This window comes from Chaetodon auriga, chromosome 24, assembly GCF_051107435.1.
Source record: "Chaetodon auriga isolate fChaAug3 chromosome 24, fChaAug3.hap1, whole genome shotgun sequence".
In the NCBI taxonomy this organism is placed as follows: Eukaryota; Metazoa; Chordata; class Actinopteri; order Chaetodontiformes; family Chaetodontidae; genus Chaetodon; species Chaetodon auriga.
The window spans coordinates 13,120,980-13,265,158 of NC_135097.1; the positions used below are offsets into that span (position 1 = coordinate 13,120,980).

General features: G+C 44.4%; 4 protein-coding genes across 7 annotated transcripts in view; 1 reads left to right on the top strand and 3 right to left on the bottom strand.

The window, feature by feature from the left end:
• Window positions 1-16,046: 16,046 nt before the first annotated feature.
• efnb3b (ephrin-B3b) lies at window positions 16,047-93,327 on the bottom strand. The gene is made up of 5 exons (XM_076724716.1): window positions 91,910-93,327; window positions 53,509-53,798; window positions 24,744-24,836; window positions 21,907-21,969; window positions 16,047-18,087 (listed from the first exon to the last, which is right to left on the bottom strand). Exons 1-5 carry the CDS (start codon window positions 92,056-92,058, stop codon window positions 17,654-17,656), a joined length of 1,029 nt encoding a protein of 342 aa, XP_076580831.1. The 5' UTR covers window positions 92,059-93,327; the 3' UTR covers window positions 16,047-17,653.
• An 8,935-nt stretch (window positions 93,328-102,262) lies between these two features.
• Window positions 102,263-114,939, bottom strand: wrap53 (WD repeat containing, antisense to TP53). The gene is made up of 11 exons (XM_076725540.1): window positions 114,717-114,939; window positions 113,790-114,247; window positions 113,446-113,638; window positions 112,382-112,477; window positions 111,530-111,638; window positions 109,429-109,517; window positions 107,026-107,249; window positions 105,552-105,763; window positions 105,002-105,105; window positions 104,647-104,790; window positions 102,263-103,885 (listed from the first exon to the last, which is right to left on the bottom strand). The coding sequence occupies exons 2-11, from the start codon at window positions 114,070-114,072 to the stop codon at window positions 103,660-103,662; spliced, it is 1,680 nt and encodes a 559-aa protein (XP_076581655.1). The 5' UTR covers window positions 114,073-114,247; window positions 114,717-114,939; the 3' UTR covers window positions 102,263-103,659.
• Window positions 114,940-119,197: 4,258 nt separating this feature from the next.
• On the bottom strand, window positions 119,198-141,582 carry gigyf1a (GRB10 interacting GYF protein 1a). 4 transcript variants are annotated; one of them, XM_076724394.1, is made up of 25 exons: window positions 141,332-141,582; window positions 137,373-137,988; window positions 137,211-137,274; window positions 133,750-133,879; window positions 133,479-133,574; window positions 133,167-133,284; window positions 132,362-132,470; window positions 131,722-131,921; window positions 128,899-129,128; window positions 128,606-128,726; window positions 128,292-128,477; window positions 126,731-126,885; window positions 126,463-126,628; window positions 126,105-126,271; window positions 125,321-125,424; window positions 124,961-125,061; window positions 124,791-124,864; window positions 124,511-124,648; window positions 123,935-124,150; window positions 123,587-123,807; window positions 123,204-123,361; window positions 122,827-122,996; window positions 122,252-122,296; window positions 121,923-122,067; window positions 119,198-120,926 (listed from the first exon to the last, which is right to left on the bottom strand). In XM_076724394.1, exons 3-25 carry the CDS (start codon window positions 137,243-137,245, stop codon window positions 120,859-120,861), a joined length of 3,153 nt encoding a protein of 1,050 aa, XP_076580509.1. In that variant the 5' UTR covers window positions 137,246-137,274; window positions 137,373-137,988; window positions 141,332-141,582; the 3' UTR covers window positions 119,198-120,858. The 4 variants fall into 4 exon arrangements, with proteins under 4 accessions (XP_076580509.1, XP_076580508.1, XP_076580507.1 ...); XM_076724393.1 differs by having other exon boundaries at window positions 126,048-126,271; XM_076724392.1 differs by having other exon boundaries at window positions 122,830-122,996; window positions 125,970-126,271.
• Window positions 141,583-143,042: 1,460 nt separating this feature from the next.
• LOC143317472 (endonuclease domain-containing 1 protein-like) overlaps window positions 143,043-144,179 on the top strand; it is a 1,678-nt gene continuing 541 nt past the window's right edge. The window contains exons 1-2 of the mRNA XM_076725626.1: window positions 143,043-143,207; window positions 143,708-144,179. The exon at window positions 143,708-144,179 is cut by the window's right edge and continues 541 nt beyond it. Of these exons, the coding sequence (XP_076581741.1) occupies window positions 143,043-143,207; window positions 143,708-144,179 (637 nt within the window). The remainder of the gene's footprint in view (window positions 143,208-143,707) is intronic.

Genomic DNA, 144,179 nt, shown 5'->3' on the forward strand with positions numbered 1-144,179 from the left:
TCCTGAGTGTCTGAGCATGTATGTGTCTGAGTGTGTGTGGGTGAAAGAGACACAGACTGCATGGATGAGAGTATTTATATGCGTGAGTGTGTGTGACAGAGACAGAGTGTTTGTGTGTGTGTGTGTGTCTGTGTGTGTGTGTGTGTGTGAGCACCATTGTGTGTGAGACAGAAGCCTGAGGGCATGCTCATCAGCAGAGAGACATAGATTTGCATAATGAAATTCCCTCTATCGCACCGCCGCAGAGGACAAAATAAAACAAGACCCTTAACAAACCCTTTAAACACCTAGGTGAATACAACAAAAGTACACACACATACACATATCCTTTAGACCTTCGATTGTACCTCAAACCTCGCAAGAGGCTTTGAAAGTTTGTTACTATAGGTACCATCGCTCTTATGTGTTTGAGTGTGTCCTTTCTCTCTTCTGCGTGACACTTGTTTTGCTCAGTATGACAATACCAACAATACTATTCTGCTTTGCAATTGTTCTCTCCAGAACTGTACGTGAATAGCCTTTGTGGTGCGCGTATGTGTGTGTGTGTTTGATTCTTTCATTACGCAGAGAGACAAGCGAAATCGGGAGCTCATCTGACATTTCATGGCTAGATTTGTCTGAAAAGAGAAAAAAAAATTGACCTGGACATTCATTTGAAGAATCTGCTCTCAAAAGAGCATCATGTGAATGCCCCAGTCGTGTCTGCCTGTCTGCGTGTGTGTGTGAGAGAGAAAGTCTGTGCTTTCGTGCACCATGGTGCGATCAGTGTATCTGTCAGACAAGATGATAAAAGCAACCTGGGACCTTCACATGTGCACGCCTGGCAGACAGGAAATCTCCCATCACCACTGTCCTCTGCCTGCCTGCCTGCCTGCCTGCCTGCCTGCCTGCCTGCCTGCCTGCCTGGATGTGGTACACGCTTCAAATGCAGAGTGAGGAAGAGCGAACGATGGTTGAGGTGGTGGAGGGGTAGGTGGGGCAGGAATAGGGGAGGGGGGAGTAACTGGTCGATAGAGGAGGGGAGGCTGAGCGAAGAAGAAAAAGGAGAAGAGAGAGAGAGAGAGAGAGAGAGAGAAATCAGTTGTTTTGGACAAGCATCATTTTTCCTCCAAAGGACACTGGCAGCTGCTGTGTGTAATGGTGAGAGGTGAGGAGGAGGGGAGGGACGGGAGAATGAGAGGAGCGGAGAGACTGGGGGAGACGGGGATGCCGTGAAAGCATTGGGGAGGAAAAGCATCCCATTATGAAGAAAACCTAAAGGGACTGGGAGCATTTGTGTGTATGTGTGTGGAGCAGAAGGGGGGGGTGTGGGCTGTTGGATCTATACAGAGACCACCTGTTTCATCAGAGGAAAAAACAAAAACATAGATCGAGCATGTCGGCAAACAAGGACAGCAGCAGCAGAGGATTTCACAGGTCTTAAGGATGTTATTCCTCTCTGTGCCTATTTAAGTACCTCTGGCAGCAGGTCTGTTGAATGAGGCCTTCTATACATGCTCAGCTGGCATTTTCCAGCTCCTAAAACAGTGCTTTTCCAAAGCGCTCTACACGATCGATAAATTCACACTGTAGTGTTCTGTGGATGGAGCAAACTGAGCTTTCTGAAAACACTAATGTGAGGCCGTAGATTTTCACATGACATGATGATTAAGCCAGACTTCGGTCATCTCCAACCGTCTCCGTGGCTCTTTTTCTAAGTCAATAAAGCCCATTACAAGGTCCCAATGCAGCAACCCAGGAACCACTGTTAGGCTGCGTTCAAGACAGCCCTGTGTGGGAAAAAAATGCAACAAGGCCACTGGGTTCACGCAGCAGGGTGCCGACGCAGAGGGCCTTGTCCAGCAACAAATCTGAAACTGACCCAACCTTTGCCGCAATTTCGTCTTGCAAGGCCACTAATCAAACACAAGATAGGGCAAATTCCCGGTGGAGGAAGGAAGGTGGGAACACAGTGTTTCTGCTGTTTACCTGGTGATCATTGCAATCAAAGATAAAATAACTGTCACTGGAACAAAAATCTTTTGTAAAATCTTTTGTTGGAATACTGCTGTGGAGTGTTTTGGCAGTTGAAATGCCTTCAGACTCATGAATATATTCCTCAAACTTGTCTTCCTGAATTGTGCTCCATCGCTTTGCCAACACCTGAAACGATAGACCCATAAACAGCGAATCCCCAGCTGCAATCTTTAAACATGCAGCTTATTTCAGTCCGAATACCCACTTAGAGTAAACATGTAGTATTTAGCATCAAATAATCATACATGTGTCTAATGTGGAACAAATTCAATCTTACGTTAAACAATCACAGGTGTCAGAATGAGGTGATAGTGGCCACAGCCAGAATTGCCATGTCACTGGTTTACGCTCATAAAAAGACTTTCACACATACACATCACATCATTACAGAAGAAAAACAATGACTGCACTTTTCTGACCAGTGCAAACGGTCTAAATCTATGCTTACATCTGAACTTAAAGGCCTCAAAATCAGTTTATTATTTTCATGCCGTTCTTGTTTGCCAGTCAGCAGTATGTCAGCAAGCTCACGAGGACTCTAATGTGCTTTAAGCCCAAAATAGCAGAAGCATGATGAACTGGTTTGTCCCCAAACTGTTTAACTATTATGGAAATGAATAGGGCACCACACTGGAAAAGAGCATCCAGTCCTCTGAATCCATCTGCCGTTTTAAGACAGAAAATGCAATAATGGATGGAACTCCATTTCGCATATTAGTATTTTTAGATTAGTCAGGCCTGGTCCTTAATGCTTCTGAAAGCATGTGTGGACCTGTGTGTGCATAATGTTGCTGGTAACACGGAAACATGTGCGAGCACGTGCACACTTTTATTGCCGTGTGTGTATATATAGCATTTGCACGTGTGTCTATGTAATTATGTAAGTGATTTGTACTGAAGTGTCAGTGGAATGTGTTCATGTTTTTGCATAATGTATTTGATAGCACAACAGCATAATATTCCCTTGCTTCCTCTGTGCAGTATGTGTGCACATTCTTACGCATTGTGCTAAGTGTGTCTGTGTGTTCACCCACATCCAAGTGTACTTGCACGTGTGTTTAGTGTTTAAGTACGCATAAGTACTTTGTGGAGGTGTGTATGTGTGTAAGTGTGCTTGATGTGTTCGTGTTGGTGCATAATGTGCTGTATGTATAAATGTATGCACATAAGTACATGTGCAGTATAGCCGTGTATGTCACTGCATGTGTGTGTTAACAGAACATATGTGTAAAATTTCCTGTTTTTCCAGCATCAAAGTCACATATACATACTCTGTGTGTGCATATCATAAACCGGGCCTTTGGAGATGCTTTATTCCAGTGGTTTTTCAAATCTCTCTTCCCCCATTTAGAGATACTGGAGTGTTTTTTGACCCCCGTCCATCTCATCCCATCAACGCTGCCCCCATCCCAAAGATAAAAACTCTGCCCAGCAGCCAAACTTCTTAACCTGCACCACTTCACAAAACCCTTGTCCTGCTATTACTAACCACTTACCACACCTCACACACCAGCTAGAAAATCAATACTTTTGCTGTGTGTGTGTGTGTGTGTGTGTGTGTGTGTGTGTGTGTGTATGTGTGTGTGTGTGTGTGTGTGCGTGCGTTTTGGCAGTAGGGGCTTGCTGTCCCCCCACTTTGCTTTCAAAGCAAAACACCCAATCACTGAACCCTGCTTCCACGCACACATGCACGTATACACACACACACACACACACACACACACACACACACACACACACACACACTGCATTCAAAGTCTCCACTCAACTACCATCACCCCCGCTCTCTCTTCCGCCCCTGCAACTGTTCAAACACTCACGCACACTCTGCCGCTTGCATCTTTGAAACAAAGTGCGATGGACACCTTTGTCTGCAGCCAGCTGCACGGCGTGTCGTCTGAAATGTGCACATACTCGCGCAGATAAAGTTAATGAGGACTTGGTAAAGTGCTAACCATACTGATGTCATTGGTACAGTGAGGAGCAGGGCCCCTTTGGTATGCTGGCCACACACACACATACACACATACACACACACAAACACACACACGTCCTGATACTGGGCCTTGTGTTCTGTTTCCTTTGGCAACGGAAGTTCAGTATTTAAGAGTGCTGCTAGACAAAACAAATACCCTTCTGCACTCCTCTGTCTCTCCCAGCATTCTCCCTCTTGTTCTCACCCCCCAACCCGTCCTCCTTACGTCCCTCTATGTCTTCCACTATCTCATCATCTTCTTTTCTCCTCCATCGTCCTCTCATCTAGCTTCAATCTGCATCATTTGTCTCTGTATTTTTTCCCTTCCTCCCTCTTTCTTATGCCCTCTCTCTGCCTGGTTCGCACACTAACACGGCTCAGTGCCTCCCTGGACACACACCATTCTCCATGCTTATTGTTCCCCCTGACAGCTTTTGTAGTTGGGAGAAAAAGCGACCTCTCCCCTCCTCCCTTCTCCCTCCCTCTCCCAAATTCACCAGCTCCCCCCTCTCCTCTCCTCTCCTCCCTCCCTGCCGTCACCCATCCAGTCCCCTTTACTATAAACCCACACCACCACTGGTCCACACACACACACACACACACACGCGCACACACACACACACACACACACACACACACACACACACACACACACACACATTCCACAAGCATAAAGGTCAAAGGGTGCAGCTGCCTCAATAAAGACATGGGGGAGGGACAGAGGGGTAGAAATGGAGAGGGAGGTGGGTGACTCATTCACTTTCCTCCCTTTCGGCAGTGGGCAGAAGGAGTTAGAGCATCGGGGTTGGGGGGGATTTTGGGGGGTGCTCGTGGGGGTTTGAGGATGAGGAGTGGTTGGCTCGTTTTCTGGCTTGTTTTGCAGCATTTGTAATAGCGGCTGTTGTACCCCTTTCTCACTCTGTTTACTCTCTTTGGCTGCAGCAGATGTAAACACAAACGGTTGGTTACAGCCATTCACCAGAAAGGATCCTTGGCCGTGTCTTCTTTGTATTTATGACGACCAACATGCTGGATCTGCTGTTGGCTAATGGACAAAATCCTCCACTGCTGGGTGTGTTTTCAAGCTGGACTGAGTTGTGGGGCTGATATTGGCCTTCTTGTGCAATATCAGATAGCAGCCGGTTATGTCATCCACCTCAGATATGATAAAGATTTCTATCTGACCACAACTGCTTGAGCACCATCTGTAAAACCTCCAATTTCTATGTTGTCCATGACTTAATCCCCTAAATACAGGAATGTAACTCAGATATTAATCTGTAATTGAACTAATGTGGTGGGTCAGTTTTAAGGAGCTTGTTTTTGTTACAGTGTAGAGATTTAGGTTAGCAATAAATAGATGGTTGGACGACTCTTGCTCTGTTAAACATAGAGAGAATGGCAGTTTTTCTCAAAGACTCACAGAGGCTTGGGTAGCCACCAGAAAATGGTCAGAAGCGTCATGGAGATGCACTGTGGAATTTAACCATAGGCCTTTTTCATGGAAGACATTTTGACACGTCACACTGTAGGAAAACCACAGGTGTAAATAATAAAATTGATCATGGCTGAATTCCTGGTATTGTGCATGCTGGCTCACTGTTACTGTCATGGCTTACTGGGACACTTGACTAGAACAGAGCCGTCTTAAATGCTATTTGTAACACCTGTGCTGTCCTACTGTGACAAGCCCAAATGTCTGCAGTGAAAACGGCCTATTGCACTACTGACCCAATCATGTTCAGTATGTGCTCCTCTCCCATCGCCTCCTTGTTTTTTGTTGTCCATGTATTCTGTGCCATTTGTAATGTTTTGCACTGTTTTCCATTAAACTCTTGAACATTGATATTCACACTGACCTGCATCTGTAGCTTCAGGAGGTGACAGCGGCTGCTCTGATTGGTATGGCTCTTCCCTTGAAGGAGGAGAGTGCAGGAGAGTCATAAGTCCTTAGAATGATTACACAAGATCCTCTTGGTTTGGTACAAACTCAACATCTCCACCAGTGCTCTCCTGGCACCTCACAGGTGTGTTGCATCAGTGGCTAATTACAAGTCACCCCAAATGCGTGACATCAGTTCTGACCCTCCAATCTCTTCCTACACATGCCCTACTCAACCAAACATTAAAGCAATATCAAAAAGGAAAGCAATATCTCTGTAATGCTAAGGTGCAGGTTGCATCATTTGGGATCTATTCTACAGTATTTGTCCCCAAGCTTGCAGAAGCCTTTTTTATTGACTAAAAGTGCCCGTAATATTCCTACAGGGACAGCTTGTCCGTGGTCATTTGAAAATGACACATTAACCTGTTCAAAACTGCTGCACTCAAACAATGATTGGTATATTTAATATCAAAAACACAATGGGATGCTACTGAAGGTAAAATATATTTGATTTAATATCTTTTAAAACACCTACCTGTGGATCACAGTCGTCCAAGGACTGTGAGTACCAAAATCGGGGAATGAGCCAGAGAACTGTGAAGAGAGAAAGACTGACATTTTGAATAAAATTTTCCTCTCATGGACTGCTACTACCTGCAAAAGCTAATGGGAGGCTGCCACAGCACAAGTGGTGTGAAATCCTTCTTGATGGATTGAAAAGTGTCTTTAGGGATCCAAAAGCTCGCCTTCTTGAGCATCTCAAAGGGTGTGGTGCTAACCAGGATGACTTTGCCATGATCACATTTAGACTTGACTGAGTGAAAATTAAATCAGATTTCCTTTGAACAGGATTTGCTTTGAACTCTGCCTGGCATCATTTAGAGAAAGGTCTCATGACACAATTTGATCGTGGAAATGTGTGCAGGTAGAAATCCGCCTCCCTGTGGTTAGTCCTAAACTTTGAACTTAACATGAAAAACTTCCCGGCTCTTCATGCAACCTCTCATCTTGTTATGCACACACTTCCTCGCGGCAATGATGATGCATTAAAGACTTGAAATAGGTGTGACATGCAGCAAGTGGTATGATGAAAACTGTTCTGTATCTTGCATGTTGCACACTTCTTTGCAAAACGGAACAAGTGTTTCATTGTTAATTAGTTTGGCTTTACAGCGCATAGAGTTCCAGCACATTCCTATCAAATTCCTGAGACACTTGAGATGAAATACAGTACCAAGATACAGATACAGCAGGTGACTGTGGTAAAGAAAATCCATATTTTCTTTCTCCTCTGCAGGAAGGTCAGAAATCATGCTCTGCTACAGAACAGTGAACCCAAGTGGTAGAGATACATGTCCAGAATCACCAAGAATACGTTGTGAGGGCTATCTGCATATTTTTTGCGCTTCAGTAACTTGAACTATAAGTGGAGATTTTTCATCTCAGTCTTAGAAATGTATGCAAATCAAGTTGTGGCACAAACAAGCCCTAGAAGACGAGTACTGCTCATCCAAAAAGCCCCCTTCATCACCAATCGAGCAAACTGCGTGCTTCAGCTGTTAAGACTAATCCAGCAAGTCTGGCACCCGTACACCCTAAAGCCCCGACGTAACTGGAGCTTTTTCTGATCTGATTTAAGAATCTAAGATGGAAAACCCTTTCCAAGGCTTCTACATCTATTTCTGATGTAGGTTTAGAATGATAAGAGTGATTCTGAATGACCAAATTGCACAAGGGATTTTATGCCATTGCTGTGGAAATCTGGGGAGGAACTATATGTTGAAGCGTTGCAGTGTTTGACAATCGTAGATAATTCTTGATTATCTCACCTGTGAATACTTTGAGGTGGTGTGTCACTTGTCACATTTTTAATAAGCACAACACTTGGTTATTCTTAGCTTCCACAGTATTTCCTGTAGTGTTTACTCAACAGCATATATGCATCCAGAAGAACAATAAGGTTTTAATCAGTAAAAATGAGCTTTCACTATAGAAAGCATTGTTGGAGTGGAAGCAGTATGGCAGTCAGAATTGTGGCTTTCATGTTCATAAAGCATATTCCAATAGCCATTTTATGGTAATGCACAGTTAGCAATACAAATGTTCATTTCTCTACAATAAATCTTTAACTGTGCTCAATATGCAGTGATTGTTTCATCATTGCTTGACTGGCAGTGCCTTAGGCTTTGTGTCCCCTCACATAAATTTCCTCCTTTTACAGAGTAGCCTACAACAGCAGTGGTGTACATAGCAGTTAGACCAATTAAAAGCTAGAGTGCTCCTCACAGGTATGCAATAGTCATGTAACACTGCGAAAGAAACCGGCCATCACAATGGATGCAGATACTTCTATACTGTCAGCCTGGGTCACTCCATTTTTCTCCTTGCACAGACTGTCATTGACTACAGGCTCCCATGTCTTGCTCAAGGACACTTCAGCAGGGTAGATGTTTGTGAACAAAGAACCCACAATCCCTAAACTGTGGGTCTCTTTAACCACAAGACCACCCTGACGCCAGCAACACAGCTTCTTTGTCAGAGGGCATTCCTTCAGTTTCCCAATCAATCTGAAATCTCAGTAGATTTTTTTTTTTTTTTTTTTTTTAACAAATGAGGTTCCTGGTAAACTGGAAGATGAAACAATAGAGGGGGGCTTGGAAATAAACTTCAGCCATGACACCACCGCATATCAGTATATGGTTTGTTTTGCCGGACTAGATAGGAATTTCTCCGTGAATGCATTAATGTAAAGTCTCCTTGGGTTTGTTTATCCGCTCTGGGTGTCTGTGTGTGAGTGTGGAATGCATGTGTGCACAGGGTGGTGTTGGTATATTGTTATGTGTGTGAATGTATGTGTGTGAGAGCAAGTGACACCTGGAAAAGTACTCTGACAATGTCAAAGATTACCTGGATGAAAAGGTAATCAGTGGGGTTTTACAACAGTGGGTCCCTGTTTTCACACAGGCAATAGCAGCCTTCTAGCTGGCAACTGGCGATTTTGCTGGAACTACATCTGTTGCTCGCAGATTGCAACAGCTGTAGCTAACTAGCTAATTAATGCTAACTGTGAATTTTGGTTGAAAATGCAGTCTTGGGGGTGACTTGTTTTAAAACTGAACCATGTAAGAGGGTCTTACATATGCAAGGGATGGATACATGTTTGATATTATGCTACAAGACCGACGCCAGAGTTCAGTTAGGTAAAAAGTATAAAAAGCGTCACCATAAACTCAGGTATAGTGTAGCACCCAGCACCAGCCTCCACACAATGGGGGAATCCATACAGTGAACGGTATGTTCCCATTCTCAGTTCAAATTCAATAGTGTAATGTTAGCTAATTATGTGCTTATTGGTCTTGGAAATAGGGCTACGAATATACATAACTGCTATAGGTTGTAAGCTAGTTAGCTGGACAAATTCACAGTTAAATCAGTTCCTTACACTTTTGCCATTTTTAGTTTTGGACAGGTGATTCAGAGGCACTCTTCCAGCTCTATTTACAGCTCTTACTAAAGCCTCGCACACCACTTCAGCGTGTGAAGATATCCAAAGCTTGACAGGCCTGCTGTGCCTATTGATGGATGTGAAGTTATGATTGGACAGTGATTGTTCAGCGGAGGGGTTAAGCAAAGGGTTTGACGTCATCACTCTCTGTATGAGAATATTATGGACAAAATGGAGGAAAAACAACTAGAAGCAGCTGAGAATAATAAAAGTGATCTTTCTAAAGCAGCTGAGAATCAAATTTAAGGCAAAGCTTTTTAAATGAACACAACCTGCTTTGTTTATTTCCTGTGGCCTCAATTGTGTGTATGCATAATGGTGTGTGTATGTGTGTGTGTGGAAGCGAGGGTGGGGGACATTGGGGGAGTTGTTTGCGTGACAAGCAGAGGCGTTACAGAACTTTTGCTTGTCTTCAACAATGAGGGCTGCAGTGGTGCTATCCACTCAGGAATATTAACAAGTTAATCATCTGAAATTAATGCTGTTATATCCTCAAGCCAAATACATAATGTACAACACCGCCCCCCCATGATTCGACCAAGCTATTTTCCAACTGTTTTCTCATCCCTCCCTCTCTCCCTCTTTCTCCGACTCTCTCCATCAGCTCTGCATTTGCAGATCGCAGCTGCACTTGTCATCAGGCCTGTTATTAACAGTAACATTTTTCTCACTCTGATGTGGAGGGAAAGGTAGAGAAAGTGAAATATTCAGGGAGGAGGGGAGAGAGAGAGCAGGAGGGGGGAAAAAAGGACAAAAAGACGAGTGAGAGTCAGAAAGAGGAGAGAGACTGCGTTAGACGGAGAATGGTGGAGGGAGAGAGGGGGACACAGAGAAAAAGCTGCCAGCATCAACACTGTAAAATCATGGATTTTCTACTGATAATTCCACCTCTGCTGAGGTTTAATTACTCTCTGCCACAGCTATCTGTCCACCTCCAGGACTGGCCACACACAGAGAGGCCTTTGCATCCAATCAAATAGCTTGACCTTTTAACCCTTCATCTCTTCTCCAATCATGACATGACATTTGAGGTCTGTCAGGTACGCGCCATCCCTGCACTCTGTGCTGCTCTCCTCCTCAAGGCGCTAAGGCGCTACACTACATTAATCACACTGACATTGTAATCACAGCAGTTTTGCCCTGATTCAGTATGCAGATTCCTGGGTATATTTCTTTGATTTAAAGCGTTGCCTCCCACTCTCTCCACTTCTCCCTCGCTCTCCTCTTATCCTTGACCTTCGCTCATTCCCATGGTAACTGTGTCTTACTTGAGGATTGTTTCGTTGGTAAGTCAAGTGGGCCAATCCTTGGGTTTTAAGTTGCGCATCAGCGGCGAAGCTTTTCAAAATCTAATTTAGGGGATTATCTCTCTATTGATTTCACTTAAAACTGATTCTTTTCTCTTGCCATCCTTCTGCTGCTGTGATAAAGTATCGGGGAAGGAAGCGGCGTGTGTGTGTCTCTGTGTGTGCGCGACGTATCAAGCTTTCCTTCCTCCATGGAGTTGAAGAGGAGGCTCAGCCGTCTCACTTGGCAAAGCACAGAAAGCACGCAAGAGTGTGCGTGTTCCTCTTTGTGTGCCTGTGCGTGCGCCGTTCCAACTTTTGGCGCCTATCTGCATCTGTCTGTGTGTGTTCATGCGGCACACACACACACACACACACACACACACGGCTATCATCCTCCATGGCATTAATATTCATCTGTGTGTGCATTGAGCAGAACAGATTAGCAAGGAGTAATGATGAGCATGTAATGATAAGGGGACCACAGCAGTCCCGATAGTCTAAACAGGCCTCCTTTAAACTCGACTGGAAAGAGGCAAGCAAACTCATTACGGCTTAACAGCCATTAGATTAGCATTAGTTCCTCTTTGAAGGGAATATTGCTGCTGGTTTCTCTGGATTAGCAACAGTGGTGAGCCATTCAAGGAGCATTATCACTACTGGTTTAAGTTAGCGATTTGTTGGCAGCTAGTAGCTTCTTTATTGTTAGCCGTTTTGTGTTACTGTCCAGTGATGGTTGGTTCGTGCAGATTAGAAACACATACCAATCATCCAGGTACTCTACGGGTAGAGCTAAAACCCACCGGCATTTCTTCTCATTATAGGAAGGCTGTGGCAATATCATGGGACAAAAATAAGGCAAATAAGATGAGCAGTAAAAGTCTTAAAGTCTAATTTATAGAGCTATAGAAATATAAGGGCTATATATTTTAACACCATTTGGTCTGAATATCATTCTTTTGTCATTGGCTACTCATCCAACACAAAGGTATGAGCTGGCCTGCATCGGGTCCACTCATGTACTGCCACTTTGCATCACTTTTGCATCACAAGATTAGTTTTTGACCCCCTAAATAAAAGCACCAGCTACAGTCTGCTCATCTAAAACACATAAACAAGATTGCAAGAATATAAGCAACTTCAGTTACATTGTCAAGTATACTTGACACTAATACTAATTTCTACAGGTGAAGAAATAGTGAGAAAGTGCATCCTGTCTCGCTAGGCCCTGCTCACCCACGCCGGTGTTTTCAATCATGGCAGCTGAATGGACCTCTGGTCAGGGTGAAGTCGTGTGCAGGCTTCTTGCGTGATGCCATAAGTCTATGTGTAAACATACCTGATAGAAATTCAGGTGCGATATAAGTCAAGCTCATTTTGTGCATGACCGCAGTGCTGAGAAGTGAAATGCAGTTGTAACAGTAATTATTAGTGTTAGAAAGCACATGTAAATGATGAAAAATTCCAGTTAGGATGCATATTCTGAATGCGCTGTATGTCCAAAGAATGCTCCTAAAACCAGAATAATATCAGCGTATCTCACATCTTAAAATGCTACATTCAGAGTAAGGCCAAATCAATTATCTACTGTCTACATGTATCATTTTCAGAATATTGTCTTATTCAGAATAACAGTGGAAAATTAGTGTGCATGTAAATGTAGTCACTGTCATGGCTTACTGGGACACTTGAATAGAACAGAGCCATGATTAATGTTATTAGTAACACCTGTGCTTTTCCTACTGTGACAAATTAAAATGTCTGCTGTGAAAAAGGCCTCCAGACACTGCAGGAAGTGGCAGGAACTGGTTTAAATTTGGCACAGGTCTAATTAGAAACCAGTTCTCATTTCCAAACCCTAGTCAGAGTAAATAACCTGTTTTGTTTACAAGCGGGTTATGATTATGGATTATGAGATTATGGCTGAAAACCTACTGCTGAAGTGTGCTTAAAAAGGGAAGACAAGGGAAGGAAAAATGACAGCATTGCTGCAGAAGAAAGCAGCGACACTGACTGAAGGTGTTTGGTAGATTAGCAGCTTTAGCAGGTTGCTGGTGAAAGGATGTTTACTGTTTGCCAAACTTCATTGTACTTGGCCTCAGTTACAGCGACAGGATGTCGTGGCAGAAGCAGCGACAAGTGTCTACAAGGATCAATGCCGGCGTGTTTGTGTGTGTGGCAGTGCATAAGATTGCTTTCGGATGCATGCGTTAGTGTTTGTGCAGTTGGGGTCAGTGAACGTGTGTGCATGTCTGTGTGTGTGTGGTGTGGGGGGGGGGGGCATGTGTTCTACTCTCACACACCACAGATCAAAGGGTAAAAGCAGCTGCCCGGTCATTTCACCCTGTAGGCCACCCGGGTGGCACACCATGCTCTGGAAGGGCCTTAAAAACCCACAAACACACACAGATACGCATGCACAGCCGGATGAAACAAATTTTGGAAGGGAGTACAAGACGCTAACAGTTACCATAGAAACGAGCCACAAAGCTAGAGGGAGAGAGGGGGAAATCGAGGAGGAAGAGGGGCGTTAGAGAGGAAGACAGAGAATGAAATCAGCTCTGTCAATACGTTGCCAAGCAACACTCAACACTAACGAAGCCGGGTTTGATAACTTGTTGATAACACCAGTGGGAGAGCCAGTGTGTGTGTGCGTGTGTGTGTGTCTGAAATGGCAGTGTTATTAGCAGAGGCAGTGAAAGAGCCCCCGCTGAGACAAGCCCAAAGCAGAGATAAGAGAAGAGACCTTCTATTAAAGGCAGGGTTAGCAGTGGGCCTCAGGACTCTCTCTCTCTCTCTCTCTCACACACACACACACACACACACACACACACACACACACACACACACACACACACACACACACACACACACACTCTCTCACAACCTCGCCGAACAAAAGACCTCAGCAGACCCTCATGCAATAATGAATCACACAACAGGACCAAAAGAGTGGTGCTTAAACAATTTTGTTTGTTTTTTTATTCAACCTTTTTTTTCCAAACCAGGAATGTACTAGTTTTTTCCTCTCTTTAGAGGTGTGTTGGAGGGGGGAGGGCCAGGGGACGGGGGGGAGGATGGGGAGGGGGGGGGGGGGGGGGGTTCAGGGGTCGTCGTGATGAGTAGACAAGGGGGTAAGGAGGAGAGAAGAAGAGGAGGAGAGGACACAAAAAAAACCCTTCTCACACAGAGGTGTCCCAAATACAAAGTCTCAACACGTTACATACGAGAGCCATCTCGCTCCGCGGCCTCCGCTCGCTGTCTATTGGCACAAAGAAACACACACTCATACACATGTACACACACATACACACGCACTTTCACCAACGGAGAGGTGAGGGAGCTCGGCGGTGGCTGCTTTTCTCTCTCTCTCTCTCTTTCTCTCTCTCTCTCTGCCCCGTTCCACAGAAACAGCTTTTTCTTCTTCTTCTTCCTCTTTTCAGCATGACAACCAGCGGCTGTGTCCGTGATTTTTAGAAAAGCCAACACGTTGGGTCGACCAGTCAAACACAAACAGTGAGAGCCAGAGACACAACTTTGAAATAACATCGACGTGAAAATAAAAAAAACCAAACAAACAAAAAAAAAAAACTTTGAGTCCAAGCGATACTTGACATTTTGCAGAGAGGGAGGGGGGAGAGGGAGCGAAATGGACTGAAAACAGGGCGGTGGCTTCTTTGTTGGAGATGATGCCGTAAAGTCCGAGAAGTTTAGTTCTCCCCCTCGCGACAGCAGCCATTTTTGAAGAAAATACTGTCATTTTGGATCGGAGTGCTGCAAAGAGATGCAGAAGTCGTTGAAGAGAGAGAAACAGACACTTCATTTGGCTTGGAGGATATTTTAGGTACTCTGAGCATGTTTAAATAGACATAGACTTAACAGCATACATAAAAAAAAAACACAAGTCGGTAGTTGTACAAAAAGAAGAATTTGAGGTGCTTTCCTCTCATTTTGTCTTCGAAATCAATTCTGATACAGTCAAATACAATCCAAAACCCATTCATGGTATAAAAGCATATCTGAACATCATCAGCATGTGTAGAACAAAGTCATTTCAGACGAATGTGACACTTAATGAAAGATATCTCATTATATGATGTTAAGATACTGATACAAAACACGGTTGCGAAATGTTGTAAGGTCCAGATTTAACACTGGCTTCACACAGAAAACATGGCTACATCACTGGAGGCCTTTTGTGTATGTGTGTGTGTGTGTGTGTGTCGGAAAAAAATAGAAGCTTAAGCTCTTCACTGCCACCCAGATTACACATAAGCCATAAACATGTTTGAGCAACACAAAACAGCTTTTTTTTTTTAGTATGCACATGTGAACATATTGCACCTCTGAACACAGCGTTGTGTTATTGCCCTCTAGGTTGAGGTGCTGGGCACTAGCGTGTTTGTGTGAGTGTGTGTCTGTGCGTGTGTGAAAGAGAGGAGAAAACACACCGCACACAAGCGCTCTTTTCATCCCTCCCATGTCCATCGGGTTAGTCTTAATCACAGAAATACAGAGTCATATGAAAGCAATCAGCATTTTTGTCGAGTGTGGGTGAAAGTGTGTGTGTGTGTGTGTGTGAATGTGTTTGACAGAGAGCAAGCGGGAGCGCGAGAGAATGTATGTCACTCAATGCAATCAGTAGGCATTTGTGACAGTCATTAAAAGGTGTGAAATTTGTTATGGTTGTGTGGGAGGGTGTGTGTGTGTGTGTGTGTGTGTGTGTCAAACAGAGAGAAACAGTGTGCACTGACTGCCCGGGAGATTTCTCTTGTGTGTGTCCGCAGTGAACTGTGTGAGCTTTAATGAGGGCGCGTGTGTGTGTGTGTGTGTGTGTGTGATACAGAGATGCATTTCAACGCAAATTTTGGAAAAGAGGAGCAAATCTGAAATGTGCCACCTCACGTTAACGCAACGTGTGACTGAGTCACGGCAGTGTGTGTGTGTGTGTGTGAGAGAGAGAGAGAGTGTGTGTGTGTGTGATGACATCTCTCCTTTATGTGGTTAAAGTTCAACTGCTCCGAAATCCGTTTTTGGCTGTTGGTCCATCGCCTCCGCTCAGGAGTGCTCAGACCCTCCGTTCAAAGAAAAGGTTTCTCTCCGTCGCCAGCCACTCTTTCATCTGCTCTCTCCATCCTTTCTTCCTTGGGATCCTTCATCTCTCACTCCTGCCGCTCCCATCCTCCCCTCCCCTCAGCTTCTTTTCTTTAGTGTGCAATTCCTTCACAGTCTTTTCTTTCCTCGTCTCCCTCCCTCCCTTCCTCTCTTTCTCTTTTTTTTTTTTAAAGTTCTGCATTCAGATGCCGCTTTATTCCTCCTCCCCAGACAGCACTCTCTCTCTCGCCCTGTTCTTTTTCCTTTATTCTTCTTTTTCATTTCATCCCCTCTCGCACCCCCCCCAGCCCCTCCCCGCCATCACCACTCCCCCGCCCCTCGCTTCTTTTCACTTCTGCGTTTCAAAAAAAGCGTTTGAAAAAAAAAAAAGAAAAACTTTCATAGATGGTTCTACCTCAACACTTCCACAAACGAGGTCTAAACTTCAAAACTACAGCATAGTACAAGGAGCTATAAAAATATACACAGAGTTCAGAGACCCTAGAGGGGTGGGAGGGGGAGGGGGAGGGAGGGAAGGAGGGAGTGAATGAGGGAGGGAAGAGAGGAAGAGAGACACAACCTCTGTTCGCCGGGAAAATTAAAAAAGGGATTAAATTAATATACAACGCAAAAGGGAAAAAAGGAAGGAAACAAGGTCATTCTAAGTTGTGAAAAACAAAAACAGCAGATAAAAAATGTCTAGCAACAGAAGTGTAGTTTAACAGAGTGGGTAAAAATAACAAAACAATAGAAAACAAAAAAAAAAAACATCTAGAAATTATTTACTGGATATTCATATATATAATCTATAAGTGTTGATAGTGATAAAAAATCTCACTTTTTTGATATTCGCTCACTATTTTGTGTTTTGGTATTTAAGACAAGTCTAAAGAACGCACGCGTACACACAATCACTCACATACAAAGCGTACACACACACACACACAAACTAAATCCCACACACGCATATGCAAACTCATATGCAAACTTGCTGTACTGAAGCACACTAACTGCACACACACGTCTAATGTGGAGCAGCAGCGCCATAATTATTATCCAAGTCGTATGCACACTCGTACAGTCACGCACACGTTATTAAAATATACAAGATTCTGAGTGTCACCGATCGGTCAGACCTCCTCAGGCCGGGGCCTGGTCATGTGACCGCCGCCCGGGCTTGCTGATTGGGTGAGTCCGAGGCCCCTATTTTCTCAGGAGAAACGAACACAAACAAACTAGAATCCTATTGGTGAGTTAGTGGCAGGGGCCGGTCTCTGGTTGGCTGATGGAGCTCTGAGGGGTGGGGCGGTGAGCTAGGCAGGTATGGCCTCTGGGAATCAGAGTTCTCTGGCGCTAAGTGGGATCAGGGGTGTAGTTTTTTGTTTTTTGTTTTTTTAAGTTGTAGTCTTTTTCTATCTCTTTTTTTCTTTTGTAAAACATCTCAAGTCCCAACTCCAGGTCCATACTCCCAGAAATAAAGTGTGTTGCCACACACACACATACTGGCGTTACAGGGACGACTCTTCAATTCAGCATGGGTGGGGCTCGTTTAGCTCTGAGTTAACAAGAAGGGGGCACTCAGAGGCTCTTGCCCATTCGTGAGGGCCTTGTTAAGAAGGGCTATGTACGAATATGACATTGCCCTGAACACACACTTGGTGGCCCAGTTGTGTGAGAATGGGGTGGGGTGGTTTATTCAGCTAGAAACACAACTGTGGCCGGGCTCACGGGGCAGTGAGTGGGGGGTCCATGGGACAATACTGATAGTATTGAGGGGTTCAGGGTCGGAGCTGTGATGGCGAGCTTTGCTGTGGCTTCATTTGGAGCAGGGGATTGGTTGGTAATGGGTAGAGGGAGGTGGATGTGTCCAGTCGGCCGGAGCAGCGGCCGTCTCATACTTTGTAGTAGATGTTGGCCGGGCTCTGAGGTGGCATCTCCTGGACGATGTAGACGGGGTGTCCGTAGTCTCCGCTCACCTTCTCGTAGTGCGGGCAGTAGGCTGAGTCTGACGTCCGCAGGGGGATGATGATGTCACTGGGCTCTGAACCGTTGTTGTTGGAGCTGGAGATGCCCCCGCCCCCTCCCCGCTTGGGGCTTGTGAGCGACGAGAGCGACAGCGGGGGGTGGTGGGTGTCCGAGTGCTTGGCGTGCCGCCGCCTGTAGCACACCACGCAGATCACGGCGGTCACCAGCAAGAGGAAGGCAGAGCCTCCCGCGGCACCGGCGATGAGGGCAATGTTGGAGGGTTGAAGAGGGCCGTTTTCGCCCCCGCCCTCGCTCCCGAAGCTGTTGGGTCCCCGAGACTGGGTGGAGTTCCCAGCGCCGCCTGAAACAAATCACAGAACAATCTTACTCCAAAATCCACAGCATCACAAGCTGCTTTCAGTGTTTCCCTTTGATTGATATATACATATTAATCATCACGAATATACCGGAGCAATAACACAGCTTGCTTTCACAACTTGTGTTTTCATTAGCTTTTAAATAAACATACCAATCCTTATGGCTCTGTACCACAATAACATGAGTAACGGCGCTGGTTGAGCTCTGCTAGTGAGGCCTGCAGAGACTTAACCCAGTGGAATGCAGTAAGTATGCAGCAAATCTCACAGACGCTTATATGTGGTCTCTTTATTGATGCAATGAAGTGGACAACACTGCGTATAAAATGGAGAGGGATGTCTGTAGACTCAGTGTGTGAGCTCAGCACAGTATATACTCTTGTGGACAGCCGGGCAAAGCCGCAGTGTGTATCAAGGTAACACACTCTATTTCCCTAACCTTAACAACTGTATTTACTTAGCATTACAGCCAGCCACATGAAGAGAGCCTCCTCGCTATGCTTATACCACCAGACCACACACTCGGCCTGCCTGCTGGCCTTCCTGCCTGCCTGCCTTTCTTTTTGTCTGTCTGTCTGTTTATCAAACTGTCTGTCATACTATCTTTCTGTTTCTCCGTCTGTCTGTTGTGTGTCTGTCTGAAACCTAAGATCTTCACAGCCCCGGAGCTCACAGTTCCCTCTGCAGGAGGTCGGGTCAGAACTCAGCAGGTGGATGATGGTCAGGATGCGCGTATGAGTGTGTGCATCTGTGTGCGTGTATGTTTACAGACTGGGGGGGCGGGGGCGGGGGTGGGGGGCTACGGTTCTGGCACCGGACCGTGTGAATGTGTGTGGCGAACTGGTTAAGGCCGGTAATGCGAGTCCCCGCTATAAAGAGACTTTGGATTGGTCCATCATTATTCTTGGCACACATCCCTTTCTTTGCTCCCTGTCTGTCTCTCTCCTGCGTCTCCTCTGCTTCCTCGCCTCCCTCGCTCCATGGTTCTCTCTATCTTCGGGTTATTGTAACCGTAATGACCTACCTTGCTCTAAGCTCAGAGCCTGGCAACACAAACACACATACGGGCAAACGCACACTAAGGACGTACACAACCTCGCAAGCGAATACATACAAACACACCTCATCCCCTGCTGCGAGCCCCCCCCCCCCCCCGTCGCGCTGGACTGACTGGGAGCAAAGCGCTAATGCCAGACGTCGATTATACTCCCTTCTCCTCCTCCAGCTTTCTTCCTCCCTCCATTAACCCAACATCCCTCATTCTCCATCTCCATTATGATGTCCGCCTTTCACCGGCTCTCTTTATTATATTCTCTTCCTTCACCTCTCCTCCTCCACCTTCCTTTCTCACTCCCCCTATTTTCCACTTCTTACTCCTTCCTGTGTTTCCTTTTTTATATCACAAGTTCAGACTTTGATGCTTTCCTTGCCCCTTGCCTCCCTCTTCTTTATTTCATTAGTTAGTTTCACCTTGGAGAGAGACGTCCAACAGGTCAGAAATGAAAAAAAGAGGAAGAAAAAACAGGTCAAGGTGATGACACAGTTCTAGCCTTGTTTTTGAGCCAGCTGTCCTTCCCATGTATAATTCCCATTTCAAATGGTAGTTGGGCTATCATTATATTTTCTACACATTTTTTTGGAACTACTGGAAGTGTTTTATGTCAAAATAAAGTGTGAGTCAGTGTGTGCTTCCATTAACAACCTTTATATAAATACACCCTATCTGTGTGTAATCTGTGGTGTTTTACCAACTGCTATGGTGATAAAGAGGGGGGCTTAATGTGCACCAAGGGACCCCGTCTGGACTCCCACCACAGACCTTGCGGTTGCATGCACTCCTGGCACCTCTGCTCTCTCTTTACTTAGTTTTTTTTTTGTTTGTTTGGTTTCTAATGGAGTGTCAGCATGGTATGTACACCTTGTTTTACAAGAGAACATGCAGAAGCGCCGCATTAGAAAAATCAGTTTCCATCCTTTTCAGTACCGTCAGGTTGTATTTATTGCATAAATTCAAAAATGAGCAGAACAACAGGTAAACACTGGAAACAGGAGTTGAAATCCTGACTTCCACGACAAGTGATGGTGTCATGTAGGTGGATGAAGGGTGTAACGCAAAGCTACTATTAAATCTATATCAGTTTATTTCACACAAATATCATTATTCAGGTTTATACAGGAAGTGGGTGGAAGCTGTTAAAAATCATTAGATTGCTTCCTTTGCTGTGTTAAACCTACAGTACCTGCTGTCATTTATATTATTGTCTTATTGCTGTCAAGTCGCACACTGTGCCTGGATTTAATATGAGATCATGAGGTAAAAATAACACCTGTGCAACAACAGCCAGCTTTATCCTGCGCTGCTCAACTAATCTGATGAAAACTGATGAAAAGTTACCGCGAGTGAACCTCACAGAATGTCAGAATATTGAATCGAGAACTATCTGCGCCTCCATGTCTTAAGCTTTCGTGCTATTTGTTTACATTTGTGCACATACGAGAAACCTCATTGACTGACTCTGAGAAGAAGACGTACAGTTTGTGGCAGACTGTCGGTTGTGTGACAGACTCAAAAAGTTTGGATGCCGTACATATCTGTCCAGAGAGAGATTATCTGTTCATATCCCAATAATGCATTTGTTTATATTTCTAGAGAGGATCAGATTCGACAAAACAAACAAAATGAGCGGCTGTGAATAACCAGCAATATTCCAGTTATTAGCTGAGATGATTTTGAGTGTATTCACACGGGGATTAGAAATTCTGCCATAGCAGGAGTCAAAACAATCATTTCAGATAAGTGCATGCTAATATGTCCTTGTTTGAGCGTCAAAAATGTGTAAAATCCCTCATTATGTGTGTGATGTAAATCAGTCTTGTCATGTGTCCGGTGTTATCCGTCTCATTCTAGTAAAAACAATGCATACTATTGTTGCTTACTTCACACATGCAGTTCTCACCTATGTGAGGTATGGACAAGTGCTTGGACAATGTGTGAATGCCCCAATTCACACATTTGGTATAGTACACAAATTCACCACACGTACACACGCACACACACAAAAAAAGGACGAAGAAGGAAAAAAAAAAGGCGAAATGAACGCGACTGATGTTCTTTCTCCTCCACTGAATGACTGTGAGGTAGAGCATGAATCTAAGCCTCTCTCCATTTCCATCTCCTTGTTCTATTCCCTGCTCCTCTTTGCTTTTCAATTATTCTTTTCTTTCTCCTCCTTATGTGCCTCCCACTTCTACCCACTCTGCTCCATCACTCCCCGATGTCTCTTCTTCTCTCCCTTCATCTTTCCGTAATTCTCATTTCTTTCTTTCTCTCTCTCTCTCTAGACGGAACTATCGAATCCAGGCCACCCAAACTAATGACAATAATAATTCTCTGAAATGTCGCCGCCGGTCTGCCCCTCTCTCCTGCTGCCCTGTCTCCCTTTCTCCTCCTGCCTCTTTCTTCCTCCCTCTCTTTTTCTTGTCCTTCTCCCAAGGTAGCTATTAGCCATCCATTCCCCGCCTGCAGCACTTAGCTCGGAGGGCCGGGCACAGAGATGAGGAGGAGAGGGATGGAGAGCAGCGGAGAGAGAGAGAGAGAGAGAGAGAGAGAGAGAGAGAGAGAGAGAAAGATATGGAATTAAATAGAGAGATCCACAGATGTCACCGCTGCACATTCTCCATCTGTCGCCCCCTCCCTCCCTCCCCCGCTGCTTTTCTTTTTATCTACCAGTCTTTGCTTATTCCCTCCATCTATTTTATGGATGGATCCGCTGAGGATTACCTCCATTTGGTCTCCTGCTTACCTGGGTTTCTGTTGGTGGTACGTCCCGCTGGTGGCTCCTTCTTTGGAGGCAGCCCATATGGGCCTGTGGAGGAAAAATAAGGGTGGAATATGAGCAAAAGGACAGAAAAACTGAGACAGCCTCTATCTGCTACAACAGCCAAGGTTCTCAGAATTGGAACCAATGAGTGACATTAGCAAACAGAGAGCCAGCCAGAGGGAGAAATAGAGACAGAAGAGCTTTAATAAAGGCTTCCCTCCCTTCTATTCCCATTATAGGAGAGCACATATTGATTGGGCCTCCATGTGCCGTGCATGAGCACTTTTCCATTTGTTTGAATGGGAAACTAAAGAGAGGCTGTTTGTTGTTTTGGCCAGAGTGAATTTACACAAGGCCATAACGGCTTGTAATCTGTAGTCGCTAAATCAGGCCATCTGTCTAGCAAGCCCTCAGTAATGGTGATGGCATTAAAGTGCGTTTATGTGACACATGCAAACACACGCACACATGCACACACACAAATGCAGCAATTGTAGAAGTGCCACTCCTCACTGCTGAAAGAGATGGTTCAGAAAATACTAATTTTGTTTGCTTCTGAGCCATCTGGCCAAAAGTAGACTGCAAGTATATAGTTTGATATCAGGATAAGACTATTCAGCTCTGCAGTTTGTGCAGCATTTTCAAAAGAAAGTCTGTTATTGGTCACTGCAGCAGAGAGCAAAACTGATATGACCATGGAGTGCTTATGGGTAATATTGTACAGTAAACCCACAAAGGCACACACTGCATTGTGCCCAGGGCACAAACTGGTGAATGTGTGCGTGCACGCACAGCCATCAACCTATACATACTGACATTTAGAGAAGTGTGAGGCTATTGGCTGATAGCTCCCTCATGACAGTCAACCAAACAGAAGTTAGGGGCGGTGCTGTCTGGATCAATAGAAACTGCTGTGTGGTCAGCCGGGGCGAGTGGAGGGAGGTTCAGACTGTTATATGTGTGTGTGTGTGTGTGTGTGTGTGTGTGTGTGTGTGTGTGTGACAGAGAAAGAGAGCAAGCAAGATAGATAAAGAATAAAATAAGAGAAGACAGGTCAATGTATGTGTGTGGGGCAAAGGTGGAAGTGTGTGTTTTGCGAGTGTGTGTGTGTATTCCTCGGAGCGAAGCAGAGCGCCATATCTCATCAGAGATCACCATGAAGCGGCGTGCCGCTTATTTAGACGACAAACAACACAGACGTGACCTTTCAGCCACATAGCAGATAAGACAGAGAGACAGAGGAAAAGAGTGAAAATAACAGAGAGGGGGATTGAGAGGGAGAGTTGTAAGGAGAGACGGCTAGCATGCAAAATGAAAGGGAAGTGATGAGGACAGGGAGAAGGGGAATTTGAAAAGGAAACGAGCAATGTTGCGTGAATGAAAAGGGGTTAAAAAAAGGAAAAAAGGCAGATGCAGAGGGAATAGAGAGGACGTGAAGGAAGGACAGAGGGGAAGAGAGAAAGAGACTGAAGATGAAACAGGGACAGAGAGAAAGATGCCAATAAAAAGATACGTATGTGTGTCTTAGAACTTCATAGAATTGTGCAGGAGTGACAGAGGGGCTTGTATGTGTGTGTGTGTGTGTGTGTGTGTGTGTGTGTGTGTGTGTGTGTGTGTGTGTGAGGGAGGTAGCATTTCCATTGCCCATGTGGTGAAAAAGCCAGGGGAAAGAAAGTGTGTGTGTGGTGGTATTTCTATTGAGCTGAGCTGACTGTGCTGATGTTATGGGCTGATAGAGCCACAGCAGCGCCACTTGGCTCTTTGATGAAGAGCACCCACAATGCACAAGGCCCGATAACTCAGGATAGGCTAAAGAACTAGAAATAGGCGAGCGTGTGTTCATGTGTGCGTGAGGGGGGTCGTGTGAAGGACAGGTGCCTATTATGTCTAGGAATGTGCAGGTCAGTGAAAATGCTTAAATGGGCCTTTTTTCCTCTGTTTTTTTTTTTTTTCTGAAAAGCCTGCATGTGAGGGTCATTACCTGTGAATATTTTCCAAACAAATTAGAAGTGTGTGCAGCCACGAGTCATTAAAAATCACTGACTGTGGGCTTTAACACTGAATGGAGTCATTTTGTTATCGCGCTTTAGCTGGCAGGTCTGCTGTGTGGGGAAATGTGTGTGTTCTGGTGTGTGTGTGTGTGTGTCCACTTGCCTGCAAGGACACTTCAGTCTGGGTGTCTGCACCCGCACACCTCTACGCGCCCGTGTTGCTGCACGTGCAAGCTAATGCTCATGCCTGTAATGTATATTCCGTGCAGGGATATGCGAGTTTCAGTGTGTGTGCTTGAGTGTGTGTGTCCACCGTGAGTCAGTAGTAGTTAAAAGGCAGAGTGAGAGGGGAGTCAACAGGGCTCATTAGAGCTGACTGATCCCACACTTCTCCGCTGCTCTCACCACTTAACGAGACCTAATACGCTCAGCGAGAACACACACGCACACACACAAAGAAGTGATGTACGTGTGTGTGTGTGTGTGCATTTTGTATGTGCGTGTAAGAAAAAGGAAGATAAGAGAGATGGTTTAAAAGTAGAAGAGGCTGCATGTCAGATAAGGTGCAGTAATGAACGTGTAGCGCTCTGTACTGTACAGATGGGAGATGATGTGAGATGTGGTGGACCGGAGCCAATGTGTGTGTGTGTCACACTGTGTGTTAAGTGAGCGATTGTGTGTGATGCATGAATAACAACGTGTGTGTTGTGAGCGAGGGAGTGTGTGAAAAAGAGTCCATGTGTGGCGCACTCCGAGAGTTGTGCATATGGGACAGCTCACGTGTCTGTGGAAGAAGTAATAATGTACGAGAGAGGTGAGAGGACTTACTCTGCCCCACTTTCAGCACCACCTTCATGCCTTGCGTGGCACACACTCCGCCTCTCATGCTATCCAGGCCTTGACGCGTCCCATCTGACGTAGCTGGAGGGATGGAAACGAAAAAAATGACACAATTAATCAAGTAGCATGGCGGCATACAAACACACGCACTCACACACGCACGGTGGAAAGCCAACCTTTAAAGCTACACAAATTCACTCTCTCTCAATCTATAGCTGATGCCAACAATAGCTTCTATTCATATGGTCAGCCATTCCAGCAAGTCAGCGAGTGACATTTGCAGAGGCAGCGATTTAAAACTCCACCAGAAGCTCTGAAATGTCAAACTACGAGGCGGCAGCACTTTAATAAGTCCTCATTTAGCAGTCCGCTGGAATTCATTAACACCCCCGCCGCGCCGCATGGACTCAACCGCTTTCAGTCAACTGCAATCGCTGCTCGGTCTGGAGAAATAGCAGGAGAGGGGGGTACTTTAGAGAGGCACAGACTGACTGATGGAGAAAAGGAATGGTAATCCAATCAAGCACACATATGAAATAAAATGGAGCCCCTGAGACACAAAACACCAAGTGTAGAGAAAAACTGGGCCTGATTGGTTAGAAAACACTGACTGTGATAAACGAATTAAAGCTCCATTACTATCACCACTTATTCAGTTCAATTCAACTTTATTGTCACTAACACAATGTGCAGGCACATATGTACTGTGGGAGGGAGCATAGGTACATACATGACGTGAAATAAATACAGATAAAAACACAAAGAGTAAACTTATATTGAATGAGGTAGTATACATTTGTTGCTGTATGTTTTAATTAAGCTAAATAAAGAGAGTTTTCATTTAAAATTGTGGGACTGATACAGCCAATGAGGGATTTAATATGCATTTTGAAACTATAAAAGCTTTGCTTACACTGAAAAACTGCAATCAGAACAGCAGTTGGGTTTCAAGTCAGCATCATAAGCTGCTCTGGAATCATGTTTCTTTCTACTGCAGCCAGGAGGGAGGCCAAAGGAGGTCAAGCAGTGCTGACAGAGTGCACAGGCAAGAGGGTGTGTGAGCATGAATCCCTGTAACGCTGTAACATTTCTCCTTACATAAAGCATGTCAGTGAATGCATTACACATCACTGGTGTGCAGGTCAGAGAGGGTGGAGGAGGGAACGCACAGGCAGAATCAGGATGGAGGGATCAGGCAGTGAGAGTGGAGGGATGCAGATATGAGGCAGTTTAAGAGGAGAGACTATGATTTTGTCATACTTTCTTCATATCCTTCCTCTGTTTCTTTTTCTGAGGTTTCTTCCATTTTCTCCCCATTGAAGGTTTTTTTTTCAGCAGTTTTTCCTTTTTCTGAATGGAGGGTCTGAGGATAGAGGGTGTCGTTTGTTGCAGTTTTTGTAAAGCCCCCTGAGGCAAATGTGTGATTTGAGATATTAGGCTATATTAATAGAACTGACAGAGAGGAGGAGGTGAGGGCTGAAGCGATGAGAGAGGCCTTCAAGGTGGCTGACCTGCAATCAGTCTAACTTGTACACAAATATTCACTCGTGACCCACAGCCTTTTAATCAGATTTTAAAAAAGTCCTCATTTTGAGACTTGAAACTACTTTTGACTTTAAAGTTTAACTTGATTGAGGAACTGATGTGTCGCCTCAGCGGCCAGTTAAAAAAAAAGACACTAAACATATTCTTCCTCCTTCCAGCAGCCCGCCCAAACACCCCTGCACACACACACACACACCACCCATCTATCCTTATTTTCCCTGTTATAGCCCCTGGGCTAACCCTCACCTTGTCTTCTTCAAGAAATATAAAAAATAATTTTCCTCCCGCCACTTCGCTTCAGGCTATAGATTAGCCTGTCTGAAGCGAAGCAGAAAGGGAGCGATGGCGGATGGCTCGGGAGAGAGAGCGGGACGGAGAGAGAGAGAGAGAGAGGGAGGTGTGAAAAAGAGGCAGCTTTACTTCTAACACCTCCCTCTTCCTCTCTCCCTCCATCCCTGCAAGACACAAAGTGTGAAAGCAGAGGAGGAGAGAAGCAGGCGGAGGTCAAGGCGAACAGCAGTATGGTGGGAAAGCCAGCAGACGGGGATGGATGAAGAAGCTTTAAATGAAGTGCTGTGAAAAAGTTTGTACGTTCCGTCGATTTTTCTACTATTTGTTGTCACTAAATCATTTTGAATCATAGTATTTCTTCTTGTCTGAGACCTGTGTTGTGGGAGGAAAACATAATTTATTTCAATGAAGTTCAAATAGATGAAGCAGAGCGTGCCAAATTAAGTGGGCTTAATTGCGACACTGGAAAGGACTTTTTTTCTATATATATCTTTGGCTGCTCAGTTGTCATATCCAGGTTGTAGCAACATGTTTTGAAAATTACTCGGAGAAAATTTCAGATTCAGAGACGATCAGGCCTCGTATAACAACCACTTGAAGAGGAAAAAAAACCTGCACATACAACTTCTCTCAGACTTAAAATTTCCTCTTAGGCACAACAAAACGTACAAGTGGTGCAGCCCTGTCACACAAACCACGCAAAGGAAGCTTCAGAAAGATGCTTTTTTTGCATCAAACATCAAGTCAAACAGTTTATTCTTTGTGCCTGCTCTGATGAGTCTAATTGCTTCTGGTCGTTATGTTTTCCTCTGCTGATTTCTGACAGCAGGACTCGAAGCTCCATGGTGAGAGATTCTTTTGTTTACTCTGGGGTAACATTTCGGTGAATGAAACTTCCTAACAATCACGAACAGGTGGCACTCATCAAGCTGAAACAAGCCATTTCCGACAGGTTTGCGGAGCAGAGTTTGGCGAGTCCGGCTCGGAGCACTCGTACGAGCAACAAACCTCACAGAGAAAAAGTGAGAGAGGTAGTGAGTGACAGAAAATGAACAAATAGAAACAATCTGCCCCAATAGAGAAGATTTATTTGATTTTATAACTTTATTAAAATAAATACAATTTTCGAAGACATCCTTGTGTAGGTTTCATATCAAAAATATAATAATAATAACGACTGAATCAATGTTTCTAAAACAATTTTCTGTGAGGTCTGTCTTCCTTATAGATAGATAAAAATGTCAGGGATTAGCGGTTCGAGCCGTTCGATTCTGTGCTCTTCATATTGAATTCTGCGCACAGATATAATTATTCAACAAACTAATTGAAAGCAACTGCACTAAATCACATTTGTTTACAATAATTTAGTCGTAATAATGTTTATTTTTTTTAACATTATTAATTACATATTCTTGTCTAGAGGCACATAGTGTGAAAACAAAGTTATTAAATGATGAAATGATTTCAAATGTGTAATCTATTTTAATTATCTTAAAGCCAGAAAACATGGTTTTACCCTCCACCACATCCCAGGGCAGGGGGTACACAGTGTGATTAAGATGGGCCGTAGGGTAAAAAACAGAGTGCAGCAGCTCTGATTAAAGGAATGGCTGGAGGATGGAGTAAATACCCTCAACTGGTCTGAGAGAGAAGGGCGGAGGACTGTGATTTCTGAGAGTAATAACTCCTGACACACGAAGGAGGACAAGAAGGTGATGGGAGACAAGGGAGGAGAGGAAGACGAGGGTGAGGAAAGGAGGAGGAGGAGGAGGAGGCCATGCAGGGAAGCGAGGCAGGGAGACTGATTGCCTGTGACAAGCTGTTGGTGATATGATGGGGACAGGAGACTATGTGAGACGAAAGAGATGACCCAGAGCCCAGTGGACACAGGGAGGAGGAGGAGGAGGAGGAGGAGGAGGAGGAGGGAGGAAGACAAGATTCATAGAGAGAGGAGGGAAGTGTTGAAAAAAAAAAAAGAGAAAAAGTAGAAAAGTTAAAAACAGAAAGTAAGGAAAGAGTTTAAATGACATGATAGATAGCAGAGAGGTAAAAGACTCTAATGTCTCCATTATGGAAAAGTGGAGCGGTAATGGATACAAAGAAGAGGGAGACACAGAGAGAGACGGACACTGAGAGCAAGGCAGCCAAATTGCACCGCCAGAGCCTCCACAAATGTGATTTTGCAAATGCAAGTTATTTTTTTTAACATCATAATCAACAGGTCACAAATATCACGAAGGCAATTTTTGTCATAACAGTGAACTGTATCAGGACAAATCCTCTCAAATCCATTAGACGTGTTACAGGTGCCACTATTTCTGTGAATGTCAATTTCACAGGAACAAAGCAAACAAAGAGATCAGAGCTGCTTTGTCCTTGGATCGAAAATATTCCCCCACCCGATCTTGGCTGCCAAACACTGGAAAAGCAGACAATTTCATTGCACTTGAGGGGGGGAAAAGATATCACCAAATCAAGGTAGAAATAATCACCAAACATCTGTGAAATCCTGATGACAGACAGAGATGAGAGCGGGAAAGATGGAGAGATGTAGGAATGTAGCAATGGAGTGTGCCAAATCTTTCCCACCTCACTTTCTGGAGGATAGGGAGAGAGAAAAAAAAAGCGAATGAGGAGGAGTGTATAGAGCAATTTGGGATGAGATAAGAGGAGGAAGGAGGAAGAACGGCGAGGAGAAAGAGGGAGACAGGGGAGGGAGAAGAGGGATGAGTAATTGAGACAATGATCAGCAGTGATGGGGGGGGATGTGAAGCGCCAGAGGACAGAGGAGAGGAAGGGCGTCGCTCCGCCACCCTCATTCGACAGGAAGACAGGAGGGAGAGGCGGAGGAAGTGGAAAAACTTAATTAATGAAATAATACCACAGTCAACCTCAATCAGACTGCACAGCGCCGGGGCTGTGCACACAACGAGGCAGGCAGCCAGGCAGGCCGGGGGAGGGAGTGTGTATCTAGTCCATAGAAAAAGATCACAGAGCGGTTGAGAGTCTGACTCTGTGTCTCTCTTGTTATTACCAAGGTCAGCGCTGGGCCGAGCTTCTTCTCTGCCTCGATTATTGGTGCTGAAGTTGGCCCACCGTTAGGTAAAAGTGGGAGAATCATATCTCACATCGACTCATTCGGGGACTTAAAACCCCACGCCCGACATGCGCTCAGCTTCATATCGACTGTCACCCGCTGCAGTGGACTATGCAAAGCTACTTCATTTGTATTAAGACGCAGCCCAGACCCCAATGTTTGCCATCCCACTCTATTCCGTCCCCCTCCTGCGCCGTGTTTTGCAGCCCTGGTTATATATTCCACACATGCTGAGTGACAGCCGGCCTCCCGCAGCAAAACACTTGCTCCTATGCGAGTGAAGTGAATTTGTGTACATGCTGATGTTGTTATTTCCATCACGTCCTTCTGCCTACTTTGGGACACCACTCACATTTCACTTTGCTCAAAAGTCACAGGAAGTGCTGTTATTGTGCCTGATTTTCTAGATTTCTGGTTCCAGCTTTTAGTGCAATGTGCTTTTCAGGAAATATAAGCAGGGCTTTTCTGACATTTTTGGCATACGTTTGGTTTTATATGTAAAGTCAGATGCTTAAGTTGGTTCAGGATTTCCAAATTAATGGGAGTCTAAGAAACATTTTTAGCATTTCTTTACATCCTGCATAGGACCCGCAGTCTTCCTCAGGCTGCAGTTGGGACAGTAGCCTGTATGTAGCCTGAAAGGCAAAATCTGGGGCAAAATTGCAAACCTCCTGCTTGCAAAGCTTAAAGCTGTGAGCACGCATCTCAAAGTAATCATGATGAGCAGGATCTTAGCATCACATTAAATATGTCTGAATTGTAGATGACAGGATCTATAATGCATTGAGGCAGATTGACGTCAATCATGTCAAATTGCAGGTTTTATATGACAGAGGAGATTGAGGTGGTGCTGTCTACGTACTGCCGTTGGGCTAAATACTGAATGTGCGGCCAAGCTATTGCAACAGTCCAAGCTAACTACTGTACCACACACAATCAAATTACACACATATGGTTTGAGCATGAAGTGGGAACATCTTTTCCGATGACAGCTAGATTAAAAGGGAGCAAAAATGGGACTGTGGCGTGCAGCAAAAGAGCAGATTAAACAACAAACAGAATGAATAAACAAGCAAACAAGGGCCAGGGAGGAACAAAGCCCGCTCGCTCGTGCTGTCTCATGTTCCACGAGCACAGCCCCCGCTAGCCTCTGGTGTGTGATGGCATGTTAGCCACGTCATGAGTGTGTCAGGTTAAGGAACGCAATAATCACGAATGCAAATGCAACGTGAAAGACACAAACACAAGTGGGTGTTTTATATTGCTCCAGGCACACTGGGTGCATGTTAAGGCTGGATTGGTTTGAGTGTGTATGTCTGTGTGTGTGTTTGTGTCGGTGTGTGAGCAAAGTGTTCCCATCTGTGCAAATCAAGCTAAAACCGATGTGTTGCTTCACAGCAGCTTTGCCTTTAAAATCCTCCTTTTAGTTCCACTTGTTTGGTTTTTGGACCACATTCCCCCAAAACAACCACGAAACTAAGTTTGTCACTTGGGTGGACTGGGACATGTCTGTGTGTGTGTGTGTGTGTGTGTGTGTGTGTGTGTGTGTGTGTGCGCGTGTGTGTGTGTGTGGGTGGGTGCAGAGGGGACTTGGGGGTGGGATTTACAGTTGCCTTCCTGTTTAAATTTGTAGGCCTCACTCTCCAGCGGCTCTATGAGCTCCATGTGTGTCATCTAGATGATGAAGAGCATATAACCTGATCCCCTCTCCCTTGAGGCGAAGCTGAAGGATTCATTCTCTCTCTCTCTCTCCCCTGCTCCACACATCCTAGCTCCCTCCAAAAACTCCTGGATCTCGCCATTGAAATTTCCTGTAACTAAAAACGTCTTCATAAATCTCCTATGGCGCTTTTATAACCTGGCTATGACGCATTAACGAAGCTATCACAAGCCATTACCTTGTGGCGGCGGCAAGGAGGGGGAAAGGCATTAAGTTGTGTACTGAAACAGAACGGGCATTATTTTAGCTCCCCCCTCGAAAAAACACACCAGTCAAGTATTATTTTCACATTCCACCTCCAAATACACAACACACCATTACTCCCAACATAGCATGAGGTTTTCCAAACTTTTTTTTGTGCAGAGAATGCAGGTTTTTGGTTCTATTGTTGCAGACAAAGGCCCACTGTTGACTGTGTTGTGGTAGCGCTTGATCCATAAATGGGACCAGCTACAAACAAGGGCGACACAAAGATGTCTGCATGTTTTGGCGCCTCCGTTGCACGATGACACGATGGTATGCCTGAGGTTTGGAGACGGGACAAGTATATGTGTTTGTCTCATGAGGTAATACAAGAGTGGGAAGGGATCTGTGCTAATAAAGACCTGCGTTGTTAAATCCTATCTTTCCTATTTCCGATCAAACTGTACCTCTTACACCAATATCTGCCACTATGTGTTTGAGTGGAAAGAGCGGCATTCAGGGACATTCAGGTTACTATGGTTACTAATTACTGTTTAAAATCAAATTTGTTGGTTGTTTTTTTTCACAGAGGAGAACATTTTATCTGACCTATGCAGCACTGAAAGGGTAAGATAAATCTAATTATGTTTCTACCTAAAGTGCATGAACAAATTAAAGCCATATGTCTCGCACTGGCAACCAAATTGGCTCATTTCTGGTGGGAGCTCTTTAAAATGCGCATTCTGTAATAATGTGATTTAAAATGAGTGAGGCTATTTGACAAATATGATATTCATACTTGCACAAACTTGTGTAAAAGTAAACTTCCCGATGCGAACTGTGTCATTTCAACCCGTTTTCTCGCGAGCTTTCAGCGCGTGCGCCTGTGTGAGAAGGAATCGGAGGCGATGGGACCCGGACAGGCCGACGCTGGGAGCCGAGTCATGGTCACAGGTTGAACTCACATGACGTGTCACATGCTGCCCAAAGAGACACGCATAAATCCGCAGAGAGGAATCTCACGCAAAGCCCCCGATTTCACACGTTTCCACAGCGGAGACACCGTCGCCTCGAAACCCAGACATACACACAACTCGCATACAAACACAAACACACACACACACACACACACACACACACACTCGGTCCACCAGGGGAAAATGATCTCAGTGTCTTTGCTTGCGTGCGGTTGATCTCTCCTCTGTGCTCGATGACATTTTAATTCTCAGCAGTTATTCGCTTTCCATCCATCCTGTTCTATTACAATCACCCCCCCGCCCCCGCCTCTTTATTCGCCCTCTCCCTCTCCTCCGCCCCTCCCTCCCTCTGTCTCTCCGTCTTTCGATGTCCCGTGCGCTTTGAGGGTGGGCGACTCAGAATCACATCGTATTAACCTCCAGCACCAAAACACACACAACAAACTGGGCCATGGCACAGCAGCCTCCGCCCTCCCTCCTCCTCCCACCGCCCATCGGAGTTCCAAACAGGAGGACTGGAGTGTGGTACGCACCTGATCTCCATATCTGACAAACACACACACATGCACGCACAGCACTGAGAGGGAGTCTGATTGCTTGTGACAGATCCGCTGCCATTTTCTGGTTTAGTTCTGAGGCAGGGAGTAAAAACATTGTTGGGGGCCTGAAAAATGTGGCTGTTTTCTGTCACTTTGTTTGCCTCTGACTAAATCCATATCGTGATTTATTTGACAGCACTGCTGGTGCCATACTGATAATCCAGCTATTGTTGTGTTGTATGTGTGTGTTTGCGTGTGTGTGTGTGTGTGCGTGCGTGCATGTGTGTGTGTGTGGCCTTACTTGTGTATTCTTGTGCATCTAAACATTTCATGTATGTGTGCAAAGGTCACATACGTTCATGTATATCATTGTGTGTGTATGAGAGATCCTCCAGTTTGTAATCTGGTTTGATGCACAGCAGGTTAATGATGGCTGTCAACTGCAGCGCTAACACAGTATGATCACTGTCTCTGCACATCAATAAACAATCTACGCACGGCCTTCTAAAGCTGCTTATGGCCTCTATAAGTGATATATATAGGGCTGAGAGAGGGTCATTGTCACTGTCAGTGAGGGAGGGACAGGGGAGGGGCATAAATATGGTCATCAGTACAAATAAGCACAGAGGCCGTTTCTTCCATTCACTCTCCTTAATTAAATGACAAGAAACAAATCGCGGACGAGCGAACGCAATGCCCAATTTGGAAAATAATCCACGCCAAACAAATGTGACCGCCAGAGCATAGACAGGCACGATGGACCAAAAGAAAGAGAAGCAGGCACAAAGCGAGGGAGGGAAAAAAAAAAAAAAAAAGCAAAGCAAAGGCAAAGAAAAGAGGGAGCAGAGCCATTAAAAAGAGGCCTAGTGACTGGGTGGATGAGCCTTGTGTAACGTCAGTAAAGTGCTAGTCATGTAGGACAGTCACGACCAATGTTCCTTACAACTGGGTCAATGTTCCCGTCCCGGGGCAGCGAGGGCATTCTGCGTGGCTGTCTGTGCGCGTGCATGTCGCCAGTATCTATCTGTTAACTCCCACAAACCTGCTGGAAACTGCTATCCCTGCAATGCCTGTCAAGTGCACCTCTGAGTGGACCTCCATGCATATTGAATGAATACTTCAATGACTACTTATCAATACTTAATGAATACTTATCAGTGAATCCCTGAGTGACTTCTACAGCACAGATTTTTTTTAAGGGCTTTTAAAAGGCAACGCGAGGCCTTTATAGATGCGACTCAGTACGTAACGCAGTCCAACGCCGGCGGGGCACAAGAGAGGAGGCTGCGAGCGCGCGGGCCGGTGAGTTCATGGTCACGTTTGAATGTCTGACTGTGATATTTTCCAGTGTCGGCTGAGGTGATGGCGGATTCGCCGCAGTCGCACCAAATGAGAGGTAACACTTGGCGATATTGCGAGGGAATCTGGCTGCCTGCAGACCCCAGCGTGCCCCTTATGTCTGCGTGCGTCCTCGTCTGCTGGTGTCTGGCGGCATGTGTCCGTCTTAAGGTTTGTGTGTGCATGTGGGTAGCCGTTCTGCATTATATCAGCCACTAGATTGGAGGCCTGGAGAAATGGGTCAGCGCCAGCCTCGTCGCTCCCTCTCACTGTCTCTCCTGCTCTGTGCTCATGTTTTTTTTTTTTTTTTCCCAGCCTCTCTTATTCCCAAGTCGCTCCCAGAATAAAAACGAAACACCTCCGGTTGTCCACTCCTCCTGCGGCTGCCTGGATCTGGGTTAAAGCAGCCAAGTCCATCACTCACTCCCTCTTTCCCTTCCTTTCTTTCTATTTTCTTTCTGTTGAATGAAGAAACTCTAAGAAGTCCCTCACTCGCGTTTGTTAATAATCTCGGCTGAGAAAGAAGACAGTGCAATGATGGGGATGTTCAGAGGAGGAAATGAGACATCAGATTTGTGGAGTACACAAAGCATGCCTCCATGTACGGCGACACTCTTGCCATCTCCTGACATTTAGATTGTAGATTCAATCGTCTCATGATCAACAACGATGATTCTGATAAAAACTAATTTCTATTTGTCAAGTATCTCAACTGAAAGCATGTCACAGCAGAATTCCACTTCCAGCTGTGGGCCTGGCTCATGGTGTTTTTGTCAGGGTGGCCCCGCTCACACACACCCACACCCACCCATACACCCAAACACACACACACCTGTTGCAAAACCAGACAGAGGGGGAGAGACACAGCACAGGTAACAGAATACCATAGTCATGACTAATAGCCCTGGTGGGATGTCTTCCTCTCCCTCTCTTATATTTTAATGCCCCCATCACTCATGCTGCTGTCTTTTTTAGGCCAGTAAGTTGCCCCCACAACCCTCCTCCCCACTCTCCACCCATGCACTCACACACACACACTCCCACACACAAACTCAGGGGATGGTACATTTACACACCTGTGTGATCACACGATCGCTAAATAAAAGCCCTCAGTCTCACATTAGCCTGATTTACTGTCTCAATTTAAGCATGAATTCAGTGCAGCGAAGAGGAAAACAGGAGACAACTACACCTAACTCGCACTTCCACGTCTCCTGTCACTTTGTCATACTTTGATCACGGGGGAGAGGGGGGGAAAAAAAGCCGTCTGTTGCGGCAATCACTCTCTCCTCCTGTAGCGCTTGCTTTCCCTCCTCTCCAACATTTCCTCTCCCTCTCCTTTCAATTATTGCCTTTATGTTTCCAGCCGTCCTGCCGTCCCCTTCTTTGTAGTGGCTTCCTCTCAGGCAGAGCCTCGCTGTGACATTGTCTGTCATTGCAGGATTACAGCGTTGGCACCTCGCCACGAACATGCCGAAGACGCGCAGGAGGCGACCCTCGCCGCATGCGTCCTGTTCTGCCATGGGGTACAAACCCTTTGACTACAGAAACAACTCAGAAAAAAAACGGATGTATCTGAAGCCCAGACTTCCCTCTGGGACACTGAGTTGTCAGATTTTCTTAATATAAGTGACTTTGAGCCAACTTTGTAGCTGGTGGTGACTTTTAGATGATAGAGATATTGCAGAAAAATTGGCGTGATCCAGTTTGTGGAGCGCTGAGCATACAGTTTGACCCCCATGGTTATCAAAGACTATTTTTGGATTCATTTATTGGCTGATATTTTATGATACTACTTTGTATCTTTCTATTCTCTTCAAATCAAAACAAATCTCAGGATACAGAGTTCCCTTGAAATGTTGTGCCTGACAAAGACGGAAGAACATTTGAAGCAAGACTTTGAACTGCATCATGTCCATCCAACCCTGGCTAATATCCATTTTTAATAACATCAAACACACACAAATCTAAAGAAAACCTAAAAAGAAATGGTGAAACATCACGTCAAGTAATTTTGCGATTATATAAAACCTCTCTGAAGGACAGGCGGTCAAATAACGGCAGGCCATTTTCCTGCTTTTGGGTTTGATATGTAGGTTACGCTTCTTTTGGTAAAATAGAAATTGGCAGAGCAGGGGAACAGGAAGGGGAGAAGTTGCTCAACTGAAGGACAAACGTCTGGTAAAACAGGAAGCTAGGAACAATGCAAAGGAAAAAAAAAAAAAAGAGGGAAGTGGGTCAACGGTCTGAAGGGAGGAACGTGACAGCGATCTGTGACATGTAGCAGGAGAGAAAGAAAGTGAAAGCAAGTGGGAAGATGGCGGCAGGGAGAGGGGAGGGGTTTCTAAATTAAGAAGAAGGGAAGCAGAAGGGTGTGAAGGAGGAGGAGGAGGCGGAAGAGTGAGGGTGAAAATGTGAGAGAAAGATGGGAAAAGGCAGAGTCCATGGGAGGGAGGAGCTGTTAGAGAAAAGGGCCTCATAAATGTCACTCCTTTCCTGCTGATATTAATGGCAAATGTCAAAGACCCAGAACTTACTGGAGGTTAGGTCTCCTAAATACACACAAACACATGTATGAACACTCGCAAACACACAGAGTTTTTCCCTCCAGACAATGACTTTTGAAAGGAGGCAGTGAAGGAGTGGGCCTGCAGAGGAGCTGTACATCTTAAAGACTGTAATTACACATAACTGTCAGTCTAATTAAGGCTTTTAATGAACTCCATGAGAGCTCAGAAAGGACAAAAACCACCAGCCGCTGGAAAGGGTGCGTGTTTGTTTGCGCGCGCGTGTGTCTGTGTGTGTGATAAATGATGCGCTCAAGGAAGAAGTGCACATAAACGCCAACACAATCAAACATTTTAATGAGCCCGAGTGCAGCTTTGAGGTCCACCATCTAATAAACATGCATACCTGTGAGGGTGTCTCAACTCTTTTTGCAACACACACACACACACACACACACACAAAAACACGCAAAACTAATTGTTGCTGTCACTCCCTCTCTATGGTGATAAAGTGTTAAACCCCTGCCCACTGCAGAAGTGTGATTGGACCTATAGGAAAGACCTTTGAAACAATTGGATTTGTCATTAAGGAAAACTTTAGTTAAGATTTAGTTAAAATACTTCACAACAACGGGCTAATCTGCATTAAACATCATCGAGCTTGGCTGCTACAGCTCTTGGCTGCACTCTCTTGCTGGCTGGTCAGGTATAGGAAAATAGATTGTCCTCAAAGGCTGGAAAAATGTTAGGTCTTGATCTAGTGGCAGATACAGAGCAACAGCCACAATCGGATCCGCTTGGATTATGGGTGGGCGAGCTCGTGTATAATGATGGCGCAGAGTAAAACCCTCTGTTGTGTCGTGTTTTAAAGGCTCCGTTCACGCAAATTACAAAAACACACATTTCCTAGCTTGGTCGCCCTGGTCAGGTGGTAAAAGTGGAGCTAAATGCCTTCTGTAGTGCTTGAGATCTAATCACTTTATAGTATGTTTTTTATGCTTTTGTATGGGTGACCTTTATTAAAGTGAATATGCTGTACAAATCTAGTAATTTGAGCAATTATTATGATGGAGTAGTTATCGCAGCAGTATTACCACCAATGAAGTGTTGAGGTATAGCGACACAACATGTCATTTTACCTACTAGTATCATTCTGTTTCTCTTAGTTTTACTATTACTATTTTAATTTCTTTGCATGTCAGGGGCCCCCGCCGCCATCCATTTCAGGGCCCCAACATGCAGATCAGGAAACACCGGAGACACAGAAAACAGTGTCTCTTTTCTTTCTCCCTGCAGCTCATTTCTTTCATTGCATGCCATTCTTTCAACCAGCAGCTATGTCACAGGGTGTAGACACTGTGTGTACAGGCGCACACACAGAAGCACTTTAAACCTGGCTCAGTTTTAGCGTTTAAATGCACCAGCCAAGACTTTGCTATTACACAATCCTGACGAGCATGGAGGTCCTCCTAATGGCTCGACACAGACTCAGTACAAAGCGGCAGTGTGCGTATGCTTGCCTTAAACGTCCTTGAACCATGACTGTAATACTTGAATACTGAGTCGTACATTTGTGTGTGTGTGTGTGTGTGTGTGTGTGTGTGTGTGTGTTCTTTGTAAAGTATTCTTGAGCCTATATAGTCATATGCATTGGAATTCAGAAATGTTTAACTAATCTTTACCGATACAGCTGCCTTCCTCTTCCTCAGCGACCCCCACTGTTACTCTTGTTTCCAAAAGAGGAAAGCAGGAGAAACACACACACATGTACAGAACATGGGAGCCAGCCAGCCGAAATAATACATCTTGACATCTGTGCCTGCATACTGCTCGAGGGAGAGATTGGAGAGAGAAAGTGGAAAGAAGAAGGGTGAGATATGAAGGGGAAGATGATGGACAGCAGAAAGCATAGGGCAATTATATACTGTATATGTGTGCGTGTGTGTGTGTGTGTGTGTGCGTGCATGTATACTGAATTTGTGTGTGTGACTGTATATTTCTATATGTGTGCAACAGTGAGAGAAGGAGTGATGACAGTTGTGTTTGTTTAGCTCTGTGATTAAAGCAGCCTGCTAGAAGCTGTGTGCTTAGCTGTATGGCAGTCTGTCTGTTTTTTACCATGCGTGTGTGTGTTTATGCGTGTGTGTGTGTGTGTGTGTGTGTGTGTGTGTGCACTCTGCTTTTCAGAAATGTGGGTGTGTATGCGCTCCGTACGCGTCAGTCTGTCTTCAGTTCTGAAATGCATTTATGTGTGTCTTAAATCTTATTTGCACGTCATGAGTGCGTCTTGGGGTTGTGCATGTGATCGTGTGTGTATCCCCCCCCCCTCCAATGTGTGTTTTAGCATCTAATCTCCCGGTCTTGTTTGCTTAAGCGAAATCATCCACGGATGTCTGGTGCACGTGGGACTGGAAAAACCTGTGTGTGCGGCTGCGTGTGTGCTCATTAGTACATGGTTTCTCTCTGTGCTGTCCTGAGGTTTGTTTGCATTCCTGTTTCATGTTGAGTTCATTTCATCTGACAGCTGAAAGATATCTGTCACCTTAGTTTTCAAGTTCAACAGGCTTTATTAGCCTGATAAGATCATTCTCACACAGCTAAATTAAAGTACACCAAGAAGCAAGCCTGCCGCGGTAGATAAAAACAAACCTGGGCTGCAACTTCCGGTAAAGTTAGCAGAATATTCATATATGTCGCAAATGCACAAGACTGTGGAACTTAGCTTAAAAATAAGCAGCACTTTCACTTCATCTTGTCTGATCCATGTGTCCAATCACAGTGTCCTGAGGGAGACACTGAATCATACCTGCCCACTCACCAGAAAGATAAAAAACATCCGCTAAATGTTAATATGATGCTTGACTGATTATTGGGCTTTTACTTTGCAGGAAAGGACTCACTGTCTTGCTCCAGGGCACTTCAGCAGCAGGGTGGATGTTTGTATCCCTTTCACCTTGCTAAACATAATCTCATTCACATGCAGTTTTGTTTGCCAGAAATCAAAAGAGGAGTACTAAAAAGCACTTCACCAGAATGTGTAATTTATGCAAAAAAGCAGTAGTAGTAGTAGTAGTAGTAGTAGTAGTAGTAGTAGTAGTACTTTAAACTCAGTATTCTCTTTTAAGGGTATTTCCCCACTATGTCTTGAAGATTCAAAATTATCATTATGTATGATCTGGAAACCTATAGCAAAAAGTTTTCATTTTCTGATTTCATCTTTTGACTCATGCATGTGAAATTTGCAAGTGGAAAAGTCATTATTCTGCTAGATCTGATAGCAAAAAGGGATGCATGTATCTCCTCACCGCTCACTTTTCCGCCCTGTGTTCGGCTTACAGCGGGGAACTGGAAGAGGGGGAGAGAGCATCTAAAAGAGTAATAAATGTGCCGTGCAGAAAGAGAGCTGGAGTGACAGACATGCAGGATGACAGAAACGGTGAATTAGACAGAGTTGCGGAGCAGAGAAAGAGAGTTTCCCACCTGAGTGAAACTTTTAACAGGGTCAAGTTTGAGGTGCTGGTGTAAAAACAGTTTGGGCTAATTCATATTTTAAACATGCCATTCACACACAGCCCTGACAGCACGCACGTGAACGCACCCAGCTCCCGCAGGATCACAAGCCCGCTATTACCTCCAAGGACGGCTAGCAGCTCTTCTAAAGACCTGGTTGTATTAAAAAAAAAAAAAAAAAAAAAAAAAAAAGCTGCCAGAACACACCAAAACATGGCAGATGGGAGAAGTTCTCCACCCGCAAACTGACTGAAAATCTCACATAACAAGAACTGATTTGGATTGATATGTGTGATGTATTCTCTACACGCAGGGAGCAAAAGCAGTGCACTTCAACGTCAGTGTCTTCAGTGAGGGGTACTTAGCTAAAAATATCAGTTCCACAGGAGTGCTCAGTGATAAAAACGGTAACACAAATCCCAGCAAATAGGCAGAATCGTGTTAGCATCTCATATAATGCACCAGCCCTAAATAAACTATGACTAATTTGTCACTCGGTGTCATATTTGTGGGTTGAGCGACCTTTTTCTTCCCGAGCGCCGCCGCCAAAACTTCTTCGATTACTTTATCAGTAATCCGTTTAAAACAGTGCACTCCAAGTGTTGTAAATCTGTCCCGCTCCTCTAATCTCCAATTCATCACACATTTCCTAATCACGCTCCAAAAATAACAAACCTGGTATTACTTACCCTCCTCGCTCTGTACAACGTGCGCCGAGCCAAAATGCGAGCGATCAAAAGGTTTATGGCGTGCGCATGAATCACTAAAGACTAACAAACTACCCTGTTCATCTTGTTATGTTGTAAAATAAAAGAAAAAATAGGATTTTATTCTTAATTAAAGCTTCAAATAATTTGAGGTGAACCTGCAATAATGTAATAGTGCTTTCTTGGCAAGGTCAAGCTTGTAAAAACAGTTCTTAAATCTTCAAAAGGGACAAACCTGGATAAATAAAGGTTAAACCAATAAAACAGAGCGGGCATTCTCCATTAAACCTTGTCTTTCCTTCCAGCCGGCCAGCTTCCAGAGGCAATGACAGCAGAACTGTTGCTACAGATGAGGTAAGACGCTATTTGCCACAACGGGGCCCTCTTCTCTCACAGCGTCATCAAGAGAGCAACCGAGCGAGGCTCGAGGTGCCAATGAATTAGTTCACTGTTTTCACTCATTACACCAAACTGACTGCCTCACTTTTTCTCTGTCTTTATTTACACCCTTTTCTTCATCTCCGACTTCTCTGGCACCACACACACACAGCCAACAAAGACCCCGCTCATAATGAGGGCATAGCGGTGTCTGAGTGTGTGTTATTCTTTGTGTAAGTGTGTGTGTGTGTGTGTGTGTGTGTGGAGGGAGGGGGATTATGGCAGTTCCAAAGCTGTGAATAGGGGCCAGGCTGGGCCTTGGCCCTGGCTGAATTAATTACTCTAATTAGCTTCTTAATTGCATATATTAAACCAGTGGTTAGCAGGGCTGGAGCTGTGGCTGGGGCCTGGATCTAAAGCTGGAGCCGGGGGTGGGTACAGGCGGACAAAAGGGTATCACACACAAACACACACACACACATGCACAGAAGTGGCAAAACAGCTCCACCTTCCCCCCACCCACTTGACGTAGTCTGAAGTGGAGAAACGAGACCAAGCGCTCCCCTCCATGATGAGGGTATTCAATTATCCAACCCCCCCCTCATCAATATATAATCAGCGCATACAGCAGCGGCAGATGTGTAGTACTACTATAGACGATAAGCTCCCCCAGGGGGAACAGAGAGGATTAATATTAGAACCACGGGGACTACTTGAAGCAGTCTTCATCTGAAACTCTTTACTGTATCACTTACTCAGTGCTCCGCTCCCTGTGACATTCAAGATGTCAAACCCTGCCGCTGATTTGCGACCGTCGAGCCTCGCCCCGTCTGGCCCCCGCAGCATGTCACGCAGACTTACATAGACCATGACAACATCAGAACTATTAGTTCCACCGCTCGTTCCACTTCCCGGCTTTCTTGGCTCGAACATTTTGCGTATTCTAAAAAATTATCAAAACCCTTGGCTCTCCAGACCGAACAACATGCATCAAATTAAGCTTTTTTTTTTTTGGCTTGAGTTGACCCACGGGTAAAAATAAAGCCAGGCTGAGAGTGAGAGAGAGATCCTCCAGCCAATAAAGGTGGAGGGTGTGTATGTGAGTGCGGGGGGATTTGGGCTCTGGCGGCGGGAGGCGGGGGGTAAAAATTGCTGAAAATGCCTTGTTGTATTTGTGAAATGCACCCAAAGTATCTCACAACAATAACGATTAGTCAAGTACAAGTAAACAGCCAGTCCGCTAATGAATCTCTCTTCAATAAACAAGTGGAGTACACGTGCACGCACGCACGCACGCACACAGTGTGCACGAGTGCGGCGTGATAATGATGTTCTTTGTGGAGTTTTTTGGGGTAATTAGGGCCGCTTAAATGGTGGTTAAAAAGGATTTGCAGCTGATTGTTTGTCCTTGTGTCTTTGAGCCGTGGGCCCTCTTGCTCCACTGAGTGTCTACGCTGTCTTCTTCTACTGTCTCCTCATAGCACACAGAAATCCTCTTTCATCAGCCGTCCCACAGTCAGCCTTTCCTCTGCTTCCTCCCTCTCCTCTTCTGCATGCTCAAATTATTCGAGCTCATCTGTTTCCCTGTAATTTACTCTTTCTCTCACTTTTCCTCCTCCCGCTCCTCCTCTTCCTCTCCATCTTCTTCTACTGAACAGCTGCCGACTCCACGAACACCATAATCTCTCTCACACATGGCAGAGATAATGTCTGTTACTTATAAACAAACTAGTCCCATAAAAAGCAGCAGCACTGTGCGTGTCACTTGATGGAATAGTTCAACATTACGGAAAACACACTCATCTGTTTTCTTTCTGGAAGTCTCGTGAGAAGGCTGATATCAAGTACATGTCTGTGCATTAAACACGGAGCTGGAGTTAGGGTGTGGTTAGCCTTAGCTTAGCATAAAGACAGGAAGCAATGGATGTAGCGAGCCTGGCTTTGTCCAAACTTCAAACGTATACATTTCCTTAGAGTATCTCTAACCTCTACCACCATGTCCAAGAGCAAAACCAAAAGTTGTGCTCATTAGCCTGACTGCACCTGTGCTACACCTGCAGGGTGGATGGAGAAACTGACTCAAAAAATAACCTTGAATTCCTTATTGTAGTTTCAAACATTTCCGTTCATGCACAAACTAGATATAACATGTAAAGCTAACGTTGTGGTTGTTGGTAGGCTAGCTGTTTCAAGTCTTTGTGCTAAGCTAGGCTAAACACTGCCTAACCCCTGCTATCCTTTTTCCAATATAAATGCAAATGTACAATTTGTACAAGTACAGTGTTTAAATGTGGAGCCCTTATGCTAAGCTAGGCTAACCATGCCCTCACTCCAGTCATTTTTCATTCCACTCCCAGAAAGAAAGAAAATAATCCTAAAAAGGGAAAGACAGATGGTTCATCAGGAAAAGTTTAAACACAAAGTTTGCCCATGTGTGGATGCAAACACACACACACACAAACACACACACACACACACACACACACACACACACACACACACACCATGCCTGCATCTCTGTGTGTGGGGCTGCGCATCTGTCTGTGTGAATGTGTTCATTATGTTGATCAGGGGTCATGTTTGCGTGAACCTGGACACTAAATCAAAGCTATATTAGTAGGCTAATGTGTTCTCCTGATGGCAGGGGTCAGCAGAGAGGTGCGCTTGTTTTAAACTCCCACATGTCTGATTGCCGGGAAACACATCCCTCTGCAAAAGGTTCGTCGGCAGAAGGCAGCAGCACAATGATGCCTTTGTCTGTCAAGCTGTGATGGGCAACGAGAAAAGTTTGCATGTGTGTGTGTTTGTGTGTGTGTGTGTGTTAAGACAGCCAGACAGTGTAGGAAGGTTAAATGAATCATACAATGTTAACCAGGCCCAATCCAATTAAGGAGGGATTCTTCTTGTCTGACCTTTAACAGGAGAAACGTATTCACACTCACTCACGCAATCAACCCCCAGCCCACTAACACAACTACACACACACACACACACAAACTATGCAGTCAGCCCTCCACAAAAACAGACACACAAACACGAAACTCACGCGAGCACGCACCAAAGCCCACTAAGGCCCACTAAGGCACCCTCCATCCACACGCACAGACACATAAGCACTCAACCAACATCGCACACATACCAAAACACACACACACACACACACACAGCCAATCTCACAGACAGTAGCGCAGCTCTGATTGCTGACCTAAATCGGCCAGGCGATCTGTCACTTTCTCTTACTCACACTCAGCACACATCTTTTTTTCATCTTTTTTCCTCCCCTTTCTCTTCTCCCTCTCTCCTCTCCTCTTGCCCAAATATCCCTCGCTCTCTCCCAGTGTCGCCTTCCATCAGCTCATTCCCGCCCCTCTCCTCTCCCCTATTATCTTTACCAGAAATGCCACGGCCTCATTCGTATCGCACAATGTACTGTAGGTGTCAATGTACAGTGTGCTGCGTGTTTACAGTGGTCTTGCACTGATCTGTACACTGTATTAAAGTCTGAGTAGCCTTCGTGTCTTCATGCATATAATGAAGTCACATACAGTGAAGCTCGGGGGAATCTCAAACTTAATCATTGCTTAACAGTTGAGTTGACTACCAACCTTTTAAATAGAGTTGTCTTTTCTACTATCCACTTTCTCTTATCCACAGAGAGATGCAGATACACTTCATCTCTAGAGGGGATATTAGCCGGATCTGTTGCACCAAACCCCTGCTGGCCTATTCTATTCCATTTTCCTCTTTTGCACTTTATTTGAGGCCATTTTCACACATGAGAGTTTAACTGAGGCTGTTCGCCCTAAGAATTTCGATGTGTTTAGTGGAGTGTGAAAAATGTGTTGTGGGCTAAAAAAGCAGTCTCAGGTCCTCCTCAAAATAGTTGGCAGGGGCCGGCTTGATGGAAACTCTTGGCATGTCCCCTGAGGGCCACAACGGATGTGAGAGCCGTCACACACTTGGTCAGTGATGAGAGTAACTCAAAGTAATATGTTACTGTAACTCCACTACTTTTGGTGATGACTAGAAATCTAAGTAATTACTGTTTCAAATTGAACGCAAATACAATGACCAAAATGTATCTGTTACTTTCATCTCGACAGCTGACAAATGCAGCCTATTTTAATGGGCTATAATGACAAAGGGGAGAACTCCCAAAACACCACCGCAAGGAGTGCAACAGCTATCTCACGAATGGTTACCAAAAATGGAAATGACCAACATAAACCACAATGTTCTGAAAAGACATATTACGAACACGAACAAAAAGAAATATCTGCATTTTGGAGCATAAAACAACAAACTTAATAAACTCCTACATGGTACACGAGACATGCATGATGGAAAATGATCATTTGGATGATGCTTGCATTCTTCTGCACGGTACCAATGCAAGCAGCATATCGCTATGAAATGAACTACATCACAATGTGAGATTTTGATCGTAGTGCACAGCCCCTTTAGCAAAGGCTGCATTTCAAAGTAGACATTTAGAAAGCAAGTAAAGAATTACTTGTAACAATAAGTAAGTAATGAGTAATGAACTCTAATGGGGTAACTGTAACTAATTGCTAAATAGCACAACGCTGCATGAAGCTAGAACGTGTGTGAAACTATTTTACTTGTGTAGAATTCATAGTGGTCTGGATGGGGAGGGGAGGACCTGGTCTGTAGGCATGTATACATCAGACAAGGGTTCATCATGTGAAACTATGATAAAAGTCCTATATAACGAACTACTAGCCAAAATGTCAAATAAAGGTAGTTCAAGCGACTGACACTGAGATGAAATTAGCAAAAAACAAATGGCAACACCCTTAAAGCAGCCACCCTCACTCGGGTTGGGAGGGTTTGTTACCTTACCTGAGGCACTACATATCCTCAGTATTCTATTTGTGTAAACCATTTCCTTATCGCGACATCACTGCAGCAACAGTTGCTATTTTGTCCCGGGAGTGCACACCAAAGAAAAACCTCGATTTTTATCACGCGTGTGCAGGCGGTAAATTTGGTTCAGTATCACTTGGACCAGTTTTGACTGCTGAATGGAAAACTCAAAGAGATGCCTTTCAGAAGTGACCACGAGTTCAAGAACAGAGACTATTTTATTTTGAGCATGTCATTTTCAAGCGAGTGCACAAAAAGGAGCCACTTGTTCAGGTTTTAAAGCATTAAATGCCATTAAAATAATGAGAGAGTATAATACTCTCCATGTTTACATGAGATGTATGACCACTTTTCCGGCAAGTATTTCAGCTCGTCTCTCTTTATGACAGAAGTACAGATTTATATATACTGCTACACAAGCATTTTGATTCCAGTGGAATTCTTCCGTATAAAACAACCTGTACCCTAGCCCTAAGCCCCTCACTGCGGTCGGTGCTTCTCCCTCCTTCACCATCTCTTCTCCCTCCCTCCTGCAGCTCTTCCTCTTCTCTCCCGTGTGTCTGTGTTTGCTTTAGAACCTGGCAGGAGGCTCAAATCAGAGGGCTTAAACTTGATCAAATATTCAGCAGATATAGATTTCTCAGAGTCCCTGGATTCCCCACCTCTTCCACCCAGCTGCTTTCCACCCCTCCCTCAGCCCGTCCTTTCCTTGAATCCCTCACTTCTGCTCTCCTCGCTGCAGTCACAAACAAAGTTGTGTGCTACACACAAACAATACACACACTCACGCAGACAGCCACGCACGTATGCACATGGGGAATCATAAACTAACGCAGAGTGGCAGAGAGGTGCAGCTCATTTACGCTGCAGTGCAGTGTTTCTCTCCGCTTCCTCTCCTCCATTGTCTCCTCTCTCTCCTCTATTTCACTCTCTGTTTCGCTGTCGTTCCTCATCTTTCTCCCCCTTCATCTCTCACTCTTTTTCCTCCCCCTTTCTGTCCTCCCTCCCTCTCCCCCATCTGGATTCTGTGTCATTTATTTCAGCTTAACCCTGATAAATAAACCAGTGAGTACCTCTGCATTATTGAACACTTCGACATTGCTGTCTGCACGCGCTGCACCGGCCCCGTGCTGTCCAACAATTAGACCACACACACACACACACACACACACACACACACACACACACAAGTAGCCCCACCCTGTCCCAAGTTGCGCACAGAGACACCAACTGAAATTTGCCGTTAAAGACTAAAGGAGTTACATACAAATTCATACAAATACACACACACACAAAATGAGACAGAAGAGGAAAAGAGACAGATGGATGGACAAGAAAGACAAACAGAGAGACAGAGAGGAGGAAAACAACACCAAGTCAAAGAGAGAGAAAATAAAGTTTGCAGAAAAGACACCGCGGTATGCAAATGACTACTATACAAACACACACAGAACAACACACCATTAACTTTGCCCCAAAACTCATAAACTTACCCAAAGACACACACGTGCATGCATGCACAAACACACAGATTTATTTTTATAGGTGTTCATGCTCCAGTCAGCTCTTCTATTATTCATATTAGCGGGGGGTTGTTTATCTCTGCCATTGTGCAGCGGCAAGCACCGGGCTCTCCGCAAAGCCCCGGGGGCCCTGCTCCCTAAAAACACCGCTGGGAGTCATTCACGCACAAACACAGAAAAATACCATCACGTCCGGCTCACGTATCCATACGTGCGCATTCTGCCCGCACAGTCGTGCGCGACACACCGTTTCATACCTGCATCCGTGCACACACACGCTCGCGCACATACACACTGCCATCTGTCTCAGTATGCAACAACAACAACAACAACACCGCAATCCCACAGCAACTGACCTGCTCACCACTACAGCTCTGACCAGTTTTTGTGCGTATTTTTGGTGATGTGTGTGCGGCTATTTTCAGACTATTTTGTGTGTGTTTACAACCGCAAGCCTGCTTGTATGCCAATGTGTGTGTGAGTGCATATATTTATGAGAAACCCCTGTGTATGGTGCTGTGAGCATGCATAAGTTAGTGTGAGCACCATGGAAATTAACTGAGTTTTGTGTGTGTGTGTGTGTGTGTGTGTGTGTGTGTGTGTGTGTGTGTGTGTGTGTGTGTGCGCATGAGAGGGAGAGAGAGAGAGATCACTGACATATGAGGTCACATGTATGTTGACTGTGAGCCTGCAATCATTCACTGCTGGTGTGTTCAAATATGTGTGTGTGCGTGCATTCATTCATGTGTGTGTACGAGTGTGTGTGTGGTCCCACTCTCCCGAGAGCAGCAGCGGTGATTGAAAGTGACCGCGTTGTTTCAGTGTCACCCTGCAGATGAGATGCCATGTCTGAGTGTCAACTAACACTCACATCCCATTCACATCAGCCACACACACAAAGACAGACCTGTCTCTGTCTGTTGTCATCTTCTTCTATCCTTCATTCTCACTTTATTCTTCCTCTTTGCCCCCCTTTGCTTTCCTTCCATCCCCATACATGCATCTTTTAACTCTTTCTTACTCTTTTCCCAAGCCTTCACTTCCATCACTCAACCTCCAGAGGAAAATACATTACTTTGACTGCCAGCCAGGCCTATTAATTGTATGTTTTAGCCCATTTTAGTACAAGCTGTGCAGCGTTTGCCACTTTGGACCATTAATTGAATGATGATTAATATTAGAAAATTATAGAAAAGTAAGTTCAAGTGTAATTTAATAACACTTATAGCCATTTTGTTTCTAAAGTTACCCACTTCACATATTTTCTGATTATTTTTCTTCCCTCATCATGGTCTGCAAATGTGTTTTCATATCACAGAAATGCCATATTGTAAAGAAATATGAAAGAATAACACTGACTGGCCCTTGAGACTGAAAATTAATCTCCGAAAAGCTGCATGTTTCAAGATATTTTCGCCACAATTACAAAAAGAAAAAAAAAAAAGAAAACCCCTCTGGATAATTCACAACGCACACTGTCATCAGGTTTTAAAAACAGCTCTCAGTGAGGTCTGTGGATTATCGAGAGGAACGAGCACATGTTGCTGTTGCTGATTTATAATAATGATATCTCAAAACCAGAGCAAACGAAATTAAAACTAACAGCATGGATTGCTACCACATGGAGTAAGTGAGAAAATATGTTTTCTGTAATTTAAGTGAACTGACCCTTTAAAACCAGCTGACCCTGGACCTGCATTAACAACAACTCTTCTATTCTCCTCATGTGTACGCTGTCCTTCAAGCTGCAAACCAAATCAGCTGCCTGGAGATAGTTTCCACCAGCAGTTCTCATTAAGAGAGACACGTCATCAAGACCGCACTCTGATTGTGAATGTGTGTGTGCATGTGTGTGTGTGTGTGTGTGTGTGCTTGTGCATGCATGCAAAGAGTGTGTGTTACACAAGGCCCTGGCGCCTGCTTTCAAAGGATTCATTAAAAGCAGTGAAAGGCTTGATCCGCGGTTTGGGTTGATGTACTGAGCATGTGTGTGTGTGTGTGTGTGTGTGTGGGATTTGAATGGTGAAAGAGAGGAGGAGAGAGGACAAACTAAAGGGTGGAGAGACTGAGGGAGAGACACAGACAAAACGGACGGAGAGAGAGAGGAAGAGAGCGAGTGGGACTGAGAAATGGGTTTACATAAACCCTGACCTCATGTTATGAATGAAAACATCAATCAATGAGTAGAACTAATCAATTTCCCCACCCTTCCTCTCCTCTCCGCAGGATGCCGAAGTAAAGAATTACATTTAATGCGATTCATGTAATCTGATTACAAAACAGTGGCATCTGCGTGACATTAGTGACAGCAAAAACAAAAGGAAACTTTGGATTTTTTTCCAGCTGCTTGCAAGATTTTCTCAAGACACAATGTTTTGTCTTGAAATTATCAGCGATAACACTCGTTGATGAAGCCCACACGAACCACGACGGAGAAATGAGACCCTAAAAAGAGTTCCAGGTTATCATTCACTGTGCACTGTAGTCGCCATTTGCAAAAGAAACTGATTACACAGTGGACTTTAAGCAAGTTACTGGTAACCTGTAATGAGTTTAACTTTGAAATTAACCTCCACTGCCCGCCCCCTCCCCACTGTTCCACCATCCAAGCACTCCACATCACCACGCCTGCACGGTCTGCAGAATACAAAATGAAATCACACGATGCTATAGGTTAATTAAAACAAGATTTCCCTGAGGCTTGTGCATACATTGGTGCCCTTACACGCATGCACAAACATACATGTACTGCAACTAAATTTAGGGACCAACCAGTAAGTCCAGTGTGCATGAAATCCAGCAAGCGAACACACGCAAGCTACAGCAGATATGCGGCTCTGAATGAGCAGCAGGATTAACGGTTATTAATTATCTCCCAGCCTCATTAAGTACGCAGAAGCTCTGCTGTGAGACGAAGTACAATTCTTCATTAAGAGCACATGATCAAAGACACACAGCACGCTATGCACAAGCTATCTGCTGATGTTATCAATAAGTTATCAGTACCAAATGCTCTCTACGATCGGCTACTACCCCGTTTCTTCACCTCTACAACTCTCTCTCTCTCTCTCTCTTCAAATGTGTCAGTAGTATCTGTGCGTGTTTGTGTGCGTGTGCGTGACCTTGTGTTGCAGCCGTCATTGATTGGGCTGGAGCTGTCAATCGATCAGTCTGGTCTGTGAGCGGAGATAAAGGTGTTTCTATCTCTGGACACTCCAGTTGCCGGGTGGGAGTACAGAAGAGAGGTGGGAAAAATCCAGACCGTGGGCCACATCAGGCTCTTTGTTTGCATCTTTTCAGCCCTTCGAAGGGTTTCATGACTGTTCTTACTTTGCTGCGGTGGAACAAACTTCAAGTTTAAGACAGTTATATATTATTTATTGATGGAAGTTCTGCAGCTGGAACTGGCTTAGTGCACAATAAGCAGTAGACTGGGTGCGTTGACGCATAATCAGTATCTGTGCAATCATTAAAAATGCAGAAATTGAACCCAGGTCACATTGAAAGCCTTGCTAAATGCCAAAGATGGAAGCAAACTGGTTGAGATCCTGCGGCGACGGTGCATGACTTCGCTGATTACCTGTTGGCCTGAGCAGTCAAGGCATTTCGCAACAGATTTTCGAGAAGGGCCCGAATGTGTTACGACCACGCAAACACAGTGTATTTCTAAATTATGGATGCCCAGTAGTGGTTCTATACTTCGAGGCTCACACTGTGTGTTTGTTTTGCACTCCAGAACTTCGGCTTGTGTGAATTCTGAATAGGGACAACTCCTTAGTCCGTGTATATATGCTGAATTTTTGTGCATAGCAGACTGATATATTGATATAAAAAAAAAAATCTTTTAACATATGTGCTTAGACATAAATGGATTTTAAATCAAGAGATAGTTTAATTTAGCTATCAGTGTCAGTTTCTTGCAGCTATATTTGATGGCTGTTCAGGTTCTGCTGTTCAATATCTGTCAGTCACTGAATCAGGTATCAGCAGGTATCAGATTGCATTAATTTTCCCCGCTTCTTATCAGGCCAAAATTCCTGTATTATTGGGTGCACCGATACACACACACACACACACACACACACACACACACACACACGGTGGCTTACTGCACCACTGCATGCTATCTCATCCCCTCATATCTAATCTGAGAGAAATACTTATATGTTGATAATGATTCAGGGTGCAGGAGAAATATGCCCAGTGCCTCACCTCTCTTCACAAACACGCCGGGTACGAGGGCTGATAGCGAAAACTGAGCGCACCTGAAACTGGCGAACAAATACAGAACACAAAGAGACATGAGGGACTTCACAGACTTCGAGAGATCTTATATTCTCTTTGTTTCTTTCTGTCTCTCCATCTCGGTCCCGGCTTCCTCCTCCTCCTGGCTCTACTCGTCCCGTCTTTTTTAGGGGTTTTTTTTCTACCCGCAGATGAAAAGAAGTGAAAAGAGCATTTGCACACCTGAGTGAATAGAGCTTGCATGTGCGTGGGAGGGGAGCTGTGGGAATCGAAGAGGGTCTCTCTCTCTCTCTCTCCCGCTCTCTTTTTGTCTATCCTGCTCACTCTCTCACTCCTGAGGTGTTTTTACAGTGCTTGTGTTTGTATTGGAAACTTGTCCGTGTGAGAGAGTGTGTGCATACATGCGCACGAGTGTGTGCTTTGTGTGTGTTGCGTGCTCCAATTGTGAGCGCTGAATGCTCTTGGCCTGTATTTAAAAACAACCCACAGGTTTCGGTTGACGCGACCTTTACTTGCAGATTGTTCCGTCCGATACAAACGCATGGCCTGGCTCGCCTTGATGACCTCATCAGGTCTTCACACAGCCTAAGTCCAAACAAACCTTCTGAATAAACCAAAACAAACTGTGCTTCGCTATTTGTGGTCACTGCAAGGCTGGCAGCAACAATAAACAGGCCCGAGGCCAGCTCAGCGGCCAAGCAGCACAAAGACATAGCAATGACAAACACACAAATGCACACACAATCTTGTGTCAAACGCAACCATACTTCACTAAACACAAAATCCCACACAAGTGGCAAAGAAGGACAAATCCAGGGACACACTGCAAAAAAAAAATGAAAGGAGCCAAAAGCACATTTTTCTCTTGCTTAGCTGAAGTGTGCTAAAGTCCACAAAAGGTGAAAAAGAGTGAAATTAATTAAAAATTTGTCAAATAACCTAATGCCAAAGCACGGTTCGACTGGGAGAAAATAACCTGAAATATTGTGGAAACGACGGGCTGGCCTGGTCATTTTTTGCAGTGTACGTCCTGCACTGCATCCACCCGCGGACCGGATCACACACAATCCTCAAACCTAATTACTCTAAACACACCCGCCCAATCATCACCATCATCACTGAAATAAACAAACACACTCAGGCACAATCAGAAATCAGCCATGCAATCATAACAACCCCCCTGTCGCCCCCCCCCAAACACACACACACACACACTGCAATGAAGCTCAACACACATGGCCATAAACACACACACAGACACACACCACCCCTAATCTCCAGCGCTCCTTCTGCTTCCTCGACTCACCGATGATGTAGTAGTCGTGCATGCTCTTGAACTCGTGGCCCCAGAGGTTGGGCGAGAACTCCTGGAACTTGATGGTGAAGCGACGTTCTCGGGTGGGCTCGTCGCAGGTCAGCACGATGTTGGGGGGTCCGTTCACCTCACAGCGGTCCGCCTGCTCCCGCGACGACACAAGGTAGAGCTTGTAGAACTCGTACTCTGGCGTGGACCTGGCGGTGTCCAGCGGAGGGCAGATGAGGTCCAGCCGGTCCCCGATCTGAGGGTACAGAACGTAGCCCTTATCGTCCCTGAACCTGGCGAGACGAAAAGAAAACAGAAAGAAAGGAGTCAGTGGAGAGTAATGCAGAGATTCATTAATTAAAGTCTTTTTCTTCCTCCAACACTGAGTCAGTTCAGAGCCACCTGTCCTTGCTGCTGAATGAGCAACAGATGGGTCCTTTACCTCTCTTATTTCTCCTACTTCTTTCTTATTTTCTCTCCTTTCATGAGGAACAGGTGCCTTTACAGAGGAACTGCTGTGCACTCAACTGCAAAAATAAATTTTTACCACACAAGCTCACACAATCCCCTGTCGAGCACATGAGGAGGTGGAGGAAAAAAGTAGAGGCATACAAACACTAGTTGATGATGCACAAAGGGAATAAAACACTAATCGAAAGCCAAAAAGGATTCACTTATTACAGAGGCATTCATTTATTCCTTTTCCTTGGTAACCACGCCACAGAAATGACCTTCAGTTCAGAGATATTTTTGAGTCATCAAACTAAACATATACTTAAGTAGTCAAATGTATGCAAAAGCAAAGTTCAGGCGCTTACAGAAAGCTTAAAATAAATGCCTGAAGTTTGCTTGAGGCGGCAAAAATTCAAAGCGAAAAATATTGAAGACAATATTGAAAAGTAAACAAACAAGAAAAATGCGCAATCTGTGCACATGTGAAGGTGCACGGGAAATGAAAGTGGAATACTGTGCATGAAACAGACAACGGCAACAAAAAATTGTTTCACAATTTTCTATGTGATGCAAATTTCCTCACAGAATTCACTTTCTATGTTTTTTTTTCCAGCCCTTAAATTTGCAAGCGAGTGGAAATGACAACTATCGCCGCTGATCGGCAGAACGACGCTGCCATGCCAAATCTCAGGTATGTACAGTTAATTAGTTTGCTAATTAGCTGTTTTGATGTCAGCCTGTCATCCACTTCTGATATGAATGATGTGCAGTCTGTTTGTTTAGAGCCTAACTGATGATTTGACACCTGACATTTATGGGAAAACTGCTGCGTGAAGTGATTCTAAAACAACAGTCTGACTACATTCAACAAAAATAAGCTTGGGTATGGTTTAGAATTACCACCGTTACAATTTCACTGTTGCTTTTGGTGAACAGCTTTGATGTAATGTGGTCTTAATGTAGCTCAATGGCTTTCTTGGGTTGAACACTGAGCAGGTTTTAAGGAAATAATTCACATGAAAATTGATATTGATTCCGCATATCAGCAAAAACCAGATTGGGCAAAACTCAGTTATTTGGTTGCAGTCTGGAGGGCTGGTGGGTTCAGTGCGGCTGCACAGCTGTCAGTCTTTCCGGAGCTGAGAACATGAAACACAGAAGCCTGAGGGGCATAAACCCACAAATGACTCCGACTCTGTCATTGCCCTCACAGAACAGGGCCATCTACCGCTGATAAGGCCAAACTCTGAATGATCAACTTGGCTCATGAGGCCTATGATGATTTTAATGGAGCTCTAGTAAGAATTTGAATGTAAAACGTCCAAAAATGAACAACAATTCTCAACAGAATGTGAGGAAACAACAGTGTGGATGTCCAAGTTGGCATTATATCGTGTTGCAGATGTATCTACTGAAGTTAGCACGCAAACCAGCTTGCTCAGGCTGTCCACTTCGTCCATCCAGAGGTGATCGTGAGTCACCGTAGCATCCACTCTGGCCTCAGTCCAACATGAGAGAATGCACTATCCCCAGTTAATCACTGAATGGAACGGTAAATGCAATGATGGCTAAAGCTCTGGGCGATCGACCACAATGATCACCGCCGCCCACTCCCAGCAAGAAACCACCCCAAATTTCTGGCGATACGCTGCTGCTAATTTGTTTGGAATATGAATTCGACAGGTTGCCAGTTCTTCCATATAACACCTTCAGCCATGAAGCATGCTCGGCTCACAGTAGGAAAACAGAAAGTAGTCTGTGCACACCCATCGTGACTTTATCTCAGGTTAAAACAAATGTCAGTGCTGACAGAAAGAAGCAAAGTGTTTATAGTAGCAAAGATAAAAAGAAGGAGGAGATTTGCTGGATTTTCTCTTCTGTTAGCATTCTCACAGAATTTTAAGTGACACTTTGATGTGGAAGTGGGAGGAAGCAAATGCCTGTAATGTTAAGAAGCCCATTTTCTATTACCTCTGACTCAGACGTTTCTGTTTCCAACTAATCCACATGAACAACTGGGAGTCACAGCACTCAAACCTGCTTAATTATTCCCTCTGTTCTGCAGACAAACCGTTTGACCATTAAAAAATAAACAAAACAAGATCACAAAGCATGAACAGAATGAGAATTATGCCAAATAACTTTATTGTTAAAAAGATCAAATCAATCCTAATAATGTCACATTAGCTGCAAATTACACTTTTATCTATCCAATAAACAACTGCTATTTTCTTTCAGGCCTCCTCTTGGAAGCTGATAAAAATGTGAGTTAATTATTTACAATATTAGATAGTAATGAATGAGGCCAAGCTGTTTTTTATTGTAATACTTTCATAAGAATGCTATCTTTCATTTCATACATGTTTCTCATTAGTTTCACTTCTGCAAATCAAAAGAGCTGAAGCATCAGGAGCTGAGATATCTTGACTAGTTGAAAAACACTGGATCCTACCTTTCCCATAATGCAATCTCCCAGTGCTAACATGGGCTTTCCATTGAAATATTGACATGTCCAAGTCCAGGCTGAGATAACCTCGATGACATCACTATAACATCATCAGGGCCTGCTTTCACAGGCTGTGTATTAACTAACTAACCATGAGAAGTAAAATGATCCTCAAGCGTAATATCTGTGGAATGCCCCTTTAAAAATGCCAAAGTCAAACTTACCAAACTGCCAAAATATTTGCACACAAGAGACACAAAGCTCTCCCACGATATCGACACATTCACACGAGACCAAGATGAGCTTCATTTTACTGTTTCAATAAATCTTACTAACTTCAGAGTCTGACTAGCATTACATTATCCTTGTTTTTATTCCCACGTCATTCTTTTGGCTCATTTGGCTTCTTGCTCTACATTTTCCCACCTGGGCATGCATGTTTCCCCCACAATGGCTCCACAACTACTGCTCTATATAACACTGAACAAGACTGCAAGTCTCTAGCCATGCCAGCCGCTCTGTGAGGCTGTACATTAGGCACAGTGGGGCTATGAGCTAAATGCTAACATCAGCATGCCAACACATCAACAGTGGCAATGCTAATGCTTGACAGGCATGCTAATGATAACCATGTCTGTTACCATGTTCACCATCTTAGCTTAGCATGTTGCTAACTTTAACCAATTAGCCTTAAAAACAGTGTATGGCTAAAGCTAATGGGAACATCATTCAATTTTGGGTATTTGACAAAATCTTGGGGTTACTGACTGATAGGCCAACATTACCAGCACACTCTACTTGTTTTCTAAACATTATTAACATGATACAATATTATGGTTAAGCAGGAAAAATTATTAGAGCTTCAATAGGGATTTTGTGCATCTCCTTTGTTGTATCTGTATCTTTCTGACCACATCCTCCCCTTCTGTGCAGGCTACATCTACATCTTAGCCCTGTGAGCTAACAGCCTTACACCTGCTGTAAATGAGATGTAAGTTTTATCTGTTGGCGTGTTTAGCTGGCGGCGCACACCGGAGGGAACTTGAGAAAGCAGACTGAACGGCAGAGGAGCTTTAACTGAGGCGGGCCCGAAGGCCTGCTGGGAAGCCACTGTTCCACTTCTCATTACCCAGGTCACTCGGGGTTATCAGGCAATACTTAGACTGGAGAAGTAGGCACTCAGCTTCACTCAACACGTACACACACACACACAAACACACACACACACACACACACACACACACACACACACACACACACACACACACCCACACACACATATTTCACCTTCCTGTTGGCCTCAGACAGGTGAGCACATGCACTCACACCATTTATAGAGTATGAACTGTAAACATGGTGGTGGTTCCTGGGGCTTCTGCAGCAAAGCCTAAACAGAAAAATCTATTCAATACACACACACACACACACACACACACACACACACACACACACACACACACACACACACACGGGCCTATACAAATGCCCTCCTGCTAAACACAAAAGGTTTGCCCAAACACATCCACCCACATCCAAACACACAGGTTTAGTTTTCCCTAAACATGCACAGTGAAACACACACATACTGACACACATGCGCACACACTCTTCTAAAAACAAGCACCTTTTGCTTCCTGCATGACGCATTCTGTGAGTGGTATCTGATGGTACCCTGAGTCACAGTCGAGCTGCATTGCAGAATGGCAGAGCAAACACACACGCACACACAAAGAGGATGGTATGAGCGTTAAGGTAAAATGCCATCGGGCAGGTGCAGCGCTCGAAAAAGACAGAAAGAAAGAAGGAGAAATCAGTGAAGTGAGAGAGAGGGAGGGAGGGGGGTGGAAAAAATATTGAACATGTCAGGCAAGGTATGTGGCAACAACAAAGAAATGTGGTGAACAAGCAGAAAGGAAACACAGAGACAAAGGGGAAACACTCACACAGAAGGAAAAGACTTAAAATAAAACAAGAGGAGGAGGAAAAGACACAAAAGATGACAAGAGAGCAGAGGAAAGGAGGAAAGACAGACAGAAAACCGACAGTGGGTTCCAGCACATTCCTGCGACAGAACTCAATTTTCTGATAGGCTCCATGTTCAGGGTGTCAGATTTGCAGAGTTAACCCCGGTTAACCTAGTGTGTGTGAGTGAATGATAGTGTGTGTGTGCACTGTAAAGGGGATGGGGTAGAGAAACCTTGTCCCAATCTAATCGCGCGGCAGAGCAAGAAAAAAAAATGTGTATTTATCTGAGAATTCACACTTTCCCTCTCCTCCGCGAGACATCAGTGTCAACAAACCTGGACTGCACTCTAACAGCGGGTATGGTGATACACAATCACTCACATGCTTTTTTTTTTTTTCTGTAACTGGAGGTATTAAATCTACCTTTAAAGTCCGGTCCAAAAGTGCAGGACAGTTTGTGAGCCTTGTGAATCTCACAGTCGGAGAGGCTGCGGTGCTGTGAAACACACATCAAGCAGAGACGAGCGGGAGAGAGCAGGGGAAAGTGAAGTGAGGAGAACTTATAAACGGCTTTATGGAGTTCATCTGTGACCACATCTAAATAAATCATCCCATTCAGACACAGCCCTGAGCAACATTACATTTTCCCTTTACTCTTTCTCTTTCTGGCCGCATTTTGCTCTGAGACGATCTCCCTGTCTCTGAATGTCTGGGTTTTTTTTTTCCCCCTCTCTCACTCTCTCTCTCATCTCGTTCGCCGTCCACTCTCTCCCTCTCTCTCCTTCCCTTTTTCTCAGCCGTTAACAATAGAGCCATTCATGTGGCCACACTTTGAAACATGGCGTGGGGGGTTGGAGTGGGCCAGAGGTGACACCGAGGGAGGGGGGTGGAGAGGAGAAAGAAGAGGAGGAAGAAGAGGGATGGAGAGAGCGGGAGGAGGTGGAAGAGGGGAGCCCTGCTCTCTTTTCTTCTCCGCAGCTCTTTTATGAGGGCAGAAACATCATTTTCTCAACCCAAGCGTCGCCCCGCCGCGACCTCTGAGCTGAGCTGAGAAGATTCAAGTGTCAGTCTCCCTGACCTCCCCCTCCGACCTCTTACACCTCCTGCTTCTCACCCTCCACTCCTCCCCCACCCACTCTTCCACTCTTTCAATGCAGTTGTCATCATATGAGGTTTTTTCAGTTTTGCACCACTGAGCGATATCAAATTTCCAATAAGGACTCAAAATAAATAAATAAATAAATAAAAATAAATCTGAGCTCATGTTGTTATGCAAAAGATTTAAAAGCCAGCAACGGCCTCCTGGTTGCTGTGTGTGCTTTTTCTATCAGCTTCATGTGGGTGTGTGTGTGTGTGTGTGCCTTTTCCCTCGTCCATCCTCATGTTGTCTGCCATTGTACCTGCTTTGGGCGGCCTATCGGACAGCTCGAACATTTCCCAGATTCCACAGCGGCAACTCGAGCCATGTCCGGACCAAAGCCGGGCACACAGGTGCAGCCGGAGGGGAAGACAAGGGAGGGTGTGTGTTTGAGCGAGTGTATGTCTGTGCGAACATGAGAATATGAAGGGAAGGCGGGGTGAGGGAGGGCAGACGAGCGAGAGAGTGCTGAGTCCGTGAGAGAAAAACCCAAAACGCAAAGATGGAGAGAATGAGGCGCGAGACAAAAGAGAGCGAGGTGGGATTCCAAGTGATAAAGCATCATAACAAACACATAAGGACAAAGGGAGAGCAAGAAGTGGAGCAGATTGCAACAGAACACAATGTGGGAAAATAAAGTCGTGCAAAAAGACAGAAGGAGGATGAAGAAAAGGGAGAAGGAAGGACACTGAAGTTGGCAGAGAGCACAAAATAAACTAAAATGAAATCAGTGTGGAGGATTTACTCGCAACTCCATGTCAACTTTGACCCTCTCCATCCTCTGTGTGTGTGTATGTGCATGGGGGGGGGGTTTGTCCTTGAGCTAACCACAAACTGGTGTGAGCAGGAAGCCAAGGAGAGACAGCAAAGGACCGATCTATTAGGGAATAATAAACGACGGCGGTATTCGGTTCTGTGGCGGGGGAGATTTATGATGGGCGCTGCGCATAAAGCTGTCTGCACTAATCTCATGGTATACACAGAGTAATCACACACACAGGGGCCATGAGTGCTACCCCACTCCTTTAATGTACACACGCTGTCAGACGCTCAGCAGGGGAGCACGCACACTAAAGAGTGGCTAACCGATCGGCTACGGGAGGAATACACACTCTATAGGACAGGCGTGCATGCACACACACCCGCTGAGCTGCAACACCTGCAGGCCATCTAGTAGCTGTCTCAACTAAATCTGCCGGGTCTCATTTGCTGCAGAGGTGCATTCCAAAGAATGCCACAGCGAGCAAACACACACGCGCACACACACACAGACGCCCACAGCGGAAAACGTCCATTTCGAACGTGTCATTTAAACCCACATGGAATCTTTAAACCTCACTTTTGAGGTGAAAATTTCAGCCAATTCTGCACCGTAATTAAGTTTATTCCAACGCACGTTCGTTTGATTTAATGAATTTCCTTTCAGTGCTAAAGTCTTGAAAGAGTAAAAATAACTTTTGGAAATGTAAAATTATCTCACTCTACTGACAGACTCTTTTACCTACTTTAAGGAAAATATTATTTTAAGCCTCAGTGCTGGATTAAATCACTTACTACCATGGAGATTTCGCACAGCACCCACACAGAGAGGGGACTGCAGTGGCTATCATTTTCCACTGTTCTGCTGTAGCAATCAGTACCGCTGAATGCTGTGCAGCTCAGAAAAACCAACTATATATAATGTAAAACATATGCTCGTGAGTTGTAGAACATGAATTCACTTAATGCGCAATCTGTCTTTGACACAGTGTTTGTCGGAGCAGCAGCTCCATCCGATTGACCTGTTGTGCTCTGTACGTCTCACGCGCGTCTTCTGCCTGCTGCTCCATCTGATAGGTTTACAATGAAAGATCAGGAGCTTTTCAGTTTCACTCATGTTGTGTTCTTTTATCTTGACCTCATCTTTGATCGGTTCTGTAATCGAAAAGGACTTTTTCAATGCTGGTACAAGCCTGTTTGAAGCCCATTTTTCTAGTTGAACTCGAGGCCTTGCATCAAAAAATGCTATTATCATCTCTAGTGTATCAGTGTGTGAGGTCACCCTATGAAATATTACTGAATGAATACTTGATTCATGCTTTTATGCTTTTGTTTAGTCATTTATCAGTCTGAGAGTAGTAAATTGTTCATTAAAAATCCACACCTTAGATCCCCACTGTAGCTTAAAGGAAATTTGATCATTCCCGTATTATCTTTGACACAATATTTGTCCCCTTAAATTAATGATCATAATTTGGAATCCAGCATCATCTGATAGGAACTTGTGCAAGCAGACACAGCAGCTTCTGCTTCCATCAGTGCACAGGGCAGACAGACGGTTTTAAAATATCCATAATCATTATTACTGTCTTCATTAAAGAACCATATACCCTGGAGAAGAGCTGCAGAAAGTGGTCTTTGACTGTGTGTATAGAGCTGGAGAGAGATAGAGATACATTTGTAGGAGATGGAGGAGACAGAGAGGGGTAAGGAGGAGACAGAGAGGGGGGAAAGAGAGAGCTATAATGTAAATTGATGAGTGTTTGAGTCTCTCTAGAAGGCATGGCCCAGATACCTCTGAACATTTCTATTATGGATGAAATGGCAGAATGGATGTGAGTTCGATGGGGGAAAGGGAGAGAGAGGAAGAAAGTTACAAGCTGGGTTTCCATCCAAGAACTTTTGTTTTGTAAATGATCATTCATTTAGTTAAAACAAGACGAACGTCGAGAGGAAGTTTTGATCGACTTTCTTCTGTGTTGCAAAATCGTCTGTCCCACTGGTGGGTCAGCCTGCACAAACACGTGCTGTGCAGCCAAACTTTGCTCAAAGCCACAGATCTTTATTTTACATTTTAGTGGAGATCCCAGATCCAATCCCAATACCACATATGTCAGGTTGAATTTGGAGAAGAATGTGTGTAAAACGATGCACAAAACATGAGGAATGTTAATATTTGATGGAATGGTGCCGTCATAAAAACGTCTTAGGTCTCTGGTTTAAACATCATAGAGTGTAGCTTTATGTAGCTTCTATGAGTGTCAGACACAGTGAAATTTGATCATTTGCCACTTAAAGCTGGACTAATCAATACATTTTTATAGGTATTGGATCTATGTGTATGTGAAAGGGGCCGCTCATAGTGATAAATCCACATATCGAGAACCAGACTCATTTCCAGCCCCGGCAAGCAAAAAAGCTCCAAAAAACCAACTCCCTGCACAGCATCAAACAAGAAACAGAAAAGTTAGAACTAGCTGGTGAACATAGTCAAGCATCCAGCAGCTAAAGATCCCTCAAGAGCTGACGGAGACCAAAACAGAGCAAACTAGAGTGTTAATTTGATCCGGAAGGCACAAACATGACTTAAAATTAATGTTAACATGGCTGAGTTTGCTAATGTATTCACTCAAACAACAAGGTGGCACTCCTTCAATGGAAATACGAGAGGAAAACTGGATGTTCTAGGGTTTAAGCAGGAAAAGGAGAGAGAAAGAACGAGAGATAAGCCAACTATGAAGAGCAGTGTGAACAAGGAGAGAGGAACACAAGGTTGATGTAAAGTCGGTGAGCGCTGGAAAGCCCTCAGGAATGTTGGTGGTGAGAAACGACAACGGTGGTAATAGCTTCCATATGGTGAGAAAGGGAGGGACCGAGAGAGAGGGATGAGAGGAAAAGAGGTGGTGGGGAGAAAGGTAGAGAGAGCCGGATGGTGTTTCGGAGGGAGGGAGAGAGAGAGAGGGAGGGAAGGGAGGCGGCAGTCAGCAGGTAGGGATGCAGAGCCTTGTTTGAATAGTTAGTTGGCATCATGGGACTTTGAAGGTAACTGTGTCCTTGTCATCTCTCTCACACACACACACACACACACACGCGCGCACACACACACACCCCCACACACCCACACCCTGCTGTCCGGAGGCGGTCCAGAATGCTGCAGCGTCGGTGTCACATTCAGTACATATCACACCCAGAATAACCAGAGACACAGGATGGAGGGACGCCGGATGCCTTGGCATTACAGAAGACACACACTGCGTTCGTCTCTCCTGTAAACGCGCGCACACACACACACACCCTTCATCTTCCTTGCTGCTGCGCTCCTGCTGCGTTCAGTACATTCCATACGATACAATGCAGCAGATGAGCACATCACATGAAGCTGAAACTTGTAGCTGCACCATGAAGAGAAAACCAGAACTAACTAACCAACTGTGGGGAAAGACTTCCTCTCCTCTTTGAACAAAGCTGAACAACGCAGCTGTATTCAGGTCAACAGAAACTTTTCTCAAGCAAACATCTCCCTCTCTCTTTTTCCTCATCTCTTTCTCATTTGCATCCTTGTTCCTGTTTTTTTTTTTTTTTTTTTTTTTTTTTCATGTTTCTGCTCCTGCATCTCCAGCTCAGAACTTTTGTTCGTGGCTTCTTTTGACTCCTCCAAACATTCGCTCGAAGTGAGTTCTAGACACTGCTCTATATTCAATCTCCTGTGTCTCAGCGAGCCTCCCCCTTGCTCTATTTCTCATTTCTCCACCTCTCTATACCTTCCTTCCTTCCCGTCTTTCTTTTCTCTCCAGCCAACCACATGTTGCCTCACTTGTTTGCAGATTTTCTTTTGAGGTTGTTCAAAAACACTTGAGTGGTACAGAAACTGAAAAACAACCAGATATAACTATTATCTAGGAAAGTGCACTTTTAAATCCAGAGTGGGGACCCTTGGGGAACATACTTAGAAATGTCAGTGTTTAAAATGCGTGTACTTGCTTTGGCTGAGCGATGTCTGTTTTTAATTGGTTGTAACATTCATTTTGTATTATTAATGCTCTGCTTAGTATTATGTTACCTTGTTACTTTTACAATATTCTAACGCATATTACTTTGCATTTCCGTTCAGTATCTCACAGTATTTTTTACATACACAGCACATGTGTGTGAGATGGGACCTGGTTGAAATGCAACATGTTTTATTTAGTTTGAGAAAATCCCCATTAAAACAAGATTATCTTTCAGGTTATCTGAACGAGTCCAAATCATCAAATTTAGAGATACATGTCAATCAATCAATGGATTTTTCTCCTAAACCTGCTTCTGTCAATGATAATTATCCTAATTACTGAATAATTTGCGGCTTATTTTAATCTTTTAGTCTGTAACATGTCAGAAAACAGTGACAGTATAGTAGTGGCCCAAGATGTTATTTCATATTCAACATTCATTCAACACGATATTTCATTTACAGTGATATCAAACATGGAAACTTAACTTTTAAGAAGGTAAAACAAGCAAATAGATGTAATTTTTCCTTTATGCAATCCATGATCAAAGTTGCTGCCTGTTATGTTTCTGTGCCACATTGTTTTTCCTCCTTGAACATTTCGCAATTTTTCAACAGTCGGTTAACGTTGGCAGTATTTCATGCTTACGTCTGAAAATGAACATGATGACATGCACTAACCAGCAGCCATGAAGCCACAGTGGAAGGAACTGTTCCATAGTGAAAGCGAGCCATTCCTCTGGGGGATCATACAAACCTAAAATCATACTTTTGACATCCTTTCTCATAGCTACAGTATTCCAATCTCCATTTCTGTTTCTGTCCTCACTCCTGAAACGTCTCCAACCACCATTTCTTCCTGCTCCTGTGTCTTTTCCTCCCACCTGCCCTCCCCCTCTTTCCCCATTTTCAGCATGTACTCTCGATGATTTGCAGCAGTCTGGATTGGTCCCATTAAGGTGGTCTAGAGGAGGTGTGTGGTGATGGAGCACTGCAGGTCCTGACAGCTCTGTGTGTGTGTGTGTGTGTGTGTGTGTGTGTGTGTGTGTGTGCATGTGTGTGAGAGAGAGGGAGAGAGGAAGAGATTGAGAGCTACCCCCAGTTCACAAATGGATACACCTACGCATGTGAACCCCTCAACAGCTGAAGGAGGCCCTTGAGACACACACACACTCACACGACACAGACACCCTAAAACTCCCAGTGAGGTCTTTAGTGTGTTTAAGTATATAGCCTATGATGACATATACACACACATACATGGATAGTGGCAGCTGGTGTTTATGCCTGGTGTGTGAAAAGTCTTTGAGCTTCAACTCATTCCCTCCAACCACCTCGCTAATTTAATTAGGTCACCCAGGGCTCTGGAGGAATGAAGGTTATAATGCATGCAGTGGCTCTCATTCTCATTCTTAATGCTTCACACACGCACACAAGCACACACACACACACACACACAGAAAGAGAACCATCCAAGAGCCGTCCCTCTGGGAGTGAAGGAGTGAGGTGAGACACTGACCTGCCACAGTGTGGGTCACCTACATTTCCAAAGCTGCCTGTATGTGTGTTTGAGCGCATCCACATGCGTTCATGCATGTAGGCGTACTCCGGGAGGGTCCCCTCTCCCCATGTGTGACCCGGGGCGGGCCAGTTGTGTGTGTGTGGAGGCTCAACTTTGCTCCGCAGAGGCCACAGGGTGCAGGGAGTCTGAAACTTTAGCTATAGGCAACTCGACTTAAGCTCAGTCAGGCCACGGTGTCAGGAGAGAAGTGTAATCCATAGGGGGTCCCTAGGGGCCATCAAGAATGTAGGGCTCCTGGGATATGTCTTTTTCTTTTTTTTTCTTTCTTTTTTTTTTTTTGAAAACCAAAGCTGCTGAGTGTGTGAGTGAAAGAGCATGCAAGTAGTGGATCCATGTTTGTGTCTGTGTGATCCTTACCTGAAAAGATAAGGCTCGTGTTATTCTATATTTTTCTTAATGTCAATCAAATGCCACCAAAACCAACAATGCTTTAGTTTGTCTTTCCAGCTAAAAGGTTCCAACTCCCTTTCCCTGTCCTCTCCACTCCAAATTCACATTCACACACGTACAGAAAGGCTGAATAATTTCCTGGAGCAGCTGGGTTCTGAAGCAAATGTTACTGACACGGGAGGATGTTTTCAGCTGCAGATTAATACACATTTGATATTTCCGGTGGTAAGACGTCATAATGGAGGACCATGTCACCACCCAACAGCGTGGCTCATGTGTTTTAATAGTTTCTGGACAATGATGGAGCTCTACGTCACAGATGAATAAGATATCAGGGTTTGGACACACAGACAATACGCATGCTTCTTAGAAGAATCAATTTACTGTTTTGTTAATTAAAAATATTGAATATTGCCAGCTTTGTACTTCAATTAAGATTACTTTGTTGGATGTGTTTTTAAGGTTTGAGGTAAAGCTGGGAACAAAATAAAAACTGTTATATCTTTACTTGAATGGTTTGACAGCCTTGGAAATATTTGTTTTCGTGCTCTGGGTTTGATCCAAAGTTTGATGCAGCTCTCATGTCTCTGCATGAAATAAGAATTTACAGCGAGGAAACGACTAACTTAGCTTAGCATAAAGACTGGAGGCAGCTAGTAAAAATCAGCTGGAGGGCGTCTTGTCACCGTGAGGCTGTCAGGCCACCAGCAGCGACTCAGAAATATACACAACCCCTTGTGAAAGCGCAGCCTGTAATTTTTTACACTTCTGTTTTCGTGCAGATTAAACAAACGAGATAAAACATGTTAATTTGTGAGCTTCATGTTTCTGGTGGGCAAATGTTTATTTTGGAAAGAGCTATCTGTTTTGCCCTGTTTCCAGCCTTTTTGCTCAGCTAAGCTAACCGTGTCCTGGCTCGAGCTTCATATTTACTACACAGGTACAGCAAGAAAGCAAATAAGCGTATTTCCCTCCCCAAAAAACAACTATTCCTTTAAGTGACAACATTTGGGGTTAATCTTAAATTTACAGATGAAATAAGAAATAACTATATGTTTATGGTAAGGGAATATTATACTCTAAAGAAGGTCTTCATAAGTATATAAGCCCAATGATATGTGTGTGTTTTCTATGTGTATCCCAACAGGGGCCTTGTGTATCTGCAGCAGTGCTTAATCCACCATTTGAAATGGGAACCTGGCTTCCATTCGGTTTCCCCACAGGCTCCGAGCAGCGCTACCCGACTCGCAGATTCTCAGCTACTCTGCCTCCACTGGAACGCATCTTGAAGCGATTTGGGGCTCAAACCCTTTGCTGCTCCCTCTCTTTTTTTTCTCTCCTCTTTTGGCTCTCCAGACCCCCTTCCTCACCCCCACCCGAGTGCCTCATCCCGTTCTCGGCTGAAGGAAGCTTTAAGGGCTTAGGGGAAGCGCTGGAGCGGCAGTCCCGGCTCGACCCAGGGGTTGTGAAGCCCCGCGGTAAAATCAACAGTTAGCCCGCTGCATGAGCGGAGAGTCCGAGCAGGCAGGGAGGGAGGGATGCATCCATGAAAGTAGGACAGACAGGGTCTAGGGCGAGCTGATGGCTGCGTCAACTGCAAACAGACACACATAAGTGCAATCACACACACACACACACACACACACACACACACACACACACACACACACATGCCCGCACACAAACATGCTGAAAGAGAAAGCCTCCAGGTCATCAAAAATCCTATTCACTCCCGTCAGGATATTGAAGTATGTCATGCCAATATTTCAGTGCTGATAGCTTTGGCAGAATGTGTGTGTGTGTGTGTGTGTGTGTGTGTGTGTGTGTGTGTGTGTGTGTGTGTGTGAGTGCACGGCAATGTGTGGGTGTGTGCTTGAGCACGTCCGTGCGCATACCTCGCCACTTCTCTCCCACTTTACTTTGTAAAGAGTGGCTTTTTCAAAAGTCGCCCGGGTATTTTCAAGGGGCCTGTCTAATTCATGCAGGTGAAGTGTTTTAAAGTTCCATTCCTCGTTTACCTGCGGGGCCTGAAGAACACACAACAGAGGTGTTGAAATAACACCACCTCCCCTCCGCTCCCGCCTTCTGCCTCACTTTTATCACAACTTCTATCCTTTTGTCCTTCACTCTCCTCCTGTCCCTCCACACCTGCCTCCCCTCACTGCACTCCTTCTCTTTCTTTCCATCTTTTTCTTATCCCTCCTTCTCTTCCCTGCTCCTTCTCCCTCCACCTCCCCCCTGCTCTCTTTTTACCTCATCCCTTCTCTCTCTCTCTCACTCTCTCTCTCTGCCTCTCATAGTGTTTGAAGCAGAGTGTTTGTCTCTAGGGCTGGATGATTGACAGCTGAGAGAGAGCCAGGCAGCTCTCTGGTGACAGATAAGGACTCTGGCTCTATTACTCACTGGGTCCCACAGACACACACAAACACACACACACACACACACACATAAACTCTCACCCATCCTCCCACGTGCACATGGATTCACTTACTCACTTGCGCATGCATGCACACACACACACACACACACACACACACACACACACACACACACACACACACACACACTCTCTAGATCCCATGCTGCTCCCACAGTTCGGCAGGGAGCAGACAAACCTATTTGCATTAGGAAGCAGCGTGTAAAATAAATAAAGAATCGGATGAATCGAGGAATAAATAGACAGGAGGCACGGCTGGGGATGAGTATGACTGATTTGCAGCGTGTGTGTGTGTGTGTGCGCTCTCTTTTTCAACCTCTGGGCTCCTGAGTGGGGAGAGCGGCAGTGCAGCAAAAGAAACACCCTGCACACCCTGTTGAGCACACGCAAACACAAACACACACAGTCAAATATACATGAAAAGACTCTACAAAGCCCAAGTCATTATGGTAATGAAAAATGAAAGGGTCTAAAAATACTGTTTTATTCCTCCCTTTGTTTCAAGGGAACTCCAGAGAGACCACTGGCTGACAATGAGAGAGTGAGACGAGAGAGAAGGAAAGAGAAATAGTTTTCCTCCTATCTGCTTTTCCATGAAAATCTCCCTCTGCAGCCACCCAAATCTCCGGATTGCAACACTCTCCTTTCTTCAAAGAGAGAAATTGGATTGAGTGCAACTGGTTCAAATTGGGTGCATGTTTATGTTCTTGGCAGAAAAAGGAAACCTCTGTGACTTGTTGATTGACAGCTAAAAGTGAGAGGAAGATGGCGAGAAAGAGAGGCAGCAGGCGCATAAACAGGTGCAACATCAGATACGGAGAGGAAAAACGGAACAAGTGCAGGAAAAGAGAGCAAACGTAGAATTAGAGAAAAACACGGGGAGCTCAGGACTTACGTAAGTTTGTGCAAGAGTGGAAAATATGCTGAAAATTCAGGAGGGGCGAGGGGGAAACAGAGATGCAGAACAGGGAGGAGAGTCATGAACAGAAGGAGGGACGGATGAAAGAGTGTGAGGTGTCGTGCTGAGCTACAGGTGTGTGTGTGTGTGTGTGTATGTCAGGGGGCGATAGGGGAGAAAAGAGATGGAAAAAGGTGAGTGAGGAATAATTAGGGCGACCCCCGGCAGAGGAGTGTGGCAGGTGTGAGGACGAATGGAGGGAATGCGAGGCGGGAAAGATGGATGGACGGTGGGGAGATGAAGAAGGGTTGAAGGCAAGGACGCGGTGACACAGGAGAGCGAGAGAGAAAAGGAACAGGCGAAGGCATGACTAAAGACACGGCTCAGCGTGAGAACGAGAGGAAAGAAAGGAGAGGAGGGCAGCCTGGAGGACAGGGGTTTAAAAGTGAGAGGAGAGGGAGAGGAGAAGGAGGAGGAGGTGACAGAGATAGACGCAGAGCATGAAAATGGCCTTTGTCATCCGTTCTCAAACACAGAGCCGGAAGACAAAGGGAGCGCGAGCGCGAGCTGCTTTTTCCAGCATCTCTTAGATGACAATAGCTATTTGTCTCCTCATCAGCATGAGGGGAGAGGAGAGAAGAAAGTACGCTACACACTGTTCTTCATGTCTCTTCCTCTTCACTCGCTTCTCATCTCCGTCCTCCTCAATCTCGCTTTTTACCACGTCCCCCCCACCCTCCATTCCACAGACGCACAAACACCCTTAAACACAGTTCGTCTCCCTCTGCATGCCACGGATCTAAAAACTCTCGCTCTCTCTCAGTTAATGGGTGTCGGGGGGCTGCGGGGGGGACCTCCACACCTCATCCTCCCGTATTTGAGGTTAGAGGTTAAGGGTCACGCTTGAGTGCTGATGGTGCATCCTGCCAGACAAAGCAGATTAACACACACACAGGGCGAGCGGTGGTATGTCGGCCCCCTCTGACGCCCCCCCCCCCCCCCCCCCCTCCCCTCTCAGCTTGTTCCCAAGCCTCGGTCTCATTGGGTGAGATAGTATCATAAGTTGCAGGTTGCACCAATGAGAGGTCAAGGCCTTGATTGTGCGTGCGGTCAGCGGTCAAACCACCTCTTGCCACGGGCGGTGATGTCACCACCGAGTTAGTATTCATAGCGAACAAATTGCCGATAAACACTGGGCGTCACTTGGTGTTGTGGCTTGATGTTTGTTTGTTCTGTGCGTTCTCCCTCGTCTCAGACTGTCATGTTTGCCATTTAGCGGATCGGCCAAATACACGTTTATCTTAGTATCCATACTTTGTACGCAGCACAGCAGGAAACCAAACCCAGCGCTGGTGCTGCTCTCCACTCACTGATCTATAAGATCAACCCAAGTCAGTCTCTGAACTCAATCAGAGTAAGAAGAATGCTATCTGGGCAGTGTTTAACCCTAAATTAATTTCATTTAGTCATCTAGTCTGATCCCGCTCTGGCAGGGAATTTGAGATAAGATTGAGAAATTGCCTAATATGCAAACTCAGTTTATGCAATCGGCTTAAATAATATAATATTTCATATCTCCTCAGTGGGAAATTGTCCTGTGGCCTCACAAATCTGGATCTGCACTTCAAGGGTAGTTTCTCTCGCCACAAGGACTTAATGTTGCTCTGCAGAAATGGAAAGATATATTAGTAGGGCTGCAACTAAGGATTATTTCATTGCTAATTAACATTCAGTCTTGTCAATGTCTTCCACCATCAAAGAATATGCATGTTATTAAGTAATTTCTGTCTAAACTGGATCCTTACATTTTCTGCCATCTACCAACGCAGTGAAAGTATTTCAACCTCCAATTTCCGACTGAAATCAAGTCTCTGTATCTTTAAAGAAGAAAGATTGCTGCACTAGAATCAAGATGAACGCCTCGGTTTTGGAAAATAAGCAAAACAAGTAGATTTTCATTGGAAACCATTCGGAATAATCCCGCTGCACTGACAGATTTTAGAACTTGTTCAAAAAAAAGCAAGACTTCAGAGGACGTGATTACAGACAAATAGGACTTGTGAGGGACAGTGTTTGCAGTGCGAAGGCTTAAAAAAACATTCAGCCCAAGAAAGAATGTGGAACAACAACAGATCAATTTTGTTGTCTTTCACTCCGCTGTTGATCTGTGTGTGAGGTCTTCCTTCTGATCTGGCATCAGTGGGCAGCTCTGCCAGTGTGTTTAGAAGTGTTAAATGCCCCCCTGACCTGCTGCAGTCTGTTATTAGGCCTACCGACTGCCATGACTGCTAACTCATACTGGCATCAACGCCCATGCCTGGCAACACACACACACACACACACACACACACACACACACACTGGTCAGATACACAAAGTCACATGTGCAAACACTTACAAGCAAACATGTTGCGCGCACACATGCAGACACACACACACACACACACACACACACACACACACGGCAGAGGGTGAAGAGCCAGTGATCCTCCTCCTCCTTCTGCCTTATCAGTGAGTTGCGTTCTGCCTTAGCCATGCATACTGTACAGTCATTAATCATGATTCTCATTAATTATCTATGCACCCGGCTGGCTAATTAACACATCAGCTCAAGCAGAACTAATGCTGCATGCTAGTTCACCTCCCACTCACACCCAACACTCCCCTACCAGCACGCCCTACAAGTCCAACTCTGCATCTCCCAAACTTCGGTTCCCATCAGCTGCAGACTTGTGAGGAAAAAAAAAGGCTTTAAAGTGACAATACAGTTGGAGGAGGGCGTAAAGACGAGCCACCAGCTGCAGAGTGAAGGAACGTTCTGCTATATATTCCCAGCATGTGATGTTTAATGTGTTATGATTTACATCTTTGGTGAACCCACATTTGCTCTTGTCGTGTCAACATGAGTTAGCCGTTTGCTGCAGTCCATTTCCCAGCAACAGCCATAAAACTGTTTGTTCGTATCTGCAGGTGAACGCGGCAGTGCTAGCATTACAAAAGCATAGTACAAACTGAATGAAAAAGCTAGAAATCCACCACCACCCTTATATGCCCTTTTACAACTGGCTTTATGAGCGTACTGTACGCTGTGCTGCTATGATACCGAGCGCATAAAGGCCCAATGTCTCCAGCGTTTTTGAAAAAGGTGAAATTCACCCACAAGGGTGAAGTGAAAGCATGCGAATCTTTCGTGTTCAGCTCAACTTTGGTGACACACAAGCTTGAGCCGTTGACCTTTCTGAAAAACCTTTTGATAGCGCTGACCCTTGAGGGAACGGAGAGCCGGAGAAAAATATAAATCTATCGTAGCTTTTTAGCTGTGTTGCATCATCCACTTTTAAATAAGCCTGCTCTGCTGCAGTACAAACTGCTTCACAAAGAGGCATGCTTTTCAGACAGTTATGAGACAGGAGATGATTCTATAAATACAGGATGCTCCTTAAATAAACTGGGTATTATTATTGTCCCGCTAGCTTGAACCGCCATTGGAACTGACAGTCATTAGCGTGTTCCCGGCTGCCCAGTGGTCAGCCAGGGATGCCAACTCTCACGCTTTCGCTGGAGACACCAGCTCTCGGCCTCTGTCTCACACTCTTGACACCCCGTGAACAAATTTCACATCAAAATAGAGGAAGCCTGGAAGACATTCCTTCATGAGTGCACTGAAACTAGTCCATAAACATTATGGAGAATGCAAAGGACACAACATGCATGGCCTCACAACACACACTTCATGTCCGTCTCATTTGCTTTCAATTTCACATCTATGACAAATTGAAATGTCCGTAAAAACACAACTTTTAATGTGCCTTAATAAATACCTGCTGCAATCATTGAGCTGTAGGATCGACATGGTGATCATTGAGTCTCCAAAGAGAGCAAGGTGCAGTGGCTATTTAGGCACATGGCACAACAGCAGTAACTTCACTAATCGTTTATCATTAAGTTTCAGTTACTGCAGTTAGATAACCCATCACGATGCATGAACAGGATATTCAGTGTTTCATAAAGTGTTATTTGTCAGATGTGTCTCCGACTGGCACCCCTCTTTCATGTACGTGTCAAAACTGCTTCAAAAATGTTCCAGAATGATTCATTCTTCAAATAGAGCTACTCAAGTCATCTAGAGACAATTCCAGGAAAAAGAAAAAACAAAACAAAACATCACAACAGTTTTTTTTCCAATATGGTGTCTAACCAATAATAGATCCAAACATTGAACACTAAGATTTCTCGCTGGAGATCCTTTCCCTTCCAGAAGTCCAAATAAAGGAGATGCGAGGAGAAGCACGGACGGTAAATAACATCCCAGTGAGTAGCTCCTGCGGTAATTGAAGTGGATGAATTTGAAGCTTCTCCAGCTTTCACTCTGTGGGAAGTGCTGGCTTTAACCACCTGACACCAATCACCAGAAGGGCCTGGTTTTAATATGGTCATTGCTTCTTGGTTAGAGCATACAGGGAGCAGACAGAGATAACAAGCAGTCAGGTGGATTCAAACCGACTCCATTCAGAGTACAGTTGAGGTGGGATATCTGGCCGCTCCATGTGGTTTATATGCTGGTCCAGCTTCCATAGTATTTACTCCCTTTAATCTCCCATGAGGCCTTGGGCTAGAGTGAGATATGTGCCTGGGGGTAAAACGGAGGGTAATTCACGTTCAGACATGGAATTATAATGTTTCCATGCATGAAGCCTCTGAATAATTTACAGCTTTCAATGGCTTAACATTACTCATTTCGTGGAGACACACACACACACACACACACACACACACACACACACACACACACACCCAGGTCTGGAACCGCACAGGCTGTGGTGCAGATTTAGTCGTCGCCCTCGCCTCACCAATCTCTCACTGGTGCAACACTAAATGCTGCCCCCCTCATCTCATTCTTTCTGACAGCCTGTGCAGCATATAATTATGTCCCCCCTGAAACCAGGGCAGTAATCTCACACACTTGTCTGGCCATTATTATGGAGGCTCTGGCTTCTCTCTGCCCACACCCTGCCTTCCCTCAACCTCTCTTATCCAGCACTTGTTCTTTCAGCTGAGCTCTGATTTCTCTATCTCTACTTCTTCATCTCTCTCTCTCTCTCTCTCTCTCTCTCTCTCTCTCTCTCTCTCTCTCTCTATGGGCCAAAAGCCTGAATAAGAGAAAGAATAAGAGGGAGAAAGAGGCGCTCTGACATTAACGAGATTGCTCGTTAAGAAAGGAGGGAGGGGGAGAAGGAGAGAGGAAGGGAGGTGGAAAATGGAGTCGCTGTAATTGGGAAGTTTTTGAAAAGGAGAGAAAGAAAAGACAGAATTAGGTCTGAAAGTGTGTGTGTGTGTGTGCATGTGTGCAGCAGATACGGAGGGGACTAAATATAAGGTGAGAGAATGACTTGTTGGATTTCTCAAGAGGTGCTAAAGGTCAGACACACCTATCAATCAGGTTCATACAAAGGGCCTTGTCTGGCTCCCCCGCCTCCAGCCCTCCTCCCACCAGCTCCCTGCATCTTTCTTCAGAGACAAAGAAACACTTTACAGTAACAGGCTTCTGGAGACCATTTCCTCCCGGTGCTTGTAGCTGCTGCACTGTCAGCAGGCCCATTACAGAAATGCATTTCATTGGCATTTCACTTCTTGTTGGGCAGAGAGGCTAGGAAGCCGCTTCACAACGCCAGACACATCCTGCCGAGACAGCTTGGTTTATGGCAACGTAAAGAAGGGTAGACTTCTCTCTGCATGTGGATAAAAATATTTACTCTTTCTCCAACACATTAAGCCTCAGGGAGTGATGCACACTGCCTTTTGTGGGTTTATATTTTCTTGACTGAACTTGAAACTTTTTCAGCCCATGCCACTTGCTAATAAATTTAGAGAAACTGATATCTCAGTGTCTGAATGAGCGAGCCACCCCAAATAAGTCCGTGTGTGGCTGAGAGCGTGGGGCTTTGCATTTCTTAATGTGCAAATATGTGCCAATAAATGTGTGTATGTGTGTGCGTGTAAGTCGGTGTAATCCCTCGCTATGGGACGCCCTTCCTTCTTCCTGTGCCAGATGAGGCGATATTCTGCCAAATTCGACGGGCAAGTGGGCTGCCAACTGTGAACATAGACTCTCAACCGCACACCGAAATCATACACGGGCATGTGATGCATGCATATAGGACACAAAGAGCTGTGTGTGTGTGTGTGTGTGTGTGTGTGTGTGCAGGAACATGCTTGGCTGGGTGTGGGCAGGTTTATTCTAGTCTATAGGTCTGGAAGAAAATGTTGAAGGATTAGGGAGAGAGCCCACAGAGAGGTAGATGGAGGAGCTACGGGAGGGTTCGAAGGATGGAGATGAAGAGGGGGAAGGAGAAAAAAAAAACTAGAGGTAAAGTAAATGAAAGACAGCAAAGAAAGGATGGATGGAAATTAGATTGAGAGGCATGATGATGGAGGAATAAAAGCTATGAAACAGTTAACTCCATGGTTTATACAGCAGGATGGATTATCTCTACCTCTCTGGTTCTCCCCCCTCCTGTTCCAATCTCTCCATTGTGTGCCACTATAGAGCTCTATGGAAGCAGCAGTGTAGGGGGAGGGATTGAAAGAAATTCCCTCTCTTTCTCTTTCTCCAGCTAAATTAATAATATGAAGCACTCTATCCCTCTCAGTCTGCTTTATCCTTTTATTCGCCCCCCTTCTCTGCTTTATCTCAGAGTATTCGTTGATTCTATTATTCCCTTGGCTGTATGCTAGAGTTATACGAGTATATGCTGGTGTGTGTGTGTGTGTGTGTGTGTGTGTGTGTGTGTGTGTTTGTGTGTGCATATTCAAAGCAAGCTTGACAGGCTGCACACCAAACTGAGCATGAGAAGTTTTTTGCTGGTGAGAGACTGCAGGGTATGAAAGAGAGAAAGAAATAGCGAGAGATAGATATAAGTGTGACAAAGAGAAAGCGGAGGAAGAGAGGGAGAGAACTGGAGAAGATGGGAGAGAGATGTCGGGGGGAGGGGGGGAGAGAGAGAGAGTGGGTAAGAAAAGAAGTGAGAGAGAAAGTGACGAGCAAAGGCGGAGGTGTGAGATGAGACCAAATAGATCAGAGTCACAGTTTCTAATAAGAGGTATGACACATTCTCATCTTCTACCTTTCTTCTTCTTTTTTTAATCTTTTACCCTCCTTCCTCCCTCTGCTCCCACTCCCACCACATTCTCCCTCCCTTCATCTCTCCTCCGTCTTTGCCCCTCATCAGTGCTCGAGCTGGAGTAAAAAGCTGCCAGTACGCTTAACCAGGTGCCTTAATAGCACGCACATGCAGCAAATTATGAGTTATGTGCGAGAATTAATCATTTGAAGCTATGAATTGCTAATTTGCAATACAAAACACTGGTGGTACTTCATGTGCACAAATCACCTGCTGGGCTCTGTACACGCTGTTTATGGCCAGAGGGTTTTGGAAGCGCTAGCAGAAATCTAAGCTCTGCTCCAGCACCTAGGCCACAAGTTGTACCTCACTGTCACCTCTCAACTTTCACCTCTATTAGTCTGTTTAAGCAGGAAATGAGCCTGTTTTGGTTGATACTGTTTTTCCATGGGCCCGGGGTTGTCCCACTTTAATTGCACCAAAGCGTGCCAAGCTTTGAACACATGCATTTCCACGATGACCTTCTGCAGCAGAGGACAGCCATGCTGCTGTGGTCCTGCTTGTTGACCAAATCGTGACCATCTCCCCGTTAAACAAGCTGTGTCTCGCGCTAAAATGATGGTTCAACATGGCTGTGAAAAAAATCTGCTCTAAAAATCAGTACTTTTGTAGCTTCTATCTGATAGCTTCTAGTAATCAGTCTTGTTTTACTGTTCAGTGACAGCTTTACGTCCAAATCGAAGTTACTGCTGATGCAAACTGAACTTTTTCTGCTGCTGAAGCTTCAAATTAAAAGTTTTACACCAGCGAACTAGTGGGAGCCTTCCACTATGAGGCTTCCATAGGAAATGCAGTTCACGTTCAACCATTAGTACTTAGCCAGTACTCCATATCAGTTGGAACTGGCCCAGTTCAAGCACTGCTCCTCACCCTGTTTTCCCCCCCCAACCTCCTTCTTTCCCTTCCTCACCCTTCTTTCCCATTTCTCTCCCTCCCTCCGCCTCTGCATCTCTGCCAGTGGATGTCTTTAATCAGAGCGTCAATCAGAGTGCGACGCGTGGAAGAGAATGAAGCTTAATCCAATATAAGATACACAAGATAATACAGCTGTTAAAACCATCAGCTGCCTGCTAGATAACAACCCTGTCACCCACATTAAGTCTCTCCCTCGTCTCCCCTCTCCCTCACTTTCACTCTTCATCGCTGTTGAATCTCGCTCTCTTAATGGCAAAATGAATGGCTGTTAAATCTCAGCATCTCTCCATCAATTTGTTGTTGGGTTTTTTTTTTTCTAAATTGAAGTCTCTTTGCATCATACTCTCCTTCAGGGTTATTATTGTTAACAAGAAGTCTAAATCTAACCATGAAACACACATTTGGATAAACTGGAATGAGGTTTAAAATTGTGGAAGGAAAAAAAGTAAATTGAATCTAAAAAAGAAGACTTTTGTCTGTGAATAAATACAATAAAATGATAAGAATACTAGTTTTTGCCAAAATACAGAGAGAACAAGAGAACGGAAGGGAGTGCAGTTTGCTCTACATAGGCTTTTAGATAAAGAAATACCTTTAAAATACAAAAATGTACAGTAAGTAAGGCTATAACTAAACCTTAAAAATGGGATTCCTTAATGGCAACCTGCAATTACACAGAACTTAAATTAACAGTTGCCATGAAACTGTAAAAACCTTGACCCTTCAGTCTCTTTAAGCACTAGCAGAAAGACAAATCATCATTTCTCAGATGCAGGCCTGATTGCTGGATGTTGGATTAAAGCAGCGAGATTATTCATGGGACTGGGGCAGATTAACCACTTAACGTGACCTACTGGACAAACCGGTCAGATTATCAGCAAACAGAGAAACACAGGAAAGAGAGACAGGGCATGCAAAACAGGCAGAGAAGCTGAAAACAAAGGGAGACGATAAAACGGGACAACAGGTGGGCAAACCGGTTAAAGGAGGTGAAGAGCGAAAGCTTGTCTGTGACCTGAAAGACGTTTAAGATAAACAGACAGATAGATGGAGAGATAGTCGATGAGGAAAAACAGAGACTTAATGGAGAGTGACTGCAGGAGGAAGGGTTTCTGTCACCACCTGCAGGAGCCGATGGAAGCAGTGGTTGGGTTTAAAACAGCAGTTAAGGACGGACAGATAAGATAGGACTGCGAGCTATTCATCACATTTATAGCAGAGGTGACATTTTAGTCAGATGACAGCTCGGTGCATGTGTGTTTTGAGGGTGCAAGGGTCACAAATTGGAAAGACAGCTTTAAAAAAAAAGGTGTGAGTCAAGATTTGTGGTCAAAAAAGTTGGTGTTTGGATGTAATTGCACTCAAAGATGTATCTTTTGGAATGTTCAAATGCTTTTTTGTAGGGTATGTGTCACCATGTAAGGTATGCATTTAAGGAATACATAAGTACATAAATACATAAATACATAAGTGAAGAATAACAATGAGAGTGACAATGAGAACGAGCACTCATGCTCATTTGTTCTTGCTTTTCCAGTTCTTTGAGTGTGGGTGCAGGGCTGATGTCCTCAGAGCACGGGACACCTGTCACCTCCTCAAAACACACACAGATACACACACCCAAACACCTGTCTCTTGTCTAGGTGAGCAATAATGCACGGTGGGACGAAGAGATAGAGAAAGAGCGAAAGGGGCTTTAGAGGGAGAGAGAGAAACAGGGCTTACGGAGGACAGAGGGAGGACGGATGGAAAGCTGGAGATAAACTAAGCTTCAGACAGCAAAGCAAAATGTGTGCTGGGAGAAAGACGCACTTTGTTGTGAGAGGACAGTGGACAAGGGGACTGACTGACAGGTCTGAAGGTGGAAAACAGGGATGGGATGCAAGAGATGGCCTGGGAGAACGTGGGGGAAATGAATGGGGAGAAGAAGAGAGGGGAAAAGGCAATGGGAGGAGAAAAGACGAGGAGTGAGGGAGAGGAAGGAGGGTCCGTAGGTTCATAATCCCCTTACAGACAGCTTTGTTGAGTGATTGACAGCCCAGCGCGCCACGTTAGAACTGAGCACATGGGGCCGCCATGACTGGAGGGATTATCTCTCCCCTGGCTTACCCCCCCCCACCACCACCACCACACACACACACACACACACACACACACACACACACACACACACACACACACACCACCTCATCACCACCTCATCACCCCCCCTTGATAGGGTCAAGTGGTACAGGCCAGTTTCTGTTGCTTTCACTCTCTTTTCATGCTCGCCCAGAAACCTTGCTTTGTCTCACATGATTGTGTTGTTTTGCAAATAATGCTTAATGCAGTGATGGAGGAGCGGTGGGGGGTGTAAGCAGTGTGTTGGGGGGGGGGGGGGGTGCACAATCCCACGCAGGGCATGTACACCACAAGCGCACGCACCCACGCATGACGCATGCCTGACATCCACACAAACACACTTGCACAAAAGCCTCTGCACATACACATAAAACTTGCTCTATTCAGCATGCAAGGGCATCATGAGGGTACAGAAGCACTTAAACAAGACCTTGAGTGAATTCTTTTGTTCTAGCTAAGTACCACCATAATAGAGTTAGCTCGCCCATCACAGGAATGATTACATTTAAGAAGAAACATGCGGAGAAAGCAAAGGTTTTGATTAAAAGGAGATAACATAAAAATGCAGCTGAATTACAGCACTTATGCACGATAGTGGCATTGTTTGGCTGCACTGAAGCGGCTATATTAAGGCTTTAAGGAATCAGATAATGTGTATGATTAACCAAGTGCCAGAATACACACATACTCCGAACTGGACGTGTTGCAATGCTCAGCTGTGTACACACATGCCACACACATATATAATGGCCACCCAGGACTCAGGCTCCAGATGGGCTGGGCCTAACTAGGACCAGTGGCTTTACTGAAACACACAGAATGGGAACCAAATACAAACACCACAGCAGCTGTGTGTGTTAGCTAGCAAGGTACAAACACACATACTTTTCAAAGCTCGAGACTATGCTGCCGGAGAGTTATCAGTGCCACGTAACAGAAAAGAGCACCGAATATGATGCACGCATACAGGAGGTACGGGACTGCACACGTTTGGCACAGTGACCCACAGTCGTGCCATCCATCCATCCATCAACTGCAAACCAAAGAAGGAAAGAGAGAGAGTATTGAAAAGGAGCGCCTTTGCCCCCCTCCCCTTCACGCACCAGCATTCTTTCTCAGCTCTCTTCTGACTTGATTTTCTTTGTGGGGATCGAGGGAGAGAGGAAAGAAAGGAAGGGAGGATGAAAGAAGGAAAGAAAGGAGGGTGATCCATCTCTTTTTTTTTTACCCCTCCTGTGACTGAGGACCTGCAATACAGCTGCACTGCAATGGAGAGCAATAGTGATAAAGAATAAGGATGGAAGGACGAAAGGAAGAAAGGAAGAAAGAAAAAGATTTTTGGAAGGGAGGTTAGAGGGTTAGAGGGGAGGTTAGATGATGGGATAGCTAATGAGGGAACGGCTTCCTGATTTCCAGAGAATGTTGAGGGAATGGTACATCTGCTCATGCGTGTGTGTGTGTGTGTGTGTGTGTGTGTGTGTGTGTGTGTGTGTGTGTGTGTGCATGCACAGGCCGAGCTCTGGTTCACAGTCACTCCCAAATTACTTTGACACCGCAGTGATAGGCAATCATGATTATTCATCCTGTCTTCACTACAGAGGACCTATTTACTGCTTGACGGTGATGAGCGAATGAGAAGAAACAGAGACTACACATCAAAAACCACCCACAAAGAAGAAGAGAGACAAAAAGGACCAGACGGGGGAAAGGAGAAAAAAAAGTGGAGAAAAAGATGAGAGCAATTTCAAAAAAAAAGAGGGAATAAATTTTACTGTCTGCCAACTAGCTGTAACATGATAACGGCTTGGATATGTAGAGAAGGAAATTTACACTGGTGGCGAGCCAGGCAGCGAGCGAGAAAGTGAAAGGAAAGACAAAAGAAATGAAGGGGGGATTAGTGCAGAGAAGTGGACTGGTTTTACAGACGACGAGAGGGGTAAGAGTGCGTGTGGGAGAGTGCGAAGCCGAGTGTGTGTGAGGGCTTTCAGTGGAAGTACTGGGGTGGGGGTGGGGGGGCTCTTTTGTTCACGGGGAGCAGAGGGAGGAGGGTGAAGTGAAGGAGGAGAGAGAGGAGAAGGAGGAGTGGAAGGAAGGAGTGAGGGATATGCTACTGGGGGTGGGGGTGGGGGGGGCGAAGAAACTCAACCCCTCCACTTGGACTTTTTCCAGCACCAAGAGCAATAACATTTTTCATCTGTGCATATATGAGCATGTGTGTGTATATACAAGCTCTCCACTGGGTGCATGCATGCCTGGCTGTGTGTGTGCTGGTGTATACGAACGCTGGTGTGTGTTAACGCTGACTGCAAGACATGAGGACAAAGGCGAGAGAGAGAGAGAGAGAGTAAAAGAGGGTAAAACCGCTAAAAAGCAGCTCAGAGTCGTGTATTATTGCCAGTGCTGGGGTATCAGATGATGGCATGTGGACAGGGAAACAACAATCCACTTCACCGCTCTTTCTATACAAGATGGATCTTGTTAGAGTTACTTGTCCTACACAACAAAGCACTGCGCTGCATGCCGTATACAGCAAAAAAAAAAGAAAACCCACAACCATTTGGAGGCAGACAGCTAGTTTACTTTTGTACTTGGCCTTAAATCATCGCTTCAGGTTGAAACACTTTTATCGGCAAAACGTCCGCTTTTCAGGAAGTGGTAGAAACAAGCCTTGTTTTAGTTTGACAACCATGTATTTTTGAGTTTATTCAATGCGGGTTTGAAAGAGGTTTGTGAACCCTGGAGGCTGGATTGTCTCAGCAACGAGGCCAATGTGGCCTGGGTCAAAGCGAGACGACTTCTCAAAGAAGAAAGGAGCACATTCTTACTCTTGCAAATGAAAAGTTCAGTTCATTAGCAACAAAACACATCCTTGCTCATTTCACAGGTTTCGCAGGTTTTGCTGCAGCAGCTTCTTTTAGTTTAATATGACCATTAGCTAATGGTTGCTAATGTTAGCTTACATTAGCAATCTTTAGACAGATATTGTTTGCTGACTTTCAACCTCATAACTCTTCTCTGGCCACAGTGGCTGCTGCAGTAGCAAAGCTACATAAGCTAACTACAAATGTTAGTAAAATCTTGTTGTTTAAAGTAAGGAATCAAAGACATGAATTATAGAGCTAAGCTAGCGGAGCTGTTAGTGGAGCCAGGTGGTAAGCATGCCATAAAGCCTCAAACAAGCGCTAGCCCTAGCATTGCTGTTTACATCCGAATGAAACAAACAGGATACAGCGTCTCATTTACTGAGGTTTACCGGTGCTGATAGGTGGATTTTTAAACTTTGGAAAGAGCCAGGCTAACCGTTTCCCTTTGCTATCCGCTATCCAGTCTTTATGCTAAGCTAAGATAATTGCTTCTTGGTTCCAGTTCCATACATAATGCAAAGACACGAGTGTAGTACTGATCTAATCATCTAGCTCTCAGCAAAAAAGTGAATGAGCACATTTCCCAAAATGTTGAACTGTTCCCTTGAGAGAACAATATTCTAAGGGCAATGCAGATGCTGAAATGAATATATTTCTTCTCAAGATCAGTAAAACACACAAGCAGGAGTCCTTGAGACAAAAGTTTCCTATGCTCAACCTCAAGTGAGAAGTTTTTTAATCATAAAAGCAGTCTAAATGGGAACACCTGGCATATGCCACCTTACATCTTAGTCTGTGATCTCTACAAACTGAACCCCACATGAAGCCCAAACCTTCTGCATCCAGAACAGAAGAATTAATCTTAATCTTACATTTCCATCTTAATCTAGCAGTTTCTACGTCAACCCCACTTAAATTATATTCAATGCAGAATGCAGGAAATGGAGCATGGTTTTTCCCTGCACGGCTAGCCAAGGTCAGTTTTCCCATAGACTGTAAGAATGATGGGCTAATGCCAAAGCCAGATGGACTTCTCTCACTGTACGGTCTTTTACCTCCTAATTAGAACTATGCATATGTGCGCACAGACTCACAAGCATCTGAGGAGAAGAAAGCGTGAAGCCTGGAAAAATAATCAAGGTGCTGGGAGTTAGTGATGGAGAGCATTACAAATGATCTGAGGTAGAGAAGTAGGCCTGCGCTCATATGGTGTAATAAATGTGTTTGTTTATTAGTAAGCCAAGTTTCAAGATGACTGGTTGTTATTGCAGTGGGGCAGAGCAGGACAGGGTTCCCCACCAAAGCCTCTTAGCATGGGGATCATCGCTGACCCATAGTAAGTCAATGGGTAAAGATTATCTTAACGCTAAGATGCTTTGGAGTAACAGGTCTCCACATCTCCCACACAAGAGACCAAACATTTACTGCAACAGCCAGGAGGATCCACACCCCCTCCAACCAGCCCCCACACAAATAAAATCCATGTATCATTTTGTGCTTGAGCAGTGAATAGTTGCTCTGCTTTGTTAGCAGGCTCCTTGCAGGCAGAGTGATTCATGTATGCTTACTTTCGCAGCTCTGTGTGTTTCTGCAAATCTCTCGATAACAGCTTCCTATGCCAAAAATATAAATGTAATATGAGATATTTAAAGAAAACGCCACCTGTAACCACTTCTTCACTTACACAAGCTGCTACTGGCTGTGTGCCTTGCATTTCCAGGTCCATTTCAATGTTTGACGGTGTGTTTTTGCTATTCCCGACATGACTTACAGAGGCTGTGTACCACCTTAGCTACAGTGGAGTACAATAAAAGGAAAGCATGCAGGCAAACATCAGGTTTTGGAGTGTACTTTGCGGAATCAAAGAGCAAGAACTCCTAGACTCACTAAGAATCGCGCAGGATGAAATCCATCAAAGACGAGGCAGAGACACCATTTGACTGTAGCCTCAATAGACCAGAGAGGAAGTTGACTTTTGAATAAGAAGCACGCCTCTTATGCTGTCTCTGAAAAACTTTGTGTCTCGCATTCCGCTGCATTATTATCCCTCTTTTCACCTACAAACAACACAACTGACGATTCTCCATGAATGTAAAGTGCAGAAAATCACAAAGTGAAGCAGAAATAGGCCAGAAAAGATGGGTTCACCAACGAATGTAAATTACAACACTTCATCCTGGAGTGCAATGAACTTCAAATATTGATTATACAGTGGAACAGTGGTGCTTTCTTTTAAAGGAATTGATTTAGCTTTTGGCAAATTAAGTCTATCACCACACTGGTCTGCTACAAGGCATTTGGCTTCATTTCTGCCTCTGTGAGCCCTGCATACTGTGCGTGAAGTTTAAGCGCAGTGTATGTTCGCAGCAGCTCATCTTATCATGTGAAATGTAGTAAATACAGAGAGGGGAAACAGCTGCCAGTCTCTTAATCGCTCCATGCTAAGTTGATCAAAGAGCTCATTCTGCCCAAAAAGTCAATGAATTCCTTTAAAGCTTACCAGGTTTCATGCTGGACTTCACAGGGATAAATATTATGGGACGTGTCAGTAATGAGGAATGAGGGGCCGGCTCGGTTGTAGGCGAGCAGGAAGCAGCTAGTCATGGTGGTGACCTATAGATCATCAGTCACGCTCTCTGTCTGGGTTGTGTCACATCAGCCAGTACCACTGTCAAACCAGGCCGCACTCCCAAACCATCCATCTCTCTTTTAACTTGCCCTCGCTCGCTGTCTTTCATGCTTTTCGTGTCCTTCTCTGACCCTGCCAGCTCTCTGCTCGCCTCCTGTCCCCTCTATCTCTCCCTCATCGCACCCTGACAACACCCACTTCTTCTATTTCTGCCCCCTTGCTCATATCGGTCGTAGATGTTTGCCAAAACTTCAGCTGTGACAAGGCACAGCTGTCCACCAGCAAACCTGCTCATTTGTCTCTCTTGTGTAGAGACACACACACACAAACACACACACATACACACACACTCTCTCTCTCTCTCTTTAACATTCAGTTACAGAACCATTTTGGGCCGCTGTCCAATCAAAACGCTCCGCTGACATCCACGGGCAGACGACGAAAGGAGAGTGATGGAGTTTCAGCGCCCATGAAAGTGACGGGACACAAAGGCTGAAACTGGAATGAACTCTGGCTGCTGAGGAAGTGACTTTGGAGATAAGAGGACAAAGCATTTGTCTTTTGTTTTGCATTTTACAAGTTCTGCATAACCATATGTAGGGCTATGCAAACGAGGACTCCACCTCGATGTTGCTTGAGGGGAGAGCAGGTGTGACAAGATGTGACACACACCAACACACATGCACTGGCAAAAACCTCCATCTAATCAAGTAATTCCCGTCTTAAAAAAGTCTTAAAATCTGTATTTTCTTCAAAAAGGTGAAGAAAATCAGGCCAAACTCTAAGAATATTTCAACTTGGAAATCAAATTTTGCAGGAATCTTTTTTTTAAAAAGTGAGGATAATTCAGATTGCTGCACTGGGATGAAGAAAATCTCATTTAATTGCTTAAACGGGTTGGATTATGAAATTCTGATTCTGAATAATCTGACCACATGGGCAGATTTGTTTTTTTGTTTTTTTTGTTTTTTTTTGGAGAAAATAAAGCTTTACAACTCAATTACAGACAAAAAAGGACCATCTGAAGGAGACTTTTTGCAGTGCAAGTGCTCATTGCATACATCAGAACAGCTTAGAGCTTGGAGATCTTAACACACAATTTAGTATTCATAGCACAAACACACACGCCAGCACATTCTCTGTCACAAACCAGAATCCACACACACACACACACACACACACACACACAAAATGACAACAGCGTCAACTCCCTCCCGCTGCTATCAGGTTTATCTGGAATGATGCCGGAGCCTCAGTAGCTGTTACAATACAAGCCCAACCCAGTGCTGTGGAGATGTGCAGAGCAGAGCAGAGCAGAGCTGGGAGACTCGTGATACGGAGCCTAAAAAACACTAAAGAGCAAGGAGGGGAAGGTGGAGGGATGACAGAAGAGGAGGAAGAAGAGAGGGCTGTGAGGTGAGAGACTGGAACGTGAGTAGGGCTAGACAGAAAGGAGTGGAGAAGGTGATGAACAGTGTGACAGAGGCTTGCCTCTACGTTATACACCCCTCTGGCCTACACACACACTTCATACTGGCTTCTCACACCACCACACTGCTTCTCTGTGTCACCCGGGGGAGGAGGATTGACCTGGCCCAGTCCAAATGCTGCCAGGAGGATTGGATGATCCTGCTTAGGCAGGGTGTGCTGTGAAGCAAGCTAATGAGAGGCCAATGTGTGTGTGTGTGTGTGTGTGTGTGTGTGTGTGTGTGTGTGTGTTGGCTGACTTTGCTAAGGGGCTCTGGGTTCAGCCACCCAGGGCAATCTGCCCAGTGATGCTGGGACACATGTGACCTCGTCAGACCTACGGCCTGGATTACTGTTACCACTACTACCATTGTGAATGTGTGAGTGTTAGCATGCATGCATATGTTTCCGGGGAAGAAAGTTGCTTGTTTCTGTGTGTGTTCCAACATTCTGAACTAGCTCAGCCAGCCACACGCTTTTAATCTCCTTCATCCTAATCATCAGCACTTTTAACAATTACCAAAATCCCAAAGTCACTTCTAAAGCCCCTGGGACTGAGGAAGTAAATTAGTTCTTTAGCTAACCCCAGCATATTTACAACACCGCTTTATAGCTGTTATGATGTTGATGAATGTGCACTGCCCCTGCCAAATAAACTTATAATCGAGTGATAAAATAATGAATGAATTCCGAGTGGAACAACAGTCCGTGACGCCTGCCAATTTCCTCACCTCTCCTCTATGTGTGTGTATATATATATATGTGTGTGTGTGTGCATGTGCGCACATCTGCCCTCCTGCGCTAACTGTCTCTTTGTGGCAGCATGTGTTTAATGCTAACTTGCACGCGCAACAAAGAAGACACATCAGGACCACACACACTCTTTTTACGCACGTGTCCGACATAGATGGGAGGGGAGGTCGAGCCCCTTGAGAGTCATTTAAGTGTATCTGTGCAGGCATCTGTTGAACTGCGGCTGCAACAGATCTGTGTTCGGGTGTCTGTTTTTTCCCAGTCCAAAGGCATACCTGTGAGTCCATCTGCCTGCTTGCAACACTCAAAGAAAGAAAGAAAGAAAGAAAGAAAAGAAAAAGATTCCAGCCTCTGGCCAGATTGACTGCCGTCTCCTTCTCCTTCCCCTGGCCTTTCTATTCTGCCACATCAGCTGAAACCTCTTTTCACAGCTCCTGTTGCTCTCAGCTCGTAAACTCGCACACACTCCTCCTTTTCACCGAGGGAGAAGGAGCTAGGAAGAGAAAGAGAGTGCGGGAGACGGGGGGGAGCCGCTGCCTCCTCGCTTTAACAGGCAGCTCCAGCAATATGGTTCATATTCTTTCCTCCTCGTCTTCTCTCCACGACATTCATTCTCTTGTTTTTACACCCACTCGCTCCTAAAATTAAAAAAAAAAGAAAGAAACCTACCCAGTGGATATTCTCTAATCATTTAGCCTAAGGATGCGTGTAGGCTTACCAGCCTCCTGCTTACTTATCCACACAGCCCAGAAAAAGCCTCAATGCATGAGTGCATTATTCATGAATGGGAAACCTACGGGTGGATTTTACGGGGGGTGAAACCGGGTGTGGAGTGTCGAACATACAAACGATCAATAAACGGGTGTTGGAATGCGGCTCCTTTGATATGACACCCCGTTTGACCCACTAACACTTATTCCAGTCTCCTCGCTCAGTCCCAGAATGCCCTCGCCAAGAAGATTTCCAGTGATTTTTTTATTTCTTTTTTGGAGTCCTTTCTCTGGGTTTTTGTACTTGAAACACTTAGCCTAGTTAGCTAGTCTTTTATCCGGCGCCAATTAGCCGGCGATTAATGAATTATTGAGAAATGGGAAGGGGGGATTAAATTTTAATGTGGATCTTAGGGGGAATAGTTGTATTACAAGTCACCGGGAGCGCCGTGCGAGGAGACGCCCACCCTCAGCAGCCGTTTACAATAATCTACAGCCGTTTACCATGGAAAGAGAGAAAAAGAGGAAGAGAGAAAGCGTGAGGGGAGGCAAGGGTGAATCAGAGGTTTTGGCCTTAAGAACAGACGCTTGAATCAAACTTGCAGAAGGGCCAAAAACTACAAAACTCCATATGCTGTGATCAGAGGAGCAACCAAAAGCCAACATTCTCGCTACATGGATTCATTTTCTGTGTAAGTGTCCGCCGGTGTGAACTCCAATCTTTGATCCCTGTGTGTGTGCTGGTCAGCTGCCACCCCAGCACCCACTCCACTTCAAGCGTCCCCCTTACCCCTGGGCAGTAATGTAAGATTCGATCTTTCATTAGGGCGGCCGTGTAAGACCGATAATAGGAGATGCTGAGATAAGGATAATGTATGTCTGAAGGGGAAGCTCTTCCCAAGGTGATCGTTCTGGTTCAGTTCTCTCTTCCTCAAGCAGAACCTGTATTGGCACTTGAGACTTAACTGGTATTGATTTACTTAGGGTTAGGATTGTGTCTACCCCTACTCTGCTCTCTCCACCGCTCCTTCTGTTTCTCATTCACCTTCTGGCACCTGTCTCTGTTTATAATCTTCCCTCTACAACTCTGTCTCTTTTCTTTCTGCCTAGCTGTAGTAATTTCAACTGATGAAGCAGTCAATAAAAGGGCGGATGCAGCCATAAGCATTTTGATGGTATATTTTACTTCAACTTATGGCAGCCTGATCATTTTATTTATCTTGTATTCCAGGAAGGGAAGCAGGTGGTAGAGTCTGAGGCATGTGCATCCTCCGCTACACCTACGGCGCCTCCTTTTGCTCTTCACCTCTGTCACTCCTAACACATCTTTGAGTGTGTCAGTGGCTGCTGTAGCGATATAATTAGTGGCTGGATGTGACACATGTTTCCAATTTGCTACGTCTGGTCAGTGCACTGGAAGGAAGGGGGGTTGGTGGTGGTGACGGAGCGAGGTAGAGATAGAGACAGACGGAAAAATGGCAGGAGGAAAAAGATGGAGGGATGGTAGAGGAAGCCCGGACAGGACGAGGGCATTGACAAAAAGAGGCAGCAAGAGAGCAAGAAAAATATAAGAAAGAGGGTGAAAGGTGTGAAAGAGAGAAGGGAGGAGAAGGTGAGCAAGAGAAGGAGCCTGAGATTGCTCACAGAGGCGGAAAGAAAGATGGATGGAGAGGCGAGGGGAAGCTGCAGATGGACGGTCTAAACTTCAAAGCAGCACATCCAGCAGAGGTCTAGAGGTTAACAACGTGACAGTCCATTTGCTACACAGACAAGATGTGAACCATACATGCGCTCCTGCACCTGACTGATACAGACTACTGCCTCTGCTTACTTTTCGCCTCATTTCAGAAGTACAAACCAGATGTGTGTGGGCTCTGGACTTTGTCCTTGGAAGATGCGCACTATTTGGACAAGCACGGGCTCTTAACATATTTCAGCCCAGGGCCAAAACCTATTTTGCCCTGAGGCAGCTGAAACTAAAGTTCTGCTCTTGTCACACAGAGACCGAGGAGAAACAAGGACATAGAAGTGTGTAAAGGGGCCAAGAAAATAAACAGGAGGAATGACTAAGCTGATTAACTATGAATAGTAAGCTTCATGAATAAGCTTCATAGTATACAATAGGCTTTGTATCTTCAATATATGAGTGAGCAAATCTGTAGAAATGAATATGGAGTCTAACGTCAAAGCCACCACCCCTCTAATTGCCAGCCAGGCCCATTCACTAAACCCTGACACCCACCTAACACCAAACTCCATTAGGAGACAATGGCGTGGAATCACCTGTAAGGCCTCAAAAGCCCCGGCTGTTAGCTTCTCAGTGAAAATTACCCTCCCGTGTCCAACCCCACTCCCTGTTGGGTGAATCCACCCACTGCTGACAAAAAGCCCTCATTAAGGGCTTCATGCCTGGCTCCACAGCGGGGGCCCACGCACAGTCACATCTGTGGAGAAGGGAGAAAGCAGGCAGGCCATAGCCTACAGCACATGGCCGCATTAAAAACCTGTTAGACTCTGAAAAAGCCCCTGGCATGGGTGTGAGCTGGGGATGGCAAGACTGCCTAAAGTAAGCCCGACTCTAGATTTGCCTTTGTAGTTTTTTTTTTTTAGATCATGAAGTGAGTAATGTTAAAGTTGAAAGAAATGGGAGCTGTACTCTGGACCGGTGTTCCTTTCAAGCTGATAGCCCGCTGGCCTACATATTCTATTTATTTAGCTGAAAAATGTCATTGTCCCAGTTTGTCCCCAGACATGTCAGGATTTGCAGAATTGAAGCCTGGTGTCACCTCCATACAAGCCGCCTTGTTATTCTCCAGCGCCCCCACCCTCCTCCTCCTCCTCCCTCACCGCCACCGGGCGTCTATTCAGACACTGGGAAATTGGCAGAGGTGTGAGAAAAGTGGTGTCGGTCGTTAAGGCCGGACGGCCGAGAGGTGTTTAAAATGACATTTCCTCAGCTAATGCCTGACACCTTCTCCAGAGGACTGAAAAAAATGCAAACGAGCGTGGCCGGGTGGGCAGACAGGGGTGTTCGAGGGGCCTGCGGCCCGGGGCCTGGACTTTAATCAAGGTCATCCAGCAACAGCAATTAGAGCGTCACACACGTCTTTATTATCCCACAGCCAGCTTCTATCTGCACGAGCTTCCTGGGACTTTACCAGCAAGATGAACCACAGCTGGATTATCCACAATAATCAATGTGTGACAAATTCAGAACAGCTGTGAAAGGCAGCAGCCCGGTTTCAGCTCAAAGTGTGTACATTTATCAAACGACACTGTGTGTATCTGAAACTATTAGATTGTAAACATGACGGTGGGATGGTGTGATTTTTGGGGAGAAAGTACAACGAATTGACAAAATAGGGAGAAAAAATAATGACTACTCTCATGGGGACTGTCTGCGGGAGGCCTGTCCTCCGTGGTCAATTTCGGCCTTTGTCGACCTTTATACTCTTTCCTATGCCATGGTGCATTAGTGCCAGGCTCTTAGTAGTGCACTTAGAGTTAGTTGCATTCATTAAATGTTGCCTAAATCCCCTCTTCTAAGCAGAAGTTGCACGCCACATTTCGAGCATGCAATTAAACTAATTATTCGATCCGTTTTTTTCTCTCTTTCTCTTGCGTGGGCTGGAAACTTCAAGTTCAAACCTGCAATGAAGCAACCAGTAAAAAATGTTAAGGTCTGCGAGTGGGAACCGCTCTTACCTTTCGTTCAGGGAATTCCAGTAGATGGGCTCCATATTGCTGGCCGTCGTTCCCAGTAAATCCAGAAAGAATATCAGCAGGATCCCCAATCCATTCCCACTTCCTCGACACGCCATTTCAACCCTGACGCCCAGCATATGTAGCCCCATTCAAAAGAAATGGGCAATATTTTCTGTTTTCAATGCCGTTTGCAAGGCGACTCTCAAAACAATAGATGTGCCGATCTGGCTATAGGTAGAGGCAGTCAAAGTGTGAAGTGAAAGCCTGCTGTATACAACCTCATGGATCCACAATTCATCAAATTGGACTGGATTAAACCAAAACGGGACTCTGAAACGTGCAGGAGAAACTTGTTCAATCCGTGCGCTTGGATCTCCAAAACCGACGTATTTTCTGCGCGTCCACGATCGTACTATTTCAGTGCCAATCCCATGACTTTCCCATTAATTTGTCATTAGTCCTGGTTTTTCCAAAGCAGTGCTCCTCGGCTCAAATATAACTCCAGTGAATCGAAATTTCTGAAATTTATCGCCACCCAACAGCTATTTCTGTTGCCTTTCGGTGCGCCCTAATTGTCTTTTTCCGAACAATGTTCCCTTGTTCTCTGTGCCGACTCTGTGTGATTTCTCTCCCATTACCTTGTCGTCTCGCAAGAAGATCGACCTTCCAACATATCAGGCTGGACTGAGAAGAAATATTGTCAGTCTGTTAAAAGGAAGCAGTCGAGATCAGGCCAAAACTGTGAAGGTAAAGCGTCTAAAATGGAAAAGATGTCACTCGTGTCCACAGCTCCATCCTCATAAAGACATGTTGATGCTCGGTGGGCTTAGTCAACGCGCGTTACAATCCTTATTCTCCTCTTTGTAAAACACACAGGTTGTAAATCCGCAAATCCTTCAGCAACGGATTCGTCGAAATGAAAAAAAAAAAGAAAAGAAAAAGAAAAACCAGGATCCAAACCGATGAGGAATCAGGGGTTAGGCTAGAAGAATCAATTCTAGCAAAACTGAGAGAAACAAACCTAAGAGCTAGAAAAGCATCCCCACTCTAATAAAGCCACACAAAGGCCAACGTGAAACTTGCGAAGTGATTAAAAAAATAAGAGTTGTGAGCGCGAGCCCCTGTTGGAAATTGAAGCCTATCTGATGCAGCGCATCATTTGGAGAGCTGGACGCGTCGCTTCTCGGCCAGTGGAAAGCGCTTCATTCGTTATCTCATCCGTCTCTCTGCCTCAAAATCCCACTGGTTTGACTTGCCCTAATGCTCGCAGCACATTGACAGACCGACTGGCTTGTTTGAGAGAGGGAGGAGGGAAAAAGGGGACGTGGATGAATGGGAAAAAAAATCCCCATCCTCCGACTGGCAGGCAGGGCGCACTGGCGGAGCGCAGTTCTTCCAGGCTTTTTCGGGGGGGCGGTATCGAGTCCCTTTCAGCACCTCCTCTCTCCTCCTCCTCTCTGAGTTTCAGAGGCCCCCCAACTCGGACCTCTGGACTCCCTGGCGCTCTATTCTGCCTCCTTTCAAACGCCTGGAAGAACCCCCCCCTCCACCTTACCCCGCGCTCCCCAATGTGCGCCCTCCTCTGCTCAGCGCCATGATGGAAGAGCAAGAGCGCCCCCCATGCATTTAATGGCATCACATGTGGCACCGGAGGAGGACTGTGTTGAAACGATCCGGCTGAAATCTTAGGAGGATATCATACAAAGCATACAGCACAGCTATAAGTCCCTATAGGAGCATTTAAGCTTTATTAGAGATGATATATGCCTCAAGGTTCAGTATGAGCTCATTACAGATGTATTAAAGGAATGTTTCTACTGGATTTTATAAGATCAAGTAGAATCACAGCCAGTCACACTGTGAGGAACTTGCATATTTTTGGAAACCATTGCAAGAAAAAAAAAAACTTCCTTAAAAAGAACGAATGCCACGCACGATGGTTGGACTGGATTCACCTCATAAGTCCGCAGCCCAGTCTAAACAAAAAGAATCCCCTTTCTCTCTGTGGGGGAGGATGTGCCATCCCGTCATCTGACAGGACAGGGAAGGAGTCCCAGCATCCAGCACCAACACTTCAAAGAGGGCTTGATGAGGTGCAGGGCGAGCTGGGTGACAGGCCCCGCTGAGGGCCACACACACCAGTGTTTACATGGAGGCCCCGGTCGCCAAGAACACAGACACTAATTCACTTATACACTATTATACACAGACACACAGAAACATGTATGACATGGGGAAGGGAGGTCAAAACTGTGGCTGTACTGCCCCCATGTGGTGAATACAGTGCATGGACCTGACTGCGCCGTAGGCCGGGGTGATGGTGCAGCCTGCCAGGTGAGGGCTATCACGCTGAGTGAACTACATCCTGCATTGTTGGAGTTTTACATATCCGCCGTCCATCCTCCACTTTCTGTGATCATCTTCCAGAGCTGCACCTGAGGAACAACAAATGTGCTACGCTGCTGTCACACACCATTCAAATCAAAACCTGTGAGACAACCGAGACACTTAAAGGAGCACTCCACCAGTTTTACACATGAAGTTCAGTTTACTGGTCAAGCACTCCTCAGCCTGTAAAAACAGTTATATGATGTCTGCTGTGGCTGTGGAGGGAACTCTCCAGGGAGTTTGACCGATCTCGAAAGTAAAAGTTGGCCTCTGTTGTTTTGATTTTAACAAACCTTTTTTTTATTTAAATCTGTACTTGTGAGCCTCCCAAACTTATGGAAGTGCAATGCTAAATCATTGGAGGAGCCCTTTAAAAGTTATGATGCAGAAAACATGGTGAAACATTTTCTTAGACTTTGTAATTTTACTGTCCAAATGTGAATCGTTCCCACATGACATTTTCAACGAGGACACCCTGTGCAAAATTTTGGCACCCAGCACTGCCTGCAATGCTTCAGTATGGAAATTCATGGCTTCCACAAACTGCAGCTGCAGCGCAACACACTTCCAGACACACAACGAGCAAGAGAAGCAAAGAGGGGAAGAGACCTTTAATACTCAGCACCATGAACACCTCCTGCTGTTCCTGCACAGGCGGGGAGAGAAAGGAAATGAAAGTGAGGCGGAGATGGAGGAGAACATAGAGAGGGAGGAACAAAAGTGGTGGAAAAGTCAGGTCGACAAGAGCAGCAGACTTGAAGCTGGCAAGGCTTTAGTGCCTAGCTCAAAGGCACTTCAGCCGAGCACATGAGTGATCTCGCAGGGGATCAAACCAGGGTCTGCGGGCTGGAGGATAATCTGCAAGCAAGACAAAAGAGCAGACATTTCCTCTGCAATGCAAAATTACAGCATGCTTTCAACAAAAAAAATGTAATTGCAGGTTATGAGATCCAAACAAGAAACAAATACAGCGGGGAGATTTTATAGAGCTGGTCAGACAGAGAGGAAGGGAAAAAAAAAAAAAGAGAGAGCAGAGATGGAGCTGTTTCTGTTGCGCTGACCTCTCGGAACCTTGGCAGGGCAGATGACAGAGCTAAATGTAGTGGAGGAAGACAGACTGGTTTAGAGACAACAGTAGTTCAGAGGTGGAGCTGGCATAAAAAACAAACCTTCTGCTCTGTCTGGGAATCTATCTGTGTGGGAAAACTGGCTGGTGCGCGGCTCTCGTTTGTGTGTGTTTGTGGCGGAGATGACTCAGTTTTAAAAACTGCAGAGCTATAAGATCCCACCTACATCAGATCTGTCATAGTGGCGGATAACTGAATGTACTTTCTGGAGTGCTATACGAGTGGAAGGAAGGAGTTTGAAGATGGCTTTCTGCGCTTAATATACACTCACAGCTCACATGTCGGTGTTTATTACAGCTTATTTATTCATGCTGACCTCATTTACTGCACCGACCTTCAACTCTTCTTCATAACCGCATCCTCTCCCTGGTGACTCTGGCTACAGTCTGCTCCAGCTGCCAGACCTCGCCACACACACACACGCACGCACACACACACACACACACACACACACACACACACACACACAATTACACAAAATGAAGCATCTCTTTCACACAGCATGCACAGTACAGTGGCAAACATAAGCAATTACTGTAAGCGCATGGTTAACATTATGCATATAGTGGTAAGGGTTAAGGTTAAGGATAGACAGATGCACATCCGCAAACACACAAACAGACACCCACAGTGGCGGCAACACAAAGACCTCAGACAGGAAAACATGCACCCTGATGGGAATGAAATTCACACGGAGGGTGGTACAGAAATGCGTGTGTGTGAAGATGTGGGTCGGTGTCAGAGCACGGCACCCTCGCCCGCCTTGCAGTTGATAGATCTCAGCTGCACGCCTTTATCCTTCAGCATCTGTCTGTCCCTGTGAGCTTCCTCCTCCTCCTCACACGTATATACACACACACACACACACACACACACACACAGTGCTGCGGCAAAGACTCCTCTGCTGCCAACACACACACACACACACACCCTCGTATCTTCCTGTGGCAGAGAGAGACGGGGGGTGGGGGGATTAATTGAGGACAGGTGAGGGGTGGTGCAACATGTGATGTGCAGATCACACATATGGATCGTACAGAGCGACTCGCTTACTCTGCATCAGTAAACAATTTGTACCTGACAGCTGATCTCCCTCACACACCAACCTACATTTGCATACTTAAGCAGCCTGTTTGTGTGTGTGTGTGTGTGCTTCTTTCACCATCCTGAGGAGGACTTTTCAATTGACTGCAGACCCTCTCTAACCTAACATGCCAGCCTGTCTCTTAATTTACCTAAATCTAGCTGTAATTCTACCCTTAACCTCAAATCTTAACCTGAAATAACCTGAACCTTGCAGCCGCACAACACAGATTACACTGCATGACTTGCAGGTACAAGTGAATGTGTTTCCATAGTCACTGGCAGACATTCTCTGTACAGGAAGTAGCTTCACATCTTCATTTCAGCCTTCCTCCAGCTACTAAGTAGAATAAATTTACACTTAGAACAGTGCAGTTTATTTAACTGACATCATGACTCATAGTACGCCCAAGCCTAACCCAGATATACTGTTGAGCTGTGTCCCCTGAACAGATTTTGAGTATGTGGTGTTTGCAGAAGAGTGACAAAATTAAGTGCACTCAAAGACAAGCACATTAAATGTGCTTTTTAATTTTTTTTTTTTTTTTTTGGACACAATTTTGTCAAAGTGCAATTCACGAAAATTGAGAAGCTGCTCACACCTGGGGGAAATTCAACAAACATTCCACCACAGGAAACAAGAAGGTATTAAGTATTTAGATTGTGAAGCTTAAAGCTGCAGTAGGTAAGATGGAGAAGAGAGCAGACTTTGTCTGAAAATTTGAACAAACACAAGTTCCACGTCACTCCCCCTCCCTCTACTCTGCACTCATGCCCTGCCTCCAAGCCCCTCCTCCCTGCGGCATCTGCGCGGCTGCCGTGACAACCGGTAACGTTAGCCTTAGTATCGGAAACAAGCTAACTCTGCCCAGCCGCTATGTCACAGTCGCTAACATACCGTACGTGCTGCGGAGTGTTACTGTAACAATCACCATATTAGCTTTCTGGTTATTTGTTGTCTTAGCCGTATATGCTGTTGTTAGCAGCTGCGGTATGGGCAGTTTCTCCTTTGCGGGTGGCTGTTGCTTCGCCATAGCTTTCACTAGCCTCCTGACGCCGCTCACAGAGCTGTTTGACTGAGCGGCAGCCGACAGCATGAGCAGAGGGAGGAGGCAGTTTGCAGCGTGTATGCGTAGTGATTGACAGATGTCAGACACTCCCTCAGACGCTCCTGTGGCTCTGATTGTTTGTTTTGTGTCGGGCACGGTGGATTCTTGCAAATCGCAGTAGGAGCAGTAGGTGGGACCAATGGAGCCGTTTTTTTTCACAGATTACATGTTTCATGTACTGCTGTCTGGACATAGGGACAGTTTTAGCAAATATGACAAAAATTTACTTTCATACAAGTTACCTACTGCAGCTTTAACTGCAAGCGGCATTCCAAAATCTGTTTCATTGACGACCTTCTCTGTCATCTTGCAGCTCCTCACTTATCCTGTGACCCTCGGAAGGGTCCCAACCTCCAGGTGCTCCACTGCTGCATACGATGGTAAGTAATATGGAGTCGGAACACAGCACTGATTTTCAGTCAGACATTAACAGCAACTGCAGTTAATTGTATTTACCTTGTGTACCAGGAGTGAAACCAGGTACTAAAAGACTGGCACTGAAATCACAGGCATGAGTTAACCCATTTACTAACTTTAATCCCCAAATTCTATCTTTTAAGTGGCCTCTCATGAGGTGTAGGCCACCCACAATGTGTCTGCTCAGGAGGATTTTCCTCATCTTCCTATCTTCATGAGGACATCAGGTGCAAGAGCACACTCACAAACACGTACGTATCTTTCCTCGCTTGGACTTTGGCCTTCATATCCTCTGCGTGTCTTCATCCCCCTCCGCTGCCTCCCTTTTCATTTGAGCAACAGGGCACCTCCATCCTCCTCCTAATCTCCTCTTCCATCTGTCTCCTCAGTTCCTAGCAGAGCTCCTCTGACCTGGGCCTTTGCTCCACCTGCTCCCACCACTCTGCCTCCAGCCCTCTTAACCGCTGACTCCTCCATAAACCTCCCCTCCAGCCACTGTGGAGAGGAGAATGTGGGAGGGAGGGTGGTTACGGAAAGGTGTAAAGAATGGACAGAAGCTGGGACAAGAGTTGTCCATGCAGCCCGAGGGCAGGTAGAAGGATGGATTTCAGCTCCTGCTGCTCTACCTTTCCCTAGAGTGCAATTACTCAAGCAATTACTCTCCCTGGGCATCACACACCCCACTAAACCGCCAAGATCACATCCAATCTGTCAGGCCCGGCTGGGATACTGGATGCTTAACATACTTCAATAGGCTCACCCTCATGATAACTAGCTATGGGGATCGCCAGAGGGAATGTGTGGAGAGCAGGATGAGATGATGAGAAGAGGATGAGGTGAAGGATAGAGGGACGATACGGGCACACATGCAAGCAGGCCAACGTGTCTTAAGTTGATATTCTATATGTATTACGGCTTATGCATTCGTGAGGGAAATACCAATGCAGAGCTACTCTCCTCTGCCTGTCAGCAACAGAAGAATGCGATGATACGACACATCTTTTCTCTGTACTAATCTTCCCAGCTATTTCAGATAGATGTCCATGTGTGTGCCTCCACATCTGGAGTGAATAGAAGAGGATCAGACTCCACGGCGAAATGAAACCTCTGGTGCTGTGCTTTTCCCTGGCTTCAGAGCATGTGCAGGAATACAGGTGCCAATTATTTTCACATCTAATGTAAACCAGAGAACAAGGACACGTCAATCACCGCCGCTGCCTTTTGGAATGGAAATGGGTTGTATTCATAGGAACGCGGCTATTTTGGCGGCTGATGAAATGGGCTGGTAGGGACTTATAAAAATATCCCTGCAGATTCAGGCTTTGTAAGGAAAACCTCAAGTCATCTGAACTTCAGACTGGTCCGTCTATAATGAGCAGAAAATGTGGCGATGTGAAAATTACATTCCACTACAGACTGTGAACAATAGGGGGTTTCATTTTGATACATGCTCATGAAGACATTGACTATTCGGGCGCCTATCCAAACTGGTGTTCACAGAAGAAGCCACTGATCATCGGCAGGTAGGAAATGCACGTAGCCTGACGCTACAGGAACGCAAAGAAACTGCTAAAACAAGACTGTCTGCAGCCATGCTGGTGGCTCTGCCAGGCTGCACAGCGAGCTAAATGCTAACATTTGAATGCTAACATGTCAACAGGAAAGTAAGTTAAGCAATGGAAGCCATGCTCACCAACTTAGCTCACCATGTTAGCATGCCAGTAACAAAACAGCTACATTTTAACTTCATTGTGCAGATTGGTTGTTAAATCTAGTTCAATTTTAGGAGTCTTCATATTTTTCATGTCAAATCTTAATTTGCAAAGTGTAACTGTAGCAGTCAGGTGAATGTCGTGCAGAAAACGGTGCACTATTTCCGTCTGAAATAGAAATAAACTACAAATCACATAAGTACAGTACATAAGTAGAGGTAGGCTGCTGTGTTACTTTTGGACTTCAAGTCAGGAAGCTTCTTCTTATGCTCTGTCAACGCCTGCTCTCTCAACTTTGTGAGAGCTGAAACTAAATTCTTAAAAGCCGTCCTGTGTGACCCCAACCTCATGCTGCTCCGACCAGGCTCAAACAGGATGAAAACCTGCCTCATGTCTGGGATTTCAGGGGCTAACACTGGAAGATAATCCCTCCACCTTTTGGTGTTGGAAATAGGCTGATGACCAGGATGATGACTGATTAAGTGATAGCAGGTAGAGCCCACTATTGCTGTCAGCACAACCTAATCTGGGAAGCACATGTTCAACAAGGCACACAGAAAATATGCAAAGATTTTCTGACGGTACACCTTGACTCCTTTTGGTTGAGGTTGAGATCTGTCTGCCTGCTTTCCATTTTATTGAAGTTCCGTTTTTCCTAAAAGCCTGACCTAAAAAGTGAGAGGTGTAGCGCATAACGTAGCAGCTGTGTATATGCAGCACATCACCCATTAAGCCTGAAGGAAACTGAATGCAACGACTCCACTGGTGTGTCAGAGCCGGGTCAGAGTGAAGCCCTGTGCTAAGCGCCTGCCAAACACATCCAAAGCCTCCCCGAGATAAAGGAGCCGTCCCTTTGACATTTTCAGAAATGTCATGTATGACAACCTCTAAAAGCTACAGCAAATCTGTTCTCCCTGCTTCATGTTCTAAAAAGCCTTTTTCCCTTTCAAAGGCAGCATGAGAGTGACAAACCAGAAAGCGGTCTAGACATTTTAGCATCTCCAACTTCAGAGCCGCGCGCTCCTCTTTTCCTCCACGCTAATTCAGCCGGGGTCACACCGCTGAGTGTTTGCTTGAGTGCTTCGCTGTGGGATTAGGAGATTCAACAGGCAGACAGCCATTTGAATAATTGTTTTCAAATGTCTTTCTTAATATCAAGATCCCATTACTTACTATTCTGCACACTCTCCGGTGATGAGCGCTGGTACTGTTAAGTTTGTGCGTGCGCCTGTCTAATGGAAGGCACTTATGCAAGGCCATGGAGACTCACTCGGGATGCGATGTAAATGGAAGCACAGAACACAGAAACACATAACACTTGATGTGGATTGGCTCATTAACTGCACAAGTGGAAAGACTGCACTGCAGCCACCTTGGAATGAAGATAATGGCTCTGCTGTCATCTGTGTGACAGCACTAAGGTTCGGCAACACGGCTCTCCGAAGGCAGCGCAGATGCACACAGAAAAATCATTCTGACAGATGTTTTTTTTAAGATAACGATTGTTCAATGTTATCTCCAGAATTGCACTGCTGTCAAGGTGGATTAGCCCCTGACGGATCATTAGACAATGGGACTTGAACACTGAAAACCACTACACTACATTAATACTGAAATCAATACCTATCATATGCAATTAGCGTTTGTTAGCAATAATAAAATGTAGAATACTGAAAGTCGGAATGTGCAATGAGTTAGACACTGAAACGCTGTGTGGAAGTGCAGAGGTGTATGATAACTCTCTGTAGGCAAACCCCTTTCACATTCTTAATTACAAATTTGGATGACAACAGCTTTAAAATTTGAAAAACTTTGAACCGTGCGTAGGTGCATCCGCTTTGCTTTGATCGCTGCGAATCAAGTGACTGTACATGACTCTCACAGTTCATCCAACAGAAAACACAAGCTGCCTGTAGATCGTGCCACTGTCTTTGTGTCATAACCAACATTTCACCCATCAGCCCCCCCATCACACACACACACACCCCTTACTCTGATATTTATATTTGTATCCAAAAGCAAACTCTCTCTCTCTCTCTCTCACACACACACACACACACACACACACGATGAGTCCAGACCATCAAACAAGCAGCCATCACTGCACCGCTGGATTATCTATAACACTTGTTTGGCTTTTTTTTTTTCTGTTCCCAATTTCCCTTCCTGTTGTCTTGCTACCTACTTTCCTCTCTCAAGGCGGAGACGGTCGCTAAGCAACCGGCACAACACAACAGCGCAGCTCTCCAACTCGGCTCTCCGCTCGGTGTGCCCCTGCGGTTTCAGACAATCAAACACATGAGTGTGCGCGCATTCGTACAGGATGTGTGTGGGAAAGGTGAAAGCTATGAATAGTTTCCATCTCACAAGCAGAAGCCAAAAGTCCCTTTAGCTTCTTAAGAGCTGCCTCTTGACTTGGATGTAACATCATCTTGCATTCATTGGGGATTTATGACAGGGCATCCAACTCTGGACTGCCTGAACCAGAAAGGACAAAAACGAATAAGGCCGCGAACCTGTGGTGAGATATGCTTTTAATTCACTCCAGCTTGAATAAAACCACTAGAAATCCACCTGTTGTAGACCGAGCCATCCAGCTGGAGATATCCTTATACTTCCTGGTAGAGCAAATTTCTGTCATTTTGTGTGCTAGTAGCTACACGATTGTAAGTATTATTACTTGGCAAAAAAAAAATCTGAGTTCCAAGACGGGAAACCTGGATGAGCACAGGCTTCAAAATGAATCGATTCCTCAGTGTCTAAAAGTTACAAGGCATAGGTTGGAGAAACCCTACAGCAAAGCACACCCCACTGATGGCAACACAAGCATTGAGCAAATCACTGAAGTACATCATTAATGCAACTATTCAAACACAGTGTGTTTTTGTGCTGCCACATCACCACTCACAGAGGTACAAATGTAATCCGAGCACAAATAATCAAGACATCGGTCGTTTTCCAGGTGCATCCACTGCTAAGACTTTCACAGATTGTTATGAGGTTACAGTAATCGAGCTAGCCGCTTACAGAGCATACATTCGGAAAATGAGGATGATCACCGTGGCTTTACAAAAATATACATTTGTGGACATGCACTGCGCGACCCAACATTTGGTGCGTCCAATAGTTTTAAAAAAAGAAGGTAAAAACAGGAGATCATCAGTTTACAAAAGCAAAGCTCGAGAACAAATGGCACTTACTGTAACTATAGCAGTTTGGAATCTCTGGGGCAGCATTATGGCCTCACACGAGTAAACAAACACTCCCACAGATACAACTCAGATCCGAGATCCGACACTGGGCCGCTTCACAGCGCTTTCAATCCGACCAAATTCACCCAATTCAGGAAGTAAAACAAAAAAGGGCAACAAACGCTTCATAGGTGTTTTTTGTCTTGGCTGCATTTAAAAAAAAAAAAAAAGTTCTCTCACTAATTAAATAACAAAACTGAGAAACATCGGGCTCCATTCCTTACACAACCCACATCTTTTCTCAACCTGAGTAAGATTTGAAAGAAAACCTTTGTTTTAGCACTGACCACAGTCTTGCCATTTAGTTCCGGTTCTTATTGACCAAACTGGCATTGTAACAACGACGTCTTCAAACACAGAGCCCTGAAAATCTGTTCTGTACTGACCTCATCAATCCTTAATATTTGACTCTACTGTGGTCTGTAAATGCCGTGAGCTTGCAGGTGATATGTTAAGAAATTTATTTGGGCTGTAAATGTTTAAGGTAACCGGATGTTTCAAAATGATCCAGAAAAGCTCTTCAGCCTCAGGTCTTCATGTTGCTGATGGCAAAGAGAATCGGACTGACCCATAATCAGCTTTATCCGAAGCAACCATTCTCCAAATAAACATCACATGGCAGGTGTAACACAATTTATGTCAGCTGGCTGAACTAACAGAGGGTCAGGCCTCCGCCGCCTCCGTGCTCTGAGCGTTTTGGCCCTCTGCGGCGGGGCCGAGCGGCCCGGCCCACCACAGGCTCAGGGTGTTGTCTTGTCGGATCTCCTGCGGTGACATCACAGCTTCACCCCCCTCGCCGTCGGAGGCCGAGTCACCCTCGCTGTCGCCGGGCCACGGAAACTGCCGCTGCCCGCTGGAGGTTGCCAACAGCGGCATGAAGGGATGAATACTGTGAAAGAAGAGGGATTCAAGAGAACTTTTCTGGAATTTTGCACGGCAACATTGCACCTGTTATACATTTAAAATACATTTAGATGTTAAACTAACATGTAATTAGAGATGCAGTTCACAGACAACTGAATTTACTGAGGTTTAAGTCCAGATTCTAAACGTAATTATAGCTCATTGGCTGCCATGATGCATAATTTTCAGTTCATCAGCCACTTCATCTCTTCTACACACACACACCAATTTAAGATGATGTGAAATGTTACCAAGCAACAGAGCACACAGAAGCTGTAGTTATTGCTCTCACAGAGCAGTGACACTGTATGTTGTGCCGTGTTAAAACTCTGAAATCAAAAGCTGCTTCTTCTCTTACACAAAATATTTTGGATGATTTGTTTGCATCTTTGCTTTTGTGTGAATGATTGTCAGACCCAAACAGTACAGCGCAGCAGGACAATCAGGCAGGAGAACAGCAACACAGTCGCTGAGCATGATTGAAGGACCTAAATCTGATGATTGCTTACTTTCTGTCTGCTATTCACAGCTGGTGTTCTGTTTGTACTCAAGTCCAATAAGATCTGTCTCTATCAGGAGCCTCTGTTTGTGGCTGTTTGTACCATTTTCAACAGTAGTTAGTTGTAGTCCAGCTAGTCGGTCGTATATAGCGTGACCTGGACAAATGAGAAGCTCAGGTATTTCCATTTTAAAAGATATCTATTGTACAGTGGATGCTGATGGGATCTCGTTTTTTGGCAGTGGTACCTGATGCCGTTGGTGCAGTCCCAATGGGCCTGGAACCTGAGCTGAGGCTGCAGTAGCTCCTCATTACCATCAGGAGGAGCTGTCTGGGTGTCCCACACTGACACTACTCCCTCTGTGTCGCCACTCAGCAGGTACCTGCCTGACCTACACAGAAACAAACAACAACAAAAAACATGTGTAAACGATCAACAGGTCACGGGTGATTATTGATCAGTACTTACACACCTGAAACTGGGCCAACGCTCATATACATACCATGTGGTCTTAAGGGCAGTATCACCACTTTGTCACAGTTCAAGCTCTCTCACTCACACACACACACACATACCCCTGAGTTGAGTTCAAGTAAACTTACAGGTCCAGGTCAAAGTAGATGCGCTGATTAGTGGCCACGTTCCTCTTAAGCGAAAACACAACCTTGCCTGGCTCCCTTAGGTCCCAGCACAGGATTTCTGGATCCTACACACACACACACACACACACACACACACACACACACACAGCTTTTTATTATCGCCCTGTCATTCATACTATATTCATGGTGGTGTCTTAACTTGCCTTACTGTTGATAAGTGTGAAACACAGTCAATCCTTTTCACTTTGACTTTCCTGGGAATGCCATAAAGCCTAATCAGATTCTTTACATGCTGACTCATACCACTGAGGCAGTAACTTAGCATATCAAGCTCTTATCCAAAAACACTGCTTGTGTAAACCAATTTCCCAATGCAACAGAGCAAAGTCATTTGTTACCTGCCTAACACGCAAATCCTACCGACGGTGTGTGTGTGTGTGTGTGTGTGTGTGTGTGTGTGTGTGTGTGAGAGATCATTCAGACGAGGCAGCATTATTACCCTCAGGTCTCCTCTCTGTATGCTGCTGTGTGTGTGTGTTCATATGTTCACCTTGCGCCCGCCGGTGTACAGGTAGTTGCCGTCAGGGGAGAAGAGCAGATGGGTGAGGCCTCCGTGGTGGCGGGTCGGCAGCAGAGCCAGCAGGGTGCCGTCTTGGCAGGAGTAGAGGCCAGCGCAGCGGGAGTAAGAGCCACAGGCGTAAACAGACTGGCAGGGGCTGAAGCCAAAGCTGGAGATGATGCCACTTTGGCCCTGCTTCTTCACTGCAGTGAGGACAAGAGAGTGGCATTTGGCAAGGCCGTCGGCCTTTTAAAAGGTTCACAAGACAAAACTCTCAATCACCTCTACTCAAAGTCGACTTTTTGCCAGCTCATACATTACAAGAGGAAAACATGTCTCAACAATGCACATTTAAACTCACATCTGCATCATCTGTTTCCTTTTATGCTGCACTCTTTTCCCAATCATCCTCTTTCTCGCTCTTTAAAAAAGGCTCTTAGCACGCTTTTTGAGCACAAAATAGCAGAAGCGAGGGTTTGGCAAAGTCCTCACATGTATCACATAACCTGTTTTTGACAGTAACCACACATTTCTGTGTAATTTGCAGATATCAATTATCAAGCAGGGCTGACGGAGCCAAACAAACATGAAACCGTAGACAGCAAGGTTGAACCGCAGCAAGATGTCGAGCTGCCAGTGTAGCAGAGATGAAAAAAAAAATCCTTATTTCAGGCATTTTGCATTTGTTATCAGTTTTTTTTTCTTGCCAGGACATGAAGATGCAACCCTTGAATTGAAAAATAAGACCTACTGATATTCCCCAGGATCATTTTGGTGTTAACTTAAAGACAGACACTGGTTCAGTTCATTTCAGGACGGTACAAAAACCTGTCAGCGAACCGAGACACGTCTGAGGTGTGACAGAGGTTAGGAATTCATCACAGTAAACATTTAGCTCCCTTTGTTTTGTTTTCTGCCAAAGGTACATAATAAAAACTCTCCTTGTTGGTTTGTTGAAAGAGACTTCAGCCTGTGAGATGTGACAGCCAGCTGTCAGATGGCAACTTTTTGAATACCGGAGACAACTGACTTCACATTATTCTTTTCACATTGTCCCTGTTTACTTATTGTCTTGTGGGTTTGATTTTACAAGAACGCGGGCTGTGAATGCAATTCTTTTTAGAAAGTATTCTTTATTCTTGCATCCTTGAACAACAGGGAGATTTTTCAAAACAGTCCCTGCTCGAAATAATCAACGTTTCGCAAAACTCATGATTCATTGTTTGTTAAAGTTAATATTATTCAGAATAATTCATTACCATGAAGATAAACTCCATTTTAGTCCACTTTCCCCTGCTTTCAAGATGCATTAACAGAAAACTCCATGGGGGCACAGAGCAAATGGCTATCAACTTCTGATGTGAAGAACCACATTGAACATGTATTAAAGACTATATCCTTATACTGTAAAGTATACATGATATGTAGTTAATCAGCTAAATAACACAAGCAGTTAATAACCGACCTATGGTGGGCCTCTCCTCACAGTCCCTTCCAGGACGCTCCGTGTAGAAGACCCGGACAGTTTTGTCAAAGCCGCAGTAGAGCTGCGTTCCGTCGGGCGAGAAGCAGAGAGAGTGGGCCGCCGTCAGCTCATCCAGGTGATTGTAGGGTCGGAAACTGGCTCGCACCTCCCCATAAAATGCATCCCACATGTGGACCGGGTTGTCACGGCTACTGCTGGCTAGACTGGGGAAGGGAAGTGAGAGGCCAGATGAAAAGAACGGCAAAGAGGGGGAGAGCGTGAGTTATTAAGACGTATGGGAAAAGCACTGAGAGACAACAGGGAATAGAGAGTGACTAATGCAAATTATGAACCAAGGATGAGTAAATGCTGAGAATACTTAATGGAGTCAATCTTTATTGTCCCTGAGGGTATTTTTTTTTTAACAGCTAGCAATTAAGAAATTACTCATTTTAGAATTTCAACACATAAGAACATTTAGTAAGTGAACATACTGTGACAACCAGCATTTGTCTTTAAAAATTACCCAAAGTAACCAGTGGAATAAAATGGAGGTGTGCCTGCATCTTACAGGACGTGAAACAGATTCAAATGAAATCTGAATGAGATTCCTCTGAAATATACATTATGTATGACGAAAAAAGAATCTCTGATTCATTTTCTTGGCTCTGACCTCTACTGCACCACATCCACCTGAATGTATCAATGCATCAAAACAAATACACAGCTTTGTGCCACGCCTCATTATGGAGACAAGACCAACAGCACATTCTTATTGATTCAAATCAGGGCCAAAGACTGAGCCATGCCTTTTTAACTCTAATTACTGGGTGCTGAACAAATGCCGAAACATCACTGCGGCTCAATTAGACAAAGGAAATTAGCCCCTACCGCTGGTGCCGTGTTCTGTTATGGCCCTTCTGAGCCGCAGCTTTATTCCAGTGCAGGGAAATGCCCAATTATAATGCTAGACTGCTGCTAGCTTGGAGCAATGCCTAGAACTCAGTGCAACTTAACCGAGCCATAACAGGGGCCCTTATTCCCTCTCTACAGGAGGGGCATCAACAACACGCGGCTTTTGGCAGACGGATAGTTCAAGGAGCGCAGGGGGAGGAATGAAAAACAAAATGGGAGATGTGAAAAGAGGGGGGAGAAGGAGGGAGACAGGAAAGGCACCAGGAAAACAGGTTTGCTGTGAATGCGTTTAATAATCACAACCATAATCTTTTTACCTGGCTGACCCAGCCCTTAACAATTGACTCTGAGCTTGTCAGACCACCTGGCGTTGCTCTGCAGGAGCCCCTCTCTGATATGTGTCAGTGATCTGAAGAAGATGAAGCATTCCTGTCACCATCTCCTGCTGTCATCCTCGTGACAGACAGGTCTTTGCACGGCTTTGGCACATACGCACAGGCCTCTCGAGTGGATTATTGTCCACACGATTCATTTGTTGATCATTGTGCTGTAGACACAACTCTCATCTTTGGACATGCAGCTCCTGACACCCACTGCCTTCCTCTTACACACTGAAGACTGTCTGGTGTTGGGGTGGAGTGGTGCCAATGCTGGGCCTTGATCAGAGGGATCTGTCAGAGGGTGGAGGCTGTAAGTGCAGCATGATGGGAGCTGGGGGAGGAGGTATACACAGTGGAAACTGTTGGCAACTTGACCTCAGCTCATTAGCACGGCCCTACCTCTCTTGCCACAGAATCTCCACGGTGACGGCTGGGTGCCACTGATGTTGGTTCAGCTTCACAGTGCATAGACAAACACACAGTGATGTCACAATGACCACATTTTCAAAGCCTGGTCGAGCACGCGGGTGCACACACATGGCAAGAAAAAAGAAAACAGCAAAGAGAGGACAGAGAGAATCATGAAGCCCTTTAGGTGCTGTCTGGACTCCGGAGAGCCGTTAGTGGGCTGCATCATGCTAAAAAGCACCGTGGGCCTCAAACAGCCAAGCAGATTGCGACAGAGGTAGAGGCAGACAAGATGAAGGCCACCTCTTCTCTCATAATGAGAGACATCACAAAGCTTTTACAGCATCTCTCAACGCTGGCAGCCGGCTCACACAACGAGTAAAAATACCACAGGGATCAAAGAATGAGTCACAAGCACACAACAATACCTTCTACGTATTTTCAGATAGTCTATTAGACAGGCTCAAGCCAACCGAAAATCTTACACACACACAGGCGCACTAACCATCCAAGATCTAGATTAAAAACACCAATCACCGACTGACACTGGCCTAGATAAACAACCCAGTACCTTTCCTGTGTATACATCCTTCACCATCTGGCAGGTTGACCTTCAAAGTGAACTTTAAATGTCTCATCTATCCAGCTGTTAAGAGCTGAGGCTCAGGGCATGGTCTGGCAAAGATCGAGCTCAACTCACAAGCATGTGTCCGGGTCCAGAGAGTTCATCTTGGGGTACCAGCAGTAGTCGTAGATGGTGTCTCCCTCTGCCATCCTAAGAACCGGACTCTGCCACAGAGTGCGAGAAAGGAAAGGAGACAGTCAGGAACGTAAGGACGGCAACGCACAGTGTTCACAAATTGTAATTATTTATGGGATCCATCAGTGCTGATGCTGGTACTGAATAGGCTGCTGGAAGAAAATATCACAGGCTGTTCCCTTATAGTGAAATTCAATATCAAAAGCCAGTGGCACCGTGTGAGAAATGGAGCAATCAAAGCTCAATTTTCTACCCTTTTCACAAACAGTCTGTGATCTCTGTGATGGGACGAAAATGGATTATATTTCAATTATTTTTGTTCAATGATCCCAATCTACCAGCCTGTAATACAATTAAGAGGCTGACTCGTCACTTGATATTTTCCAAAACCTAAATGTTTTAACCTAACTGTTAAGTCTCTGGTAACACGTTTTCTCACGCTGCTGCCTTAAATTGATTGAAATGTTTTGTGCTTGTTCTCAGTTGATGGTAACACACCATAGACGCAGAACTCACGTTCAACAGCAACACAGTTGTGGCCTCTGTATAATACGGTCAAACAACACACAATGTTAATACCATTTAACTGAATTCAACTTCATCAACAAGCAAAGTTTTGAGGTTGAGAAATGGCATTTGTAACTGTAAAGCTATAAAAAAAATGAATATCAAATATGCTCTATTTGTAGGAGCAAAACAAGAGTTTTTGATAGTGATTTATCTACTTTTAGGAAACTGAACAGAATCCACTTGTTGGACACCTGCCCTACAAAACTCAGTGAAGACAAACACTGTACTTACGTGGCAGCGAATATGTGCACGGGTTCTAGCAATTACAGCCAAAAAGTGACCTGGACTTGGGCCTGATGGGGGCACCACAGGAACTGTTTCAAATTTGTATCGTGGCATATTGAGGGTTCATGTGTCTACTGAGCAATTCTGGTCAAGACTCACAATATTGGTCCGCTCTAAAGAGGTAAAACCTTTCTTGTTTATAATTCAACAGCTTTTAATGGAGAGGAAACCAAAGTCCTCGATATTTATTGTGATATTTAAAAAAAAAAAAACCTTTATTAATAACTTTGTGTATACAGCATATTATATTCATATGAAAGTTGTTTTTTGCTTAAAGTGCTTCTGCTTTCCTTCCTTCATAAATTAAAGTAACCAGTCATGACTTAAGCATGACTTGGCATGAACGGTCTTTGGCAATAAATGACTGAAGCATGTACTGTTTCAAAACAAAAACAATGCAGCAGTCAGTAGCAGTTTCATAACATAATGAAAAGAGCTGTTCCATCGGGTGACCACATCCGTGATCAGTTAAGGTTCAAGGTCAGTTAAGAATTTTATACTTTGGCTCCAGCTTGTTTACTAACCTCTGAATTATATCATTGTCAACCACAGAAAATGGCCTGAAGTCTTTGGCTCTATATTCACGGATGCATCTTGTTATTCCTTCAGTTCTGGGACTGTTCTGGAGAAGCGGGGATCCAAATGCTTCTTTCAGGCTCCTTTGGCCTGGCTGAGGCTTTGTTGTTTTTGTAATTTGAGTTTTAGCAGGTGGCGAGGTGCCAAATGGCGTCTCATGTTTGATGTGTTTCCTGCAGTGTAGTTGACCGCCGTCTGGCAGTATAAGCCAGTTGTTTTGCGTTTCCTTTTAGCCATTGTCAGTTCTTGAAACAGGAAAACCAAAATGTTGCCACATATCAGCTCTACGGAGCATCTTCAATCTCTTTTCCATTATTGGCTCATTGGGTTTATGTTTTTTTTTTTTTTTTTTTTAGCAGCGTTGGTTTGCATGCAAAGGATGATGGGAGTCTGTCTTGTTGAATACTATGACTGTGCCCTCTGCTGTTCAAACAAAAACAATACAGTCTTTGACATGGAGAAATAGTAAATAACCATGTAACGTCAAGGTATATAACGTCACAGTCCCAAAATTCAGGAAATCGTTACATCCCTAGTTGCCAGCATCTAGTTGTCAGCTACTTTTTTGATCCTCTACACACACATGATGGTAAGATATCTGCGTGCTCACCATCTCAGGAAGCAAATCCCAGTTGTAGCTGTAAATCTCTGGAGGGAGGTTGTACACACGGAGCACATTGTCCGCACTGTTGGTCAGGATACAGGAACCATCAGGGGCCCTAGTTTAGAAAAGGTGGCAGGATGAGAAAAAGGTGGTCGTACTTGCAACTTAAGTAAATGACAGAATCAGAAAAACTCTTTCTGATGCTTTTTATTAAATAGATATTTACACTCTTCTTTGGCCCCATTCATACAGACTCTCAGAGATACTGAACAGTCTCTTGTGTGCTCAGTCTTTCATTGACACAGGCAAGCCAATACAAACTATAACATGTGATATCCGAGAGGTTTAAGGTAGGCTCCATATTTCAAGGACAGCCAAATCCAAAACTTTGTACTGACAGTGGTGAACTGAAAACAACATGTACACAGGTTGGTTCTACAGCACAGTTTGGATTAAAGGTGCCATTTAGAGCATTCTTAAGCAGAAATGTCTTAACTGTACTTGACTGAGAAATGGATTTACCTTGACCGTAACATTAAGATTGTTCCAGGCAGCCTCACTTATACCTAATTTATTGTCTGCACTTGTGTTCCCACTAAGAATGAAAAAGATGGTGGAAGTCATTTTCCTAACTTAAATTGCACTGAAAGACAATCATTTTCTCAGTAATCCAGGACATCGATATCTGTCCTTGATCAGCCCCCAGGCACTGAATGTACAAAAGTAATTGTCTTCTATTTATGGTAATCATTCTAATGACTTACAAATTCAATAATGATGTTAACGTTGACACATAGCACCTTCAAAACCTCATCCCCATGGTGGATTATATGTCATGTTAATTTCAGAAGAGATTACCATTTGCAGCCTTTGAGGTAATTCTCTGGAAGGCTGGAGAACTCAGTCCAGGAACCGGTCAGCATCTGGGGGTTCTGGGTGAAATCTAGGCCAAGGCTGGAAGCAAGGCAGAGAGAAGGGCAAGTCTTGAGTTAATGAGCTTAAAAGAAAGGAATAAAACTATTACACAACAAACTGAAAGACAATATCCCATTTTAGTAAAATGCCCAGAGCAGGCAATTACATATGTTCAAATTGCTGCGCGTGCACAATTATAATCAATACTGGGATTACAACAAGTTGTGCACACACTTCCTTGCAATTTATTGCTTGGCTTTGGCTGAAGAAACAGAAAACAGAGTCTAGTCATTTCAGATTGACAGTGTTCTTTACATGTCTTACTTTTTGAGAAGCCCACCAACAGCGCCTTTTTTTTTTTCTTTTTTTCATTTTTATTGCACGTATGGTTGATTGCATTGGTGTGAGTAAAACTAATGATCATTTTTTTTAAAACTCTGAGTATGGTGCTTCATGGTTGTCTCTGTATTCAACACGCATAGTCTGCTTTGCCCCTTGGTTGGTGTGTACTGAGGAGCAGGCGTGCTCCTGGTGCACAGAAGCTACATGAAGCAGTAAATGGTACAAATAAAAAATATCAGGTAATAATGACCAGAACGATCTTCTAAGATGATTCACTGGAAGCAAGGAATTAATCATGACACAAAAAAGCTGAAAAAATGAGCCACAATTGTTTGTGGTGGTGAACACACACTCAGCCCATCCAAGCACAGGATTAAGAAGCACTAGCATTTTGCAGTGCTCTATTAAGATTCATTTTTTTATCCCCAGACTATATGGTCATTTTGCAGTAACCAGAACTCTTGCTCTGCAGGACAGGTACAAAATATTCCCTCTATTTTAGAAGCATATGTGTTTAACACATCTTCATAATGATCACATAACAACTCCACCCTCCGCAAAATCCTGCTTGAAATAGCTCAGTTGACGGCGTGTCTACTTTATCTTAACCCCTGGGTCTGTGGAAACACAGGTTAAAAATAAACCTGACTTCTTCCTCCACTTACTGCTGTCCTTCACTGGGGCTGTCAGCAGATCTGTTACCGTTGAGCTCCTCCTCTGGTTTCGTCTCTCCTTCTAAGGGGGCATCATGCCCTGCGTCTCCATTCTGACGGTATTCTTCTTCACCTCCCCCACTGACAGGCACCTCTTCTCCTTCTCGACCTTCCTCCTCACATTGTAGTGGTTCCTTTCCTAGCACTGAAAAGTACATTTGCGCAGGGTAACTCATTAATCTTCAAGATAATCCTGAATCATAATCTCTGACAAAACAAAATCTGAACTTCAGTGAAACAGATTTTTTTCCCCTTTCTTATATTTGATTTGATACATGCAGCTGCAGATACTCTACTTTGTGCTGGTGGGGATGTGTCTTCCTGCAGCAATACCGCCTGTGCTGGTGTTTCTCCATGCATCATGATGGGCTTTTCAACCTGCTCCAGCCCCTGCTCCTCCTCGTTCATTCTGGGCCGCTTGGCGGATGGAGGTGCCTGTTCCGCGGAGGTATCACCTACCGCTATGCTGTCACCTTCAGATAAAGTTGATGCCTGTTGAGGGGGCTCATTATCTGCTTCTGATTCCTGGCCTGCACCTGCTGCACCTCCACTTTCACCATCTCCAGCTGTGTCAGACATCTCTATTTGTTTATCAGTCCTTCCTGTCAAGTCCTGTACCTGGCGTCCAAGTGCCTTGTGTCCGGTGATTGGCTGTCAGACGTGGGTGAGGTAAGTGCTACTGGGATAGTGCTTCTTCCTGCAGTGTGGGTGTTTGAGTCTGCTGGGGGTCGAGGACATCACAGCACCCACTAGCCTAGAAAACAGTGAGGCGGGCAAAGATGAAGGCAGGGTACAGGGTAGGTGAGACCAATTGTACAAGACGATGGAAAACATGTAAAAACATAAGAGCACTGTTATAGAAACCTAAACACAATAGCCAATTGAGAGACGTAAACGTGACGTTTTTTCGTTAGAGGAATAAATAACTGACGCCAAGCTGTACATGCAAACACCCCACAGACACCTGTGGCTAGTCGTGACGTTCCAGCCACTCCAAACTAGCATTAATGTTAATTTTGCTAAGTTCACGCTTACGAGGTACAAATTACATGACAAACCCTGACACGTTTTAGTCCATGAATGCTCTGCCGTCGTTTTATACGTTGAATAACGCCTGCAAATAATGCAAAAATGCTTAAATTTCCTTTAACCGTCGGTCCACACCACTAACAGCAATCACCCGCGTTAGCATTAGCCTATGCTAACAGTCAGACGCTACCTACCTGTGTTGTGGCTTGCCTGGCCTTTGGTTCTGCTCGCAGTTTGGATATAAACACTTTCCTCCTCGACGGCGTCAAAGCGTCACCTAAAGCCGGAGAGTCCCAAGAGTACACAAAATTATTCGACGTCCTTCTACTTCGGCACTCTGTGTGTCTATTCACCAGTTCATTGCGAGAAGTTGTAAACACTGTGGGCAGCCATGTGTTTCAAACTATCGCGAGAGTTACCCTGATGACGACAGGCTCATCATAACACAGGAACTGCCAGTTATGTTTCTCATGATGTTCACACCTTTCAACTTGTGCACTTGCTCACAAATGTACTTCATATATAAAACAAATCAAAAACAAACACAGAGACAAGTCACTGCTAAATGCTATTTATTTAGTATTTATTTTGTTCTTCAAACAAACAAAAGCCAAACTATTTACACATCTTTCAGTTGTTCTTTTCCAAAAACAGTTTCATAACATGTATGCTGTTATTTTAACAACATTCAAAGACTCATTAAGCAAAGGAGCTGAACTGACTGGGATATAACTTTCACAATATCTTTTAGGCCACTACTGTTGTAACCACAGTCACCAGAGCTAAAATAAACCAGATGTTCAACTTCATAGCGCCATGCAGACAGGCCGTGACAGGATCTTTACGAAGGCTGCAACCGAACTCCCAGGGCTTTTTGAAAACACAATTTTGTAGTTTATCTAATCATAAAAGCATGTGTAGTTCAGTAAAATAAACTGCAAACTACTTTATCGCGTAATATCAGCTTTTAAAATGCCAAACATAGGTATTTTTAAAGTCATTCACAAATAAGAAACTTCTCAGTATACTCACATGGTCAGAGGCAGTTTCTTTGTTTTGGCAACCAACTACAACAACATTTAACTTAGTAACCATTTAGTATTAATTCAATTACATACTGGAACCTACCGTGGCTACCTCAGTTTACAGTTAGCTATAGCAGGCAACTAACCACCAAAACCTAAACTGATAATAGTCAATGAATATCAGGTGCCATTTAGATTAAAAACTGCATATTCTTTAGTTATCAAGGACACAAAAAACAACTGGCTGACTAAAAGCATTAATCTCTCAAATCCAATTAGATATACATACACGGAACAAGATACTTTCCAAATAGTCCGCAGATGGAATTTCCTCTCGGGTAACACACAACTGACTGGTTAATTTCTCATCTATTCGCTGCCATCAGAGATGGTCAGCAGTAGTACCAGGTGCACAAGGCAGAGGCAATCTGGCCCAAGTTTCAAGTTTCAAACCTCAAGCTTTAGTGTCAAGACCCACAAATGGCATTCATGCAAGCTTGCTCTTACAACCATGCTTCTAATACAAGCCTGATTTGACATCTCAAAACTGTAAAAGTACGTAGTAGCTTCCACAAACATTGAAGTCCCTCGGAGTGTAAAAAATTAACCAACTTTAGTCTAAACGTGAGGCGGACCTGTCACTCTGGTTCAGTTTTGCTTAGTGCAGTATATCCAACAATAGTTATGGCACAGCAAGTTTGTGCTTTAAGCCAATCCTGTGAATTCCACCCAGTCAGCTCAGCTCCTGACAGTACAGACTTCAGCCCTTTATTAAGCCTGCACCTTCAGCAATAATCTAAACAGGAAATCTGAACAAATCCACTCTTCATTTTAAGGAAACCAAAAGGGCAAAAAAAGAAAAAGCCAACCACCAGCAAAAATCAGATTAATCAAAGAGCTGCTCTATTCTGTTGCTAACTAGTAAATATCATGGTGGTACATGTATCAGGTTAATACAGAACAGACGGTTCTGATAGCCAACAGAAAACGGCGTTGTAGAAAGCTCCTTTCTTTCTTTGACTTTAGAGGACAGTCAACGAGGTGATTTCCAACTTAAATCCATCATTTAGAGAACATTTTCAGTTAGCTGTTCAGGACTGAACTATACAATTTAAGGCATGTTCAACAAAGAAATAAAGCAAAACCCACTATGAGAGAAAAATCAGAACACAAACTTTTACATTATTTACACAGCTCAGCGTTTATACTGATGAGCGTTGATGCTTGTGTGTGTCTGTGTGTTTTGATATTGGTGTAGCCCTGGTGTGTGTGTGCAGACATGGTTCCAGAGGAGAGCCAATGTGTACTCGCTGTAGGTGTATTTGTTGTAGGTGTGCATGTAGTGTGTCTGCAACTCCTTTGGACTCTAGAATCTATGTGACGTGTAGTTATGTGTGTGTTCTGTCATGTTTCGAAGTCTTTTTTTTTTTTGTACAATTCTTTCAGTTCATCCAGTTCCACAGCTGCAGGAATTCCTGGTGACTTAGATGTAATCCAGCCACGTCCGCCGTATCCCAACCCAGCTCTCAGTCTCTGACATTTGGGCAGGAGGGCAGGTCTTCTGTCCCGCTGGCGAGAGGACCTCCATGCAGCCACCTGAGAGTTTCAGGCTGAGGTGGGTGATGACATCTGGGCAATACGTGCCTCGAATCTTCTTCCTTGCCGGAAAGCGCCTTATCAAATCCAAAACCTAACACTTCCAACACAGATGGGATCCATGGTCGATAAACCTGTAACGTCATCTGGTAACTGTCCAACTGATAATGCCAACAGCCTGCCCAGTCCGAGGTCAAGACAGAAAAGTTTCTTAGGGTTTAAGTTCAAAAAGGACATGTTTAGGGTTAACTGGTTCATGGGTTGGCTGTAGATTGGATCCTCCTTGCAGAGGGCAGCAAATAAAGCACAGCCAGACTCCTGTGAAAAGACAGACAGAACAGAGACCATCACCACCCCACTGTCAGAAACAAAGTGCCACAAGGTTCACCACGAGTAAACGGATCAAATGAAGTCATTGGCATACAGTGCGGCAAGAAGAAATTAAGCAAAAGTATCTTACCAATGCCAAGAACTCTTCCTCTTGCAGTCACTCTACAGCTCTCAAGGCAGCCATCAGATTGGGAGATGACGTGGAGGCGTCCTTGCCAACAGCTCTTCAAACCAATGTCTGCCTCTTTTACTGTCATATTGATCAAACACGCTTGGTGGGGCTCTTCGAAGTGACTGCAACATCCATTTCGATAGGTAACTATCAGTCAGTCTTGGAACCACAAGTCCGACACCTCAGTCCATGTCCGTGTGAGTTTCCCTTCCATCCCTGCTTATTTCAGGGTTACTGGCAAATTTCGGGAAACTCACAGCGAGTCTATCTCAAACTATATTCAAAAAGATTGATTTTTCTTGAAGAACATTCACTCCATATAATCAATGTCTCATGAATTTTCCTTCATCCATTTGCAAATTTTCTTACTATTCTGAAAGGTAATACAAAAATATGGTTATATACAGGAGGTGGGAGAAGACGGGCTTCTCGAGTCTCTTATTTCAGTTTGGGAATATCTTTTCGGTGACTTTGTCAAAGTCATAGCAATCCTCCTGTTGTAATTGTGCTCCCATCCCCACAATGGTACCTCACAGCTTGAATGAACAAAAGTGCATAGGTGAGTTGGTGAGGGCAGGGTGTGAGCGCACATGAGGGTTGAGGTGAAGACAAGTGCACTAATCAGGTGTACTCATATTGCCCTCTCAGTTCCCTCTAGGGTTATGCAGCCCTGCACTCCATTCTCCACAAAGAGCCCATCCTTGATTTTCATGCCTCCGCTCCACGGTCCATCGAGTCTCAGGATCCACGACCACACACAACGGTCCAGTTAGAGGATCTTGTCCATGTTGTTGTGACGCCTGCAACTCTTCCTCAAACCAACACCACTCAATGTCCATATGGCAGAAGCGCACTTGCAAACCCCACCCGTCTTATGTGGGAGCAAAAAACAAACAAACAAACAAATTGAAACAAAAACAAAAACAAAAAAAAACTGCACCCACAGATATCAATGTGGTTTGTAAACAACCAAAGCTCCAGTATGGAATAGAAAGAGTCCTTTCTTTTAATTCTTAGTCACTATTTGTACGACCAGAATTGTAGAGGCAGTGTGTTCAACTGTATCCATCCCAAGTTTTTTTTTTTCTTCTCCACTGTGTAAAAAAAAAAAAAAAGTCCTCGCTAAACTCTTTGAAGCTTTTTTGTATTTTGTTTCCATTTTTGAAATCTTCTGAGGAAAAAAAAAAAAATAATAAGATCTGGTATCAGCACGGGTTTCTTGTCATTTTTTTGGAATACATTCAATATTTTCTTAAGAAAGAAATAATAGACACACTTCACATGGCGATAATGAAACAAAAATGAAAAACAAATTAAGGGAAAAAAAAAAAAATTAAAACACACAACAAAAATAGCAGCCCCAAGTGCTCATTATCTTAGTCCAAATACTTTTTAAACTTTGTATATAATGTATATATCCATATATATTTTTCATTAAAAAAAGAAAACTCGTCATTATCAAATTGCAACAACGAATAAGTAACACAATATGCTAACATTTCATGCACCGTTCTGTGCACTTGCACATTAAGATGCTGTATTTTTTTTTTTTCAGAGTCAGAAACTCGACACCTTTCATTCACAAGTTCGAGAGCTGACAAAAGGCAACGTGATCACACCCCAGGAAAACAGACTGGACTAACCTTCCGATGGATCACCCCTAGACTGAACTAGAAATATTTACGATATAAACTTACATACTTTACATACACTGTGCTGAGCACTGACACACATCACACTCGCTCTCAAAAAAGAGTTAATGTCTCAATGGCCACGCACCCTATCAAAGTTCTTAGGCACAAATGTGCATTCATACACATACAAAAAAGCACATGTATTCAAAATGAGTACCTGTAGTCTTAACTCATTTCTATGAACAGTAAATGAACATGTACACTGAAAACACACACACACACACGCACACACATACACACGCAGTCTCATTCTGATGCACACACAGTAATGTCCCTCATGATTTGCCCTGTCTACTAGTCCTCACAGGTCTAGAGACAGCTCCCCATGTGGAGAAGCTAAGGGAAATAAACTAGTGGTGGTCATCATGTGATGAGCGCAAAGCTAACATTTACTAATGTATGCATTTCTATTTCGTCTATCTGGGGATGAAGAGCTGGTGAGAGAAAGGATGTGTTGTGCAATTGCCCTCTCTCTCTCTCTCTCTTTCATTCATTCACTCACTCGCTCGCTCAAAACATACAGATCAAGTCCCTGTTTGGAGAAGGGAAACGCAAACACACTCTCTAAACATGAGAATACAAAATTACCATTTGAACAAAAAAGACAAAAAATGGCCTCTTATGTTTCATACGTGTTGGTAAGCAACAAAAGAAAGAAACAAAAACATTGTGCAGACTGGTATATTACTGATACAAACCAACCATCACACATCAGTCGCTCTCACGGTCATTCATACACATTCACAAAAATATTCACTTCTATAACTAACCCCATTTGTTTGATTTTTTTTTTGTGTTTTTGTTATTTCTTTTTTAGGCAAGTGCAAATCTTCAAGTTTTTTTATAATCCATTTTTCAATAGCTTTACTTTTTATATAAACGTAAAAAAATGCTAAACAAGAGAAATATCAACAGTGTTTGTCTTTTGAGAAAGGATTTGCTCTCTGATAAGGTTTCAACTAAAAGGTCCCACTGACTTTGAAAACCAAACAGCCCGACCGTTCACCCCACCGACTGTTCCATCGCCCCCTTCCAGTTCCGATGCACATGCACACAGATGTGTATGTACACATGCCGTGCATGTGCACTGATTCCCAACACACACACACACACACGCACACACTCACTCACACACACGCACACACACAAAAAGGAAAAAAAAAAAAAAAAAAAAAACCTATTCAAATCCGTCTCAATAAAGTGCATTAGTTCAGTAAGGTGCTTTATCTTTTGAGTGCCAGAGGATACCCATCTTCCTTTTAACCTCATCCCTCCTCACCCCCCTCTCCCGTGCTCAAGTGATCAACTGGTGCAGCAGGGAGCCCTTTGTTTTCTTGCCAGAGGGAAGGGAAGAGTGGAAGGCGCAGATCCAGGCGCCTCCACCCTGCACCTCCCCTCACGCTCGCTCAGTTCCTACCCCCCACCCCCCGGTTCCCCCAGCAGTGCACATTCGTCATCAGGTTTGTCTGATTAAAAGACAGAAGGCCTCAGGTAGCTATTGCTGCTGCGCTGCGTCACATCAGTAATCCTCCACCATCTCCATCTCATTCAGGCTCAGACACTCGCCCGCATTGTGGAATGAGTACCCTGCAGGGAGGAGGGGGAGGGCAGTGATAGCAGGAAGAAGACACGGAGAGAGCAAAGTAAGATCAGAGGAGGCTGGGACACGAAGTGTTACAAGAGCTGGCTTAAATGGTGTAGGCAGGGGACAAAGACACAAGGCAGAAATCATTCAGAAGATGTCCTCTGTTCTGGAGGAGGTTAAACCATATTTGTAAATATAAGAAGAAGCAAACTCATTGTAAACCAGAAATATTACATTTCCAGTTGTTTAATAATTGATGGTCACATCTACGCCCAGTGGGCAACATTCATGGGTCAAAACCAGTGTTAAACAGTTCAATATGAATGAAAATGTGCACACTGAATTTTACAATCCAGATTCCAAAAAAGCTGGGATGCTGAAAACGTAAATGAATTGTAAATCAAAAACAGAATCCCAAGGCCATGTAGTAACATCCTTTATAGAGTCATGTGTTTCACAAAGTGGTGAACCTCGGTCCATCCTTGCTTGTGAACGACTGAGCCCATGTTAAAAAGGAATAGGAAATCACACAGTTTTATTTGTTTCGCACAGCATCCCAAACTTTTTTGGAATTGAGGTTGTACATTGAATCTAATTTTCTATCGGCTGATGCTTTGTTGGGCACACACACTTGCACTTTAACCATGCCTTAGAGCTCCTTCTGTTTGGCCGCTCTGTGCTGTGATCATGTCACTGTGTGTGACTCACTGCTCTGCTGACAGAACAGTCTATTGGAAATACTGACAGGTGTTGTTGTGTTTTTGCACCGAATCGCTCATGGACACATAAATAAACTTCAGATATGAGCCCACCCTATGAGCACATCCTACTCACTACCTGGAGTGGATGGAAACAAGTCATCAAGGTGATGCAATACTTTCTGCTGCTGCTTCAGACAGCTGTACTTCTTCCTTTGCTGCCTGTACAGCTAGCTATATGTACCACTTACAGATGAATGAAGTCAAAAAGAGGAAATATTAAATAATCAGGTCACATACCTAAGATGCTGGGGTCAGAGTGCAGCATCATGGGCTGTTTCTTCTTCATCTTTCCCCCCTGGTTGTCATAGAGACCAGCCTTGCCCATGTGGTTGGCTTGAAACATGGACTGCAGGGTGCTTGGATTCATACCTCGCATTGAGTCCTGAAGAAGAAAGAAAATGGGGGAGGCGGGAGAAAAGTGAAGGCGGGTTAGTGGGGCCATTGAGAACGGTCCTGAGAAGTATCAGCCATGACACAATGAAAACAAAACAGCGTCAGCAGGAGACACAAAAAGACAATCACAATCACTGTTTGCATGTAAAGTGCAGAGGCCTGTCCGCATTTACCTGCAGAGGGAAGTTCATGTTCAATCCAGCCACGTCCTTTGATAACTGGGACACATAATGAAGAAAAGAGAGGGCATTTACAATGGCTGCAATGGAACAACACACTGCAAAGGTTTGTCTTATAGCTTACAACTTTTTTTTTTCTTTTTCCAACATGGTGTATTACAAGCCTGACTTTCACATAAAACATTCATCAGGCTCTTATCTCTTTATTAATAGGCAGTTCAATCGGACTCATTTCACAGATGTGTCACTCAAATGTCGAGGGTGTACAGCACTTCCTAATCATGGTTTGTTATGATTTCTAATGTTTTTAAGTACACATTTAAACTGCAAGTACATTGTTTCTTTTTGTGTATAGTGCAATTTAGCAATTAAGTCAATAAACCATTTACTAACATACCAAACATCAGGTAATGAATGGGAACTGTATGCCTTAATTCAATTATACGATTATGATGTTACTTAAAATATGGGTACAGGCAAGAAAGTGGACAACCACCTTCCTTGTTAAATTAATTATTGCGAAATATATGCTGTGTAAAACTTCAGAAGTCTTTTGAGCTCAGTCCAACCTGCTGCTGCTGCTGCTGTCTCTGTTGGTTGGCTTTCTGTTTGGCACGTCGCTCCAGAAACTGTTTGGCGAACTCTTTGGCTTCCACTGTGTCCCCTAGGTAGGACCGGATGAAGTCCAGCACTGCATAGGGAGACTCCACCTCCTTCAGGTACGCCACAATTGTGGCAACTTCATAAAAGACATAAAGTTTAAATGATGAGCAATGCTATGCAGAATTATGGGAAAAGATGTGAAGATAAATGTATGTTTCAGTACTTTTAAGAATGTGAATATTAAATATGTTTCATTTTAACACATAGCAATGAACTATATAAGTTGAGGGTGAATTCTCCTCAGGCTTGACACTGCTAAATACGTAAAAGCTGAGCAACCTACCATCCAGAGAGGAGGAGGAGTTGTTGGCAGAGGTGTTGAGAGCGTGCAGCATCTGTTCACACCAGGTGGTGAAGCCGTCCTGAGGCTTCATGCCCTGCAGCAGCTTCAGCAGCTTCTCCTCCTCCTCCGTCCGCTTACGACGCATCATGTACTGATCACTGCAGAGCACATAAATGGTTCAATGCACATCAAATATGTTGATCAACTTAAAGATATATGTATATAGATTCATATTGCAATGCTATTTGCCACAGTAGGGGCAAAAATGGGGTCGTGGGCAGAGGCACAGTATATTTAATAGGCTATCCAAAATTCCCTTTGAGATGCATACTGTCAGTGAGCATTTATGTTTGTTTTTTTTTTTTTAATCTGATCTCACATACCTGAGTGAAGGGCTGCTGCGGCTGTTCTTCAAACCCATGTTGTTGTTGCTGTTGCCACGGAGGCCAGATTGGTTCTTCACAGCCTCATCCCACATGCCCATACTGCTTGAAGAGCCTCCACCGCCACTCTTACCCTCCATACCTCCAGGCCCGCCCCACATGCCAACACCGTCCACCCACTGCCCTCCCATGGAGGAGCTCCCCATCGACATGCCGGAGTGCTGGAAACGGATTGAGAAACCATTATGAAAAAGGGCAGGTAATTTTCTATTTGCACTCTCCACAGTGGGCTCTATGACTGTCTGTATGAAACCTTAGAAACATGTAGTTTCAGTTGCTGAAACTCACGCGGTCTCTCTGCTGCTGGGCTCTCTGTTGCTGCTGCTGCTTCAGGAGCCTCTCTGCCTCCTGCTGCATTTCCAGCAGAGCCAGAGCCGGGGGCTTTCCTGCCTTGGCGAGCCCAGAGGAGGGAGCCCCACTCCAACCTGAACCGCCTGCCCCAGGACCTTGCTGCTGGGGGGCCTGCTGCAGTAACTTCATGATCAGTTCCTGCTGCTGACGACACTACAGGAAGATATGACAGAGTTCAGCGCTTTCCAACAGTAATGCTCAATTATTACTTGGTGAACAGCATTCAAAGCCACCGAGCAGCCATTCCTTCTACATTTATCTTCAAACTGTTATATTTAATATGATGACAACCAATTGTGATCTCGAACTTGCTGACAGAGAATATGTCAACTCAAAACTGAAACACAACTACACCTGGAAGATTTCAGTTTTAATGAGCCAAGTCTTACATGTGAAAGGCTGAAAATTCCTTGTTACAAAAAAAAGAGATCCTTGTAAAAAATATAGGGAGGAATAAAAGTCCCAATATTTGCACCCAGGGAAACAAACGAGTATCTCGTTCCGTCATCTCACCTGCTTGCGTCTGAAGAGCTCCTCCTCCTCCCTCCTCTTCTGCTCCTCCTGTTGCCTCCTCTTCTCCTCCCTCCTCTTACGCTGCTCCTCCTCCTCACGCTTCGCCCTGAGTTCAGCGTCTCGCCTCTCCTGCTGGAGCTGAAGGCAAAACATCAGATATCAAACTGAGTAAAAGGCACAAACTGAGATTAGAATAAGAAAAAAAAAAAGATCGTATAAAACATAAAATGCAGACAGTGAATTTGTGTTCCAAGGCTGAAAATCTTACAACTGAAAGCACCTTTTGAAGCTGTTCGAGAGTTGGACCCTGAGTAGAAGGATTCATTGTTATGTCCCAAAGACTGGCTTCACCGCCTACATGGAAATAAATCAGGTTATTTTAGCATTATTGGGTACAGTGTTCCTCTGCTGCCAGTGCATGCACGTGCACAGATGCAGTCCTTAACGTACCTGACGGCTGTGAAGCTGAGGTATGCATGTCCCACATGGACCCTGTATCTGGCACTGACATCGACCTGTTCATCGAAGGCATCATACTCTGCTCACTGCACCTGGAATATACAAAGCAAAGGCCAACAGAGAAATTAAAGATCAAATGAAAAATCCCCTGTGATGCAGGGACTCTCTGGGGGGTAAAATAATGACCCTGGAACTGAATTAGGACAATGGTGCTGCTGCCTTTCTCCAAAGGTTCCTCATCCCCGGTGAAAGTTCTGGCGGGGAGACGTGGCTTGGGACACGAACACAAATTAATGTTGACTAGTCCAGACATGTAATGTGAAACCTACACCCCCTCTCCCATAGGCCTACCTGTTAATGAGCTGGAATAGCTGCTGCTGTTGGAGCTGCTGATAAAGAGCTGCTGCTGCTGCCAGCTCCTGCTGCTTTTTCAGGCGCTCCTGGTCCAGGTTTCCCTGAAAAGCCGAGAGCAATCACCAGTCAACACGATGCATTTTCAGTCAGGAGTCAGGATACCAAAATGCAGCTTTTTATACATAGTGGGCAAAGTCCAAGAACTGTGGTGAGTTTTTACAAGTGTATTTTTACATGCAGCCACATGTGTTGCTCAACAAACTAGTCTGGGTGTCTTCAGCACACAGAGATATGTCATAAATTGACCATATGGGAGTTATGTGTATCTACAGTGTATATATTTATAGTGTTGCATTACATCATTAAATGCTGGTATGAAACCTGCCCTGTTCTGCTCCACTAATTTGAAGCTTACATGCATTCAGTGACTTTTACTGGAGCTGCTGCATATGGTTTTTATGACTATGGTTTGAATATGGATATCTCTTTCCCACTTCCTACAGGAGCGGACTGAGACATGGACTGTGGTGCAATTAAAATGACAACAAAAAACTTTGTCTTAAAATCAAGCAGGGGGTGATTTCAGAAACTTTCAAATGGAGCCCGTTATGTCAAACTGAATTTGAATTAATCGCTGGTCTTTTACCGTGACCTGTCTATCAATCTTCCCTCTCCTCTGCATCCTCCCTTCCCCATCCTCTACGTTGGCTGAGCTCTGACTCACAGTCCCGGCGGGCCCCCGGGTGGGCTGCGGGCGCTGCGTTGGTGGTGGCTGTCTCACCAGCAGGGGCGGCGGGGAGGGCCCTGGGGCGAAGGGCACACGGCCCCACATCTTGATGACATCCCCGAGAGGCTGGAAGCCCTCGTCGCAGCCCCGCTTCACCAGCAGGGTCATGGTGAAGTAGCCAGCTTGGAACCACTCGCACATTTCCACTGTGGTGAATGGGCCTGATCGTGGGAAGGATGAAGACAGAGGAAGACAGAGAGATGAGGTTACAATGCTAACTCTGTGATTATGGAGCTGACTTTGTGCACCACACTTAAATTATTTCGCACAAGAGCAATATTTCTGAATATATACTCTATGCTTGCATGTTTGAGTGTACAAGTGACCACAAGGCCACAGTGTGCGAGTGTACCCTGGATCTCTCCCTGTGGGTCCTTGTAGAACCACTTCATGGCGGCCTCATGTGACAGTGGCAGAGCAGCTGCTGTGTTCCTGCTCTCCTGCTGCTGCAGAGCCTGGGTGAAACACTCTTCTTCCAAAGAAGTGTCCTGCAGTGATGCCACCATCTTCTCTGCCTCCTACACACACACGCACACCCACAAAATGTGTTTCCTGTTATATTTAGAATATAATAATACTTCTGAGACAGCTGCTTGAAATGTGCCTCCTGTTGTTCCTACCTGCTGCAGGTGCTTCATGCCCTCATCGTCCTCGGTGTCTCCTCCAGATGGAGGGAGGGGAGGAGCAGCAGTGGAAGAGGGAGGGGGAGGCAGACTGGAGGAGGAGGCGGAGCTGGGGCTCAGCTGGGTCTTGGAGCCCCCTACCGGAGCCACGTCTGACACAAAAACAACATCAACAAACATTAGTAAAACAATGGGCTCTATTTTTAGTTGTCTATTTATGGGATGATGATGTTGGATGTTGGGGGGTAGAGCCATCTACTGGCTCTGTATCTGATACAGCAGGAACAGCGGGTTCAGTAAACAAGATATTAAATGACTGGGGCTAAACATATTGTATATCAAACCAAAATATCAACATGGCTGAATTTCCTCCCACACACTCACTGTCCTGAGACGAAACGTGCTTGGCTGAATGCAAGAAGCCAAAAGCTCTACAGTTACAGAGCCAGGACAAAACTCTCAACGCTTCAAATCAGAAATGTGTGATTCAAGAAAGAAGTATGACTAGCCAAATGTTTGGATAGTGATGGTTAGTTAACTCTTTATGACAATCATATATAGTTCTGGCTGCTCCAGTGCTTCCAAAAAAGGAGTTAAAGCTTAAGAATGCATTCTCAATTTGTATTTAGTCAATGTCAGTCAATGTGGCATTCATCAAGGCACCAAGGGTCTTATTACAGAAACTTACTAATTTCTACCATATCTTATCTCAGGGTCGGAATTTAGCTATTACAGAACCACCTTAAGTGAAGAATTTCCCAAGTTAGGTATCTTAAGTCAGGATGGCATGGCGTCTCAGGCAGTATCACAGAGGTCATCTGTGCTATGTACAAGTGAAGTGAGACAGCCGTTGATTTTACATTCTAATCAAGGATACAGGCAGTCTTGTGAACATTCCAAACACAGATACAGGCATGACAGGGCAAGTGCTGACTGAAGAACTGAGTTTACTGTTGTAGTTTGGAGTTAAGACACAAGATGTTACAGCTACAGGTTTAAGAACTGGCTCCATTGCAGAAGATAGGACTTCTCCTATGGTCGTTTGGAAATTTAAATGTAATGAGGCACCAGCTCCTGCACATGTTTTTCTGGAATCTATTTCTCCCTTTCAATTCCTCAAACTGATCCACTTACAGAAAGTGTACTGCTATGGATTTTGACAACTTTTCAGTAGTTCATTCGACATATTGCATTTGGCAACGCAGCTTTTTGCAATTGAAACCTCAACATTGCAGAGGCTATTGAGACGCTGTGTAAAACCTACATAAAACAGGATGTAATAACTTGCTAACCCTTTTTGACATATGCTCAATAGAATATAGTACAAAGACAATATATTTAACGTTTGACTTCATCAACTTCATTGATTTTTGCAAATATATAATTATTCTGAATTTGATAGCAGCAACATGTTTCAAGCAAGTTGGGACAGGGGTAACAAAAAACTGGGAAAATTGTGGAATGCTCCAGAATCACCTGTTTGGAACATTCCACAGGTAAACAGGTTCATGGGCAACAGGTCTATCGTGAACACAAAGAGACACAGAATAAGGTGTACCTTCACTGGATGTGCTGCTGGCCTTGACAGGGTGGCTGTTGTTCAGCTGAGGGATGTCCGCCACTGGGCCAGAGTTGCTGGGCCGAGGCTCCAGGAACGGAGGGGTGCAGTGGACTGGAGGAGAGGAGGAGGGTGATGCTGGCTTTGTCTCACCATCCCCTACAGCAGAGACACTTTCTTTACTCTCTGTGAGACAAGAGTGGAGGAAAGGATGGAAATAGTCAATTAGTAGCAGGCACTGAGAAAAGTCACTATAGTCTGACAAACAGCACACTAAAATAATCAAATAAAGAAAAGACGAAGTCTTTCTTTACCCTTGTCTTTGTCTCCTTCAGCACTGTTCCTCTCAGTGTCAGCGAGGCTCTCCTCTTCTTCCTCCTCTTCTATCCCCTTAAACTCCAACTCCTCCTCCAGGATTGTCTCCTTGCCACCCTTCTGATAGAGGATGACCAGGAGAAACAGAGGAAATAGAACAATGTAACAAATGCTAATGAACAGTCATGAGAACCGACAATAAAAGAAACATTATACAGTTGAAATACAACATGACCCAGTCTTGAACACCATTTCCATGTAAAGACTTTAATAAGAACAGAGTCACACACACCTTAATAGGCATGAAAGCTCCAGAGGAGTCAAAAGTGCCCATCTCCCCGTCCTCCTCGTCCGTACACCACTCGGGCAGGCCGTCCCTGTCATCCTCTAGTCCGTCACTGCCTGCGCGCCGGCGGCCACCACTGTGACCGTCAGAGTCCCGGAAGTCGAAATCAAACTTTCTCCGACGACTCTCGCCTGGACCGGCATGGTCTCGCCAGCCCGCTGAGCGAGGACCACCATCTGAAAAAGAAATGGATCGGCATCAGTGAGGATACTGTCACAAGTAATGATCAGAGGAGTCAGGGAAATATCAAACTTAGTAAGTTCCTACCACAAAACGGTACAGAAACAAAGTTTCGTAGGAGAAACACATTGCCAAGTCACAGCAGTTGCACTGACAATGATGTGGGTCTGTCTTGGGATGTGTTATATCTCACCTCCTGTCATTAACCAGCCTCAGTTTAGAATTTAAGATGAGTTTAAACATGCTGTTAGGAAAAAGTCATGTGGTGTCTTATTTTGACTTATTTCTACAGAAACTGTGGAGGCTTTAAAATGCAGCTTTTTTCATCCAAAACCCAAACTACTGCTTTGACTGCTACAGCTATTTCTTGTAGAAATCGCTCCAATGCCACTAGATGTCACTATATCTACTGTGAAAGGTAGACCTGCTTCATGCATTGCCGCTGCTCAGGTTTAATGGCAAGAAGTAAGGAGTAGTATAAATCTGTCTTCAACTCAGGCCATTTTGATATCTAAAATATAATCTGCTTTCACCATGTACTGTGTTACATGGCCTTACTCTCACTTAAGTGTGAACCACAGATAGTGGTGGGGGGTATATCGGTTTCATCACCGTCCCTGGTGTCACATTCTGCAATGACATGGATTTTGCAATGCCATCATTACTGTGATTTTTTAGCATATTAAAAATAATGTGTTTTACTGTGGCTGTGATAGGTGAGGGCTACGCACATACCCACAGAACAGGAGTTATATCCAATAACTATGATTTTCATTGCTATATACCCTGACTCCAGCAACATCAAGACATAAAGGGCAACATTACAAGCAAAGCGTGCCAGTTTCTCTGTTGTTGGCTGCAAGAACCAACACAAAAGTCTTCTTCTACTCCCACCATCTGAGGAAGTGAAGACCCAGTGGATGAAGTTGATGGAAATGTCTCAACAAAAACAACAACAACACAACTCTTAGGCTATATGCGTGAGCTAATATTTTACTTCGGACTGCTTTGAGGGCCAACACAAAGCAGGATTCACTTAAAAACTGAAGCTCAGGGATGCTTTTTCACTTTGCTTTTTGTGTTGTTTCACCTCGACAGACCCAACTTTACCTTTCATGCTGCAACACCACAAGCTTAGCTGGTTTTGTTGCTACATGAAAGCTCCCTCTGCTGTGTGTTGCGTCAGTATATGTGTCTGTTGCCGCCGTATGTGATACGCATGCCCCTAACACGCTAACTATTGCCAAAGTATATTATGTTGGAATGTGTGTCTGTCAGTGTCGGGCAGTAGCAGCGCTGAAACCAGCAGAGTTACCACATTAAGTACATTTCTCAGTAACATGGTGGTGCATTTGCAGTTTTCTATCAAATAGCCTTTCGGTTCAGCTCTTTCACTGGTCAAGTGGTGCGGTAGCGTCCACACAAGCTACATTTTCCCAAGCATTTCTGAAGCTGAAATGCAACGGAGCTTTCTGCTGCAGTCTGAAATAAAGCTCCTAAAGATCAGTTAAGTGACGCCACCGCTATATGCGGCCATTAATGTGTAGCTGAGAGAAGCACTTCCATATGACAGTGACATCATGTACCAACCCTGGGGCTGATGCCAACAACGTCTCTGCTGTAGGGGAAAAGAGACACATGAGCTTAAGTTTACTTGATGGAAACACAGCAGAGGATAAGGGTGGAGCGGAACTGATCCCGAGGGAGTGGGGATTTTTTATACTTTTTCTGTAGTGGTTTGAGTTATTCAATTTTAAGTTAACAGTTTGTCCTGCAAATGTGCCCAAGTCTAAACTGAGTGTGCTCGACACCTGCTTTTTGTTATTATGTGGAGCTCATGTTTTTTTTTGTTTGTTTGTGTTTCTGTTGCCAGTTTTGAAGCAGTGAGATTTTTTCTTTCCTAAAATGTGTTACCTCGTATTATTATTCGAGTGGAAAGAGGTAGAATTGTGTTTTGAGTTGAGCATTACTTTTATTCCTGTAATACTTCGATATAATAACATCACTGTAAAACACAAAACAATACATTGCATAATTACATGAATTTGAATTAATAGAGTATTACATTTACTAGAATCATGCATTAGTGGATGTGCTCCAGGTCATGATTTAAGCTTCAAAATGGTCTTACATGATTTGAAGTTGAAGTACATTATAGTCAGAGCAAACTTTATGGGAATAAGATGTAACTCTATGCAATAAACAAATGAGGTACTTAAGTCAGTAAGTGAAAAGCAGGTAAAGGCTGAAATGAGTCCAGTTTAGCTACATTTCAGGAGAAACCACGCTTGTTTTGACAGAACAAGTGCACTGTATTAACAGAGAACTAGGTGTTAAAAGCCTGAGACCACCAGTTCATAAATCCACTCTAAATTGCAGCTAAACTAAGCTAATAGCAACAGTCCCTCCATACTGGTGAATAAAATCATATCAAGGGTGTGTGAACTGTCCATCACGCATTTAAAAAAATAAAATAAAATAAAAATGATGAGGCCTTTGCCTTTTCTCATGTATAGCTTTCATTTTCAACACAAACATGAGTTTGAGGCAGCACTACAGTAAATACATAAATGTTTGTATTTAACATACCATCCCTGCGGGGTCCAGTGAGTCTCCAGTTGCTGCCCGGCTCCCCCTCGTCCTCGTCTTGTTCCTCCCGGAGGGTGCGCCAGTTATCGCTGTCAGCCCTTGTGTACTCTTTCCTCCCAGGACCCCCGGGACCTGCAGACTCTTCAAAGCCAGGACGCCCCACCTCCCGCCGCAGCGGCTTCTCAAAACGACGCTCGCCCCTGAGGAAAGGAGGGAAATTGAGACAAATTCATATCAGTTAAGTGATAAACAGAGGAAAAGAAGCCCAAAACATTAACTAGTTTTTATCCTCGAGAAATACGTCCAGCCAAAACTTGCATCTCATCACACAGACACAGATTCACACGTTTTAACCAAGTCCATGACGAAAAACTACTGAAGTAGCATGACAAAATGATACATAAATTCAGTCTGGGCGGATAAGAAAAGTTGCCTGCAAAAGTGAGATAAACCTTCCAATGAGAGCAAAAATCTACAGAAATACCTGAGAGGATTATTGAGTTTGTTACACCAGATGACAGTTTGTCTCAACAGCGAGGATAAACACCTATACTACTTTACTACTACTACTTTCAGCACTCCTGTGCTTGACCGACCCGTGATTTATTTGACCTTCAAGTAGCAAGTGGGTTTTTCTTACCGGTCGTCCCAGCTCTGGCTGCGGTGTATCTCTCGGACACTGCGGCCAAAACCCACCTCCGCATCTTCAATACTTCTTTGGTAGAATCCACCTTCACCACGACCTCGTCCTAATTTCAAACACACACACACAGATGTGTTTGTATTTAATATAATTATCATCTGATTGAGAGAACTTGTGATGAACCATTTGGGGTTGTTTCACTCTCTGCAGTGAAGTGTGCTCATAAGTCTTTTCTGTTGAATCTGCCCAATAATTTTTCGTTTTTCTAACGCTTTTATAACTTAAAATTTCTTGTAGCGCTGTTTAATTAGCTTCTATCCCCTTCAAGCTGCAATAAGCCACATGCACTATGATGAAAGCCACACAGCATCATTCATCCAAGTTGTTTCCTCGGCTGTCCCGAACCGGACAGCTAGTGTTTACTTTGGCCATTCATATGCACAGAGTGCGGTGTGTGTGCACAAGGTGAGTTCATAAGCCCCAGCGGTTTTAGGCAGGTGTGGCTGGACAAAAGAAGGGCTATGTAGACAGGTCAAGAGGAAGCGTGCTTCATCAAGATGGTGGAAGAAAAAGGGGAAATAAACACTTCAGTGGCTAGCTTGAATAAACTGCCTTACTTTCGCTGGATAACAGCCATTGTAGTTTCAGCCAAGGCTTTTGGGCAGCATTTCTGTTGCTGTTGGACTCATGTTAGCTTTAGCACAAGTGGCTGTGGATTTATCATGAGTGCACTTAGGCTGAATCAATGCCGTAATTTATTTTTTATTTCATTTTATTTATTTTTTCTGGCATCTTCTTTTACCTCGACCGCCTCGTGTGGCCCCACGTCCTCGGACCACTCCAGCTGGGGCGGCCCCACCCACCCCTTTTCCCATGAGCCTCAGCACTGCCACACTGTTCACAGACATGGAGAAGTTCCTCTGTGGAGAGAGAGAATGGAAAGAGCAAAAGGGAGGAATGTGAGGAATGCGAGCTCACATCCACATTTGTCAACCAACAGAACAGCTCGCTTTGGAACTGAGGTCGTATCACGTTGAGATATCACATGATGAGTTGAAACAGTTCTACAGTTGCAGGTATCAGTGCATTTGTGAGTGGTGTGTTGGTGGCACACCTGCTCCTCCTCGGTGAGAGGCACCAGTGCCAGTGGCTGCATGGGCTCATCTTGCAGAATAGCAGCAAACTCCTTATCCTGCATGTCCTCTGGGACCTAAAACAAGAACAATGGGCACTTAGAGGACAAAACTACAGTATCGTTTACCGTTACTTCAGAAACACCTGACCAACAAACAGATGTTCTTTTTTAAGGATGGGGAAGTAAACAGAAGTTCAAAAGCAATATACATACAGTCCTGAGAGAGACTTTGTGGAGTTTTGCCACCAACCTTGTTGTCTTTGATATAAAGTGCTAACATCTCCTCTCGGCCGTAGCGGTACTCGGCCAGCTTGTACTTTGGCATGGCGGGGGAAGGAGGGGGGGATGTCACACTCCCCCCACTGGACAGTGCACGGAGCCTGCAGAAGGAAGAGCACAGGAGTCGTTAAGAATTACCTTAATCTATTGTGCAACATCACTTATTTCTTGTATGAATTTCAAACACACACCTTGATTTGAAAGGAAGGACTTTGGACTTTTTGCGACTTTCAATATTTAACAATATCAAATACATAAGGAATCACTAATAAATAGCTTGATATTAATTCCCCTGTTGGCGCAGACTAAAAAAGAGAACTATTGTGCCATTGCAATATAATTCCTTTTAATTTGAATTGGGAGAAAAATGTCTAATAGCATCCATCTTGCAGCAGGGAAAAAGGAATTTACTAAATGTTCTGTAACAAATCAACCATCCTCCTACGCAGGTCTCCCTGAATACACTTGGCTCAACACACATGATATATTAGCTTTCCAATCTCAAGATTTCATTTTAAAAAGCTATTACTAGCAGGCCAGATTCCAAGGCCTGCTGTTTAACAATGGCTCCATTCACATGCCTCTACAAAGTGTGTCATTGACTCACAGCCTCACATCAAAACCATATGCAACTCCGAGAGGTGTAGAGGCGGTGTGGGGTGCAAGAGGTAAAGAAAAGCACCATGAAAGGCCAGTCGGTAGTATGTGGCATATCAAAGAGGGTAATAAATAAATAAATAAATAAATAAATGGAGCAGCGACTAATATGCATAACAAGAGGAGAGCTGAGGAAACGGGTGGGTGGGTGGGGTGCTGAGAAATATTTTTGCATATTTGTACCCACTTCACTTGAATTTACCTTAGAAAAATGTCGCTTCCCACCCTCAGAGGACAGAGCATGAAATCTAAAATATCTTCCACATACATAAATCTATACAATCATAATCTAACAGAGCAAAGGATGGCCTAATATTTGTTACATAAAAACAAATGCATGGCAGAAGGTTTTCATTTTGAATTCTACCACTATGACGAACAGCATACATGCCAACTCTACTGCCAACAAAACCTCAAATGGTCTAAATAATTTTGTGAGGCTAACAGGCATTAAAAGACTTGTAAACATGCTGACCAGACAGCTGTATGTGGTGAGCACATGAATGGGCTGCTGCATAGCTTTATTAAAAAAGGGTACAAGGATAAAAGTGGGCTAAAAGGGCCACTGAGAGGAAAGCAGCTGCAGATGTGTAAAGAGAGAAATATTCTGCGAGGCTGGCCAAGAATGCACACAGCAGTCACAGCAGTCCCCCTCTCCATTAATCGTTACACAAACATACACTGTAGAGGAGGCAGACAGACAGAGATGGACAGGACTCCGCTGTGACAATACCTCCAGTTTGACTTCAGTTAAACTTACAGTTTTGCCACAGTTAGTGGTTACAAGAGAAAGCATTCTTTGCAAGCCCCAACTAAAAATATTAAATTGCATATACAAAGCCACTGAACCCATGTGGACAGTTATAGTGATGTGCTGCTACACATTTCTTCCCCTTTGATGCCAAGACATATAGACAGTGACGTTGGTTGGTCCCTTATGGCACAGACACACTGGATATGTTGACAGACCCTATTCATTTTCTAGAGAGCAGGAGATACTCGACCTCTGCTTTATGCAAAAGAGTCTGTCGAGCGCTCACAAAAAAATCAAATTACACTGTCAAATTAGGCAGTGCTGAGAAAATATGCATCAAGATTCTGAGCAATGTCTATTTCTCGCCTGAAATGGCTACTTTCAAACTTTAGTTCACCATTTAGCTGTGACATGAAAGAGTTTGTGACCCGGCCACCATATTGAAAAAGGACGAGCCAAAACCAAGCACTGCCCAAGTTGCAGTCCATCACCCACCAGCTGGAGCTTGCAGAGGTTTGAGACCATCCATCATCAAGTTGGTGTGCCGAATGATTGAGTCTGATGTGCTGCCAATCAGTGTGGTAGAAGGCAAGGGATTCAGAAAGCTAGTTCTGCAGCTCGAGCCCAGGTATGTTATACCATTGAGAGCCACTGTGACTAAACACAATGAAATACTGAGAAGAAGGATGAGCTAAAAGTCCATCATGTTTGGTAAAAATAGTTAGATGTGAAAATTCAGGCTCTACACACTATTTCCAATTATTAAACAGAAACCCTGACTGGGAGATGCAATCCAATGTTGGGCAATGGGAAGCAAAACTAACTGAAACTGACCCTAGTTCAAATGCGTCCTTGCCGATTTCTGTGTCTGTACCATTAGGCTACATTGACTAATACAGTTTCATTATAAAATGCAAACAATCTCCATTGAGATGAGTGTTTTACCACTGTATCAGAAATAACCTCCGTCTAGACTGAAAACACATATCACATGATGATTCACATACACTGGGCATGCATGTGCCTCAGGTGCATGTAAGGCAGTAGTAGAATGATAAGATGCAGACTTTAACTGCAGAAAAGCTGCTAGCATAAACAGCAAGGTCAGCAACAGCTGTAATTCATTATCCATGTTGAATTAAGGGCTGGCAGCCAAGGATCATAGATATATATAAAAAGCCTACAATTTAGGTGTACGAGAACACTGAAGTAGTGTGGATACAGGGTGTAAACGTACCAAAAGTTATGTGTAAAACAACAACAACAAATGCAAATTATGTTTGGACGTAACCTCAGTCCACAGCAAAATGTACAGGTAACAACTCGAAAAGTGGGAAAAATAAAATAAAAAAACCCCACAATTTTGAAGAGCCCAAAGCAACGACTCTAAAACGCTTGTTTTGTCCAAACAGTCCAAAACCAAACAATGTTTCATTGACTGCAAGGTAAAGAAAAGCAAGCAAATCCTCACAAAGCCAAAATGCAAAAAGCTGGACCCAGCAAACATTTGGCAGTTTTGTTTGGACAATTACTCAAAGCAATTAACTGGTCATCAAAAAAGTTGCCAATTAATCCTTTGTCAAACAACTAATTGATTAATCAACTAAATGTTTCAGATCTTCACAAGTCGGAGCAATTTTCTCTACAAATAAAAGTCGAATTTCCATGACATACATAGCGCATATTGCAGTTTCCAGGGGATGAATCCCAGTTTTTGCTTCTTCTTTTTTTAAACCAACCCCCTGACCTTTCCTTTTGTGCCACCATTGGGCCAAAATGTCCATTTTGACACAAAATAATCTCACAACACAAATTACCATAAAATCTAATGCCCACGTTTACCATCTAGACATAATAATGGACTGTGTGGACCAGGCGATAGGGTCAAAGCTCTACAACAAGCAAGTAAAGTAGACCTTGAGTGAAGTCATATCAAAAAACACATCTCAGCTCTACATCTCTATGTATTCAGTACTACTTCAAAAACTTGCTCAATACTGTAAAGAAATCAGAGCAGTTACCATTCTGGGCCGAAGTTAAGAGTCTCAGCAGTCATATTCCTCACGTCCACACAGAACTGAGTATCTGGGAGGAAAAAGAAAAAAAAATCTAGTTTTATTGTTTTTTCAGAAAAAAATGACACTTTAAGAAAATGCACAAGCAAAGGCATAAATGTGCCTTACCCTGTCCAGATGATCGGAGCAGGCTGGACTGGGCTGGACCAGGCTAGAGCTGGCTTGCTTTAGTTAGGCTTGGGTGACTAGAAGGCTGAGTGGTGCTTAAGCTGTGGTCACAGAGCTCCCCAAACACACAGACACAAAGAGAATAGCTGCCAGTTTCAGGTGCTTGAGGAATACCAGGTTATCAGGTCCTAACTAGGTAAGGAAGGGGGTTCGACAACAGTTTGGAGAATGGAAGCTCCTGCTACTCACAGCCGAATAAGGTTGTTAAACATAAAAAAAGAAACAAAAAGAACCTTGGAAATTAACAATGGAACAAAATAAAACACTCTTGCTAGTAATAATGTTTTCTTTTTTTGTTTTTACAGCAGTTATATCTCACATTAAAGTTAAAAATATGAACTGATTCATCAAAAAAAGGTAACGCAGGAACGAAAAAACAGCCAAAAGAATGAAACAGGCTGCTGGAACAGCTGCCAAGAGCAGACGCGACTCGCACTCCTCTTCCCCTTTCTCTCTCTCCCCCTCTGTGCCTTTTTCTCTCGCTCCAACTGAAATGTGGATTGACGGAGACCCTCCAGGTAACTCCTTTATTTCCTGTCCTCCTCCCTTTGCACCACTGAAAATAAAGCAGAGTTGGAGAGAGGGGATCAGAGAAATCGAACGACTAAGAGAGAGATGGAAAAATAATGTTAGAAGTGTACACTTAATAAATTAGCTGCCGGTGACTTATTTTCACAGCTTGGCAATCGGCCTATTCTGTGATAGGAAAGGAAGTGTAATTTGATTTTCCGTTGTGTAGCCATGACACACTATTTTTGCAGCGTGCCTTGGACTCACTGAAAGGTACCAGCCCCATTTGATCGATCCGTTACAGCGCACTGAGCTGAGAGAAAACCACTGTGGTATTCCTACACGAATAAATGAAACAACAAACTATTTGTAGTCCAGTGCTCAATCATGGCCCAGTGTTGCTGTTGCTCACAGGAATCTAGGAGTCTATTTCAGTGATTTTGTGAACCAGCTGTCTCTAAAAGCAGGCAGCTGGTTTGGGGTAGTTCCTGAAAATGTCATGGCAACCAAACCAATATCCAGGCAGTTAGTTTCAACAGTTAATGCTCACACGTAGTTAGTGTGTCTATGATGTGAAAGACCTGGCACCCTTACATTAAAACATTTTGGACAACCTTACAAAGTGGGGATGACTGGCCCACTACCACAGCAGCAACAACCCAAACAATCTGTGGTGTGGTGGAATCTCTATTCACTTTAAGGGTACTGGTATCATCATTTCTGAAATTACACCAAGCCCTAATTCAACTATCTTAATTTCTGATTTAACACATATCCTTCAAACACTGTATGAATGGGCGTTATACCATCATATGCAATGACAGCAATCCATCTAGCATTAGTGTGTGCTGTTATTCAGACTTCTGGTGTGTTTCAGTTTATAACGTATTTTTACAATCTGCTCTTGGTTCCTGAGCTTTGGAGGCTAATTTAAAGGAAAAGGAAAAAGCCTAAAGAACGTATCAAATGTAAATTAATACAACCTTCTCTCAAGCAAGACGTGAGCAGGGCTATTTCTTTTACGCATGAAATAACATACAACAATCTGACAATATAAACTCAAAATAAGATCATAATTGAACCATAAAACTAGGGAACTAAGCGTATGTTCACATGAATTTGAACTTAAGCGTTCTTATCCTTTGGATCAACGCTGATATCAGGGGACCATCAACTCCAGTGACTTAAATAAAACATCTCCAGAAGACGTTATCAGTGGAACCCATTTACAGTCACCCTTTAAGTGATAAAATAATTGATTGCTTAGAGTTGGGTGATATGGTGATATACAATGTTAGACAACAGAAAATTGTTTTCAGCTGGTGATTTTGTCCACTGTTCACACGGAGGCATTGATCTATTTAATAACTCTGGCTGAATGAACCCACTGTGAGCAGTGTTGCAAAATAGCAGTACTCCTGATTGCTACCTTGGACTTGCATAATTTTTTTGTGACATACATTACATTTCAGGTATTGATAGAAGATTTGATCTATATTGCCAATCTCTACCAAAACCATCAGTGCTGAGTCAAAGCCTCTTTGGAGCGAATAATTGTTGTCACTACTGTCAAAACGACAGAAAATATTGAGACACTATATCAAAGGGCTCTGATCTCAACAGTAACTGTGACAGAATCACTGTAATACATGGTTTTATACTTTTGTTAGCATTGCCAACATAGCCCTTTATTTAATCTTAAGGTCCTTTGATATGTTGTAAGAAGTGGAAAACAAGCTTTAGTAGTGATTTTGTAGGTTCACCACTTCCATTGAATATTTGAAAAAGGCAACATGAAGAACAAGAGATGTTTTTGAACATTGTTGTAAATAGTGGCAATCTTTTGTTCCGTTCACTGCTAGTGTTGGAATTCAGCGAAGTATTATGCCTCATTGATATTGGTCAACAGTATGTAATTACAGGAAATTCAGTACAGGACTGAAGTACAGTCCTTTAGCAGTCTACCTTTCAAGTAGCTCAAAGGACATTAAATAACACAACTATTAATACAGTAATATACATGTTTAGACAACAGACAAACAGAAAATTAAATGCTGACAGAATTTACATCTGACTACACTTTGGTTATAAATCATTTTCATTCTGGGTTCATCTGCTGGAGATGCAGTTGGTCCTGTGTGTGTATGTGTGTGAACTGAAGGCATGTCAACCCTATAATAACCTTAGTGATAAATACAGTTGTACTGTATTGTAGACTTTTTAACTTTTTTAGGCTACTGACTAGAATGTTTCCTAATAATCTGGGTATTATTTGATATTACTATTATTCATACACATCATACTCAAAGTAATGTTCTGTAATCTAGTCAGCACTGTGGGGTTAAACACAGGAAATTTGCAGGTATATACAAGTTTAAAAGGCAGCAAAATAAGACAATAAGACGTTAATAACATTTAACGTTAGGATGCGTTTATGGCACCCATGAGTGAGAATCTGAGAGATCAATCAACACATAACGCTTGCAGAATCTCAATAACGGAAGAACACAATTTGACAGGGAACTACAAGCTAAACATCTGCAGCTACTTTAGTTTCAAAATACTAACATCTTTAGTCTGTCGGACCAACTTTACACTGAGAAAACTGATGCAAGGTCACGGAGGAATAACGTTGCTTGCAGAATATTAAATCTCTTAGGCGTTTGAACATTTGCAAGCATTGTGCGCCTCCAAACGTGGCGGGATAACGATTTCTAGTTGCGGCGATTCAGACTGCAAAGCTATGGCAAAGCTGGCAATGTAGAGCAATTTTTAAGTTTGCCAAGCTGAAATTGTTTGGTCGTAAAGATGGCTAACGTATAGGCAAAATAGCTAGGGTTGACATTAGCTACCGTTAATGGTTGCGAGCTACATTAGCACATACTTTGTTCGTCTTTTAAGCTAACTGGCGTTACAGCAGTTCGATTAGTGGGGAAATCGAGATAAATGAATCCTTACAACATTATTTTCTCCACATTCTCATATTTCTGTTGCATAACACAGAATGGTTTACTAGCTTGCTACCTAACCTAGCACAAGGTATGCGTTGATCGTAAAGGCCTTGGCTCGTAGGTTCAAATGACACCAGATATGATGGCGGAGGGGGGCGGAGTGTCGAGATCAGACTCCCCGGCCTGCTCCGCCAATGTGCGGACGACCACCTCCACTCCGCTGTCCGTGTTAAGATAACGTTAGCGCTAACGCGATATAAATAAAACAAACACAATGACAAAAACAACACAGTTTTAGCCGCAAAATAACTTCGTACAAGTGCCCTGCTCATGACGGATAAATCCCAAACGTTGGAGCTGCAAGAGCTGAGGTTAGCTTGTTAGCTCCCGTTAGCCAGCTAGCTAAAAGACAAGCTGCAAAGAGGAACCATGGCTTACCTTCACTGTTTATAGCTACCAGACTGGTTGTCTGCACGGCGTGTCTACAGCCAATATATCGTATGCATTGGTCTCTTTAAACACTGTAAACGTATTCATTCGACAGAATCGTACTTTCAGAAAGTCGCGCTCTGTATTTTATTTATTATTTTTCTCTCTCCTCCAACGGTCGCAGCTGCGTATCAGTATGTGTCTGCTGGCTCCCAGTCGCTGCTCTTCTTGTTGTTTGTGTTTCGGAAACATGGCCGTCCGTGTGATACCACGTGACTGGACATTGACAAGCGACGAACCAATGTTGTAGCAGGGCAAACACACCCCTGTTTGCTAACCTGGACACTGATGTGTGCCGCACTTTGCAATGGCGTGTTCAAATGCGGAGCATCTGAGCTGGATGGATTTAATTAGCCAGTAAGATGAGGCGCGAGGCCAACTTCACTGCATTGAAAACAAGCGTCCACAGCAGTCAGCTCGTTACATATCGGCGAGGTAGCAACGTGTAGTCACAGCGTGACGAAATTAAGTTCTCATAAAGTTGTTTCGCAGACTTTGCACTCAATAGGATCGCGCTTGAAATGCATAATGAGATATTTTTAGTTATTAATTATCAATACCCTTGAAAGCGGACTGAATGACTAGTAGGGCATGTTGAGCAGCAATGTCGAACTGAGCATGTGCTATGGGTTTGTGGTTGGCAGTATAGAGTTTATCCAGCAGAGGGCGACGTTGAGTTACAGTGTACTGCATAAATACACAGTAGTAAATGTACACGTAGCCTGCCAGTATGAAATGGGGCCTTTTTACACATATTAGATATGTGACTAAATTAACACTGAGGCCGTATTTATTGGGTTCTAAAAAAAGGAGGATTAGGTTGGATGGATAATTAATAAAAATCATCAAAAACCGGGTGATGTCATCAGTTTAAAGTCACCTCATATTGTTTATGTGTGTAATGTTAGTTACAATAAAGTGTAAATGAGAACTCACTTCAAACCAGTCAGAACAGCACAGAGGAAAAATAGAAATATAGAAATCTCTAATGTAAGATAACCAAAACAGTTCAATCATTGTCATGTAGTAAGAAGGTGATTGACAAAATACATTGTCACAGCCTTTAATGTCATTTATTTCACCTGAAATTACTGTATTGTCTCCTAATTTGTTTTACTTACAAATCATCACCATCTCACAATTAACTGTTAACACCTTTTTTTTTTTTTTTTGCCATGATTCCACAGGTGTTGTACAGACAAATAAATGACAAACTACCTAAATTAAAACAGCCTGACAGAAGCCGGTGCAGAGATGCAGGACTGTGCAGACACTGTAGAAGAAGATAAGTCGACGATCCAGCCAATAGACCCACTGCGATCTGCTGCTGCTTTGCATGCTGAGTCTCTGTCCAACATTATACATCATTATACTTTACTAGGTTATGACAGCACAGGACGAAATAAAATATCTCATCACCACATGGATTTTATTTTCATTCCAAGTGGTGTGCGACAGGACATGTAAATCCCCAGATGATGAGGAAATTAACTGCTTTCATATCATTTTCATCTGGTCCAGTTATGTGATGTTGCATTTGTTTGGCACCCACATCTTATCCTTCTCCCTTCTGATGGCGTCCACCCTGGTGAGTGCCAGTGTGTCAAACAGCTTCAGAGCCTGCCGCCATTTTTTCTATATGCAGACACCACCTGCGGGGATGAAGGGAACCAGCCCAAGGAGCATTTGCCAGAAGTTTGCAGACAAACTGCGCTACGCCACCTTGTACGACAGCAGTCGGCGCCTTCCTCTCTTCTCAGCCTACGTCTTTAAGAAGTCTGATGGGAAGAGGAGGATGGACACCCCATGGATGTATGAGCCACAGGTACAGAGCAGCACTGATGTATTTGGCTCATTTGTCACTTCATGTTAAGCCTTGGAGAAGCTGAATGTTTTTTGGGCAATAATGACATGTGGCACAGTACCTGTTTGTATTTCACTAGTTGCTCTTGCAGTAAAGATTAGTCGGTATGTTTGCTATTAAAGACCCAACCGCACAAACTTAAGCAGAAGGAAACAGAAGTAGTATTGGAGACAGATAGCTTTGCAAAGGGACATTGTAAAGGTTGGATTTGAGGTTACTCCAGGCTGCCAATTTGGGAAAGAAGACAAAGCCTGTATGGAGGTAATGCTGGACAGACAAGCAGCAATCTTCACCTGATAGGTTGGAGTCATGCACATACTTCTCTTTAAAGGAATAGTTTGATATTTTGGAAAATACGCTTGTCACTTTTATGGAAAGAGTTTGATGTTTGTAGGCTAAATATGTACCTGGATTGACATTTGGAATACAGTCATTTTCTCAAATTCCTCTCTTTTCCCTAGTTGGTTTCTGATGATGAGAACAGCAACATGAGAGCACTTCCCCTCACTGAAGACGCTCCCCCTCTGATTGAGGACAGCCAGGCTGTGTTGGAGGACTACACAGATGCTGTAGAATACAGACGTGCTCCACTGAATCCTGACCTGCACCAATCAGAGCTGGATGACAAATCATCCACATACACACTGACCAATGTAGTCCCATTGATCACAAACTTCCTGGAGACTTCCTGGAACCCCTACTTGGACATCATTCGCCGTCGCCTCAACAACTTCTGCCACGGAAAATCTTTCATGGTGACAGGGGTGATCGTTTCTGGGGCAACTATCCAGCGAGATAACAGGGACCGCCTGGCAATCCCAAAACACGTATGGCTGGCTTACTGCTGCCCGCGGTTTGACCGTAACTCACCGTATGAGGTGAGGTTCATGTTTCCTAGCTATGGGGGCTATGCGTTGAATGAAAAGACTGACC

Excerpts from the sequence above, each read along its gene's own strand:
- wrap53 (XM_076725540.1), bottom strand. The coding sequence starts at position 114,072 with ATGTCTGACACAGCTGGAGATGGTGAAAGTGGAGGTGCAGCAGGTGCA. Across the intron at positions 111,639-112,381 it reads TACCTCAAAGGCTGCAAATG|GGCCCCTGATGGTTCCTGTA; the intron begins GTAATCTCTTCT and ends TTTCTAAACTAG. Across the intron at positions 107,250-109,428 it reads CTGGACCCGGACACATGCTT|TCTAGCCAGCAGTAGCCGTG; the intron begins GTGAGTTGAGCT and ends TCCCTTCCCCAG.
- efnb3b (XM_076724716.1), bottom strand. The coding sequence starts at position 92,058 with ATGGGGCTACATATGCTGGGCGTCAGGGTTGAAATGGCGTGTCGAGGA. Across the intron at positions 21,970-24,743 it reads GGTGCTGAAAGTGGGGCAGA|GCCCATATGGGCTGCCTCCA; the intron begins GTAAGTCCTCTC and ends TTTCCTCCACAG. Across the intron at positions 18,088-21,906 it reads TACCACCAACAGAAACCCAG|GCGGCGCTGGGAACTCCACC; the intron begins GTAAGCAGGAGA and ends GATTTGTTTCAG.
- gigyf1a (XM_076724391.1), bottom strand. The coding sequence starts at position 137,245 with ATGACTGCTGAGACTCTTAACTTCGGCCCAGAATG. Across the intron at positions 126,272-126,462 it reads CCCACAGGGAGAGATCCAGG|GCCCATTCACCACAGTGGAA; the intron begins GTACACTCGCAC and ends TCCCACGATCAG. Across the intron at positions 124,649-124,790 it reads CTCTCGAACAGCTTCAAAAG|CTCCAGCAGGAGAGGCGAGA; the intron begins GTGCTTTCAGTT and ends TTTTGCCTTCAG.